Raw genomic sequence first — 121,896 nt, 5'->3', positions numbered from 1 at the left:
ACCCACAGGTTATTATTGTTCATTCCCTAAAAACAGTCAGACAAAAGCTTACTGTTTTTCAAAATGTAATGTGTGTACATGTGCTTAGTTTCTTTTAAAAGCACTGAGGGATCCTGGTTCTTCAATAGACTGTTCACTGGAGTCAAACATTGGCAAACAACCCTCAGGGCTCAGGAGCTTTTACTAACAGACTTTTGTTCACACCTGCTAAGCCATTTAAATTTCATATGAAGAGCACACCTAAGATCTCTTTGCCGAGCTGTAAGGAAATGTCATAGAACCCAAAACGTAATTCCTGGAAACATAAAGGAAATTTTGCAATACAGTCACAGGGCATTAAATTGGTCCAAAATTTTTAAAGCCAGAAGCCATCACAATTCATCGGGGTGACCTCTTGCTTTGTGAAGGCGTTAGGATTTCCAACCCAATCATTTTTGTAACAAATGCAAAAACTTGGAGCAGAACAAGATAATATCTTTAGAAGGACAGATTTTACCTATGGGCTTCAAATGATGATGAAACAGAACAAATTTCTGTGGGTAATCATCCTTGCTTTTTAACACAGGTCCTTATTTTAAATTTCAGCAGGATCTTGCTGTGCCTTTGCAGGATTAAAAAGTCCTCTACCCAACTGCCTCATCGTAGAAGGTGTATGAGCAGAGGCTGCATGTGCAAGTAGGAATGTGGGGTTTTTTCTAAAAAAAGAGGGTGATTGAAATATGCTGTGCAATAAGCGCTTTATATTTTCAGGTGAAGTTCAAAGCAATTATAGGTGCTGGAGGATAAATTATGTAAATGTTAGGCTAACAAAGCTGTCTTCCTGTAGATGCAATGCCTGGTTTCATATTTACAGGATCATTTTAAAGATTCCCTTCAACCAGCTCAACTGATGGCTGCATTTACCTGGAGAATGGTCTGAGCTTTAAAAAAAAAATATCACAAACCTTCACAGGCTTGGAATTGGTTTTATTTGGAAACTTGAAACACTTTATTGGGTTCTTGAAAACCAGTAAGTAAACGTATAAGTGTTCATCAGCATTTTAGAAAAACATATTTGAAAATAATTTTCCAAATTCTGTCTTTTGCTGATTTGGCCATTCATCTGAATTAGCTAACCACTGCTTCTCAGGCATATTTCACTACAGCTGGTTCCTGGCCACCCTCCTGGGGAATGTGCAGGGGCTTCTCTATGTGGACAGACATGAGTCCCTGTTTGTGCACAACTTTCAGAGCAGCCAGAGCTGCTGACACAGTGGCTCCTCAAGGACTTGTGGCCACTTTGGCTCTGGCAGGTTTCTGTGCTTTCCTAGACCCTCACCCTGTTGTCACTGGTGGGAGATGGAGCTGCCAAACTGAATGCTACCTGCAGACTCCCACAGGACACAGGTAACATGGAGGTCCTGATAGGCTCTTTGTGAAGAACTCAATAACTTAGAAATGGAAGTGTGGTGAGGAGAGGATTATGATCTCTGTTCTTTCAGTGTGGGAAGAATGGGCTCAGATTATGCCTGCTTTCATTACAGTATACACACATTTTTCAGCAGAATGTCTTAACCTTCAATATTGAAACTTGAATGAAACAAAATGAATTTTTCTGAGTCAAGATCCTCCTGAGGATTTAATCTCCAGCAGGATAATCACTCAAAATAGTCCCTTATTACAGCAGTCCATGATCATGGTGTGATAATCTTCCACTCTGGGATCAAGGATGGTTTGGAGATGGCAAATTATTTTTCTCTGCACTTGGCATTGCACATCAAACTGGGAAAAGCTCCTGCAGAGCATTTGGGAAAACAGATCAGTGGTTCTCATTTACCAGTGTAGGTGCTAGCAGAGATGAAGACTCCTCTGATAATATGTCCTGATTTGGATTTCAGTTTCAGATGAGTGCATATATAGTTCCTTCATTGCACCTGAAATGGCTGGTTAGGCGTTAGGCGGTGTATCAAAAAGCTGGTCTCTGCATATGCAGAGAAGCACAGAGGAACAAATGCATATGGGAGAACCACAGAGGTGTTTGGCCCAGGGCATTTCCAGGCACATTACAAGAAAGCCATCAGCCCACTAACAGCTCATCTGCCCACTGAGGAAGCACAGAGGCATTGCACCAACAGGGCACCCCAATAACACATCAGAAAAATGGGGCCCTGACTAAAGCCTCCCTGAGGGCATCACAGGAGGGTGATCACCCCATGAGCTGGGATGACACTCTCCACATGAGTGGATTGGAGAGGCTCTCAGGGCTCTCAGAGCACTGAGGGGGCTTATACTTAGAGGTATGGGGCTCACTGTGGGTTGCAGGGCAATAGCCAAGTACAAGACTTATAAGATGTTCAGTGGGTAACCAAAGATGTGGAAACGGAGGGATAAAGGTGATTTTGGGAGGAAAAAGGTTAGGAGAATACAGGGCTTAAGAGAATAAAAGTGGCTGGTCACACACAAGCAGGCTGCTTGTCTGACCTTGCCTTGTGCTGCATCAGCACAGCCCATCCTGGCTTCTCATTCAGCTCCATTTCTGATTGTTCTCCTGTGTGTGTGTGTGTGCATGTTTGTGTATGGAGGTCTAAGTGCCAGCAGCTGCAGTGGGACTAGGGGTCACAGAACTGTCTGTGTGACAGCAGGGCTTGGGAGTCAGAGGCTGGGTGTCCGTATTTGCTCATGTATATTAGAGGGTCTGTACCAGCCACTGGCATGGGACTGTGTGCCTTGAGGGCTCCTCACATGTCCATATGCCAGCAGGACCAGAGGCTGGTTACTGGGTGGACTGTGCCTAAGCCCAGCTCTTGGAAGGATCCACACTACATATATACATATATATTTCAAACTAAAAGACCTTTATCTGGATCAGCCAGAGAGAGGAGCAAGAGGAGGCCATTGGTGCTTGTGTAAATACGGTGGTTTCTGCCTAGGTTGAGCTCTCTATCTGGAGTGTATTTATGAGCATAGGTGCTCTATATGTGTGTGTGTGTGCATCCCTATTGGAAGCACATGCTGCTGGTTGGCCCTGGGAATATGGAGCTGCAGCCACCTTCTCCATGTTGTTGGGCTGCTGGATTCAGTAACATAAACCAGGTTTTGTTCTGTTTTTTCTTGGATTACATCCATGCTTGTTTGTACATTTGCTTTGTTGGATTCAAGTGATTTTGAAACCAGTTATTAATTTTTATGTGCATTTGCAATCGATGTTACATGGTTTTTGTGGTGTTGTTCCTGGCAGTCTTATCAAAGTGAAGAGCCAAATACAAGTGAATTCAGGAACAGTAGAAATGGCTTTAGTGGCTCTTTATCCACAGACCAAAACAATGTGGACAGGTAAAGCTCAACTGCTGGCACTGACACAATACCTGACAACCTTGGGAACCAGCATATCAAGAAAATGGGCTTCGATTTATAAGAGTTGCACATATGTAATTTTTAAACATACAAAGATGTCCCACAGAAATAGCTGAAACCACTCACATAATTCCATGCTCTTTACCCGGTGAGAACCGGCTTTTTACAATATGGGTATTTTGATTACCACTGAATGTCTGTGATTTCCCCAGCTCTCTCCCAGACCAATTATATTTGTTTAATTTCGAGTGTGTTTTGTTGGGAGGAGAGAATGAGGGATCTTTTGTTAAAATAGTTGTTGCGTAGTTGGCTGTGCACGTTCTCTAGTTCGGCTTTTACGAATACTTGTCACTTCTAGACCCAAAGTCCTGTTATTCATCTTGCCTGCAGCACCTGCAGCATTAACAGCTGCCAATAGTGAGCTCTGCACCTGCAGGCTCCCTGCTTACAAAACCTATTTCACACTCTCTGGAGCAATATTTGTTACGACCAAGTTAACAAACTCTTCAAACCCTGTAGATAGCCTAGTACCTCAAAGGCCTGGGCACCAACTACAAGCATTTGGGGATTTTAATATAAGTTTTTTAATATGTGAGTAACATTGTCTCTTGTAAATTATTACACATACATGAAATGCAATTACTAATATTTTTTAAAAAACGGTTATTCACTCACCATTTTGTCATAACATCATACTTTTGCTGACATCTCAAGGAGACAGGAGAGTGGTGTAAGGTAACATGAAATCACAGTCACTTCAGTTTTTCCTGGTGATCCGAGTCATTTGCTACATGGTCTTGCTCTTCAGAGGAGAGCTGCTGAAATAACTGTGCTTGATAAGGCTTAGAGAAGCAGAGTTGGGATCAACACTAGGGGTTTGGCCTGAGAGCAGTCTGATTTTCATGTGGTATTGGGCAGTAGACTCTTAAAATTCATTCCCAGTTTCAGCATCTCAAATTCAAATCCTCACAAGTCACTGGTGACTTTAAAAAGTCTTGGTCATTTTGGTAACAGCATTGTGTTTTAATCTCCATTTATAGTACAAAGTAACGTGTATCCTATTTGGTGTCTTAAATCTGGCTACAATATTTAAGGCAGCAAAAAGCATCAGAACAAAATGGTTTTAAGTTTTTTTTTTCAAAGTTTGTTGTGGTTTTGAAGATAACAAAAAACTGAACTATTTTGTCATGCTCCAAGGAAAACAATCCAAAACAAAACATGACAACAACAGCTAAACCACACAGACATGATGTTTTTTCCCTACTTTAGGCAGGGCTGATATTCAGTACCTTCTCTTCACAGGGTCAACAACCATCACCGATGAGATGGAGTTTTGTGGCAGATTCCCCTGCCCCCTCCGAAGACCGTTATTCACAGCACCCGCTGCACCTGTCCCATCCTGGCACAGCCCATCACTGGGCATTGGTACCCCAGCCTGGCACAGGGCCACCAGCTCAGTATCCCCCCACCTCACCTCACTCCAGCTGCAGCTGTGGGAGGAAGCAGCCACAGAGGGGAGGAAGCAGAAATACCTCCCCGTGCTGCTCCTCCCCTCTGCCACAGAGCCCCATGGCTGTCCCAGGCACAGCATGAACCAGGCTGCGAATGTTGCCACCTTGAAAGATCTTCACGGGTCTTTGTGTACCAAACCCACATGCTGCCTTGCTGTGGACCATGACATCTACCCTGGAGAAGTTCATTCATTCTCTGGACCCCAAAGCCCTTCCCAGGGTCCTCCAAATCCAGTCAGGCATCTATTGTCAAGGTGAGCATTGGGTGCTTTCTGGCAGGGCTTTGCAAGTCCACCCTTGACATTGGGTCCCCCCTTGGGACTGGGGTGTGGGGGAGGCAGAGGGAGGATGCTGACAGAGTTGTCTCCTAGCAGTTTCCCACCAGCTGCAATTTTTCCTTTGAAAAAACAGTGTAATGATCAATGACTTTGGAGATGTCTTTGGTATTGTGTGCATCTGGTCTTCTCAGAGGCAGTGAGGAAGGAGCTGTAGTTAGTCCTGGTAGTATCCTGGAACAGGTACTGGAATTTGCTTTGCACTTACACAGAACTGTCAATGCAGCAACTGCCAATCATCTCACAGGGGTTAGCTGATTAAACTTAGCTCTGTTCTTCCAGGCTCGGCACGAAGAGGTGCTCTCAGTTTCAGAAATAAAGAACCAGAGCACCTGGAAAGTGACCATGTGGGACCATAAGGTTTTCTTGAAGTTCTGCCCTGCATTTGAGGGTACTTCAGGTCCTCAACAATACAAAGGGATGGGTATAAGTCAGACAGGAGTATCACAGGGGTGATATTTTGCTGGGTTTTTCTGCAGTAGATCTTTTTATGGTGCTTCTGTTGCTGAGCTCTGCTTGTGCACAAAACACAGTGGAAGGGTAGTAAAGATGCTTGTACTGGAGGGAAAAGTTCTGTGTTCATTCAGGGTATGGACTTAATTGACAGTGAAAACACCATGTCAGGGCCATGTATTAGTCTAGGAAAAGAAAGTTACCTCCTGCCACTGCAAGGGAAAACTTGGGGTTACACCAGGTAAAACAGAGGGGAATTTATGAAATAAGTTGAAGCCTCAGCTTCAGCTGAATACCTGCTTCAGGATCCACAATAATTTTTATAATCTTTACATTAATATAAAAATCCCCATGCTGCTCCATAGCAGGAGGGGAGAGGAGGTAGCCACCATTGGCTATGGCCATGGAAAGTCTGAACTGCAATCCTGGTGCTGTGGCCAGAGTGAGTGATTCTTTCCTCCACAAAAACAGCCTCTTGGGGCAGAAAGAAAATGAGAAAGGGCATACTCAAGCTGTGATGGTAGTCAAGTGTCCATGTTCTACTGATGGCCCAAAGTGGCTGCTCTGGAAACTGCCTAGGACACATGAATATTACTGATCCATAAAAAGGCATTCTGGAAAACAAACTTGGCCAAAATTACCAGAAATGTTTGAAAATATTATTTGACATTTGGGCTGTTCAACTTTACATTTTAAAATGGCCCAAGAACTTGAACTGGATTAAGCGCTTGATAAGGAGTTTGTCACCTAAGTGGTGAGGAGCAGAATTTAAAATAAAAAAGGGAAGATTTGAGTAGCCACCATATTTGCCTCTTTCCACACACCTAGGAAGCAGAGGTTATACAAATACAAGTTGTATGTCTATGTAGATATGCATGTGTGTACATATATGTATGTATATACAAAGTACTGTAAGATACATATAGATATATACAAAATGCTATGAGAAAATTATGGTAGCCCAGCTGTCAGCAGGCTTCTGAGTCCCTATATTCTGCATCCTGCTGTTAGTGGATGGTAAAACTCATAACACTACGTCTTTGGAACAGAAGTATTTTTGTGTGTGCTTCCATTTACTGTGTAGACCTTTCTACATGAGAAGAAAAAAAAAACCAGTGGAGGCATAGCCCACAGGTCATTCTGCAGCATTGTCACTGCATATGGGAGAAGAAGGCTATTAGCTGATTACTGTCTATAATGAAAGAGCCTGCAAAGCCATGGGAGGGGCTGGTTTTTGGCAAGATCCAGGAACTATTGCACTAAAAGTGAGAGCCCTTGTGTTGCGGTGATGCTTCATTAGTCTTCAGCTACACCACCTCTTCCTGTCCTCTGGTACTGGTGGCTTCCTCTCAACTGTGCTCACTAATGTTTCCAGCACCAGGCTAGATGCAGCACTAACATACATGCAGGTGTTTCTTGCTTACACAAGAAACAAGGCTGATACAAATGTGCTACTTGGATCCTTCCCCTCAGTCGGCACATCCTCAGACCACTTGCAAATACCTAGAAACCCCAATGTCCACTAGGAGGCTTGCATTAGTTCTTTTCTTCTTGCTTTCTTCAGAGGAAGCTAGAGCTGCTCGAGACACTCTGTGCCTGATGGGTTTGCAGGATCTAGGACTAAAAACACCTTCTAGGCCAGATTCTCCCTCTCTCTTCCTCCCTCCCTCCCTCCCTCCCTCCCCAAGCGATCTGTCCACGTTGGATCTCTCCTGAACATTTTGCTTCCCTCTGTACCTTGCAGCAGGGATGAACACACTGTTCTGTGATTGCATTGTGATTTATATTGCATTTTCTGAAGATAAAGTAGTGCTTCCAAGAGAGTCTGAAGTAAGTCCTGTTATATTGCTAAACAGGCAAGTGGACCACTTTGTGCACTTTGAGTGTCCATTAGGACAACCATTCTTCAGTCCTTCCTCAGGCAGATCCGCTGCCCCCTCAACAACCCTTTTCATTTCTCTTCCCACGTGCAGTACACCAGCAATCACATTATGGGTAATGGCAGGTCTGTTTACAGGGAACATGGGTTTACTGCTATGGTTGCAGGGACCAAATCAGAGCATTCATGCACTGATTGTGGTAGCTCCCAACTGGCTACAAAGTCAGACTGGTCAGCTGAGTCCTACTTGGATTAGCCGTTTCATGGAGTTGGATTTTGTAGGAAACTGTAACGATGCTCAGCACAACGTGCAGATAGTAAGAGAGAAGATTTATTTTTAAAGCATTACATGGGATTGTTTGAAACTGGTCATTCACAAGAGATTATTAATTTTCTGGTGTAAGAATTTAAAATAGCAAGAATTTGTACATATAAAAACCTTATGTTTATTCCCCTCTCCACAACCCCAGAAAAAAGTGCAAGTCTTCTTAATGTCAGCTTAACCAGGTACATATTAATAGAAAGGCTAATAGAGTAAATGGTATACTAAATCCATTGGACCTGTCATGTCAAAGTTGCATCAGCCAACCAAAGAAGACTATCTATGTGGTAAGAAGACAATGGAGTGTAATTCACTCGCTCGTCTTCTCTGCTGAACTGTGTACTGTGGGGATGAAATTTTCATTTACTCTATTCTGGAAGCAACATTTTTCACACACTGCACTTAGGTTTAAATGATCTTACAAATATAGGACTTGTAAATTAGCATTACTGTTCTTGATAGATTTGTTTTTGAGTACCTCTGGAAGCATAAAGAAAATGTAATGCTGTAAGTCTTTGTAAGGATAGAAGTATTTTTTTCCATGTGGTGAGGTATTTTTATTAGAAGCTGCGAAGTCAGACTCCAGGGAGAGTGGGAATTTGCTTCCCCCTGGGCTAGGTAAAAGCTCTAAAAGATCTCATTTTGCCTTCGTACCCTTGTAGCACCGAGTACAATCTCGGTCTCTGTTTTCAGACCCAAGCCTGCCTGCTGCAGTTCCTGGTGGAAAGTAAGTAGAAAACACACTGTGTGTATCCATTCCACCATTAGTATCTCTACTGGCCTATTAAAAGTTATGTTCCTGCTGCCATTAATGGAATAGTAATGTATTTAACTGTAGCTCTCCGAACTGCAAATAGACAGGACTATATAGACCCTGTTTCCATTCAGAATACTTTCAGCTAGAGAAGCTACAGGCAATTGAACTTTTGCTGTTGGTAGTGAATACTGTGACCTAGACACCTTTCTGAAGTTACACTCCTGTTCGCCTCTCTGTTCCTGGCTTGAAGCAGAGGGAAAGGTTTCCCTAGGGTGATATCAGTGTTTTTCATGCTACGCCTGGACTTTGGGGTTGGTTGAAGCCTTACTCACTTTGCCACAGGCAGGAGAGTCAAGGTTTGAAGAATTTGTTCATACTCTCATGTTCCCAGAGCCCCGAGCTGCAGTCACCACCTATGGCAGTCTGACACTGCAGGCTCAGCAACATGGGGTTTTAGTAATAGCTCTGAGTTCTTCTAAAGTATTTTCAATACATTGCACTCAAAGGACCATACAGAAGCAGAGAAATTATTGTTATTCCTGGTTTAAACACAGAAATACAGATGAAAGGAGAGGGTGGTTCTTCAACCCCCTGGGATGCCTCTTGGGGCAGTTGCTTTGGACTCTGCTAGTCATAATATCATTGCTACAGAAACTAGACTGTTGAATCTCTGAAGGGATTAGTAAAGCTGATTATAAATTGAGAGCAAGCTTGCCAGATACAGACATCTTGCTAATCAGCACTGATCAGAAAGGAACTACAATGCAGACTGAAGTACATGACAATTTAATACCTCATTGAAATATGTTATTAAAAAATTAAGCTACTGAAACTTCATTGGAAACTGATTTGATTGATTGATGGTTTTTCTTTGAACATTTTAGTAAATATTGATGCTTAGTGAGCTAAATACCGTATGACCGCTGAGGCTGAGTTTTACAGATAGCATGCAAGTAAGGGCTTTCATCTTTATGTTACAAAAATTATGTCTGTTTTAATACTGATATAATTACTTTATGGGTAATTGAATTTAATATTCTGCAGGCTTAATTTAACCAGTGGCAGGACAGTAAAAAGTGTCAAACTTTAATTGTGATAAATGTAGAACTGCTCAAAGCACCTATTCTGTTGGTGTTTCTTGCCACTAGCCATGTTCTTTACTCGCAGCCTTCCCATTTTTGCTCTGCCTAAACTGAAATCCCACATTGCCTTTTTTTTTATTCTCCTAAAGCTAAATGCACACATCAGTGATGGGATTAGGACCCCAAGGGTTGGGACTTGCCACAGTACAGGAAGAGTTGTTAGGTCTTCTCTGCATTTCTGCTCTGCAAAAGCAGCACGTGTTGTGCAAATCGCAGTGCCAGGACATCTCCTTTTTACAGTGGACCTGTGAAACTCCTTGGGAACATTTATGCTGTGTTCTCTTTCTCTGAAGAGAATGGATCTGTAAGCTAGCAGCCTCCATCTCCACAGGCTGGGAGTGCAGTGGAGCAGCAGGTTGTAAATGCACTGCTCCATGCTCTGCTCCCTCTCCTGGGGGTCTGGAAAGTCTCACAGGGACGGAATGGTGGGAAGAGACAACAATGGGGTCACATACATAGCCCTGGTTAATAACCTTCCAGATCTAAAAAATAAAGATGCTCAGCATTGCCAGGTGGGGATGCCCTCTCTGGGTGGCTGCTTGGTTCTCTCTGACAGCTGCATAAGGGGTGATGCCAAGCAAAAACCCTTTGTGATTTGCTCCTTCATTGGTGCATGTGCATAGCTCCATTGCAAAACTCTCCTTGGTGAACCATAAAGAATGTGAATATGCTTCGGCTCTCAGTTCCTCTTGGCTCTCCTTGCTGGTTGCGTATCCAAGCCTGCTCACCCTCTCCACAGTTTCAGTTTCAGCCTTTCTACTTCTGTTACTGGGAAACAGCATCTTTCCAGAGTGGCTTCTGTGAGCCTTTCAGGGGAGCAATGGGTTTGGCTTAACCACTTATGAAAAGTCCTGTTAACCCTGTAACTGCAGCTAGGCAAACTGAATAGAACAAGAATCCTTATGTATAAAGTCTCGGCTGCAAGAAATCACTCTCAATGCTAATAGTTAAAAAACAATCATGTAGGATGGAATTATTTTTTTACTGTTTTTAAGTCAGCCCAGAGGGAAGAAGTCCTGCTCCCTTATCAGTATGAAAAAACAGTGAATCAATGAAAACTAGGATATATGGTCTGTAATTCATATGAATAAAACAAGCAAGCTGCCCTTTCAGGATTAATAAAGGCACTTTTTTTCTTATAAAAAGAAACAACACAATTTAAGCAGAGGCTAAAGCATGGACAGCTTTCAACAGCTTTGATGAAGATAATTAGGGTTGTATTTCTTAGAGGTGGAAGATCAATGACCTGTGCATATACTGGGTGGAGTGTTGTTTGAGTACATGCCAAAGGAGAATTGTACATGAAATGGTAGAAATTTGTAGTACGGTGTTTGCACTTGCTAATTTGCCTCATTTTTTTACAGAGATAGAAGCCAAATCTGTCTGTAAAAAACTGAAAGGCTTTTCCCTCTTGAACACAGTTGTTGCCCTTACTCTTGCTTGAACAGTCAGGAGCAAGAGTCCTAGGTATAGCTGGAGTAACAGATTGTTTGAGTTCTCTTTTGTGGTCAGTAGTCAGAACATGTTATTAATAGTAAATTTTCCCTACTAATATGTACTACAGAAACTCTCCTGCACTTGCTCAAATGGCTTCAAAAACATGTTTTATTCTGAACAAGAAGGAAAGTGCCCTTCAGTGAATGCAATATAAGAACAAAACCTGATTTTTATGGGTCAGATATTGCTCATTTTCTTCAAGCTACTGCCCTCAATGGGATGACTCATACAGATAGAGTGAGAAAAATCTGACCCTGGGTAGCTGGCACTGAGGGCAAAGCTGTTTCAAGGATCTCCTTTTGGCGATTTTCTTTCTGTGACATTCAGCTCCAATCCTCTCTGTGGATGGCACAAGAGATGAGCAAAATACCCAAATTCCCGGGCTTGTCTCGATGCAAGGGTCAGCCACCTGCCTTAGCTGGCTGAAGCTGCCCTCAGCACGCTGGTTTCCTGCAGTGGAGAGGGGCCCCTGACTGGTGTTACACTGGGGCTTCCAGAGATGTGAGAAGGAGGTCTGTAGCAGGACAAGCCATTTTTCCCTACAAATGAACCTGCCACCCTATAAAAATACCAAGACTATTTTCCCAAACTCAGGCTTCAGGGAGATAAGAGGTACAACTAAAGCAAATGAAGGGGAAGGGAAGATCCTGGGATAAACTTCTTGTGCTATATAAGCCCATGACCATTGCTGAGTTACAGGGCTCTTGTGAAGTATTTTTTCTTCCATTAGCTGATGATTTATGCATGAGGAGACATGGCATCAGTCCAGGTTCATGGATTCTGGTTAGGTCCATTGGACACACAGTCATGGCACACAAGTCAGTGTGCTGTGATTGCAGTGGGGGAAGATGCTTAAATATGTTTCCAATTCTGGGCTTTACCTGTGAAGTGCTCAACACTCTGACTTGATCCTGCAACTTAATTTAAGCAGCCTTCTTAAACCCAGTCCAACAAAGCACATATTTGGTGTTAAACATACACTTCAATAACCATATCTTAAGTCAAAGTAATTAACGCTGCAAAGAGAATGAATAAAACTGAATAAATTGCAAACAGCTGAAACAGTGACTAATGCTGTTATAAAGCAGCTTTTGGCATTCTCTTCATTGCTACAGTTAATTCCATCTTATGTGTGTAAACCCAAACAAAAGGTCAAAGATGTTGCATTTGGAACTGTGGTTTCACCTGCTCTTTCCATTGTAGTGGGTGCTGCATGCACAAAACTCTGCTGCCACATGTAGAGTGTGAGCCCTCTAGATAGATGAGAATCAGAAGAAAGTATTAAAAAAAATATAAAGGCCATAAACCTATCAGGAAAGGAATAAATCAGAAACTGCTGCCGAAGTCATTTTTTTTTTTTAAATTCCATTATGATTGAAATGGTTTAAAGCACTTGACATTTAAAGTTTGACTTTATATTGCAAAAGATGAATCTTACAGCTTTTGCTTTTTGGTGGTTTTGTGCTGTCAAAAACCAGACCCTCTGCAGCTTAATTAGGTATGATCAAGATCAGATGCTTTCTTTGCACAGAGGCTTTTGGAGGGAGTTTACCTCTGTGGCAATACAGCAGCTGATCTCCTTGGACTATCTGTGTCCCAGACTGACCAAACCTGCAGATTTTTGTTGCTTAGGACACATGTTAAAGGAGAGAAGAGCTGTTACAAAACACAGTAAGTTGCTCTGTCACTTGATAGAGGACCTTCTACACAAACTCATGCCACTTTCGTGACCACTGCTGCCCCTGAGTCTCTGGAACACCACATGGACACAGGGGAGCTGGGCTCACCCCCTCTCCATGGGTGCACCTTCTGGGGGTGGAAGGAAGAGGTGGATAAAAACCATACAGGTGCTTTATGCTATTTGCAGCCACTCCCACAGCCTGGGGTTGCAGAGAGAAGCTGGCGCATACATTCTTTTCCTGCCACTGAGAACATGATTTTCAGCTTCTTTCTTTTTTTCTGTGAGATGTTAGTTTATTTGAGATCAGTGGGGAAAGCCCAGCATGCTGATCAGCCTCTTCAGTGCTCAGGAGGTATCTGAAAAAAAAAAAAACCAAACTCCTAACTTCTCACTATCAGAAACTGTTTGCTTTTTTTCTACTGCTTAATCAGAGGATAATATGATTAAAGTTATTAAGCAAAACTCTCCTCCCCACAACTTAAAACAGATCTCTCTTCTTGCCAAAGAGCATAAACTCTGAACAATTGGCTAACTCCCAAATAATGCCCATAAAGAGTGATATCTTTTTTATTGATACTGATTATAGTTACATTATGCCCTTCATATTCCTTTGGGAGACTGTAGCAGCCTTAATAAACCTGTGATTTCAGCGGAGCTATGTCACTGGGGGAAGTGAGATGTAATTCTGGCTGAATGACTGCACCAGGGGCAGGTGCCTTGATGTGAAAGCAGAACCATTTCACCAGCCTCTGAAACAGAGTTGACTCTGATTTGGGAAGGCAGCACCCATATGAGCAACCGATGACAACATAATGGTGGAGAAAGCAGCACTGGGAAAAGGATATTGGGACAAAGTTCTACTCTTTCAGGACATGTCAGGAGATCTTTCATCTCTCTGCAAAGCAGCCAGGTTCATGGTTCTTTGGATCTACTTTCAAAGACTGCTCAGCCTGCCAGCTGCAATGAATTCAGTGGGTGCTACTGAGAGATGAAAGGGACAATTTTTTCCTTCAAGGATTCAAACTCATGGGGCTAGAAAGTCAATGCCTAGTGTCTGTCCTGCAAAGTCACTCGTTTTTGTTAGGAGAAAGGCTTGGTCTTTGTTAAAAAAAAAGAAAAAAAAGAATGAGGGATATTTGGAAGTGCTTAGCAGCACCCTGTGTAGCAGACAGACTGTTAGACTGGGAGTCAGCCAGCCTGGGCTTGAGCTCCAGCACGGTTGAATGGTAATCTGTGCCACCTTAGTCAAGCCTTTTGCTTTGTTTGCGTTGCTCTACCTAGGCCTCCTTGCTAAACTGCCCAGGGCTGTGTGATAAAAAAGAATTATGTACATGATGTATTATTGCTGTTTAATCATGGACCTGATTTTGAGCCATGCTTTGTGTCAGCATCAGCGAAGCATTTGCTCCAAGAGCAGTCACCCGATGGGGCTCCAAGGTACTTGAGAAGAAAAAGGGAAATATTACTGAGATATTTCCTATTCTACCTTGTATTATAAAATATTTCTGTCAGTGGTGCTCTCATATGGCCTGACATGAAGAATGACATTCTCTGTCTCAGGCATTCATTGTATTTATATTTTATGTTGTTGTTTTTAATAGAAAAAGACTCTTTTTGTACAAGTAACGAGAAATAAATCAAATAAAGGCTCCTGTTAGGGATGATGGTGGTGTGGCTGCTTAGCATTTTAGGGAAGATGGAGGAAAAAGATATTGAACTAATTCTTATGGTTGCTTTGATGTGATCACAGCAGTTGCTAATATGGATTGTCAAACTAGAGATGAGCTTATGAAAGGATATAAATGTGGTTTTTATTGAATAAAGTAACAATCCAGAAAAGGTGGTTTCAAAAGCAACAAGCTCTTTAATTACAGCCTTCAGGGGCATTGTTTGATCACTGTAAATAAGCTGCTTTATTCTGGTTTCTGCAAAAAATGTTATTTTGCATTATATTGCATACCTCTTTCTCAAATAAAAAAGATTCAGTCCTTAAGATTACTTGATCTATGTTTTCAATGTCTTACACTTTCTTTGTGGCTTGAGTGGGAAAAATACATTTGTTGTGTCTACTAAAAGGCTCATTTTAACTTTAATTTTATTTTTTCAATATGTTGTGTGTGGGGGCCTGCATCACTCAGCTAAAGTAAAATCTTTCAGGGTCCCATTGTCACACAGCAGATATTTTCAAAATGTTTTAAGACTAGTTATCGTGGCTTTTAAAGGAAAAAGCATTCTTATTGTCCCTTTTGAAAACTACACAGTTTCCCTCCCTCCCTTGTATCAGCACAAATATTTGCTGCAAAATCCTAGATGACAAATCACACAAGTAACATTTTTCTTGTCTGAATGTAATCTTCATTGTACTATTCTAGGCAAACGGCCAAGCTAAGGCTAAAATCAGGTCTAAGGCAATCTAGTCGCAGACAAATATGTAATTAGAATCAATACTGTACGTGCAATTGCACCCACCAAAATGAACCTGTTCTTCTATGGCAGCAGAGTTTCAATTTTTAATGATTTTTTTTTTTTCCTGCTATCATTAAAAATGAGCCTTCTGCAATCATTGTCTCGGTCTGCTAACCACCTTCCTTCCAACCTCTTACCCTCATAATCTTTCAACCTTTTGGCCTCTTCCAATTGAATCTGATAAAGGAGATGGTACTTAAAGTCCTACAAGTTGCCTGTGAAAACTGTCATTCAGGTAGATATCTGTCTACATACCTGTACACACATATATCCATCTGTCTATCCACTAATATATATGTTTTACTACTGATAAGATGTTGAAGGTTTGTCTTTGACTTCCGTAATCAGATGGAAAATGTGATGGCACACCCTCGTTATTCAGTGGTTATATCAGCAATTTATGCACCTTCTCTTCTGGGATGAAAGGTATTGTCCTATGGCCATGAGTTCTGGGATACTTGGGCACTCTCCGCTTCTATTCTGCTAAGAACTTTCCTATCTTCTGGAAGACTTAAAGCATCCTCCCCAGATGCTTAATACCCTTTCCCTTGTTGATAATGCAAAAAAAATACTCTTTTTTTTTTTTTCAAGAATAGGTTCAGTTTCCTTGGTATTATTATGATGCATTATCTTTGCTACAGGATTATGTACCCATGTAAATGGTTTATTTTTTGGTGGTAGGACAACTAGCTTGTCTGATTTTCCTTTTTTTTTTTTTATTTCAATTAAAAGTATAACTTTATTTTTTTTTCATTTTCATCTCACTTTTTCCTAGAACTAATGCTTTTAGATGAATAATCTGTTTGTTTTCCACAACAATGTTATGTTTTGTTCTGATGAAAGACCCTGGGAGTTAAGGTGCTGTGACAGCCCTGTGCATCTATTCTGTGCACATTCCTTTGTGGCTTGCAGTCTGGCATTTATAATCCATCTTTCTTCTGAATGCATTATCTTGGCCCTTGATGTTTCAAACAGAGCCTGCAGCTCCATGTAATGCTTTTTGTAGACTCCAGTTTGAACTCCATATGCTTGTCTGCCTCAGGTACTTTCTCTCTCTTATGAGTGCAGATTTTCTTTTCTTGTGTATTTTACCCTTTTCTTGTAGTGTTTTAGAATTCCCTGCCATCTCTGTGGTGCCGGACCACTGTTTACCTTATATAGGTTGCTATTTGCATTTCTTATGTTTTGCAAATTTTGTTTGCTTTGTCAAAGGCTAATTTTGGTGTCATTCAATAACATATTTTTGAGAGTTTGGCGAATTTAGTCTCTTCTTGTGGATATCACCAGACTAGATCTTCAGCCTTGGACGTGTCACTACCTGATCAGTGTTTTCACTTTTTTCAAGCTCCATTTATTTTGTGATGGAGGACAGGACTTTCTCAAACTCTCCACTGCACAATTTGTGGTGAAGCTATTGTGCCTATGGAAAAGCAAACCTGATAAAAGCAGTGAGTCCTTCAGAGCCAACCATGATCAGAAACAGGGACCTCCTCTGCCTCCCCTCTTTATTTCTTGGTGGCACTGCTCTGCTGTGGGTATAAACCAAAGTAGTGGTTAAATAATCTTCAATGGTCAGCAGTTTTTCGAGAGGTTCAGCCTCCTGATTGCTCCATTCTTCCCCTCAGGGCCATTGCTTGGTTTGCCCTACTCCAGCTACCATGTTATTTGGAAAAGACGTGTGGCCAGCAAGGCCACCGAAGCTGCATGGCTCCGTGCCTGTGCTCCAATGGAGCAGCACTGCCTGCCTGTGGGTGCACAGGGCGGGGTGGCTGCACCAAGGAGCATACTGGCAAAGGCTGTCTAGCAGAGATGAAAGCAAATGTGCCCTAAGCCCATAATTAGTCAATGTAGTTACTTTCATATGTTAAATGGTTTCTCAGGGTCTGTTTTCAAGTGGGGTAATCTGGAGAATCTAGATCTAAATCTGCACTGAGGATAAAAGCCTCTAGAAGCCATGATCTCCCATTTTGAGTAGGTTTTCACAAATATTTGTTTGAGGGTGAGGATATTGGAATTCTTTACTCATCTTTCCATGTTTCTGTAATGCAGAGCTCATCATGCTGGGTCCTCTGAGATTCCCTCTATCTAATAATACCATGGTTACTTGTGATCGCTAGTATGTCTGATGTGAGGAGTGAGGTGGTTCAGCACAAAAGGAATATTACTCTCCTCACAGCTGCTCAATCTTTCTCTCCCTCTCACTCTAATATGAAATAAGTATTGCACATACACTTTTCTGACTGTCATAAAATATCCTATGGAGCTCAGCTAAAGCAATGAGAGCTATGATAATTCCTCAAGTGTTTATTAGAGCAGCAGCCAGCCTACTGATGGGAGCTGTAGCAATATCCAGTGGAGACATCTGAGTTAGTCAATGCTGAATTGCTCAGGGACTAAAGGGAGAGCAAACAATGATGCACTATATTTACAATAAGAAAAACAGATTATTCTTTGCCAGTTCAAGGGCAGCAGCTCTCTTGTTCTTCTGCATAGTACCAGATTGGTTGAAAGGATGCATAAACTGCATGTTCTTTCACCTGACTGTGGCTGATAATTGTGTGGCACTATAATCCAGAATATCTCTGTGCTAATCATCATCCTGGTATGCAACAGAAAGGCAGCAGCCTGTTAGAGGAGTTTGGAGCCCAAGTGCAATAGTCCCCTTGATCCTATGTAGGATTCACAGCAATGGAAGCCAGGCAATATTGCCAAGTCTAGCCTGCTGAAAGCATCTGCCACATGATTTTTTAATTATTTTTCTTAACCTAGATTCTTCTACATAGGATTAAAAATGTACATTAGAACCTATCTTTCTCAGGGGAACAGCTGGTGATTTCCTGGTGTCCATCTCAATTGTAAAAGCATTGCTCAAGCAGCAGACTGTTTTGCCTGGACATGTCTTCACAATGGGGCAAACTTAGTTGCTCAGCGTTACTCTCATTCATCCTCCTGTACTGACACAAACTCATTGTTCTGTGATATTCTACTGAAGCTTTGGGTTTAGGACAAAACCAGAACAAGTTTTGCTCAGGTTTATATCCTGGTGACTGCCAGTGAGGCCAAGGTGGTAGGTAACCCAATACTTGTCACCAGCCAGTGCTGCAACAGAGTTATTAAATAAGTCCCAAACTCAGTAAGAAATGCTTACTAGCCCAGGCTATGATTGTGATTAGAATTGACCTTGAGTGAGTATTAGGAAAATCAGTTGGCTAATAATTATGCTTCTGATATGACATCTGGGGAAAAAAAAAAAAAAAAAAAGAGAGAGAAGGAAAAAACGCAGCTTTTTTTTTGTCTCTTCAGCAGCTACAAGAACACCTGTGGACTACAGAGTGTTCCTTACTGTAGGAAGTGAGTTCTGCAGGCAATGACAATATTTCGGTACAGGCCATCTCAATTATTGATTGCTACTATATAACCAGAGGTCAGACTTTAAATATCTCTCATTGACGGAAAAAAAAAAATATATATATAAAAATCTGTCTTCTCAAAAGAGATAAGGAGAGTTTGCTTCTTTTAGATTTCTGTCAAAAATGTAACCAGAGAAGGGCAAAATTAACCTTGCAAACCCTTTGGGGAAGGGAGAAATGGAAATGAGAAAAAAAGTATTTTAAGTAGAAGAGCATCATTAGTAGCTGAGCAAATGAATACACTTACCAATGCATTGGGAGTGGAAATGAGAATAAGGTTTCTCACCATAAGGGAAATGAAATTCTGAGGTGGGATTCCAGAAAGGGTACTGCCACATCACTTCAGGACAGAACTTGGGAAGTTCTTGGAAGGAACTGCACAGTATCAGAAGAACAGATGCTAGCATTAAAGTCAACATTTCTGATGTACTGTGCTCAGTATACTTCTGTCTACAAATGGAACTGAAAGAAGGTTTCATCAGCATGTTTGCTGCATTGCCTTTAAACATATACAATTAATTAAACCCATGCCTCAAAGCTTCTACTAGTCTCCTGCTGGCTTTTGTTTTGGTTTTGCTTTATTCTTCCCCACTGCTCCCACTTCTGAAAGAGCAGATATTGACCACTGTAAGAATGGAGAAGGGAGGGTGATTTTGGCAGGGCAAGCTGCAGGTCCAGCTTTTGCTGAGGAAGCTCTGGAAAACTTGGTCGGATTGCCTTGTTGTGGTGCTCAAACTTCTGAACATCACAGACAAAAAAGGAATTTTTTCCTGCCAGGTCAGAATCAGTAGGTTTGTTTCTGCATGGGGCAGGGATTACCACTGTTAATTAGCCAGTTTTCCAATTGCTTGTACATTCTTCAGTTTTTCTGTTGCTACAGAAAGCTCAAATGCTGGTTGCACTTTGATATTCCCTGATGTCTCCCTAGGCACTTTCTAGGGTCTGTATTTTTTTGCCTTCTGCTGCAGTCTGCTGTTTCCTATGGGATATACTGTGCGCTGCACTGTGCAGAGGCACCTTTCTTGCTTGAGCATCATTATTGCGTGCTGACTTCAGGAGGCAGTTCATGATGGCCCAGGTGGTCCTATGGTCTACCTTGTTGTGCTTTGGTCTAATAACCTGGAAATACAGACCTTGTTCTCCTTACATGCATCTCAACACAGTGTAGACATAAAACTGACCCAGATGTCACTGAAGGCACAAGAGAGATTTTTTCATAACACTAAGGAAAAAAAAAATAGATTAGTTAAATCAGGATAAGTATTATTTCATATAACGTATTTTAAGTATTTTTACTTTCATACAAAGATGTAAAGACACTTGACAAAGTGAGAAAAAGCTGAATAATGCTTTTCTTCCCTTTTGTTTTTTTTTCAGGCTCCATCTATGAAATGTTTGGAAATGAATGCTGCCTGTCAACAGGAGAAGTCATTAAAGTTATTGGCTTCAAAATTAATAAGCTCATAGCAAGTATCTGTGAGAATAATGAAATCAGCCGAATTTCAGCCAAAGTGGAATTACCACTAAATTTTCCTGGTATAGTATTTCATGAATACATTTTTGAGGAATTATAACCCTGAATAATCATCTTTGTTCATTTTATTGATTTACTGTCTTGACTGATATTTGTTTGAGGTTACAACTCCACTGTCAAGGGTACAATTTTATCAGATGGCACAAGACACAACCAACTCATTTTTAAATTCTTACTGTTCTTTTTCAAGCCTCGATAGAAATTATTAATGTCATAATGTTTGGTAGTAATGCTTTCTATACTTGAGGTCAATCAGTATGAGAATTATTGCAAAAATGTTCTTTTCAGTTACTTACAACTTTGCCAAACTTTGTCTGAGCCGAAATCTTCCTTGCTGTATTCTCAGACTATAATTTATTTACTATTACTATACTTCTTTTATTTTGGAAAAAAAATATTTTGAATCCTTCATTACATTTTGGTTTTGGTTTAATGACTCATTTTAATTTCAGTAGCCAAAGTGTCTGCCCCATGCCTGCAAACACAATTAGAGGAAAATGAATGTGTTTTTCTGCTTCAAAACCACTTCACTTGTTCTATAGAGAAATCTCAAAATATCCATATTTTGGAGGATGGACTTGAAATTTGGCATGTGGTACTGACTTGTTATTTGAAACATATCTGCCTCTATTCATGTTGCCTTGTGATGGAGAACTGGCCAAATACTGTTCCAAGGTATCTAGTCATCACATCATATTTATTCAGTTTTCAATTCTGCTCTCATCTCTATTCTACTGTTAGAGCCCAGCTGTTTTACATAGGGAAGTGACTCAAGTGCAGAGGGAGAAGTACTGGACTGTGAGTATCCATGTGTGGGAAGTGGAGGAGGCAAATGAAGTTTTGAAAATGATGATAGAAAATGGTTGGACCTTGGAGAAGGGCAGAAGGATGAAAACTTGATATGCAGAGATCAAGGACTGAAGACAGTGGTGAAGGTGGTTGCCAGCATCAGAGGGGGCCTGCACTCACACAGAAATACAGAGGCAGGGCATTTCTGATGCTGGGAGTCTTGCAGGCAGCAAAGGTAACGGGAGCCCCTGGCAAAGAGGAGATGAGTGGGCTGGAAAACAGCATGAGGAGGCCAGTGGGATGTGGGAGGCAGCCTGTGGATGTCTGGGAGAGAACTGGGAGAGCACACGCAAGGACTCAGTAGCCCTCGAGAGCCTGAGATCACACGCAGAACTTACTTTGGTCTAGCTAACACAAAGAATGAGCCTATAATTCTGTAGGGGAAAAAAAAAGGAATGCAAACATTTAATTAACACTGTATTATACTGCAAGTACATGCGTGGTGAAACGGATACTGCATGAGGAAACATAGTATGGGTGTTTTCTAGCATTTGACTTAGTAACCTCAGTGATGTTCTTCTAATGTATTGCTGAGCAAGTGAGACTGTGTGCACACGGATATGTAACATATGGTTTAGGTTATGCCACTGCTCAAACTGGTATGTCCTTTTTCTGCAGAGGGAGAAAAAACATACTTATTGAAGCAAATAAAATGTAAAAGTGCATGGGAATGTAATATTTCATCTGAACTCCACAGAAAAATATCTTCTGCTGTGCCTTCATTTTCCATCTCCAAAATACAGCTTTCTTTCCGAAATAGTTCTATATATAATTCTCAGTAGATCCTTAATATAATTCCTTAATATAATTCCTTATATAATTCCTATATAATAATATTATATTATATTATAATTAATATATATGTATAATATATATAATATATATAATATATTATATAATTATATTATATTATAATATAATATTATAATATTATATTATAATTATAATATTATATTATTATTATTATTATTCCTTATATAGATCCTTAATATAATTCTCAGTAGATCCTTAATTTACTTTTGTGTTTTTCTTACTTGGTGAATCAGAATCATTTATATGACCATTTATTAAAAGACTTTTTTGGAATGCCATTTTCAAGCACTCATAGGGCCCAAATATAGTGATCAAAGACATTTTAATTATCTGTGGCTATCTGAAGTACTGCTGTACTGTGAACTCTCAAGATATTTGGTATTTTTCTTGAAGGCCAAGCTTCTTTGCTGTTATTAAAATTTCTTCTATCTCTAAAATATATATACATATAGGAAGTCATATTCTAAATCTTGATTGGCAGATGAGTTTGAACATGAGTCCTAAAATATCCAATACAACTGAGTGATAAAAGTAATCCTACATTTATTAATGTTGAATCCCCTGATTTTCAGAACAGAATGACTTGTGATTTCAAGTGCTTGAACCTGGTGAATCTGGATTTGTTTGCATTCAAGTGATCTATTTAACAACTTGGCATTTGGATGCTGTTGCCCTGTTGAGCACATTTTCAAATTCAGTCTAATCACTACAATTTGCATGCATACTTATGAACTCTCCCTAACAGTGTTCTAGAAAACTGGGTTATTTCACTAGAAAAATAAATTCAGAATTCATTTTGCTGAAATTTATCATTATTATCCTCCACATGACGTTTATTACTAAACAGCAGCACCGAAGAGGGGCATAATGACACTTCTTATTAACCCAAGAGGGAGCACCGCTCTCTTGTTTCTCTCAGTATATGTACTCTTAAGCACTCAAGAGCTTTTTGTTACGATGTAAATTTGTCACTTGTCTAATTTAGTTCTTAGCTAAAGAATGATTCTGCTTTACACAGTCAAGGTATCCTAGTCTATGCTTTTTCCTGACCTTTTAACTTTATTACATTCACATGCTAAGCTCTGAATGAAACAGCGTTACTCTCTTGATCCTGTCTCCAGAACAATACACAGAACCGAATTGCAGATGACCTTTTTTATACTGCCGTTGACTCATTTCAGCAAAAATATCTGTGGGTATCTAGGAGTCTGTCACTGTATTTACATAGTATGTATAGTGCTCTCTTGCCAGTGTTGATGCATAGAAATCTTTTGCCTTGATGTTATTTTCCGTTTTCTCTGTCATGAGTTCTCATTTGCATGTGATGGGCTCATGTATCCTTTCACTGTGTGCATGCTGGCATAAGTAAGCAAGTCTTCTATTCAGGTTACTCTGGGGGAAGCATCTCTGTGAGTCAAGAGCTGGGCTCATTGGCTTTAAACAAGCCTTACTCTTTGTCTTTCTGAATGTATTTGCAGTCTACAGAATTCCTTTTTTCTGCTCTGGCAAATCAGATCCTTGATAAAGGCCTAATCTGCCCTTTGCATGAGAGAAACCGCTGCAACCGCAAGTTCACTATCTGTGTTATTTCATTTTATCCTCATTCTAATTTGTTCTTTTTCATGCCTCAGAGGGCCAGGCAATTCTTCCTATTCTCATACACAGGGTAAAAGAAAAGAAGCCTGCTGTTACTCTAGACATTTTAATGACTATATCTAACAGCATTTTGAACTACTATTTTCCCAAGTTAGCAGAGACAGGTAATTTGCACAACACCTGAACTGTGTGCCAGCACAAATGTTTTCATTTTGTTCAGTTATATTCCTTATTCTGCAAAAGTATTGCTGGGCTGTCCCCATTCTCAGGAGGTCCTGACAGTTGCTGCTGCTCATTCCTAAATGGTTTGACAGACATGTAGCTGGGCACGACTGTCCCTTTGATCTCTCAGCCTCTGTGAGCCACAAGACAGGAGACTTGTCTGTGGCCACACAGCATACACATAGAGATAGAGGGATTAGGCACTAGAAGGCTCATCTTGATAGGAGATGGTGGAAGGAGAGGAAAGATGGCCTTTGTGGCAGGATGGGGAGAGGAGGATGCTGGAGCAGCAGAGGTAGCAGAGTGAGTGGTCAAGGTGAGGGAAAACAGGAGTAGAAATCAAGCCAGCTCCAGAGAACTTGGAAACTGAACCCTTCCCAGTCTTCTGCATTCCCTTGGGCAACAGAAACTGCTAGTCTGAGGAAGAAGGTCTTTCTGCAATTTTTCCTTGAAGGTTACTTGCTTCTCTACTAGGTAAGCCTAACTACTGGTTTTCTGTTTTCGGGATGGGGGAAGAAATAAAGAAAAAGAAAGAATAGAAAGGATACTCTGTTCCTTCAGGACTCTAATTAAGACCGAAAATGGGGTCTATAAAGCTACAAGCCGGTACACTTTATCAGTCTATAACCAGTAAATGAGAGCTGCATGTACTGTTCTGTAAAAAAGTGGTAAAAACTCCCTTCTATCAAAACATGCTTTCCCACAGTACTAAATGGGTGATCCTTGGGCTATGTTTTCTCTCCCACAACAGTGAAAATATGTTTTTTTCAGATTCTCAGACACTCTCTCTCTACCAATGTGTACTTTAATGCCTAAAACGTTTCTTGAAAATGATGGGCTGATTAGGTTTGAGGCTTCTTATGGCTATGCAAGCACTTTACCTAGTGAAATGCCACTAAGTGCAGAGGATCCATGTAGGGTGACAATGGTCATACATTCCTGTAGTTATGGTGTATGTGTAGTTATTGTTGTCTCTATCCACAATTTTCCCCAAAACTGTTTGGTATCAGTGCACTTTGGTTATAGACTAGATTACATTTAGAAAGTAGATCTGTAAAAGCAATAAAGCCAGCTCTCAATAAACCAGCTGGACTTTTTTCCAAGATTCCTATTTCCATCTGTGTTTTCCCCCAACAGTCCACTAAGCTCTCTTAGGAAAGTCTAAGTGAATTTGATTCAGTCATTTTATCATTTATGAAAAAGTACAAAAATATTTTTGTTTGACCTCAAAATGTCCAAGCTTCAGCACCTCAAACTTACCATATGTCTCCTACTCTGGAGATTTTTTTTCTGTCTTAGCTTTAGAAAACATTTGGGTTTGTAATTTGATTCATAATGATTTTAATAAGGTTTCAAATGGTTCCAGATAAAGTTGTTTGGGTTTTGTGGATTTTTTTTTTTTTTTAACACATATCGTAGCAAGGAGAGCATTTATGAGAAGATACCATGGCAGATTATAGTACTTACATAGGAGATACTGTGCCTTTCACACATCATACCAAAATAACTTTTTTATATATTCACCGCTTTTCTATAGAGAGAGAAACATATGGAACTTTACATACTCATAAGCATAAACAGGTTGCTATTAGGTGCCTCTACTTCATAGGTCTCATCAATACAGAAGCTAAGCATGCAAGGCCACATGGCTCTTTAGTTGACTATGAAAGTATTCTATTACCAAAATTAAGAAAGCCAGCAGAATGGAAGGTGAAGATTTTTCTGTTCCCAACCCTGAAAAAAATCAGTCTGCCTGGGCCTGAGGGAATAATCAGTTGTCTAGTTTTGTATGAGATCTGGTAACTATGCGTCCATATGAAACCTACTTTTCAAGCCAGGATGCTCATCAGTTTGCTGCTGAAATAGCTGGCTTCCAAATGGCTCTACAGTCCCAGCAAAATTAGTAGAGTCTGAGTCTGCTGTCAAACTCATAGAGAAGAATGTTTCTCATACCTGCACATTGCCAAATATTTTCAACTGGGAATGGTTTTTTAACATAGTTTATTAAGGCTTTTTAATGCAATTCTAGAGGTTTTCTAGGGGCAATGTGTGTGCTTCTATATCTCAGATGAGTAAACATAGTTGCTGCCTTTGGGATACATCATATGTACTTTGAATACATTCTTTACTGAAGAATATTCCTATTTGCTTTCTCCAAGCACTGCCAGGAGACAATGCCCATCTTGTGCTTGCAAAGCATGACACTGGAACACTGTTTGGGGGATGCTATCTTTTCCACAATTCATTTTGTCATTGGTGCCTTGTCACTGTGATATTTTCTAAATGTTCGTGAACCAGTTTGTCCTGATCTGCACTGACAGCTCCAGTAGTGGTTAGGACTGGGGTAGTTAACTTGCTTTGTAATACTTGTGTTAAAAACAGCTGTGAGAAACATCAAAAATATTGGAGAGAAAGAAAAGTATGTTTAAGTTTTACTTTGTACTTGTGCAGCTACATTCATGGATGTGGCTTCTTTGCAGCCCAGAAAAAGGCCTGAAGGCTTTCCCATAGTGCTGCAGTGAGGACATATATGTAGAGGTTGTATTTGCACAAGGGTCCTAATTTCACATGGGAAAAGCTAACTGTCATACAGACAATTTTGAAGGCAGAGAATCACAGAAAGCAGTTACATAGCTATAAGTAGTGACTATCTCTGCAGTAGATCAAATAGGCTATTGCTGTTTAGGCTGCTGACAAGTCCTCAGCTGTTAGGTGCCACAGATCCTAGTGGTCTTATGGGATACCTAGAACCAAAACACTTGGTCTGGTGATAAATTCAGTTAGAAGCTACTCAACAGACAGAATCTTGACAACAGCTCCTTTAACACGAAGGGTGCTAAAGCTATGAACTCAAAGTAGTGGGTTTTGTTACAATGAAACAAGAATCACAGCAATTCTGTAGCCAAAAAGAAAAAAAAAAAAAAAAAAGACAGTAGTGATGTGAATCTTAAGAAGCCTCTGAGTTCATGCAAGCCCCTCAGTTATGTTGATCGTGGTCAGCAGATGAAAGTCAGGGAAAAGGTGTGGGAGAAAATAGGAAATTTGGAGGCTATTTTTAACTGAAGTGATCCCCCAATCTAATTTGTTAAACAATCACACTATTAGAGGAGGTCTAGAGGAGGAAGTGAGTGTCTTCCCAACATCCAACAGGAACTGTGTTCTGGCAGCATCCCAGCTTGCTGAGACCCAGGTATCTGCTGGGGCATCCTGACATTTTCGCACACTCTTGTTCCCATGAGAAGGGAGTCATAGCCCGTGTGGACCCAGTTCCCATGCTAGTCAATGGGCAGCAGGTGGATGGGACACTTAAACCCTTGTAGACATGACAGAAATCACTTGTGAGATGTTGAGCTGCCATGAAAGAGTCTGTAGTGTTGACAAGCAGCAATTCTTGAATCCCCATGCCATGCTCTGTAACTGCCAAGGTGGGAATATTCCTTTACCACAAAGACACAGTGTCCTCTGGGAGGTCCAGAGGAGACAAAAGCATGGAACAGTGGGGGCCATAGGTTTTCTGCTAGTTGGCTTTGGGGGAAGGAAGAAGAAAGGGCACTGCACCTCCAAGGGCTGCTTTGTCACTGTAGCTGTAGCTACCAGTTAATTTGTATGGGTCCCCTAGCTTGAAAACTTGGCCTAGGAATAACCTCTGTGTTCAGTTATATTCACTCAGAAGAGAGCCTTAGTCGATGCCTGTCCCAGGAAACTGCAATGTAACTCCATGAGGCAGCATTCCCACTGTCTCCCCTGGGGAATAAGACAGCTGAATCACACAGTTCAGCTAAACTCTGCTGTTTAGTCCTCTAAACCATCCACTTCATCTTCCTCTGTGAAAACATTCACACAAATATAGAAATGTACACATTTTTCTTGCTATGTAGACTCCTAATGAGACAGCTCCAAGGGGCATGATTAACATGAAATAATAATGTCCCTAGGGGACAGGGAAGCTCAGATGCAGCTTCTGCCTTGCAGTACTTCAGCACTTTAATTGCCTTGTGATGGCCACAGTGCTCCAGCACCCAAAATTTTAATTACTCCATCTGTATATCAGATATGTTAAAATCAATTTCCTTTGCTTGTTCTTGTCTATAGGTGTTACCTTTTCATTTGTGATGTGTCTTCAAACATACTTGGTCCAGGAATCCCCAATTTGCAGTACTGATGTTTAGGCAGAGCCTTATCCTGCATTTCACTAATCACATTAGTGTTACTCTCCCTTATACCATGTCTGCATTTATTGCTTTAATTCTTATCTGTGTTCTCAGGAAATCATCCTTTAAGACAATTTTTCTTTTTTTTTTCTGTGACAAGGAAAAATTTTTATCATGTATGTAAAACTGTTGGATGTCAGATATCAAATGCAGAGTAGAAAGGGCCAATTCCATCTGCCTATATTTTGTACCATATAGTTGCTATTATCTTTGTAGAGTTTCAGTTCTAGCAACCAAATATCAGCTATGAATCATTTGATGTGCTTCGTTCCCCATTTTTATTACATTCATAGTCTAAAATTTGGCATGGCCTGCTTTGCGTATTTCCCTTTTTATAACACAAGTTTTCTGCTCTTAGGGCTTTATAAGGTTGTGGCAGATAAAACTCCATATGTCAGCATTGAAGAAATTGCAAGAAAAGTCTCAATTGGACCAACAAGATTTGGCCATCCGTGTTTCTACAGCTCTGAGGATATAAAGTTGGCAAACTTGACTATCAAACATGGTGAACAGATCACTTTCAAGTCAGTGGAAGAAGTCAATGGAACGATGGCTGTGAACTGTGACGTGGTCAGAAATAATCAGTCTCATTCCTTTACTTTGCCTCTTTCACAAGAAGGAAAATTCTATGAGTGTGAAGAAGACCAGATATACACCCTAAAAGAGATTGCAGAATGGAAAATCCCTAAGTGCAGGAACCGAATTGTAAAACTTTCCAATACTTTGCAAATGTGGGACACCTCTAATCCACTTCCAGAGAATTTTGATGGTAGCTTGATTCTCACACCTGTCTATGAAGTGCAGGCAGTAATGAAATGTAAGTAGGAATCAAAGTCAATGTTCTGTGCATCTTGGTATAGTAAAGTTCCCTTAAATACACAAAATTTGCTTAAAATAAGCATGAGGGTTTCGATTTGGTCAAGAATTTGCCACTGATATTAGTTTATCAGCTGTTAATTCAGATAGTTACCTTACATTTCCTTCTGTTGCCATTTTATTAATCACTACAATTAAATAATCATTACAAACCAAAACATATTGCGTTGTGAAAAAGTGGAACTTAGGAATTCTTTTCAGTTCTCAGATTCTCTTTCTCAGACTTTGGCCATGGAGAAACCACCTATTATTTATGGTTATGGCTAGGAGATGCACAAAGAATATAGATAGGCATGCTATAATACACTCTACCATTTTTCAGAATAAGAATACTGCAGAAAGCAAAACCATATTATTTTACTCTATTGCTGAAAAAAATATCAATAGAGTATAAACAGAAAAGACTGATGGACAGTTTCTGAAACCATTTTGAGGAAACAGGAAGATATTAGAAAACAAGTATATTTAAACGCTGTGATTTATGTTATGAGTTTTTATTAAAAATATATATCTAATTTGTCCATGGCACACTGTCAGTGTTCTAGTTGTTCCACCAAAACACTGAAACTGCTGGGTTCTGTTCTTACCATTGCCCATATCTACGCCTTACTTTAAATCTGTTAGTGAAATTAGTCACGGAAATAAAATTAGAAGGTGTGCGAGGGTATAAGCACACAGTGAAATGCTCCTGAGTTATGGTGCCTTGAATAGCCAAGCTGCAGTAATGACCTATGTGTGAATACAGAGTGTACCCTCTCTGAATTGAGATAGAGATACCTACCTAAGCAAAAAAACAACTTAAGCTAAAATGTTTGACCTTGCTTGAGGACAATCCAGGCAGCAGATGGGAACTTGCTGCAATTCCAACTTGTTGATGCACTCATCCTGGCAAAGTTTGCAGGATAGGAGCCTGGCTTTTGAGAAGGTTTTGCTGCCTGTTACATTTACCAGGATCAAACCAGTGAGATCCATAGCAATGAAATCCTAACGAAAATATGTAATTCATGGGGATATTAAGCAGGAAATCTTTTCACAATGTAGTTTTTTTTTTCTGATGAAGGATGTAAATGAATGAGAAAGAAATAAAATGAGCAGAGACTGTTAGCAGAATATACTACAGTTGTTAAATGCTTATCATGAGAGATTCAGCTGTGCTTGCTATGTGATTTGATCTGTGACTTTGGAGAGTATGTCTTCATGAGATAAAATACTTTGTTTTCTACAACTCTAGCTAGATCCAGGAATCTAGCCCATCTCCTGAAGCTGGATTCACCTAGATGTATTCCTATACTCACTTAGTTATACCTGCAGAATGAACAAGAATTTAATGTTTATAAAAAGCTTTCAGAAGATTCAGGGAGGTTTCGCGTTCACTTGTCTTCCAATCAGACATTACAGAGCGAGTTGCCTTTGTTGATTTTATTTCAGGCCAGTTTTTTTTTCATAGCATCCATAACATTTAAGAAACATTAAATTTGTCCTAAATAACTATTTAATACAAACTTGAAAAGTAGGCTTCATGGTGCATGATTAACTACTTTATTGTGGACCATGAAAAATGATTTTTCGCCATTTTTAGAAGAACTATAAATAGACAAAGATAAAGTATGAGAAATGCTATCCACAATTCAAGAAAAAAGATTCCTGATAAGAGGAATAGCAGATTACATTTTCAGAAGCTGTGGGCAGGAATTTGCTATACTTCTCATTCTTAATAAAGAACAAATTTTGTGTGTGGAACTCCCCCAATTGCTCATAGAAAACTTCCATTTTCTCTAGTCATCCCTCCTTCTTTGACCTTACCTTGTGGTTCTTAAGATGCTTGTCACCTGAAGGCGTCAATGTGGCAAAAGCAGATCCTGAATCACTGTCATAAAACACATCTGATACCAAATTTTGAGTGTAAAATACTGGTATGTCCTGCTATGAGGAAGTGTGAAGCCAGGATATACTATCTTTTGTGCAGCTCTATACAGAATAAGTCTTACTGAAAAGAGTCATTAAATATTATTTGCTCATTAAATTTTACTGCCCTGGTCAGTGATCTGTGGTGTCACTGATCTGGAGCCAAATTCTTAAACAAGCCTTGAATGCATAGTCAGCTTTGTGCTTGGAAGTTTTGAATCCAAAATTTTTCAAGTTCAGTTGTGATAAAAGAGGAGTTGTTCACTGTCAGACTGTTAAATGAAATGGCTCGGTTCTGATAGTGAATAAAACCAAATGCAGCAGAAAAATATGCAAGAGTTCCACAGAGGACTATTCCAGTAGAAATTTATTCATTCATTAACAATAAATTTAGACTTTGTAATAGAAAGCTTTTGCCTTTTTTTTTATTTTTTTCAAAGTCCTATTATTTTCTCATAATTATAGATGTTTTCATTATTCTTATAAATATCAAAATATCATATTTCTCCCATACTGGCCACAGCAACAATGTGTGTTAATGGGTTCAAATTCTATTTATTAATTAAAAAAGTTTCCCCACGCAGTTCTTTTGAGAAACTGTAAATTACTATGAAATAAAATAATAGAAACACATCTTGTACTCAAGAAAAAGAGTTTAATAAGATAAACAGATAGTGTTGTGAAAAAAAGATAGTGAGCTACATTTCTTTTCCCTTCCTTTTTTATTAAACTTTTGCTCTCTTCCACACCTTATTCTCATCTCCTCTTTTTTCTCTCTTTGTGAGGTCTCTTGTGTATCTGATAGCCATACATCTCATACATACAGTTAAAACCTGACTGACCCTAGTAATAGTGCACGTTAACATATAGAGAAGCACACCTCAGGGAAGGTGGTTTTAGTATCTGGTGAACAGGACATGTACATTTCATTCCAATGTCATTTTGAAACCAAAAATCAATGTGTTTCTTTTCCTTTTCAGTTCGAAAGGACATAGTTCATATCCTCTCAGATCTAGATGTCGAGGTCAAGGATATAACAGACTGCTATGATATTAGCTCTTTCCTTCAACCACTGTCTTTGGAAGATGTATTTGAGAGAACAAGCAAGGAATTTCCTATGGTTGCTGAGATAATGGAAGGGCCTTCAGGAGGTCAAAAACCTTACAACTTATTGTATGTGGGAAAAGAGATCATCATCTACAAAAAGTACCAGGCAACAAGAGTCCTAGCCTCTGAGATCAGAAGTGATTCCCCCAAAAGACACTTTTTAATCCCCATAAGCTACAAAGGAAAGTTCAAGAGAAGACCTCGGGAGTTTCCAACTGCCTATGACTTAGACATAGCAAGAAGTGAAAAGGAACAGCTTCATGTTGTAGCAACTAAAGCTTTTGATTCCCCTCATAAAGAGCTTTTTTCTGTTTCAGTTGGAGACCAGTTTCTAGTTCAGCAATGCCAGACTAGTGAAGTACTCTATGAAGGAAGAAAGAAAGTCATAGACGTTTTAGCCTGTGAACAAATACTAAGTGATACATATAAGAAAGTACTCCTCCCTATGTACATGGAAGGTGGCTTTGTGGAAGTGATTCATGACAAGAAACAGTACCAGCTTTTTGAGATTTGCAAAGAATTTCATTTGCCTTTTAATGTCAAAGTGTCCGTGAGGGACCTTTCTGTTGAGGAAGATGTCTTGGCTGCTGTGCCTGGTCTACAGTTAGAAGAAGAAATCACAGACTCTTATTTGCTGATCAGTAGCACCAGCAGTCCAATGGAGAGCTGGGAGATTCCTGTGTATCGCTTAAACATGTTGGTTCATTTGCTCAGCAAAGACATCCAGACGATTGTGCCTCCTGTGACTAAGACAACAGTGGAAGAGATCAGCGAAGAGCAATATTATATGGTGCGACGATATGAAACCCAAACACTTCATCCACCACCCAGGCCTCCCAAAAAGCCAACACTTGCACCAAACCCTAGTTTTGCAGTACCTAAGCAAGATGTGTCTCATGTACTACAGGCTCCACAGGTAAGGTATCCCACCTCATCTTTGAATCTCTTATAATCATAGATCATGTTCTGTTGGTTAGTCTCCATTTCACTGGTGTATCCTTATGGCATGTACACAGATGTTTCTGAGTTCCCTGTGATAGGCAAATTAGGCATTAGAGACAACAATGGCTAAAATCTCCAGTGTGTGTTAATTGAGCCATGAAAAACAATGAAACCACCCCACTTCACAGCAGAAAGCTTGGCTATATAATTTTGCATGGATAATCCTTTACTGCACCAACACAAAAGTGAAGGGAAAGACTTGAAGTGGCTGTATTTAAATCTTTATTAAGGGGAAGCAAATGTTTTAATGATGTAAAGATAATTTTGCTCAGCTGGAAATGACACAATTAAATTCACAGAAAGTCAGGTTGTGGAGATATTTTTGACTGCGTGTTTTTTGCACTTACACAAGTGGCAAATAGATTTGAAACAAAAAGGGCAGCCATTTTAGAATAGAGCTTGATGTTAAGAAGGAAGTGCAACTTCTGGGACAATTTTCTTCATGGCTAACCTAAGACAATGCATTTGTTCATTAGTTTTTGTATTTGGTCTGGATGAGATGGAGTTAATTTTCTTCACAGCAGCCTGTAAGATATGGTGTTTTGGATCTCTGACTAAAACAGCATCAATAATATAACAGCGTTTTAGCTATTGGGGAGCAGTGCACCCACAGTGTCAAGGCCGTCTCTTTTTCCCAGGCTGCCCGCTGCCTAGCAAGTAGGCTAGGGTTGGGCAGGAGCTTGGGAGGGGACACAGATGGGACAGTTGACCCCAAGTGACCAAAGGGATATTCCATGGCATATAACAACATGCTCAGCAATAAAAACTGGAGGGGTAGTTAGTCTGGGAAGGCAACCATAGCTCAGAGACTGGCTGGACATCAGTCTGCTTGTGGGAGATAGTGAGTGACTGCCTTTGTATCACTGGTGGTGTTTTTGTTTGATTGTTTGTTTGTTCCTTTGGTTTTCACTTTCTTTTGCTTATTAAACTGTCCTTGTCTCAGCACATGAGTTTTCTTGCTTTTGGTCTTACTATTCCCTCTCATGATGAGATCATCATCCTGATGTGAGGGGGGTGTGAGTGAGCAGCTGGGTGGGTGCTTAGCTGCTGGCTGGGATCAACTTACCACAATTCTCTTCCATCGAAAGAGTCGAAGAAAGGCACTTTGTTGAACTTTAACAAAACAGACTGTCCAGGATGTATTTAACTTAGGTTGCAGTTGCTCTCATGTGCAAATACAAATGCCCTACAGATGAAGAATGAAAAACATTGGAAACACTTTCAGGCCTCTGCATTGTGATTGGGCAGCATTTAAAACTCAGTGTTATAACTCATGCAACTATAATTTGGGGGGCGTAGAGAAAAGTTATTTTTATGTTGCTATCAAATTAAAGTCTCATTGTAACCACCCTGAAAGGAGAGGTTTTGTGAGTACCTCTCCTTACCTGCTGGAGGTGTTTCTCCCCTCTGTGCCAATTCTAAGACCACACACAGGTCCACAGCTCCACTTAGGTTCTGGGAGATAGTTACGACTGACTGTAGAAGAAGTGAATAGGTAAAATGAGTGCCTCAGATAAGTGTAATACAGCAAAAAGCTGTGTCATTTTCTTCTGTCTTGTCCTACAGAAACTTCTTTTCTGCTAGTTTGTACAGTGAACCTTCTAGCAGCTTAAATAAGCCATCCTGTTAGGCTAGGGTAGATACATGGATCTAACAGGGAAGCCATCAGCCTGGTACTGGCTTGGCGTCCAGAACTGGGGAAGAATTCTCTAAAAAGTTGTGTTTCTAGTAAACCCATACCCTTATTAGGAGGACTCAGACCTCCTGCAGTTACTGATGGCTGTGTGTGGATGACAACAGGTAGATGTTGATTGTAGATTAGACTCACACAGAAGATAATATTTTCCTGAAGTGAGGAGAGAGAGCAATAAACCCAGGAGAGCGATGAGCTGAGGTTCCTTTGCACATTCATGTGAGAGTGACCTTTGACTATAGCTGTCCAGACAAAGGAACTCATTTAAGCAGGCTGTTCCAGAGGACATTTTTTGTCACATCCTTGTTATAAATAAATAATAAACTGCAGTCAGGATGCTTGGAGTTATGCAGATTCATAAATCTCCCTCCCTGGAAAGGTGAAACAAGTAGAGATCCTTTATTCATAAGATGAAGCATCCTGAGCTGCAACATAATAGGTTTAAAGTGGCACAGAATGCATTATCTCTTCTATCTCAAGTACCAAAAATCCTCTGAGAGGACGTGGATCGTAGCGGACAGGCTCTGCCAGTGGCAGCATGGGGCAGACTGCATTTTCTTCTACATGTATCAGGGATGTCTGAGGGTTCAGAAAGTTGGAGATTATGCCAAACTGATAAATGGCCCTCTTTGCATATTTTGTGACTATGCATAGACTTATTTGCATAAATAACAGACGAACGTCCCAATGAGCCGAACTTAAGCCTGACAAGGTGGCAGCCTGGAATAAGCTTTAGTACTGCATGAATTGTCATGGTACTCCTGCAGGCAGCTCCCTGCCTGGTATTGAGGGACCTCTGAAAGCTTGCTGGAGGATGGTGAATGGCTTCCTTGCCCACTAGCTGGGAAGCTCTGCTTGGCTTGGTGCTCCAGGATTAAATATATGAGTCCACAGAGGACTAAAATCCAGCTGTTTTATGCCAATACCTGAGGACACTCTGCAAGAGTGGGTCACCTCTAGCTACATCTTGTGCTTTGATCGCCTCTTAGCTCACAGCAAGGCTGTGAGGGCAGAGAGGCTCCAGCTGTCTCTGCCTGCTGTTCCCTGACCTTGGTAAAGGAACGCTAGGGCCAGGAGCAGGACTATACAGTTTCACTGTATTTTGGTCATGTTAGTCATTGAATGGTATGAGATTAGCAGACAGTATGGACTGGAACCTCAGATGAGAGCAGGAACTGCCTCTGCTTGTGTGCAAGGTGCAATGCTGCAGAGACGTGGGTGTTTGAACAGTTCAGCAAAGTCCAGAGACAACAGATGAATTCTCAAACATAATATAGCTGCATTAACTGAGCACTCTGCCAAGTCTCTTCACAGGGCTAATTAAGTTGGCTTGGCTCCTGCTGACACAGCTTTCACTTCCAGAGCCTGGAGATCTCTCCCCTCCACAGCACAGAGCAGACTTGCCATTTCCCTCTCATCTGATCATTTCGTTTAGGTAAGGAACATCCAGACCACATATGTTTGCAATTTTGTATTATGTGATAATTGAATAAACAAAGACAAACCCCAAGAAAATATGTGCAAACTAAACAAATGAAGCAAATAGCAAGTATGGAATTATGAAATTAATCTCATACTTCAGATATCAGACTTCTATGTGACATCAATGTAAAATACCTAATAACCTCTACTCACAAGCACCCCTAACTAACAGTGATAACAAAACAATGATTGTACCCTTTGTCTAGCCGTAGAACATAAGATACAAGCAGTCATTTACAAGAAATCCATATTTTCCTCCCAGGAATCACTGGAATAAAGTCCTCAGTGGGGCTCTAACTGCCATGTTGAATTAAAGAGTTTAAGGCGCTCATTTTCTTATTTGTGAGCTTATCTAGAAAATGAGAATGACCTAATAAAACCCTAGAAGTTAATGCTACTGATTTGAGAATGGAGTACCTCACTCTCTTGCCAAGTTGCTCCTGGAGAGAAGTTACAGTGGGAGGAACCCGTCAGGCCCTCACCTTCTTGAAATTAAAATTAATTTGAAAAGAACAAGCCACATGTGCCTGTTCTCTCCACAATTAGAACTACCACAGTGAATATAACAAACCAAGTTTTAACTTAATAACTCCAGATTAAGGTTTCAGTTGGGATCCTGAACAAAAGAGACTTGAAAATTGTTTCCTAAAATTTCCTTGGGCTTTTTACCTGCTACCTATTGTTTCTTTCCCTTCCAGGGGATTCAAGCAGCAAAGCTTTTCTAGTTTTCAGTGATCTGCTTAGGCATGTATCTAGCCTGAGCAACAGTAGAATCAGTAAAATACTCAGCAGCTTCAAGTTAGGTTTACTGCTAAATACCTTTGTGAATGTGGAACTGGAAAAGTTAGTCACAGGCAGTAATCTGCTTGGCTCTTGTAAGAAAGCTGAGAGAATTCCAGCTGGGGAAACTGGAATTTAATAAAATAGTAAGTATCAGGGCATGATAGTTTCTCATAATTCTGTGCTAAGGTCCATTATCCTTCAAAAAGTCATTATGGTGTTACGATATCAGGAACTTTCTTGCCTTCTCGCTTTTTATTTCAAAATTAAAATGAAAGAAAAATTATCACTTCCATCTGGCTTTGCAGTTCTCCAAACTGAACTATCGAAATCTGCCATTAACATATTTATCGCATCTGTCTTCACAGCAAAATGAAGACTTATCTGGAACTAAATTGATAAGACATAAGCTACATTTTTCAGCAAATGAGTTTTCCTGCAGCACCTCCTTTCTTTCATTCTAACTATTTCTTTTCTGCTTCCAGAGCATTTTTTCATGTTTTTAGGGCCTTTATAGAGTAGATTTAACACAAACATTTCTGCTGTGTAGCAAGAAACTAACCTTTCTAAATAAATACAAATTAGTAAACACATGCAGGACAGCCAGGAAGGAATAGGTAAGACTTCAGGAATTAATAATCTTTTGGCACTGGAAATGAGGGGGGAAACTATGGTTCATTAGCAGATGCAAAAATGTGTATATACAAATGTAAGAGAGAGGATTTCTCTCTGACATGTGCAGCATTGTAGCTGCTGAGGCTGCAGCTATGCTTCCTCTTCCTCTCTTTGACCCCACTAAAGAAGAGGTTTCCCTCTCCCTGGAGTCTCACCTTCCACCCTCTTTCTCCCTCTCCTTCCCCACATCCCATGTGCTGTTTCTCCCTGTCACTTTCTAAATGCCTAATAAATAGCATGGGAAGGCTGGAAGCATAGCCCTTACATCTTAATGACCACGCCATGTTGTCATTGTGGTGAAGTTCTTGAAGTCTCTCAAAATCCCATCTCTATTGCAACCTCTCCCAGTAAGTTAGGCCCCACATCCCACCCACTCCTTTGGGCTGCACTTTATCGCTCCTCTGAGTACCGCATCTTCACCATGTGACAGAGTCCTTTTCCTCCTACCATTCATCCTTGCCACATGTGCCTGATTTCCCCCAGACCCACATGTCTCAGGTCCTCCAGCACTATGTCTGTCATGTGCCCTTCAACCTCGCTCAACTTATATGACCTTGGTTAGCCAGTCCTTTCTACTCCTTTCAGACAGGCTTGTATTTTCTTCTTTCTTGTTTCTTCCCAGCGCTTCTCCCAATTGCTTTTCTCTCATGCAGTGAGCTGAAGCCAAGGGCACAGGCATTACTGGGTAGGAGCTGCAGGGACATCCCAAGTTACATGTGGGTTTTGGTTGCCTTCCCTAGCAGCATCTGTTCCAAACCTCTGCAAAGCATTGATCTTCAGCTATGTGTTTAGGACCAAAACTGGAGCAGCCTGTAGGTGCTGACAAGCGTCAAGCCACTTAATTCTATTGTATGCTGGACAGCCCAAGCTGAATGACTTTGTATTGGCACTCTGTTGAAGAGATCCCTATAGCTATGTTCATTCCTGGGGTCCATGACCATTTTTCTGGATTCTGATAATATGCTGGGTTGAAGCTTGCATGTGTACCACCCCACCTCATGTCCTGGACTTTTCAGCAAAAGAAACCAAGCAATGCTGTCTGGAGAAGCACTCTAATCTGGATGATGGGAGTCCAGGACTGCTGGGTACCCTATGGACTCTGAACCAAGAGAAACGAGTTAGAGGAGTAGGAAACTCTAAAGCTCCAGCTAATAAATGACTGGAGTTATCCTTCTACTCTCAGTATAGAGCTGGCATTAAGGCCTCTTTCTCTTTTAAAAAATACTAACAGCTTAAAATTTCCACAGAGAAACATCAAGTCTGTAGTAGGCACTTACTGTGGATTGATGTTACTCTCAAAACCAAAAATACAGTGGGGAAGATAGCAATGAGCCTGCCAGAAGGACAAGCGGTAGATAATTGCCTGAAAAACTAGCAGGGCAATCTGAGGTGTAAGTCTCATTGCAGAAACCCATTACTGCTACAGGAAATGCTGATATAGTACATGAAATTAAGGAAGGTACAGATGAACATGTGGATATGCTGACTGATGAAAATGCCAACTGGTTAAAAGCAAATTGCTTAATTTAGAGCTACAAATGAATTACTTGGAGAACAAAGAGAAAAGAAATATCAAAATAAAGAGGATGCCCAGAAGAAATAAAAAATTGGACCACATGAAAATATGGAAGCCTTGATAAGAAGAAGGAAAATCCTGCACAGACTATTTTAGCCAAAAGACATTGATGTCAGTAAGGCGAGAATTAGCTGGCACATTTTTTTTCTCTTTTGCAGAAAGCACAAAACATAATAAAACACATAACATAACAAAATCACATAATTATGTATAATTATGAAGCAGAACAAAACACTAGAAAAGATAAATCCAAAATTCTAGGAAGAACTGCAGCAGAATAACTCTCCAAAAATATAATATGAGGTGATCTGAATAATTTTTTTGTCAGCTGGGATTCCAAGCGGCCTGATTTCCCACAAGGCTGTTCTCCAGGCTGCATGCTTTCGTTTACCCTTCTCCTCATGGCAAGAAGGCTGGAAAATTAAGTTTGTGAATATATGGTTATTGAAGTGCTACCTGTTATGGCCTATATCTTGTTCTATTTGGAAGTTACCAAAGAGTTTTCTGGTTTAAACTGGCCAGAGATAATATACACCACAATGAATTTCTAGCAGAAAACACAGTCCCTGTTTTCCTGCAATGCTTGTTGGCTCCCAGGGCTCCTGCAGAACCACGTACTGGAATTCCAGCCCGGCTTAGACACCTTCAGGGACTTTTCTGGACTCTGAAGGCCAACTGGCTTGAGGTAGCTGAGTTGCCTGTTAGTAACCTTTTCAGTCTCCTTATTTGTGGGGCTGCTTGCAAACTGCATACTGGGAGTAGGCCCTGGGGTGCTCTAACCCCCAGATCATGCCCAGGGACTGTTTGAGAAAGTACTAAATTGCACAGATTAAGACTGAGCCCAGAGATCTTTACAGGTGCTGTGTAGTCAACTGTGTTGACATAACCTCTGCTAAAAAAGATAAAAAAGGAAGATGCTCGTCAGAGACAATAATGTGTTTCATGCAGTCAATGTAAAAGAAAGCACTGATATTTCCCATTTATATTACCCCTTCCTTCACGAAATCCAAGCTTTGGCAGTACTGTCAGAGCCAGGCATCCCAGAGCTGAAAACATCCCAGAAGGCTGGGATTATGCTTTGAAATTTATTGCCCCATGAAATGAAATGAGAAAGTTGCTGTCAGTGTGACAGCAGAGTCAAATCCCAAGGGACCTGTAGGCACAACTCCTGTTCTCCAGAGAGTCCTTGCAGTGAGGAATTGAGTGATTGTCAGGAAACAGATAGTGCTGTGGAGGCACTCAGCAAATCCATTAAAACCCATAAAGGCAGTCTGAGTCATGGACTTTCCCTCTCTGCTTTTTGAGTGTGTTAGTCCATAGACATGAAATAAAAAATATGGTGATAAATTAATTGTGAGATATATCAATTATTGTATGAAGGAGAATTATTATATGAGGGAGCTTTTAAGGGTAAAAAAACAATGCATTTAACATCTGTACTAAGAAAATTATTTTCCCTTCTTAATGGATAGAGGTGTATAATTTATACTGAATTTTGTCAAGGTATTTAACAGCATTATGTTCATGTTCTACCTTAGGACATGAAGTAATTTTACTGGTAAATATTTTAGATGGAACTATGCCCTGATGTGGTCCATATTTTTGTCCCACAAGTTTCGGGGGTTTTGTTTTGTTGTTGGTTTTTGTTTTTGTTTTTGTATGTTTTGTTTTGTTTTTTAAAAAAATCAGAAAATAACAGGGGACTTGAGGAGGCACAGGGTGCCTTCTGTTGTGATTCCTATGGTGCCATTGAAAAATCATAGCAATGACCCCAGGCTTGAAATGACTATAGTCAGTGTCTTAGTGTCTTGTATCAATGGTCCACCTGAAATAGTGTAACAGAGTCTTAGTAGAGTATCACTTGATAGAAATCACTGGAGAAAAAAAAAAAGGAAAAGGAAGAAGCTTTTTTGGTAGTTTTGCATGCTACGCACCACCCTCATGGACAACACAGTGACTAAAGGCTGCTTAGACTCCAGAGTAAATGGGACTTTAGATTAGCTAGAGTCGAAATCTGATTAATAAAGCAGGGTAAAACTATTCCCAAAGCATCACTTTATTTTAAATTTAAGACTCTTTGAAAAAGTAAATAATATTTTATGTGTGAAATGAAGAAACTGTATCTGGAAGCTATTTTCCCAATCTGTCTGTTTTGCATAAGTGGTACATGCATGTTCTGCAGTATTAATGAGGAAAAGAGTGGCTGAGTTTGATTGTGAATTGCTTTCATTTGAAGAGAGATGTGCCAAGAAACTGACCAGCAACTCTACAAGAAAATGCTGGCCATGCAAGGAGTGGGGTTTGCAGGAGCTCAGTTGGTCTGGTTTACATTCCCACTTCTGTCACATGCTGCTTTAGTGACACCAGACAAATCACATAAGCATTATTGCCTCAAGATACATGAAGAAACTGCGGGGTGTGAACTGAGAGTGTGGATTTACAGCTCATTAGTTACTTTATATGGATGCTTAAATCTCAGGTAAATGCAAGAAATATTGCCTCACTTTCAGTGAGGGTCAAACCTACTTCACATTTACTCTGGAGCAATAACCACACAGACAGTTGCCATGGAGTAGTTAATGAGCTGTAAATCCACGCTCATTTACTTGGTGGCAACTTGTTCATGTAGCTGTCTCTTCTGTCTATGAAATGGGACACAATTCTTCATTTTTCCATCTTAGATATTTATACAGACAAGCATCAGTTTTGCCTGTATGCAGTATTCTGTGCATTGGCTACTGCAGTAGGAACAATATTAACAACATAAAAATAATAACAACAATGAGATTCCTGGACACTCATACATTTTAACCTTGGTTAAAATTTTCAACTGAATGTTAATTTGCAGAAGAGGTGCAAAAAAGCAAGTGACTCTTGTCTAGGACAGCTGGATTCTGAAGTGTGAATAGTTGAAAGAGGAAGGAAGAAGAAAAAAGAGATGTGTGAACTTGTCCCATTTAACATTGCAAAGTGTTAACCTTGAGGCTCACTAACACTTTTGTAAGCTTGATCTCTTGTTAACCACTTTGTAGTTTAGTCTTATAGTAGACATAAGCCTTTGTGCTCATCTGCATCTGCTGTGGTATATCCAGTGTCTCAAGCCTTGCCTTCACCTCGCGGCTTACAGAAGCTAGAAGTTAGTTTCAAGACAGGAAGTGTTATGGATGAAAACTCAGATAGTTCTCAGCATACCTCCATAAATTTCCCCAGTTTGTGAGACTTTAACAGATCATAACATTAAACTAAAAGTTGCATGTTAAAGGTTAGTTTGTGCAAGCATGCAAGGTGTCAGTAAGGGAAAAAAATGAGAAAAAACCCATGCTGCAATATGGGTTATGTATATTTTTTATTGATAGATCATATTTGCATAAAAAGTAGTGGGATGTAACTGATGATGTATAAATGAATGCTGGGCTGAAAAGCCATTTTTTGAAGTCAATCCTAGCACACTGCTTTTACAGCCAAATCATTTTTCCTACTTGCAGTGGTGGAGCATCACCACCATTCAGATGGAAGAGTGGATTAAGGAGGTGGGCTCAAAAAGTGAAATTGATAACCAGCGAAACAGACAAATGGGCTATCCAGTTATCTTTTATCAAACTGTGAAATGGGACGGGAAAGCAGAATTTATGCAGGGTGAAGGGAATTGCATTTTTATTATAAAAAGTCTTTTTTTTGAGGGAGAGGATTTTTCTTTCTAAATATGTTCTTTTCCCCTTGTGAATATCCTAATTCATTACTATCCTGCCCTCATTGTCTCTCATATAAAAATGAAAAGTAGTGCACTGTAAAAAGAAAATCTGCTCTGCTTGAACCACACACACAATGATTTTAAAATGTTTACATGCACAGAAGTTAACATGAAATATCTGCTGTTTTATCTGCTGTTTTGCACCTTGCTGAATAGAGACAGACCATAGGTCTTGGTTTGCCTCCTACTTACACTCCATTCTGCCCATCTACCAACACTACTAATGTTCCCTCTCTGTTCTCATGGATCGAGCAACAAGAATGTGGATGAAAAATATGGAAGCTAGGAGGAAAACAGAAACTAAGTCCTTAAACAGCAGGGTTAGATTTTGCATAAGCCTTTTTGTTAGTTCGCATCTTCAGAAAACACAGAAATAAAATTCTCTCATGAAATATTGAAGCCGTTTCTACCCCATACGAACATCTGAATGTGAGATATCTCCCTCTAGCCTCCGAAACAGAAAATAAACCTTCTTATGCACATTATGAGTTATTGAATAATAATATACCAGTGGTCTAATGCAGCTATTGTTGAACCTAAATGAAAAACCTTATTAATCATGGATTTGACAGCTCATTCAGTTATAATAATGTTTCCTGTCAATCCAAGCTCTCATTATAATTGGATCTCACTTAGAGAGGAAGATGCTCCATTGACTGCTCAGATGGAGGAAAATACAGGTTTGAAAATGAAAACATCACTCTGAATTCTGTTTCCAGGGAGCCTGCTTATGCATGTACAAGTTGGATAACACTTTAATCCTTGCTGTGTGTCACATTTGGAGGGTGCTATAATAAGATTCTCTTACTGACTAGACACCAGCTCTAGAGTCATGACAATGAAAGCAAAAGCAGGAACAGCAAATGAAATTTTTTTGTGGGGATGCTGGTATATCATCACTACGACCTAGTTGCAAGGTAATAATTGAAATAGATGGCTTGTCTACATAAAGAAGTGTGCTAAGCTGTGAATTCACAGTTAATTTGGTTTTCTGCATGGCCTCTTTTGTGGTCACTCAATATGCAGAAAGTATTAGATATTTCATGTGGCACTGAGAGAGGATTAAGTTGCTACAAACCAAGGCAATTTATTTGTGCTATGGAAGTGTTTACAAAGAAAGATAGTGGCAAGGAGCTGTAAATTCGTACTCTACCTTACTGAGAACTAGCTTTATAAACAAGGCCAGAGACAGGACAAGCGGCTGAGAAGACAAACAAATGTTTAGACTGAGACTGAATGAACTCAGAAAAGCAACTCAAATACATGCCATTTAGAAGAGACTCTGCAGGCAAAATCTATGAATTGCGTATCAAAGGCCCCAATTCCAGGGTGTAGCAAAGGGAGGTGGTGTATTTACATGCAGGCCACAGTTCATGAAAGACACAGAAGCCACAGGATAAGCTTAACTTAGACTCAATAAAGTTCATACAGAAAGAATTTTAGTAGGGCAGCTGAAATGATAATTCGCAGAAAGTGTTCTTGTTCACAGATAAACCAATGTGGTTACACTAAACGGGAACTTAAAGTTGCTTTCTCATTAGTATAATATTATAATGCCGACAAACAGGGAGACATCAAATTGTTTTCACTACCTTATAGGACAAAGAGCAAACATTAATCTGATGCGATCAGAGCTATGTACAGATCAGAAAATGCTCAAGAACTATGAAAGAATTCTATGGTTTATAGACATGAATAGTGAGCACCCCCTACAAGAAATCATAGCGGGACTTGAATAGGTAATTTTTGATGCAACTTATTTTGAGGAAAACAAAAGTTGGAAAAAAATCACCAGTCTGCTCTGGCAGAAGAAAAAGAGAGGTAAGGTAGTTGATGGGAAGCTGTTGCAGATGGTGTAAAGGGTGTGGCAAGTCCTTTTGCAGCTTTCATCTTGGGCATGAACATGCCTGATTGATTAACTGTCGGGCAAGCAAATTTACATTAGCTTCAAGAAGTCCCTGACCCTCCTTTGAAACACACAGTTTAGGGTCAACAACATACTGGGATATCAGAGACATTGGAGTATTTGTAGCAGTGTCAGTGAATATTTCCTTATAATATCCCAAGAGGTTTTTATTAATGACATGACCTACAATTGCAGTGGGGCCAGAGAGTAAGTAGTCCTAACTGCAACAAAGCCAGTCTTCCTCAATGTACATGTAGAGAAAGGTCTGCCTAAGAAACAGTACTATAGAAGTAGTATCCTGATGCAACATGAGAATGATTTTGTGATAAATTAAACATTCAATAAAGCTGTTAACATATAGTAGGCTTTGGGTATGAAAAATAAATCATAAAATTATTTTAATTATTTAATTCTCAGCTTTCACTGAAAACCTAGTGAAAAATGGTGTTTGCATGCCAAAAATCAGGAATATTTAGTATTTTGCGGAGTAATACACCATTCTTGGAGCTTCATGTGCAGCAATGAAGAGTACACATGAACTGTATCTTGTAGGGCTTCTGTGAGTTTAATTTAGTGGAATTCATTGCATGATTGTAAGGGATTACGGTTTGTGTGCTTGATTCTACAGCAGATATACACACTGGGGAGAAGAGAGTAAGCAATTTTTCTCTCTCAGTGGCTCAACAAGATGAGGCACAGAACAGAGAATAGGCTGCAACCCATACCAGAATTTAGTAGCTGTGGTAAGACAGAAAGCTTTCTTCTGTTATTTGCCTTCAATCATTGCAGCCCAGCATTATCTTTTACTGTGTTTTGTGCCAAGAAGAGGCAACTTAGTCTTCACTGAAATTGCAGTGCTTGAAAGAAATAAGGACAAGACTAAGAGTGAAAGTGCGGAAAATGTGAACAGGAATAAAATTCCAATCAAAAATGGAAAGTGCTTGTTTCATTTTTCTTGTTGTGCATTCATTTTTAAAGTTTTATGCTTGAGTGGCTGACTGATTTCTCATCTCTGAATGAATAAATAAAAGTCAAGATTTGTTTTGGTTGTATTGATAAAGGGTAAAGATCGTCCAGTCATAGACCAAAAGTCATCATATGCCTCTACAACCACTCACATAGTATAAATTTGTGGAAGTCCTGCAACGGTTTGTAAAGTGCCTATTAGCATTAAAAGAACGCTATGGAACTATGTAAATTATATGGTAGAATAATATTTCAAACTATACTTTTTGTGATATATGCCTTTATCAGCAGCTGTTGAATGTACAAAATTAGTATTTATATTCATGGGATATCTGTGAAAAGGTCAAGTAGGAGATATTTTAATCCATGTTTTCAATTTGTGGTTATATGTTTAGAGTAATAAATCATAGCAGCTTTCAAAAATAACAACAGCAACAATAATATATGGCTCTAAAATGTCTATGGACTGTAGATTAAACTTTTTTTTTTTCTGAGCACCTAGACACATTTTGTTGGTAGTCATCTCTTATGGAATTACAAAAAGAGATTTGATACCTAATGGTGTAACACATTATGCTAACACTTTCAAATTAATTGGAACTTTCAGCTTATTTCAAAAGACATATTACTACGTACTGTCATCGTGTGTTTCATAACTTTTTCAAATGTAAATAAATTTTCAAATGTACAAATATAAGTTGTCTTTACAATTTTCAAATGTAAATAGAACTTTTCACTCTGATTGCAGGTCAGCACAGTTGTAATAACATGACAGCCTGCAACACTAATTTATTGATTTAAAAAATCCTTTACAGGTGTTCTATGTGCTTATACACTGTATGCACCCCTAACCAAAATGTCATGCTTGGGTTTCTCTCAAATTGTGATGTTGTTTAGATGTAACCACAAAGAAACCGCTGCTCGGGTATGAAAATGCCTGTGAGAGCATTTGGTTTTTCTCACTGATGCCATTCATTAGGCAGTGCCAAATGGCTTCCTTTCTGAAAAGGAAGTGCTCTTGTGACTGCTCTACTCTTTGTCTAGCTGCTCAGCTGTGACCACATTTTGACGCCCATGTTCTGTCTCAGGCTGTCTGTACTCAGATAGATGGACCTCCCGGGACATGTGGAGACTTGATTTAAGGAAATACAACTCCATTCACTTTAGTGGAATTGAAACTTCTTCCAAGAAGTGCAAATTTGGAAGATCTGTCTTTGGAGAGGAAGATGACACATATGTTTTTTCAGAGCCGGGCTGGCAGGTTGCAGTGACTGAGGGTCTGGGACAGCCCAGCTCCTGGCAGAGGCATCTCTCCTTAGGTGGCCACGTGCATGCTATGTCTCTAAGCTCCTGTTATGGCCTGTATTGTCAGTGACACTTAGAGAGCTACACAGACACTTTGCAGTTAGCTGAATCACTTTTTAACTGTATTGATGAGGTTTCCTGATTGTGGTCAGAGCAAGGACATGTGGAGCATCTAGGTAGGTACATGTAGCTATGTACATTTTTGTGCCTTGATCTGGAGCTGAACTTCACCCATGTTGTAGTAATTAACCCGGACTGAATGACAGGGGTCTGTTTACAGCAGGAATGAGAGCACAGATGAGAACATGCATGTGTTTTTCAAAGACATAAGGAACATTAGCTACTTGCAAGTGACAGCTGTGGCCCATTTTTTTTTTAAACTCTTATTTAAACAGGTTATGTATGCTTAGTGGTTGAATCTTTGAAGTCTTGAAATTCTTGAAGAGTGTCCTTTGCCCTACACAAACATGTACATACACAATAAGTTGGAAAAGATGAAAAGTGTTTATTTTGACAGTCTAACCTCATAACATGCCCCATACTTTTCTTACAACAAGGTGAACAATGGGGATTTCTGAAACCTTCATCTTTGCTCCTGGTGAAGATGTAAAGTACAGTTTTAATTTTAAAAAATGCCAATAGGCTTTTAGTACCTTTGTTGTGACACAGAAAACTTTAATGACATGAGTTTACATTTGAAAAATACATTTACATTGGAAGAAATGTGTATGGTTTGTAGTCCTTCCATACATTTTGATTTCTATATACTGAAACATTACACATGTCTATGTGTCTGTTCTGCTTCCATTTCAGGTACAAGAGAGTATCCATGTGCCATGGTTTTCTGCTCCTTATTAGTATATAAACTGTAACAATTTGGTAAAATTCTGCCCCACACATATAGGGTTGTATAACTGAATAGGTCCTGTCCCTGTCTGTCTTCCTCTCTCTCTCTCTTCTTCTCCATCTCCCTCTTCTTCTCCTTCTTCACTCTATATTGCCAAATGTAGCACAATAGAAGTACAAAATTTATTAGCATTCCTTTTATTTTTAAATACTATCAATCCATTTCATTCATGCTTATTACACAAGCACCTCATTGCATTGAGCTTGTGTCCTAGATAATTTTCAATGGTAGATAAAAGAAATCATCCACAGAATAATTTTTTTCTGAACTTTTTTTTTCTTCAGTGTTTAATAAATGTGTCTCCAGCTACTAATATCTCAGGGTCCATATTTTCATTAATAGATGCAATAAAGTAAATTTATTTCTCTTTCGTGTTATCTTCTGATCTTTATTTCACAAAAATTTCTCTTTCATCTGGAAGATGTATGTGAACAGGCTGAATTTATAGAGAATTAGGATTTACAAAACACTACACCACATTGAGAAGTCTCTCTTAAAGCCTAGCAGGTTAGATTTTTCTATTAATTTACCTGAAATGGTCATAATTCACAGATAGAGACATTGGATAAGGCTTTTTTTCAAGTCTGAGTGCATTACATTTAAAAGCTTGTTTGGTTAAGGAGAGATGTCATCTCTACTGTTTTAAATAAGAGTTTTGTGGAGAAAGAAAGCAAACTCATAAAAAGCACACTTTTCCATGTCAGAATTTGATTCACTTCTGCCTGGTCTAATAACAAATGCAACATTCATCTGCAAGAAAAGTTTTTCAGCTGCTTAGACTATGTTTTACAATTTACAATAAATGGAGGGATATAAAACCCCCATTTAATAAATTGATCAGTCTGGGAAAACATAACTGTCATTCAGTCTGCATAACATGACTGGTGAGTAAAATGTTCTTAGTAAAACACATTCGGTAGAAGTCCAGAGGACAAAGCTCTTACTAATGCCTCTGTTCAGAGCACTACCTAGTCTCCTACTATCACAAATCTTTTTCTCTTTAAATAATTAAATGTATATTTTTAACATCAGATACTTCTTGCTTTTTTAATTTGCTTCTTGTGGGGCCATTTGGATATATTGTTTGAGAAGAAAGAATGCATCAGCAGTATTTTGAAATAAATGGAATCAGCAGTAAGAAAATAAGAGCATAGCTGTTGGCTTCCCAACATTCCCAAGGAATATTTCACAAGTGAACTGTCTTGATGCATGTCAGCAGGTAAAAGTACCATTACTTAATGTCTTCTGAGAAGCAAAGGAAAAAAGCAATATTGTATCACCTTTGAAGGACCATCAATGTATCATTGCAAGATTAATAGCCCAGTCATAGTCCCTCTGTGCAAAGGGATCAGAACCGGTTTCAATAAAGTACATGTGTTGTGGCTCCAAGTTGATGTTGAATGCAGCCACCTCATTGTGTCCAGTAATCTTGATGGATAGCATCTCAGATTCTCTTCTTTAAGAGTTCATAAAATTACAAAATCACAGAATGTTAGGGATTGGCAGGGACATCAAAAGATCATCTGGTGCAATTCCCCTGCCGGAGCAAGAACGCCTAGATGAGGTTACACAGGAATGTGTCCAGGTGGGTTTTGAATGTCTCCAGAGAAGGAGACTTCACAACCCCCCTGGGCAGCCTGTTCCAGTGTTCTGTCACCCTCACTGAGAAGTTTCTTCTCAAATTTAAGTGGAACCTCTTGTGTTCCAGCTTGAACTCATTACCCCTTGTCCTATCATTGGTTGTCACCGAGAAGAGCCTGGCTCCATCCTCATGACACTCATCCTTTATATATTTATAAACATTAATGATGTCACCCCTCAGTCTCCTCTTCTCCAAGCTAAAGAGACCCAGCTCCTTCAGCCTTTCCTTATATGGGAGGTGCTCCACTCCCTTAATCATCTTGATTGCCCTGCGCTGGACTCTCTCCAGCAGTTCCCTGTCCTTCTTGAACTGAGAGGCCCAGAACTGGACACAATATTCCAGATGGGGTCTCACCAGGGCAGAGTAGAGGGGAAGGAGAACCTCTCTCGACCTACTAACAACCCCGCTTCTAGTACACCCCAGGATGCCATTGGCCTTCCTGGCCACAAGGGCACAGTGCTGGCTTATGGTCACCCTGCTGTCCACCAGGACCCCAAGGTCCCTTTCCCCTACATTGCTCTCTTATAGGTCATTCCCCAACTTATACTGGAACATGGGGTTGTTCCTGCCCAGATACTAGACTCTACACTTGCCCTGGTTATATTTCATTAAATTTTTCCCTGCCCAACTCTCCAGCCTGCCCAGGTCTTGCTGGATGGTGGCACAGCCTTCTGGCGTGTCAGCCACTCCTCCCAGCTTGGTGTTATCAGCAAACTTGCTGACAGTGCACTCTATTCCCTCATCCAAATCACTGATGAATATATTGAATAATACTGGTCCCAGTACTGACCCTTGAGGCACTCCACTAGATACAGGCCTTCAACTGCACTCTATCCCATTGACCACAACTCTCTGGCTTCTTCCCTTCAGCCAGTTCCCAGTCCACCTCACTACCTGATCATCCAGACCACACTTCCTCAGTTTAGCTGTGAGGATGCTGTGGGAGACTGTGTCAAATGCTTTACTGAAATCCAGGTAGACCACATCCACCGCTCTGCCATTCAGAGGCATGATACTCTTTCTGGCTGTAATTTGTACCTTTTGGGTTTTTTTTGTACAGGGCTTTATCCCATTACAGCAAAAGTTAATTTTTTACCACTCTTTTGTGACTGATGCCCTTTTAGGCAGGAGATTACATTCCATTTGTGGATAGTAACAGTACATACCAGTGGTATGAGTGTGCTCATGCCTACTCTACTGGTTGTTACTTCTCTTTTCAAAGATTTATGTTCTCCATCAAGGGACCTGGAAGCTCAGAGGATATATTGACTCTGACAATAATTAATAGTAAAGGATTTTTTTTGCTTTAAATGTGAGCATATCTAATTTTTATGACCATTTTCCCTTCTGGCATTTGTGGCCTTTAAAGCCCAATTTGCAGGAATTTCACATAAACAGCCTGGGAGCCTTGGTTATAGAACTCCATTCTACCCGTCTCATCCCTCTGTTTCCTCTTTGTGAGAGCTGAAAGGCCTGTTCCTGTTGCTTTATGAATCTATATATGGATTCTCCAGATCTACAAATGTTGTAAAATTGTTGAGTCACTGGAGAAGCCCAGAGGATTAATAATTTAAATAAAACCAATCAGGACTAGGTTGGTGTTTTACAGTCAAGAAATGTCTTTTTCCCATACCATTGACAGTCAAAAAATGTCTTTTCCCCATACTATTTCCACTTCTAGTGCATAAATAATTCCTCCAGCATCAGCCAAGCTATGCTAATTTATACCCACAGAGGACTTGGTCTCAAAAGTCTAATTTAGATGATAACACTGAAGTGCAGGGACTTGCCATTTTTATTTGTGTGTAAAGTACCAGGCACTCAAGTAGTGGCATGTCATTAAATTATTTCTAGAAAATAAATTGCCATTTGGAAGGCTTGCGCTTGAGTGAAATTATATCTTTTTGTATGACTTAAGACAGAAGCAATGAGTTAATCTGAACAGCTCTTCTTCACCTCCCTAATTTTGTTCTCTCTCCTATCTCCTGTCTCTCCTCTGCTGAACATGCCTTCTTTGCTACATCCGACTGAAATAAATACATCCTTGGATGGTAGCTCATGTTCTTCATTGCAATGTTCCCTCTGCTCTGAAAGACCTTGGTAAAAAATGAGGTAGTAGGGCATAAAAGTGGTCGATGTCAGCTATAGCTCCTGGGGCAGCTAAAAGTTGGATATGAGAAGACTGTTTTAAGCCATCAAAGCTCCCTCTTTCTCAGCTATAAGTTTTTTGTTGCACAGCACAGAATTTCACCCTAGGGCTTTTGGCTGAACAGTGATGGATTTGACATTGGTCTCACCTGCACACTGTACATGTAACCATTAATGGGGCACTTGGTTTCAGAGGAACCAAGCAATTAAGCCAGCTGATGTGCTTCTACTTTTCAGGTATCATATTAGTAATGTCATAAAGGCTGTGTTCTGTTTTCGGTGGTCAGTCTTCTCCTCAGTATTAATGCTGGCTTATTTGCTTTAGTTGTACCTGAGGCATACTTCTGTGTAGTTGTGGTCCAGCTCTGATGCTGCCATTCTTGCACATTAACTTTCCTTATGACAAAATTCATTTGTATGCCATGTATGTATATAAATACTGCTAAACATGAGAGAGGCCTGCCTTGTTTGCAAACGGTGAAGAAGAGATGCTCCTTGCTGAAAGACCTTGCCATCTGAAAAAAAAAAAAATCTGCAGGAAAAAAGTGTACCACAGTTAAGGCTGGTGTTATAGTTGATGTAACTGAAATAAAAAGCTTACATGACCTGTAAAGACATTATGGCCAGTAAGGGAAGCTATGAAGTGATCCTATTGCTTACTAGTATTCGAATCTGTGCCTGTCATTTAATCTTGATATTCATCAATGCTTACCCGCCTTACAGCCCAGTGGAATACAGGGTATTGCCATTCTGCTTTCTCTTTTGTAAGTCAGATTCCCCACAGTGTCTCAGATAGTATCATGAGCCAGCTGGTAATTATTGTCGTGGTAACCAGAATATAGGGTGAAGCCTCATAAAAGGCTACTCTTTGCCTTGAGGAATCAGTTTTACATTTTCTCAGAGGTTTTAATATATTAGGGTTCAGATAAACACACTTCTGCAAGGATATAGCTTTTTGATAATGGACAAGTCAGTTGCTGGGGACAGGACTCTTTTAATAGTATGCATGGAGATGAAAACTGTTTTCTTTATTGGCAGACAATATTTAAAACAACTCATCTTTGCACCCTTAGCCATAACTTAGTGAAAGTTTACTGACCTCTGCTTAATTTAGTAGGTTTCCAGCGTTCCATATTCAGAACACATACATTTTTTAAGCATACAAATATTTGTGCATGTATGTGTGTGTCTTTTACCAAGACAAACAAGCTAAAAGCAAGGGGCCTTTTTTTTCCACATTGGTTTTGCATTGACTGGACAAGGATGATTTAAAAAAAAATAATTAAAAAAAGGAAGAAAACGAAAGACTACTGCTTGCTATAAGGGTCCTGGGGAGGTATTTAATACTATTGCAGATGTCTGTAGCTTCAGTTTCTAGGCAGCTGGAGGGCTCTTACACCTGGGGACTTGCCTTCACCAATCACTGGAAAATAAGACTGGGATATTTGGACAAAATGAAATTCCTCTAGGAAATGGTGTGATGGTAAAGACCCCTTGCACAGATATTGACAGTTACTGTAATACCTACAGGCCTGTGTGGAGGGAGGGTCTTGGGGTTTTTGAGCCCAGCAGAAACACACAGTGAGCTGCAGTCCCCTCAGACATCCTCATGCTCTAAATAGATGGAGAATGTATGGCAGAGGGAACAGACAACAGATGACTTGCCTGCAGTCACTTAGCAGGTTAGTGGCTAAATTTCTTGGCCAGCAGACCTGTTTTGTCCTGAACTAAATCTCTGTGCAGGATTTTTTCTCTGCAGTTTTGGGGGAAAAGAATAAATTCAGGTCCCAGAGACAAAGTTTGTTGAACCATCAGCCTACAAACTGCATTCACAACAACCATAGTATTATTTTAAGTTAGCAGTTTGTTGTTCACGTTGAATCAATGTTGTCCCTGGAAGGATGCATTTGTCAGAAGGGTTTAATGTGGCCCTATACATCTACATCAAAGCCTAGCAAGAAGTTCTGTGTTACACTAGCCTTTTGAAATACTGTTAGGTATTATTTTTGCAAAATTATTCTGAAGTAGTTAGAGACCATCGACAGACAGCTCTTTCTTGGATTATGCCCACATTTGTACACATAGCAGGAAGTCATTTGCTGCCTTACTCTCCTGGAAGCCCCTCCTTCTCCTCTGTTTATGGTAGAAAGATGAAATATAGGCAGATAAGAAGAAATCCTGGAGGAAGTAACTAATGTACTCAGCTGTCCTCTGGAGTAAAATCCTCAAGAGACTCTTTTGTGACAATGTGTCTTACAACTGTTTCCCTGGCCCAGAACATTAAATTCCACCATGTCCATAAGAGAGCTCAAGTCAGAAGACTACCTGAAATTAAGGATTTTGGTCAAGAATGCAATAAGTATTTTTAAAAGTGTGAATTTAAAATGCAATATTTAAGATGAGATAAAAAGGCGAAGGGTAAAGTCTACTCTCCTGTACTACTGCTTTAAATCTTTAAATGGCTTTGCAGCCATTGACAACAAACAGCCATGGCTCCATTACATTACCTGCGCCTGTTGTTTTTGTCCCTCTGTCTGTTAAAATCTGATTAGTTGTTGAGGAGCAACATTATTGGGCTTGATCAGCCTCTTGATTTTATGCCTCAGTAACATTGTCATGTAGAGTAAAATAACACCTCTCTACACTGGAAATCCACAACAGGCCTTTGATTTTGCTTTATCTTCCACTTAGGGCTTTGATGTAATAATTACCAAGTGAAAGCAGAAAGACACTGGTTGATGTTATTAAATGCCCATGTGATACATTTCTAACAAATAATAAGTAATTAAATAAACCTTTTTGTTTGTAAGAAGAAAAACACCACCAATTCTGATGCATTTACTTGAACCTGGGCTGATTTCCCTACTTTTATGAGTAGCAAGACAAAAGTAGCAAGAAATGTGCAAGACTCTGGAAGAAAACAGAGTATATTAATGAAATGTATCCAGCAGAGAGCCTATTACGGTATCTGTCCTCTCTCCTGTGCCACTGCAGAGCTAAAAGTGATTGATAATAACCTTGTAGTTACTGTACAATTTGCCTACAATTTTATAGTTGCAGTCATGGCATTGATCTACAGTTAAATGAGATAATTCCTGTGTGCTATCTTGCCATTCTGCAAGGAGCAATGTACCAATTGTACCTGTAAAGTCACAAAAAAATGAATACCTGCTTGAATCCAGGGCTTAATATAGAAGTTTTAGATAGCTACATTATGAAATTGCTATAAAGAATATTCTTACATTTGTAAGAGAAGTGTGATGAGGACTATTTAAACTTAAAAATTTCTATCAGTAAGACTGCTTTTATCAGCAGAGTATTTTATAGTCTCTGCTTTCTTCCTCTCACTATGTGAATGCTGCAAACCATTTTTTTTTCTGACAAGAAAAAGAAACTTTGTAACTGCAGTCTTACTAATACTGTGTTCTAAGGCATAGGAAAATGTTCATGCAACATCTACTAAATTAATCTGCAGAACTGGTAGATTTCTAAAAATATTTAAATCAACAGGTTTAAAATACAAGATCTTTTTCTTATGCGTTTGGGGTTTTTTTTAATCACAAACGTATGCGTGATGGATTGAAATTAAAGTTCTCAGAAATTTTGCTGGAAAATTACAGTGAAATCCTACTTTGGACTAGAAACCAGGCAGTTGAGCAAAGACCTCCTGAAGCTTACAAAGATATGCATAAATCTTTCGTCAAACTTCTTTCGAAGTGTCTCATTTCACCCAACTGCCAAACACAAAATGAAACTTTAGGGTCACAAAACCACACAGATCACACCATCTGTGAAGGTGTGCTAAAACAAGAGCACGGTGGAACTCACTGGCTTCAAAGAGTAATACATTGAAAGTGCGGCTTCTTACGTGTCCCTGGATCTATCTCACACTTGCATTGAGGTATCTTTTTGCTGTGCCAATGTAAAATGGGGCCTCAAAATGAGAGCCAGTGACTGTCACAGAGGGATACATTCCCCTGTTGTTAACATGCTGGTTATAGACATGTCCAAATGGGTTAGGAGGAGTTAGAAGTTGCTGAACCAATGAATTCTGGCTCAGAAGGCGGCATTGGGGGTATTCTCAGGTTGCCTATGACACAGCTTTTTAATTCATGGCATTTTGTTTCCATGATTTCAGTCAAGAATGCTGACTTTGGACTGTGTCTTAGGGAACAATTAGTGCCGAAGGGAAGGCTTCTGCTGGCAAGTGGAGTTGTGTCATCCACAAACTGTTCCTATCTCGCAGATGCTTGCTGATGAGCCACGTGAAATTAATGAGAGATTTTAGTCAAGCTCCAGGTAGATTATAGAATTTTCTCCCGAGACATTTTCACATGCAGAGTTGCCCGCTGTTGAGCTAATTAGTTACGCAAGAAGCTGAAATAAGTGTTGGAAGGTAAGGCTAACCTGAGATCTGCATTATGTATATAAGCTTTCAAATAGTGTCTGGCACCTAGAAAACATAGATGGCTTTGTTGGTTTTGAAATTTTCTACACCTAAGTATATAAAAGACCATTAAACTACAGAATTAATGATAAAAAGCTTTCCATTTTCTTTTATTCTTGTTAGTCTTATAAATCCACAAAGAAGCAAGTAAATGATGTGAAGTTATTTTCTCCATTTATTATTTCAATTTTGATAGCACCCATAATATGTTAGATACTGACCCTCTCTTTGGAAAAATACAGTTCCTTCCCTGAATACTTTTTGGTTTAAGACATACAGGATTTGTGTATCTGATAGGTTATTCAACTACATTCTTTGATTTCCTTAGTGCCAAAAATAAGTTTTGCTGTAGAAAACATTGAGTCCAAGGTCTTGATTGTGCCAGCTCTCAAGCTTGTACAATACCATGGTGAGATTTTCCATTTGCCAAATGGGATGGTTTACCGCAGTAAACTTTAGTATGTATGAACGTGTTGGCAGGGTCAAAGCCTCTAAGGCTCTGCTCCTGTAAACACTTACATAAGTGCATAGCTGCACCCACATGAGGATGCACACTGATTTTAATAGACTAATTTACTTCAGCTGATTAGATATTTTTCTTGCATTAATCTTTTTCACACTGGGGCAAGAATACAACAATAGCCAACACCAGCGAAATGCTTTTGAAATTTGTGTTGCTTTCATTAAACTCTCAGCAAGATGTTTTTCAACCAGCTTGAAACAAGCATCAGCCATCTTATCCTTCTGCAACTTGGCCAGGGTCATTTCAGGTTTGCCATTTTGATTTAGTTCAGACAACTTCAGTTCTACCACATGCCTCTTTATTTGCATGATCTACAGCAGTCCTGATCTGCTCACGGTATCTGGCCAAAGGCACATCTTGGAGACAGCCCAGTCTCTCTGTTGCTAGAACATTTTTGCATCTGCTCAATGCTGAGCCCCTCTACAGCATTTACTTCCACAATCAGTGTTTTTTGGTGAAAGACACAGAAGGTAACAGCTCTGGAGAGAGAAATGTCTTCTCATAGCTGGCTGTGGTGAGTCTTTCTTCCCCAGAATCTGTGTTTCTGGCTGTCTGCATTGGGCAGTTTCCTGAGGCAGCAATGATTATTAACTCCTGCCACTTTAACCAATAGACTGACATCCTCCTCTCCTGCTTGCCACCATTTTGTAAAACAGATGAAGGAAATGAGGGGAGGCTGGACATCAGCAGTCATTTCAGCTGAGAAAAAAAAAAAGGTCCTGCTGCTGCTGGCACTGCCAGTTCAATCAGACATGGTGTCCTTTTTGGTCCTGAAACTGAAGCACAGGAGCTGAGTTAGTAGACCTGGGATGCCAGCCAGTGACACTATTTACGAACTCTTCTGCAGCATGATGCATGGAAGATCTACTAACAATATGATATATGACACATACAACTGAGAGGAGGTCTAGTCTTCCTGTTTGAACTTCTTTGCAAGAGTGAGAAAGTTGTCTTGTTCAGGTAACAGGACTACAAATATATCCTCTCAAGACTGGCACAAGATTGATGTCATAATAGTTTCTTTTAAAACTTCCTGTGAGCTTGCTTGGGGTTATCTCAGTTTCCGTCTCCTGAGAAGAAAGTATTCACACCAGATTAAAAACCCCAGCTGACCATCTGAATGTTGGACTTGAAGTCTCAGTAGAACACAGCATTGTATTTTTAAAGGCTGGCTGCTGAAGTGAAAAGCAAATGAACAATTAAGCTTGGTTCAAAGACTGAACGAGATCAAATCTTAGGCAGCAGAAATAAAACCTTCTCTAAATTCCCAAGGTAACTCAGTGGACTTAGAAAACCAAAGCAGTCCTATATGATCAAACTCATGAGAGTTATGTGGCTCTTTGTCCTCAGAGAAAACTGAAAAGCGCTTTCTTATCTATGGTTTGAAGCATTGCCATCAAGCAATTATTTATTTGCTCAAAGAAACTTCTATCTTGTTTATATTTGTGGTCATTTTGGCAAAGCCATCTGAAGACATATGTGGTTTCCCTGACAACTCAGAATTTGACAGCTGTACCTGTGCCTAGACATGGACACAGCAGAAATATCCATGTCAACAGCTGTTTAATGCATTAATATGGCTGAAATTTCATGCTCTCCTTTTGAGCTACTACACTTAGTGAAGAGATGTGAGAAAAACCCTTCAGTGAGATTAATGAAATCCCACTTCTCCTATTTTTAACCCAAGCAAGGCAACCACTTTTATAGCTGCTATAAAGCAGAAATTGTCCCATATCAGAATGAGACAAGCAGTGAAAGGAGACCTATTTTTCAAGCATGCTGTCTGACTGAGAATAAAATTTGCCTCAAAAGTCTAAAAATTACCTAAATATTTAAATACCTTAAAAGATATGATCACAGACATTTCTGTGTCCAACAGAAATAAGCAACAGTCATTGGCTCCTCCAAAAGCATGATTCTCCTAATTATACTTGCAAGGCATCAATATTTACTTAATGGACTGTTTGCATCCAATCTACCATAGCTGTGGTAAAAACATTGTCACTAGTAGGTGGACTACAAAGAAACCATCACCTCAAAACATTTTCTTCTATGTGACTAGGAGCATGACTGCGCATGTAAAACAGGCTGTGGTACCCAGTTTGCTGAAATCTGTTTAATTTGGACACAGTTTTGTCAGCCTTCATCATCAGTACCAGGGGAGCTCACCAGAAGAGAAGGTGGATTCTGATAATGCCATGCACAGAGAATACAAGCAAGAGATTGCACCAGGACTGAGAATGAAAAAGATCTTTTGGTACTTCTTGTAAGCTTGAAGACTGATATCACCCAAGGGCTATGTGAGAATATGAACAAGATCACGAAGTACACACCTTATATTCATCATGTGATACACCCTGGTCTTTTGTCTCAACCAGAAGTACTTGCCTGCCCTATATGATACATCTGAAAGGTCAGAGCAATGAAGACAAATCACTTATACCTTCAAGTCTATCATAACCTCCTTGGTAATCTGTAGGAGCTGACTTGTTTCAGCTGATCAGCAGTCAGGGGTACCCTCTCATGTCTCACCAGTGGGCATGCTATCTTGAGCCAGGCAGTCTTGAAAAACCAAGTAACCCAGGCTGAAGACTGGCTACAGCTCAAAACTCCTCAAAGAGTTTGTTACCTACTTGCAAAGGACTGTGCCATTACTGATCCCCTCCAAACTGCTGCTGCAGGAGTTTGAACTGAGGTTCAGCAATAGCCATGAAGGCCCAAGGTGGCATTGCTCTACATTCATGAATGGATGCTTCCACATCCTGGTTCTGATGGCTTCCCTAAGTGCTTAAACCAAAGGTCCCTGATCCTCTTCAAGAATAATGGCACAATGGCTTGGAGTAAGAGGCCAAAAATGACAACACACCATACCGCTTTAGCCAGACCACCTGAGATACTGGTGTATGTCCTCACAGACCTGCTGAAGAGACCTTGTTTACTCTGAGATCCCATGTTGGCAGTCCCTTGCAGCGATCACAGACATTGCTTTTCACCATGAGCTGGGGAAGGGAGTCTGGAGTATCTGATGAGACTCCATGTTTTTTCCTTCTTAGGTATGTTGTTTACTAATTATACAATACGAATATGTAGTATTTGAAAGGGATGGAAAGAAGAGGAGGAGGAGATGGTGAACAGTCTGGAGGTCCATTTTTCCCTTCCTTTCTGAAGTGTTCAATTCCAAACATGAAATAGTATGTGTGTTTGGTTTGCGCAAGAATGTTCATGTTCACAAAAATGCTATCATCTGATTTATTTCCCAGTTGGAATTGCTTTGGGGAAAAGTGTAAGAGAAATATCTTCTCTTTCCTGACTTCCTCTTTCTTCTCTCTCATATACAGTTTTTCTACTGTTTTACATATTTTCTAGTTGTGAAACAATTTTAGATTTAGATTGTGCTTAATCCTTTCTCATCTGATTTAGCTCCAGTTTCAGTGTGAAAGCCAGTATGATTTTAACAGGTAATACTGAGAGAATTTCAGTTTACCTGTATTTTACTTTAGCTGTAAGTTAAGCCTCAGTTCTGCAGTAGAGATGGTAGGTACATTTTTATGCTCATCTTTTTAACAGTATACTAAATAAACAGAATACATTGGAAATGAGTAACTACTGTCTCCAAAATAATTCCTTTAGGAGCAACAGAAATGAGTGTCAAGGATACTATCACAGTCACCACAAGGGAAGAAAACACATAATTGCCATGTAACCACTGGGAAGAAGATATATGAAGCAAAGCACAGCGGTGCTGTGTTGGAAGAGGCCTGTGGTATGGCATAACCATCTTCTTAGGCCTAATCCATTATGCATTAATATGAACATATGTGTTGCAGGCCTTGACTTCCACAATACAATGTAAAATGACCGAATATGAACTTTATTCTGCTATTTGACGTTTCTTAGCATATGAGAGAAATACCACCATCACTGTTTTTCACACTGATTACTAGGATGACTTTCCAGGTTTTTTTTGTGCAAACCGAAAAATAACAGGTTGGGATTTCTACAGATCCTCTCTTCTCACCTATTTCTCTTCAAATGGGCTTAAAAGGCCTCATAAATGCCACAGAGGTAGAGCTCAGAAGAGTGCCAAGTCTTGCCTATAAACCCAGCTTTCTGGAGAGAAGCTAGAAACAAAGTGGACGCAACAAAAGCACTGGAAAAGTTACGGGCAGAGAAGGACATTTAACTCTCACCCTGACAGCTTGGTATTGAGGCAGCTTGGGGTTTGATTCTACAGGCTGGGTCTGAAGTGGCTGGTGACCAGGGCCTGCCATTTCCCATGGAGATAATCCAGAGAGAGTTCTCAGAGCTCCCATAGCTCCAGCCAGCTCCAGGGCCCCAGAGGGAGGGTGATTCGGGCAGAGAGGCAGGAGACAGAAGTGGACACATTGTATTACACATTGTATTTTGATATTGTGGTGCAAATGCCCTTGCAAGTCTTCCCTCCCCTTGCTTTTTGTTCCCCTCACTGAACTGAGGAAATTCAAACTCTAAATGCCAACAGACAGAAACAGACTGAAAAGTCTCCTTTTAAAACGTACTTGTAATTAGAAGTGAAACTTTTTTTGGTGGTGGTGGTGGGGAGTCGGGTAGGCACTTCCCAATTTGCCAGTATGTGATCGTCCTTTCTGATGAAAAATAACCCAACTCCTCCCCAGGACATTTCTCAGTATTGCCAGCAAACCAGCCCCCTCCCGCCCCCCCATGACTTGGCCAGGTTTGCTAACTGCCGGTGTGCAGTTTAATGCAGCCGTGAGCGAATTCAGTGCCAGAGTTTTGAAATTATGTCAGAGAATCAAGAACAAAGAAGGAAATGAAAAATGGGGCAGAATAGTTCCTTTCTGACAAAACAGAATAGCTTCCAGTGGGCAAGATGAAATATTTATGTACTCATACCTCTGTGTACATTCATACGTGTGTATGTGTGTGAGAAGGCAAAATCCTTGAAGGGATCCAAACATTGCAGAAATACCTGTTAGAATAGGAATGCCTTTTACTAATAAAATAACCCATTTTTCCTTTCACTCCTGCTGTTACATTCCCCACTGTGGCCTGGAAACCAGATGATTTTGAAAAACAAGAAGCCTGATGCTGAATTCAACCATGACTGAGTAAATCCACAATAATGTTTCTGAACTGCAGGGAGTTACTCCAGATTTACACCCAGTTTCTGAGATCTGAATCCAATCTGAAGTATTTGTTTCCTACCAACGTGGTGTCCTGCTGCTTTCCTGAGGCTGCTGTCTGCCATGCACAGCGTTTTCTGTCATGCCGTAAGAGGAAGCACAGTGTGAACTCTGCAGCTGGACTTGCAGACTCATGCTAGGAAGGGCAGCACAGCAGTAAGAACTTGAAAACAATTTCTTTTTAAAAATGTTGTTCTCCCCTTTTTCCCCCTCCCCGCTGTCTACAAGGCCACAATTAGAGGAAATGGTGCAGGATACATTCAGACCAAGGGGGGCCAGAACAGGCCTGGAAGCGGATCAGGAGTTCAAGGGGAGACTGGACAAATACTTGGAAGAGAGAGCCTTTGAGGGTTACTAATAGATAAACCACATCAAAGCCAGGAAATTCCCTGAGCTGAAAATAGTAAGACACCAAGAGTGTATTTGGAGGTAGTGGATCGCCTTGCTCTGTCCTTGCGTTTCCTTGGTGTCTACTAGGGGAACAGTGAATAAAAAGTACTGACTGAAATGCATTTTGCCCTGAACCAATGTGGCTGTTATTTTGTTTTTTAGAGGCAGAGAAGATCTGAGGACTGAGGGGGAGACAGCTGGGGGAACAGTGCAGCAAGAGATGCCTTGTTTGAGGTTCTGTGTCAACAGTTACAGGAAATTTCGTTCTTCTTTTCATTTGGTTTCAATTCAAATTTTCCCCACGCTAAACTGCACTTATGTTCACATCGTCTGCAGCGTTCAGATTTCATTCTGTTGAGTAGTTTCCATCTGCAGTTTGGCAAACCTGCAGGTAATTAGCTCTCCCTTGTAATTAAATTTCCAGTTAATGTCCCATTAAGACAAATGAGAAGAATTCGCATCTTCTGCTTAAGTGGTGATTTCACAAAATGCAACATTTCATAGTCTTTGAACAAACAAGCACTTCCATTTGCTGAGGTGAGATGTATTTGCAATACAGAAGCAGATCTTAATAATTTATATCCTCAGATGTACACTTCTTTTTCTTCTAAGAACTTCAGTACTTAGGGATTGAGGAGCCCAGAGAAGAGCCAAGCCTGCCTTGGGGTTAAGGCATGGGTCTCTCCATCAAACAGTGAGGTCCTCTTCTCGCTTCCCTTCACAGATGCCTTCTTATGCTATAAGTGCCATGGAAACCAAGGGTTTTCACAGGTGGCTACTAACTGCATTTCATTGCCCCATCTGAGCCAGCTCAAGCCTGATTTCTGTAGCTGAGCACTCATGAGTGTGGTTGTAATCGTGAGGCAGGGCGAGCAGGCAGAGCAAGGTGGTGAAAAGGCAGAGGGTATATGGAAAGGTTACAGCTGGGGGGAACCTCACCAGTCCCTACCCACTTTTTGAAGCTCTGTGGAAAACAGCACATTTCAATTTGACAGCATTTAAAAATGCAGAAGGCAATATTTAACTTTCACTGCACAGTGTGTTGAATAAAGAAAGTGCTGTTTAAGACTAAGTACTCAGAAAAAAACAGGCCTTAAGATAAAGACATATCTGCAAAAAATAAATGTAATGTTAACATCATATACATTACAGTAAAGAGGAAAATACTGTTCTCTGCTCTGAAGCTATGGGGATCAAGTGCTCCTACATTTATATACTTAGCAGGGAGAGGAGAAGAAGCAATGGATCTGGGAGGGCATTATGCAGTTCCGTATTTTGCATTTGAACTATCACTAAAAAGATTTTTAAAATATCTTTTTTGCTTTGTAACACTAGTATTAATAGCTGAAGGTGTAAGCCTCATGATTTGGTGCTGGCTAATACAGCATTGTTTCGTCCCAGGTCACTCAAGGGTGCCCAACATAATTTTCTGTTCTCTTTTGCTTGTACACACACAGAGCAGGAGAAAAATGTCTGGGAAAAGAGGCTGACGGCTCTAGTTACCCATTGACATAAAAAACCCTTTGGTAGCAAACCTTCATTTTACAGTCTCTTGAGACATGCTCTGTACTATTCTAGGGCAGATTTTGGAAGAGAAAAAGATCTCATTCAACAATAAATGATTAAATGAGTACTGTGAGCAGTGAATGAGCACATGAAAGTCATTGGATCAAGAACAAAAAGCTTGGGGCTCTGAATTTCTGGAGCAAGTAAAGAATTTTAGTAGAATGCAATAGTACATTCTTGCATGGTTTTTTTTATTGATAGCATAATGCAAGTTATTTTGTTTCAGTCAGCTGTAGAAAATTTACCTGAACTGTGGGAACTCTCGGTGAAGAATGGCAGTATTTAATTACCTTTTTAAAGCCCTCGTGAAATTTCCTTCATAAGCATGTACTGTGCATATACAACAGCCTTTCTCTAAAGGTTATCCTGGTGGCTGGATCCCTTTTTTCCCGCTGTTTACTGCTCCCCCCAAATTACTAAACCTCAGCCTGTTTAATTATCAGGCTTTAACAGGCAGCGCGGGCAGCGCACGGCCGGGATGAGGCGGGGGAGGGCGCCATCTAGCGGCGCGGCCGCGGCTCGCTGGCCCCTGTGCGTTCTGCCTGCGGGCAGGTCTTGCTCTCACCTTTTTGGTTTGTTTTCTTTTCGTCAGTTATGTCGTCGGAATATTTGTTCAAGCTCACAGATAGTCACAGGAAACGGAACACGTGGCGTTGGTTTTCTCCACGACCGTTCAGTTTGATATTTTATTTATTCACTTTTATTTTTGTAGAAATGGGTATAGTTAGGGTGTGACTTTCTGCTCTGGGTTTTTGTGTTAGTGTTTGTAAGAAACAATTATTTTGCTAATATAATAGGCACAGGCAGGATCTCTCAGCAAAGCCATTTTTTTAATAACGATATTGCAACACCGGGTGTTCTACCTAAAGGTAGGCACACTTAACAGGGCAAAAAGCCCCTGCTTATATCCCCCCAAATCCTGGCAGCAATTTCCGTCCCCTGCTCCCCATTGGCTGGGTACTTCAGGATTCACAGACTGCCCGACGCCTGCCTCAGTTTACATATTTCATTAATCTAATTTGAACAATACCCTTCCTCTTATCAATCTATTTAAAATATGGGTTCCTGGCTCTTTGGCTACCCTTCCCCCTAGATTAACTTGTAAATACAGGTATCAGTTTGCATTCCGGGATTAGTTAGAAGAGACTTTATTTTACATTAAGGATTCATAGTCTAATGTCTCTCAGCCCTTCCTCCCCACCGGAGTCACGCACCAGCTCCTTAGTTTTGTAAAAACAATATTCCTTTGTTAAACGTTCCTTACATGTTAGTGTGTGCTTTGTGTATGTGTGTGGCTTTTTTGTTCGTTTCTTTTTTTTTTTTTTTTAATTTAAATATTCTTATTCAAGCTCTGAAGAAGGATAAACTAATTCTGCCCCTACTTTCAGGAAAATACTGTTTTTTAAATACATGGTTTGAACACTAAGAATTAGCCTACAGTGGCATCTGTCTGCAATATATCATGACTTTATTGCATAGCCTTCCCATTTAAATCCTTGGGAAAACCCGAACTACAGACAATGAAAGTCAAATTAGTTGTGATATTGTTGGCATGTACAGAAAGTACCTTGAGAAGGAGAAACCCGCTAAGAGCTTGAACCCTGACTAAAAAAAAAGTGATCAGATGTTTCATGTCCCTTTCAGGCGGAGAAGAACTCATGAACTAAAGTAATTTTGTTCCTGTCTTTGCAACGATATAACCTTGACCCTTTCTTTGGCAAAAATAGTTCGTCTGTAGTTATAGTACTTTATGAGTTCTGCAGGCAAATAATAATTCTCCAAAGTGCTCCTGTCCTGTATGTTAATGAGGCTAAATGAGGATCCTCTTTATTGCCCATGGCCTTTCTGAAGCATCTTCCAACTAGCTCCTCTCCTTTTCTACACTCCAGTGGACTGTGGAAAATGAAGCCTTGATATCATGTGCTGGAATAAGTGCAATAGGGAAGACTGTTAAAATTCTTAACTACAAAATCATAGACCTTTGTCAATACCCTTAACTATGGGTACACTGTGCCCTTGTAAAAATTACCTTGATGTGAAAGATAAGTTGGCTTGCCAATAGATCAAGCAAGAAGGCTACCTTGGGATACAAATGAGTAATAATCTAAAGGTAATTGTTTCCTTTCAAGTGGAATAAATCAGTCCTAACTGTCTGCCATAATAATGCAAATTTCCTGAGAGGTGTCAGCAGTTTCCAGGGGCATATTCCCATTATTTGAATTTGTGCTTCCCATCTCTTAGGTGAAAGTATCCATTCCTACATCTAGTCATATAGTTGGTGAAATTTTATTTTGACTGACATTGGTTTAAATCTGACTGATGTAGTTACTCCAGAATGTAGTTACTCCAGCTTATGCTCTTGCAAACCAGAAAACAACTCAGATCTGTGTTTCAGGATGGTCTAGGGTTCTGGTTGTGATAGCACTTACCTTGGTTCTCTGTATTGATACAATATGGGAATCAAAACCTGTGATTCTTCTCTGATTCACTGCAGTTCCAAACTGTCCCTGCAGAAAGTCATGCAGATATAACGAAGGTTGGAGCAAAATTATATATACAGGTTGCCATTCTGTAGGTTGCTCTGAAACTCATGAAGTCTTCTCTATAAATCAGCAATTATGAATACCCTGTCTCACTTAGACCAATATGTCTCGCTGTACCCCTTTCTCATAATTGCTTCGAAATATTAAGAGCTGAAGCCTCCTTCAACCTCATTTGTTCTTCCACATAAATACAATGCTGTATGATTTTCTTACAGAATCTATGTTTGTACCTTGTGTGGGTATATTGCCTTTTTTTGTCTGGAAACAGTGAAGTGTGTTTGGACTGCAAAATCATTCATTACACTTTCACTCTATGTATACAGCTTTTTTTTTTTTTCTGTTGGAAAGGTGCATGCAGCAATTAAGCATTTAACAGGTATACCTGTGCAGTATATGCCAAAGCAAAGACATATATCTCGAACTCTGGCTTGAGATTCTGAAGGTAGCAAAGAGTGCCACTCCAAGCTGTCTTTGAAGATTGCGGTAAAAGGTTTATGATCTGTATCTACTAGCATGGGTGACTCATAATAAATGTACTCCAAAGGTGTAGTGCCATGTCCAGCACTGATTGCTCCGACAAATGAGTACTCCTCTTCGCTGGAGTCATTTGTAATCATATAACAGCTTGACTTTCTGTCTGGAAAAGCGTAGTTTTGTCAGATTGGTTTATGCCACTACATCTCTCACAGCCTTTTCAGGGACTATGACAGCTGTTGGTTTCATATTTACTCCCACATTTTTCTCTACTTTAAACAAATGTTGTTTGTCCTTTACTCTGAATGTTCTAGATACTGTTGAGGCTTTAAAAAAAAAAAAAAAAGAAGAAGAAAAGCAACCAAAACAATAATGTGTATTATGAACATATGTATTATTTTCTTTTTTGCAAACAGATTTAACAGCCTTTTTTTCCTTACTTGCTCTAAGAGTGTCACTTTCAGCTATTCTATCTCAGAGGTTACGCTAATTTTGCTGGGCCCCTCCAAAATTGTTTTTTTTAACTGTGAGAACTCCTGTGCTATTTTCTCGACTTACTGAGTAGTTGTGACCAAATACTGCTGCCTGAAGTATGTGTGGCAGATGGACTAACTTCAGTAGTTTTTGATAGTATCTTGCAAAGCAGTAGGAACTTCAGGAGCTGGTGCATCATGGATTACAGTTTGACTCCTGTAAGAGGAAAGATTAAATGGACTACAACCTCTTCAGCCTGAAGAAGAGGTGACTCAGGAAAAAGTAAAAACCTGAATGCAGAGAGAAAATGAATAGAGACGGATCACAGCAGCAGCATGGAATTGTGTGGTAGGACAGTAAAAAAATAAATTAAAAATAGGAAAACCAAACCGAAGGAAATTTTACACAATACAGGAGTAAACTCTGGAACTCATTGCCACATGATGTTGGTATCACAAATGTAAATGAGTTCAAAAAGCAATTAGACACAGCAATGAAAGACATACTCAGAGGGCGACAACTGTCAATAGCCTGAATTTTTTAAGTCAGAGGAGAATGCACCTCGGAGCTGTGAGAAGGGGGTGCTAGCATAACCTTAAATTGCATGGAAAATGGGCATTTTTGGAACATGTTTTGTGTGACTGGGCCTGTAGGTAGGCAGAGCCTTACTATTTGTGTGGTGTCATTCGTAAGAATAGGAACCGCTTCAGACTTCACTGTTCCTGGTGCGGGCAGTGGGAGGGTAGTCCTGCTGGCTGGAAGTGGCTCAGGCACACACATGCACAGCAGTGCAGTGCTTTACATTCTTCAGGTAATCGATGGAAATTAATTCAAACCGTTCACTCTGAAACTCCATTTGCTATTTGAATGTTTTCAGTTCCTTACATCTTAGATAAACTCTGCACGCACTCACAACTTCTGCAGAATGCTGAAACTTCAGTTCTTACTAAACTGATGCATCTTCAGCCCTTCAGTTCTCACCTTAGCTCTCACACTTTTTTGTATCTTCTTTGATGTAACACCTCCTGTTTCCTCAGAGGGACTGTGCAGTCTCACGCCACCTTACCTTTACAGCTTTGTGTTTTGTCTTCTGAGTTATTTCTGGACAATGAATGAACCTAGAGATGTAAAGGGCAATGCTTAGCCATTGGGGTAAAATTTTTAGTTCCAGTACCTGTTGCTGTTGGTTGGATTTTCCAAATGCTGTGATTCAGGGTTTCCTCATGAGTAGGCATAACAAATGACTGTGATTCAGATAATGAGTTTGTAACTGAATTAGTGTTTCTTCTGGCAGTAATAGTACTGAAAACCATGCCTGATATCCTGACTTCTTTCAATTAGCAGAACAATGACTCCACATAGATGGAAACCCTGTGCTGTTAATTTGAAAGACAACTGTAAGACTTCACTCTTGTATAGTTTAAAAAAGTGTCTTATCTCTGTTGGTCTCTAGTGTAATTGTGATCTATAGTGCTATTAAGAATGTTAAAGCGATATCAGGTTTCAGCATATAGTGAAGTGACAATCCAGTTTGTGTAATCCTATTTATTTTTAAATACTTGAGTTCTGCATATTTGAATTTGTTTGCAGGGTGCCTTAGGTAACCATTGTATCACAGTGTGTGGTTTTGCTGGTGACTGATAAGATTAACACAAACTTCAGTCACGCTCTTCTAAATGAGAGGATCTTTCTGTTTTGATGTCAAGGCATGTTTTTAGTTAGTTAAGGCAATGCAAAATAGGTAAATCTGAGCATACTCATTCATGATATTGATTGCTAGGATTAATATGTTAAATTAGGAGATGACTAGAAAATAAGAGAATTCATTATTTAAAAAAAAATAATAATGAGCTGACTAGAAAATAAGGGAATTGATTATTTTAAAGAATAATATATATTTTAATGTCTACTATTTAAATTAAGGTTCCCTAGTTATCTGAAATCTGACTTTTAAGTGAAAGCTTTCTATGTGCTAAGTATGCCAAAAGAATACAGGAAGAATCTGACTATGAATGTTTCCCTACCCTTCCCAAGACCCTTCATTTGTGATAAAGAGGTATGACTGATACCAGGGATAGGACAAGTTCAGTGACAGCTTTGAAAAATTGTTATCTAAGCAAGCAGAAGAAGGCATTTCTCAATAACTACCTGCAAAATGCGTGTTCATTTTGCCGACCCTGACTGGCAACAAACAGGTGGTGCATATCGACATGTTTAGGTGCAGATGATCGAGAAAAGAACTGGAAATCAGAGAAAGGCCATGCTCTGTTGGTGAAAGACAAAGGTCCTGTAACCTCAGTGAAGCTGTTCCACAATACACCAGCTGAGCATCATCCTAGTTTGAACACTGTCTTTTCCATTGGGTTATTTTAATTCTCTGCTGTTGATAACCTCTTCTGACATTCCTGTCTTCTTTGCAAAATATTTCTCAGCTGTGTTTCTTTTTGTTCAAATTCCTGAGGTTTTTGTGTATCACATCACTGCTTAAAGCTTTGCTTGACCTCAGAGGCTCCTTTGCAACCAAGAAGAGCACTAGCCAGCATTGTATATCCCATACCACACAAAGTTGCACTGAACACTGCAACTCAGTCAGTCCCTGCAGATCGAGCTTGCAATGTTTATTTTAGAAAATGGGGAAAACTGCCATAGATTCTTCTAATGGAAAAATGAGGGTCTTCCACTTATGTCAGAGTGGGACCCACCCACTGAGGAAAGTTGTCCATATGTTTTACAGACTTCATCTTCATCTGTTCTTCTTAATATCTTCTCTCAAATTTTCTGTTTCAACTACCAGTGACTTTTTAGCTGATTTTTTTTTTTTTTTTTTCAAAAGGGGCAGATTGTCATAAAACGTAGGCTTATGTTGTCCTTTTGCAAAGTGTGGGTTGATTCTGAAAATATCCAACACTATTACTGTGTAGCTACTGTCAGTTTTACAAACATGACCTTCTCTCTCTGAATAAGATGGACTTTTTTATTGCTGAGGAAAACCGATGTTTGGTTTTGAATGGAAAATCTATGCTGATTATTCTTTAAAATATATGTTCTCTGGTATAATGATTGCAATTGGACTGTACCTACACAGCAGCTATTGTATAGCTTCACTGAACACATATTTTTTGACCCAGATGAAAAATACCTATTTGACTGAAAGTATTTATGACATAAATACCTCAGAATTAAAAGCAAGCAAGCAAACAAACAAACAAACAAAACCCCACAAGAGTAAAACATACACATAGAAAACACCCAGAATTATGAAAATGTGTATATCAAGCCTGAATTTCAAGGGGTACAAGTATTGCAGCCATATAACTTACTTTCTGCAATGTAATAACACTGTAATTAATTACTCCATAATTGCCTGTTCCTATCATCTAACTATGCTATGAATGCTACTGGACAAATGTAATTGAAATGTCAGACTTTATATGAGTTTGTGATATAATATGTAACAGAAATCATTAAATGAATGATTGATACAATAAAAAAGTTAATCAGAAAGAAATATGTATCAACCAAAAGGGATATATATTAATCTCCTTGTGTTTGCATGACTCCATATGCCCTCTCCCTCCTCCACCTCCCCCCCTAAAAAAAAGACTGGAGAAATGTTTTGAAGGTAATTTCTTCACCTAGAGTGACTTCTGATCATGTTATTTTGTGATGTACATGTCTCAAAGACAAGCATGATGGTAAACGTGGTTGATGACTTACTTTGACAAATAGAAGATTTGTGGTTAAAATTCACAGAAGTAACCCAAAGAATGTTGCTCTTATGTGTCACATCTCTGAATGCATCCAGTTTGGAGTAACAATTTACATGTAAAGTCAATGTGCTCTTCTATGTAATTTCAGAATTTCAATGTAGACGTCACCAAGAAATTGTGCTCAAATCAAGCTGCCAGTGTTTCGGAATTACAAGTTAGTTGTCAGAATGATTTGGTGCATCGTGAGAATAAGAAGGACATGACTGGGAAAGCTACATTAGTGGAAACCAATGTGATTAAAGGTCAGTTAAGCTTTATGGTTTGAGTTATTAATATAACAAAGCTTAACCCTAACCCTGAAAAATAATTTACATACAGGATTATCTTCCGTGATTTCACTTGAAATCTGTGGCTTAGTCAAAAGAGATGGAAAGTGAATATTTCTGTTCTTCCTCCATAAATGCCATAAGGCAAATTCATCGAAGCTCTCAACAGCAGCATGGTATTAAACTCTGTTTGACACTGCAGCATGAATATTCAGTAGTTTTTAGGAACAGACATGTGGAAAAGATGTGCTTTCCTTTTGCTTTAGAATGATGCTTACACATCATGTGTTACAAAAAACATTGCTTCCAACAGGTATTAAAGACAAGCAAGCAATTTGCATTAAATATATGAAGAGGTCTTCAACTCACATTTTTGTATTTTGAAGAAAAAAGATATTAATCAAATTACTTGACTGACAATTTTTTAAATGTCATCATTTGCTTGGATTTTGCAAGCATTTTTGATAGGTGGTTAGTTTTTCTACTTACCTTTCAAGTTTTTCTTTTTTTCAGAAAGGAATCATACTGAAGTTGAGATACTAAATTATAAAAGGGCAAATCCAAAAGGCTTTGCAGTTAATTTAAAAAATTAAATTTATTTCATTAATCTGTCAGTCACAGGTTATATCTGAAATATGAACATATCACATTAATTACAACACTGCAACATTTGGAAGGCAAAAGCACAAATACTCATCCTAACTGCATTTGTTAACTGATTATTGTTATGAATACGAGAACTAGCCATGGAGTTTCTCTTTCTTGTCTTGTCATTTAGTGTGTGAGACTCCTGAAAAGAATTGCCTATTGGAAACTACGTGCATTGAAACTTCCAAATGTAACATAAACCAATTTTATAGTGAAGAATTGCTGTGACCTGTTGAATATTCACTAGTCCTTATGGCTGTGGAAGTCAATTATTTGAGGACTGGTTTTTGAAAGGCGTTTTGGTATCTGTTTGTTTTGGAAGATAATCCCAAATTTGTTATTTTGTGGCTTTGAAAAATCTCCCTGCAGGCTCCATTTTGTCACTGCTTAATGATTTGATTAGATTTTATAGGGATAAATGTTGAAGCTCCCATATTGGCAGCTACAAAAGACAGTGTTGTCTGTTTAAACCTCAGAAAAAATTGAATACAAAGATGTGTTAATGTTGTACTCTTCTGTGCCAAGGGAACTACCTGCAAATTACTGGGGTTTGACTTTGAAAACAGCTGTCCATGCTACAGGGGTGAGCTGGATCATTCGTACATATTTGTCTCTTGTGGGGCAAGGCAGCTACGGGAAGCTGGAGGGGGACGCACCTGAAGAAAACATGCCCAAAGCATCCTCACTGAAGTAAGCCAGGCTTAAAGTTTGTGCTGAGGACTGTCTTATTCACAAGCACAGGACTCAGTGCTCATGTAGATGTTACTTGATGAGTTCAGACTCCCCCACAGGCTAAAGTCACATAACGGTTTTACAGTCAAGATTTTTCAAAGATTTTTCTGAACACAGCACATCAGTTTGTTCAGTGAAGAGTCATACAGTCCCTTCCTGTGCCTCTTACAGGAACTATGCAGTAGATTCTGAACTGAGATCCCTTGGCTGAGAAAATATGTTGGGAGCTACCATTACTAAGGCTTCAGCTCAATAACAGGACTGGAATGTGGCCAAGTCTTTCCATTCTTTGTATTGGAATAATTTTCCTATTGTGAGAGTATTTATTATTGCTTGTGTTTCTTTTGTCACTGGGTATCACTGAGTCTGTCTCATTCTTCATCATATCTTCCCATCAGGTATTTATAACCAGAGATGAGATGCTCCCTGAGCCTTCTCTTCACCAGGTTGAACAGTCCCCCTCAGTTATGCTCAGCCTCCCCTCCTGTTTTATCTGCTGCAGTCCCTTAATCATCTTCATGGCCCTTTGCTTGACCCACTCTAGAATGTCCATGTTCCTTTTCTATTGGGGAGCCCAGATCTCAACCCATCACTATAGATGCGCTCTCATCAGTGCTGACAAGAGAGCTAAAGATCTCTGTTGGTTACTGCCTTGCCTAATGTAGCCCAGGAGGCTGTTGCATTTCTGTGCCACAAGAACACATTGCTGTCTCATGGTCAGCTTGTTTACCAGGATCTCACATTTTCCTCTGCAAAGCTGCTTTCCAGCCAGTCAGTCCCAGCCTGTACTGGTGCATGGAGGTTGCATTTTCCTTTACTGAACTTCATGTGTTAGGGTTGCTGAAGGCTTGCTTGCCTCTTGTCCTGCAAAGATCCATAGCACTAACTCTTCCCAGCTGGTCCAGTTCTTAGCCATGTTTCTGATTTCAAAGCTCATCAGTTGTATGCTTCCTGCCTTATTCCTCATGAAAGCCGCAATTAATTAATTTTTACTTCATCCTGTATGCTGTATTAGTTTAGACTACTCACAGAAGATCAGATAGAGAACAGTCTCTGTTACTGAGGGTTTTCAAATAAACTCTTAGTACCTCTGTTTAGTACATAAATAGAAAATCAAGTGGTGGTATATTTTGCAAGACTAAGAAATTGCTACTTCTTTCATTTCTTTGGAGTATTTACCTATATAAACTTTATCTACATTTGAGTATAGTATGAATTTGAGCTAGGCAGATTTAACCTAGACCAAAGAGCAGGGATGGATTGTAGGCTGACACACCCAAACCAAAGCTGAAGGTTTTTCTGAAAGACGTGTGCTAGTATAGTCCAAGATTATTTGGCTTAATTCAAAGATAACTGCAGAATTATACAGGATATTGGATTAGATGATATAGCAGTTCTTCCTGGCCAGCCAAGGGATCCCCATGAGTCTGCTGTTGCGTGCAGCAGGCTTGCCTGTTCCAGCGAGTGTACTCTGCTCTACTAATTCACAAGATAATGGATTAGAAAATATGTCAAGACTAATAACACAGACACACTCCTGTGGGTTTTGAGTGGGAGGAAATGCACCATTCACTGACTAATCTTTAAACTTCTACTGGTGAATGTTAAGTCACCCTCCAAAGCACCAACCTGTTTCAAATTCTTAATAAGGATGTTGAATCTGTGCTCTCAAAACAGAAACAGTTACAGAGACAATTACCATTTCTGACTAAGGCCAGATAGTTTCGAAAAGAAAAGAAACATGGTTTTTCTTTTAGTTTTAAGGTCTCTATTATTGTTCCTTGTAGAGTTCTTGTTAATAAAGATAGGATTTATTATCTTTGTTTCTATGAAATTGAACCATTTTCCTCTGCTGCAATTAAACCTGAATTGTCCACTAAAGATATTATTTTCTTATATTTGATTGAGTTTGAATGCATTAGAAATAGTAGCCATATCTGCAGAATAATAACCCTCGTCAGAAATCTGCTGTATCAGTTTTCTTTAACCTTGAAATTTATTCTAAGTGGCATTTCTAAAACATTACCTAATCTTCTCGCTCATTGCTTAGGTTTCTGGAATTGTTGCAGTCTGCAATAAAAAAGTGTTTATGTTTATTTTTTTTATTGATGTCAAGACATTTTAGGGAAGATATTTATATATTCTGACTTCAGGCACTTGATTTAGGAGGCCAGTAGGCTGGAGAAAGAAAAAAAGGAGGGGGCCTCTAATTGCAGTTTAGGGTGCACATACAACATCTACTAAATTTGACAATGAATATGGTTTAGGAAATTTCTGCCCTTGTGCTGTACCTTGCTGTCCCATCACTTAGGGCAATACATTTGGTTACTGTGCTTTAAGCAAAATATTAAAATAAATTAAACATAATATCCCCAAAAAAGAAAAGCACAGAATTTGGAATTATTTTGAAAAAGTTCTTTCTTTGGTGAAATCATAGGGTTTTCCCACTAGAATTCAGAATTAGGTACACAGGCATAAACATTATGATTTGGGAATCCTTTACTGTACACATGTATCATAGTATCACAGTATCACAGTATGTTAGGGATTGGAAGGGACCTCAAAAGATCATCTAGTCCAATCCCCCTACTGGAGCAGGGATGCCTAGGTGAGGTCACACAGGAACATGTCCAGGCGGGTGTTGAATGTCTCCAGAGAAGGAGACTTCACAATCCCCCTGGGCAGCCTGTTCCAGTGCTCTGTCACCCTTATCGAGAAGAAGTTTTTTCTCAAATTTAAGTGGAGATCACTGAGTGTTAGAATTCAGTAAAACCTGCAGGATTGACTAGAAGAGACAAAGAAGAAAATTGACAAAATTCATAAAAGGACACTGAAAGATGTCAGCAGAAGTCTCTTTCAAGAAATGTAAGATTTTTGAAGAAATTAAATATTATGTTAAACTTAAATGCATGAAGATGAATGGGAGCTGGAGCACCTCCCATGTGAGGACAGGCTGAGAGAGTAGGGGTTTAGTGTTAGGGAAGTTGCTTCTCCCTAGATTTCCCGCAGCAGAGGCTCAGGTGTGGGTTCCAGAAATTCTGCTAAAATAAATAACTTTTTCTCAAGGTACAGTGTAGAGCAGCTTGAGATATTTGCCTCCTGAAGAGGCACCCTCAGCAGACAAAAACTTGGACAATTACACCACCACAATCCACGCCCTCATCCTCCGTGTGTCACTCTGGGCCAACTGCAAAATTCAAGTCTGGGCCTCCCTGTTCTTCATTGGGTCTCTTAATTTTTGTCAGACAGGCTGTCAATCAAAGTTCTGAGCTTCAGTTGATATTTTACACCTACAGCTGGAGAAAGTATGTTCTTGGCAATAGCCAAAACATTCTTCTGTTAGACACTATTCTGTTCCTTTACTTATCTCCAGGGATGCAGCTCCCCTTATCTTCTAGCTTGAGGACTCTGAGGCCTTTTTTACATAACGAAGCAGAAAGTTCAAAGGTTCACAGCCTGCAGAAGTTATGCTAAGCAAATTTACTTATCCTAATCAAATTGTATATAAGTAGTTTCTAACTGAGTGCTATAAGAAGCAGTATACCAATTAGTTTAACAAGCTAAGGCAGTCTATTCCCTAACACTAGAGAGAGAAGGGTCCAGGGAGACCTTATAGCAGCCTTCCAGTACCTAAAGAGGACCTAAAGATGTGGAGGGACTCTTTATCAGGGAGTGTAGTGATAGGATGAGGGGTAATGGTTTTAAACTGAAAGAGGATAGATTTAGGTTAGATATTAGGAGGAAGTTCTTTACAAAGAGGGTGATGAGGCACTGGAACAGGCTGCTCAGAGAAGTTGTGGATGCCCCATCCCTGGAAGTGTTCAAGGCCAGGCTGGATGGGGTTTTGAACAACCTGGTCTAGTGGAAGGTGTACCTGCCCATGGCAGGGGGATTGGAACTAGATGATCTCTAATGTCTGTTCCAACCCAAACCATTCTATGATTTTCCACATAATGGCTTAGTAGATTCTGGGCAGAAATAAGCATTAAACAAACACTATCTGAAAACCTACAGAGCATATGAAATATTTTGATTGTGGCACTTAATAGTTTTTAAAGATATGGTACATCATCATGCAAAGGAATGGTTGATAGGTACCATCTCAAGGAAGAGTCCATCAGTTTTATGGGCTCTGATTCTGCTGTCACTCAACAGTTTTCAGTAGAACTCCCTAAGGTATTAGCTCTCATTAGCACTGAAAAGCATTGGAACCAGGCTCACAGCATACAAAATACTACTGTTCATAAAACTACATTGGCTTATGCATATGCCTTCAGTTCTGTACATTTTCACTTAAGTGCTGTTCAGAAATAAGGATGTGGTTCTACCATGTTTAGTTCACAATATTATTGCACATAATAACTCACAAATACTGTTTTCAAGTTAGGCATGGATATAAACACTGTTATTAATGTGGCTGAATGTTAATTTATGCAACATAAATCCTGAACTGAGATATTTACCACAGCTATAGAACTGTTATGGTCATGGCCAGAGGCATGTAGGTGTGTAGTCTTTTATTTACATGAGTTGGGGTTTCTAGCACTAGTTGTATTCAGGCAATGGTCCTGATGGGATGGGTTAATCCTTTTGCCTGCCTTTTGAAGGAGGGTGGAATGAAGAGTTATGACAACTGTTTGTGCCCTTGAAATTTGTGAAAAATCAACAAATACATTCCAAGGGAAAAAAAGTCCTACCCACTTGAGGATGCAAGTGAGATAAACGGAATTTTTTAGTCTGCAGAGCACTACGTAATAGACAAACGTAATTACACAAATTGTTCCAGGAAGAGCAGAATTAATGAAATTTGGTTAAATAAGTTTCCAGGTCTGTGGTGCCCTACTGCTTCGCTTCCCCTTACGGCACTCCTATCAAAGGAAAAAAAGCAGGTCTGGAGCTATGTGTGTGTTGAGTAGCCAACCAATATGTACATGCTGATTTATCCTCCTGCCTGCTGCCAAATGGAGTGTATAACAGCTGTGTTCTGCATGCTTTTCTTTCAATAGAGGAACTAATTCAACTCTCCCTTTTGTAACCACATTGAGACTTCTGCCCCCTCTTCAAATATGACTGAAATTGGCAAAAAAAAAAAACAACCCTTATGAAGTTTTGAAGAGATTGACATATGGATGGATAGACAGCATGATGACATGAGTCTCATTTTCTTAGCAGGCTGAGATGGCATATCTGATTTGGTAATTCAGTGTTCAGGCTAATAGACATTTTTTCAATCAGGGAAGCAAATTGCATCGATTTCACCATTCAGAATCCCTTTGGGATTGTTCAGCTTGTCCCATTCATTGCTTAATGCTTTATTAAAGTGTAAATATATACATTTCAGAAGACATACTACACAGGTTTGGGACTGGGGACAGCTGTGATTTAGTCTGGCCTGATGATATTAATTTCCTTTCTCCTTGAGCTGTCTCACTTAGAAGCATTTCATTTTGTTTGTGTGTGTTTGGAAAAGAAGAAAGTCTAGCTATGCCATCCGTTAGCAATCTGTACTTTAGATCCACATTAGCAAGTCTAAGTGCACAAACAATATTTCCCTTGCTGAATCACAAGGATTAGGTTATTCTTTCAGTGCCTATTTTATTCATTAGTTTACTTTTCCTGATATCAAACACAGCCAACTTGCAAATGAACTACAAACCTGGAAATGCATATTAACAAGATAGTGGCCACATGTGTGAGTGAGATCTTCATTAAATTTCTCATCATAGGTCTGAGGTTTTGATTTCTGTTATTTGTTTGTATTTTATTTTTTCCCCTTTTGATGCCTAGATCTGGAAATACTTCACTAATTTACTCATTCCTAAAAAGTGCCAAGAGGACTTGTAGGTAAATTGATCTATGATAAACTCTCTGCTGGTGTGGCCAGGCAGCTGCTTGAGTAACTTAATGGTTATTTCTGGCCTGAAAAGTCTATAAAGGAGGGGAGCACAACTTCAGAAAGAAATGAGTCCTACAAATTTTTCAGGGAGAGACACCTCAGACATGGAAAGTCTCACAAGGAACACAAGTGAGGTTTGGAGACCACCAAGAAAATATACAGCTATTTTCTCTGTGAAGGGGCACATGGTAGCCACAAGAGGGAGGATACTTTTTTGAGCAGCTCAGTCCCATAAAGAAGGACCTATTTGACAAGTGTGGCCTTGTTGGGAGGTCAGATAAGCTGTGAGGCCTTGTGCATATTTGCAGGTTGTTTCAGGTTATATAGTAGCAAATTAACCAAACAGTAACAGCTGTACCAAAAGCAATATTTCACACTGTTTTGCTATTTCAGGTGAAACTGTTTACTTCAGAAACACAGTATCCTCTCAGCTCCATTTACTTTGATACTTCCTGATTAACCTTGTGGGTGAGCTGCAAATGGTGGGGGAGTTTCTGTCCTACAGCTGCCTAGGTGTTCCCCACCACAACCTGGGTCAGGTGGTGTGGTGGCTCTGGAGATATGAAGCACTCAGTGACTGACTCTTGTAGGTCCTGTTCTATGTGACCAGTAGTCCCATGTGTCTTGTGGAGCTACCTCTAGCCTCAAGAGAGCAGTAGGACCACACAGACAGGAGAGGAGACCCTGGGGTCTGTAGCTTGTGGTGTGAAGCTGCAAGGTGAAGTTGTTCTCTGCCTAAATTTGGAGTAGAGCCCATCCTGACTCTAGAGCTGCAAAGAAGCCTCCCATGAGGGTCTCTGCTCTAGTGGGAAAAGGCTACTGCTTTTTGGAAGGTTTGTCCTCAGCATTGCCAAGGTTGGTCTAGGGTGACATGAAGAAATGTACTTCAAAACTTTTCAGTTTAACTTCAAACCACTTTCACAACTACATCTCTGCTATATTGACTTCTGAATAAGAAGTAGCTGGGGGTTATGGCTCTAGGAAATCCCAAAATAACAATGCAGTTTCCTAGCTGCAGAAACTCATCTTTTCAGGCAATGAAACACAAGATCATGGGAGCAAATCTACAAAAGAAATTGTAGGTGCTGCACAGACCAGGTGGGCTGCTCTGCTCCTGATATGGTCACACAATTTTAACTGCCTACTTTTACACTGTCAGCAATCATGTGAACCATTTTGTTAAACCTTAGAGTTATCTGTGGACAACTAATAGGGAATGGACAACAGATTATCTATTTTGACCACAGACTTGGAGTTACAAGTATTATGCAAAGACTGAAAGAGGAATTCTTAAGAGTGAAGATTCACTCAAAAACTACTCAGTGGGGTTTCATTCTTGATCTGACACATATTGTTCAGGACCTTGAGCAAGTCATTTAAGACCTCAGAAAAAATTAGGAGAAAAATTAGGAGAACTTTGCTTCTTTGTATTTTGCTTTTGTGGTTGTCTGTATGAATTGCACATTTTTGGGGACAAGGGCAGAGTCTTCAATTTCCTTACAGTTAATTTTGCCAATTACTCAGATCTAACAAATAAGGCACTTGGAAACTGTGAGGCAGAAAAGGAAGAGGAAGAACACAACTACGACTACGCGGATGAAAACACAATTGAAAACTTAAGACAAATATTTCAAGCCACCACAGTCAGAAATAAGCATGCATCCTCCGAAGGAAGAAGGTGAGTGTGACCTGTGATCATTTACAAATGCAAACAAGTGTGGGCAGAGTGATTTTTCAGACTGTCCGGTGACCTTTACTCCTTAAAATGAGGGAGTTTTTCCCTGGAGAAACTGTTGCTCCAAATGTTCTGTGAGTAACATGGGAAGGGCACCTCTGAGCTGATGCCTGAGACCCCCTGTCATTCTTGGTGATGTCACCTTTGTCAAAGTGGCACCTATGATTGTTCTGGTGACAGAAGTGCACATGCAAGACCAGGTTTGCAGGTGAAAGCAAAGCCTGAATTAGAACGACAGTTATCCTAACAAAAACACACAGAAACCCAGAGAAAGGCTTTGTCTTGGAAAGTTTGTCTAATTTTTCTGATTTGTGCCAGTTTGCTGTAACAAATCATTGTACTCTAAATGCAGTCCTTTCCTTCTTTTTAGATGTGGATGCCTTGTTGTGCCTTATTAAGGTTTGTCTCTTAAAAAGCTTTCAGGAATTATCTGTGTTTTCACTAAATCTTTGAGGTTTTGCTCTGGCAGTCTGCAGAGACTTAAAGTGTTAGTGAAGTTGGCCTTTGCTTCTAAAAGCTTCAAGCATCATTTCCAGCTAAACACAGTTTAGAGGGTTTTTTTTTCTAGGTCTGAATGAAACTATGTAGTCCTAGTTTCTTTTCACTCATGGGTGAGCCTTCTATGGACTTCACTTGATTTGGCTGAGTTGATTCTCTTGTTAAGAGAAACCCCTGATATCCCATCAAAACTTGAAATATTGTGTTTCAGAGATTTTAAAAAATGGTTTTATTATGAATTGATATTTTATTTCAAAATGTAATATGTATTTTTTTGAAAATGGTATGCAATGTTTCTATTCTATTTGAGTTAAGCAGCATACTGAACGTGAAATAAGTTCTTATTTTTTTCTGAAGTACTCAAACTCCTTACAAACATGACATTCAGGGCAGTGTGCAGTATCCATGTGGCTATCTCTTGCCCTGCTCACAGTCACAGAAACTCCAAAGTTACAGGAAAGACTGAAAAATGAAACAAAATAGGGTATCTCACATAATGCATTACTTGCACAGTCCACATACTGCTGAGGATGGAGACTTGTTCTATCTCTTAAAGAAGTCAAGAAAGAGAGAATGAAACCCTCTTTTGACTAAAGGCATTAAGGGAAAAGCACAGTTTCAAGAAGCAATGTCAGCTCAGAGGATCACTCTCTAATTATACTACTTGCTGTTATGGCACCAGCTTCTTTACATTTTTATCCACCTACCATTTAAACTCCCTGTCAATAGAGGCAAGGATTCACTTTGTTGTTTGCCTTCTTTGAGGGCACTAGTAAAATATAAAAGAAAGGATCTTTGCCGCTTCCAAGGATATCACTGTGTGTCTTGGATTATGAAGCAATCCCATAAATTATCATCCTCTGTAGATGACAGAAGTATCCACCTTCTGAAATCATTAGCCGGCCAAGGAGCACATAGCTCCTTCTGCCTGCTGATCTCCCCCCAGCTATCAGAAATACTCCATTATGGCTTTTATCTAACACTTAAAATTTCTATCAGGCTTCAGTGCTTGCACTTTTGAGCATTTTGACAAATAAAGATTTGATGTGGACATATAAAATTAACCTTTAAAGTGGGGAAAAGCCCTATAAAGCCTCTAGTCAGGTAAAAGGACTGATGAAGCTTTTGAGTAGGTATGTTACACATCTAGTTGAAGGGGCTATTAAAATAACAAAATTAGCCATTCTGGGCTTACTTACAAGCAAATAATGCACAAAATGTGTTGTCTCTTGTATTGGTGCCAAATGCCTAGCATTCGATCATGTTAGTTCTACTTCAAGAACTCATCATCAGTCAACCATTTCCCACCCATTGTCCCTTCTGCAAATAACCGTTATGATACTTATTAATATCAGGTTTTAATTATTTGATATAGAGGATCTATCAAAATTAAATCTATTGATCCAAATTACTTCAAAATAGAGTCATTAGGGGAAAAAAAAGTTTTAATGAAATACAGAATCAAACCTCAACAGTCAGGTATATTTTGAGAAAATCAGTATTTATTATTTGCAGTGTTTCACCAATGCCCCCAGAAAATCTTTACACAGTCAGGGCCAAAGCATGCCAGGGTGATACTAGAAAGAACCAGTCCTCACTCTAAGCAGGAGAGAGAAAGAAAGAACAGAGATTTGCCTCAGGTCATTGCTATGTTAATTTTGATATAATAAACGTGGCCAAAGGGTCAATGGTGTTAACATGACCTCATCACTCCAGAACAATAAGCAATTAAACAAGGGACTTGACTACAGATGCCTGAGCTTGCTATAGCAACAACCACCATTAACATATCTTAACCTTTCATTAAAGATTCGAGAGAAAGCAGAAAGAAACCCTGAAACCATTTCAAATGTGTGGCTTTCATTCTAACAACACAAGCTTCTTTCCCTTTACTGCCATGAGCAGGTTTTGGAGAGGGTTGTTTTGTTTTTGTTTTTTAAAAAGAAAGCCCTCAGTCTGACAGTCTTTTAGAAGTTGTCAATACCATTTTTTCTCGGGTCTGAGAAAAAGGAGGACAGAGAAAGTTCATTGCAATGAACTGGAGCAGCTCTGGTGCTGTTATAATGTCCCATCCCATGTCCCTGCAAACAAAAATGAGACGAAGGCAGGCAGCAGCAGCAACAACAACAAAAACCCAACAACAAAACCAGAGAAGGCAGCTTCTGTCTCCAGTGCTGACAACTGCTTGTAACCTCATGGGTGGATAAGGGCAGAAACAACATGGTCCAGCCACCTGGAGAGCTGAAAACATCTACTGGTGTCAAGCTGTTTCAGGACATTGCTTTCTGGACTTGAACTTCGCACAAGTGCTGGAAAAGGAATGGCCTCAGCTGACTAAGCCTGGGAGCTTATTAAGTAGGAGCCAAAAAAAAAGAAAAGTAAAAAAGAGAGAGAAATGCAACAGGGAATGGAAAAATGACACAGCTGTGTTTTCCTCTTGTCATGAATTCAAAAGTTGACACAGTTTTGTTTGAACAAAGTACTTCTATTTTTTATTTGTGTTGACTTTAAAAAAAAAAGTAATTGTATGAAACAGACTGAGGTGGAATTTTTATTTTTTTTTTACCTCATGTTGAGATGTAGGTTCCTACATAACAGAAGACTACAGACAGTTCATTTACAATGAAAAACAACCTTTCTGACCCCACAGCCGTTTCATTAATCCTTTGGTAATGTTTTTCCACAACATTTACCTGGAGTTTTCGTACCAATGACACTTTAAATTAGCTGTTTCTTCTGCAGCTTCCTTTACCTCTGGTGAAAGGCTGAGTTAAACTTTGCAGGCTCAGGGATACTGAAGTGAGGAACTCAAATCCATTACTAGAGTAATATGTTCCCAGCACTTTTGGAAGTCCCTCTCCTTTTAAGTAGTTTCCAATGCAGATGTGGGGGCATCACCTGCTTTGCTAAGTTTCATTGTTAGTTAATTTTTCTGTTGCCTGGTATTTTCCCTAACATGCAAACTGAAGCTTTTTTCCAGGATGCAATCAAAGCTGATTACAGAAGGAAGGAAGAGTCCAGAGGAAGCAAATAGTCTACTGCTCTGAGAGCTGCAATTCAGTTCTTAGCTTTGACACAGTCAAGACTTCCAGCAGCCTGTCCCAAAGCAGCTGTAGTTTCAGAGACCCTAAGGGCAGTGGGGACTAAGAGAATAACATGATTATTTAGATGTTCTTCCTCCATGCATGGGTTTTGCCATTGCCACAGAGGACAGATTCAAACATGCATTTTTGTAGCATGGCAGACCTGGGAATAGAATGCACTGGTGAAATTTTAGCACCCTGGCATATTAGCATTAAGTGTTAATTAAATTATTAATTAACTTCCCTCCAGGCCTGCACCTGTGGTCCCCCAGGTATGACCTGTTGGAAGACTCTGCAAGAGGAGATATCTCTTTTCCCATGTTTGCCAGACCAGCAACATAACACAGGCATCATGGATGTAATCACAATGGAGAAACACTGGGAAAACTTTTGCTGGAGCCACATCTTACACTGACTAAATGAGCACTTTTGCCCTGTATAGGTCAAACATTTCCATAAACTATATAAGCAATACTAGTAAAAGAAAAATTTACTGGTATGAGTTCCACACATTTAGGCAAAGTTGCTGGCATAGCTGTGTCAGAGTCATATATTAGCTTTATTTTTGCTGTAGTCTTGGAATTACTGGTGTAATTTCACTGACAAACCATTTTATGGCACAGATGAGCCCTAACTCGCAGACATTAATTTGACTCAAGAACTCGTTCACCTACACTCTCTGTGTAATTTTTAAATCTAAAAGTTAAGGTTTCCTATTTTACCCTGTCATTTTTTTTCATTTGTTTTCAGAGACATCTGAAGCAAAATAATTGTGAAATTAACTGAAAACAAACAGGAAACGGTGTCCTTCACACATGAAGATTGTCCGCAACTGTAAGAAAAAGCAGCTCATGAAAGTGTCCTTCTTGTCTCATGAAGAGCATATGAGGCTGTAATTTAACTATGATAATCCCCTGAGAGGCTAAACTGCTTACTTGTCCTAAATAAGAAGTCAAACCAGCTAATGTATCATGACCCTTTGAAGACATAAAGTTCTTCTGTACGTATTTATTAATGAATTCAGATAATTATACCAAGTCCAATCCTTCATTCTTATTGTACCTGAAAATCCAGTTGATTTTATGAACCACTATAGGGCATATACAAAAGGAACATCCTTTACCGAAACAGCTGCATGGCTGTTTCCTTTGGTTTTGGGAAAAGGGAAGGGTAGAAAGAGTAATGAAGCATCGTCTGAGGTGAACATCCATTTCTTAAGCCAGTTTCATATGCTTCAGGTTAAGGCTCAAAATTAGAAACAGCCAGATTCTGACCATCTGTCAGACAATGAGCAATGCTTTATCACACAAGTAGTACTGTTGTACAGCAAGTAATTCACCCTGGAAAACACCGCCACTCCTCCCAGAGGGAAGTGCTACTCAGAACAACTGTGGGTGCCCAAATTAGATACCATTGTCATCTCCATAGCTCCTTCCACAGCTTAAATTATCTGGATTCACACAAGAATTGCATATTTTGCTATTGTGTTCAGTAATTTGCTGGAAACACAGCCAGGAAGGAAGGACAGAATTTGGAGATGAAAGAGCAGTGTTTGTGCCAGCCCTCCCAACTGAGAAACAGGCACATGCTACCCTCTTTAAGAGGTCTGAAAAAGCAGTGCTAAAGAGCTTCACTTGCACCTTGTGGTACCTTGTATTCCCACACAAGCATCCGGGAGATGAGGCAGCCCCAGGTGCCTCCAGGCTTCATGTGTGAATAGCTAGCACTGCCCCACTGGAGAGAGGGAATGGAAGGAGCAGCAAAATCTCTGCTCCTTTTTAAAACAACACAAGTGTTTGCTTTGAAGAATTTCCTTTTACTTTGTAGTTCTGAGAGTGAAAAATAAGACCCAAATAGCTATGTGGCATCTGAAAGCATACAAGAGCTCCTTGGCCCAGGAGGGACCTCCCTTTGTGCCCTGTCCCTGCCCTGTGTGTGCCGAGCAGTGGCAAAGAGAGCCCCTGCTTACAGAGATGGGCATCTCAGTGGGTTTCTCAGCGAGCATGTAATTGGTGCTGATATTAGAGCTGTTGTATTCCTGTCTGGGATCGCTGTGTGCAATCACATGAGCTGCACAGGTAGAGTTTAACATCTTTGGGTGGCACTGGATCTAATCCTCATATTCTGGCAGAGTGAGTCTGATATCCATCGTTTATGGCATGCAAGAATAAGTGGGCAGCACTTTCATAGCAAGTGCTGTGTATCTAGAAGAGTTAAATCTAGGGCAAGTGCACATCCCTCTGGCAGTGCTTTGACTCTCAAATTATTGAGAACCAATGTGTAAATACACAGTTGATGTGCCAAGAGTTTCGAGGCTTAGCAGCAGCTTGATCAGAGTGGCATAGCCAGAAATCCCAGACAGCAGAGTGGAGAAAGAAAACATGTTTAGAAAGCCTAGACATACTGTATTTTTAGTCCTACTGGGGAGTTAAAAAGCAAATGCTCACAGAAATGCCTTAATACACTTTAAATAAAAAGTATTTTCAAACAGACAGTATAGTATCTTCAGATTGGCCTATTAAAATTCTACTGAATGATTAATTTTCACTCATGCAAAATAATTCAGAATTTCTCAATATTGTCTCACATTAATTTATTCAAGATAAAGGTTCATTCCTATTAAAATTGGTTACAAATTAGATATTAAGAATATTGCTCAGAGTACCTTGATTTCATGCATATGTAGCATACAGAGTTTTGCATATCACTAGTTAACATGGAGGATTGCGGGTGTGTAAAAAACTTGTAACTGGCTGACACATCACTTGTGTGTATTTAAAATATATTTTAAACTTTTTTCACAAAATTTTGTATTTCTGTTTGTAACAACTCAAAATGGCCTGTTTTGTTATGCCAGCAAATGCAATCTGGTATTTGAATAAAAAGAATTTGTTGTGTATTTTACTGACTTTTTTTTTTCTTTTTCTTTCTGCTGAATGTGATGCTGTCCTCTGCTGGGTGTCTGAAAGATACATTACTAACTCAATTTTCCTTCATTAAAGTACCAGAAGCCTGACTTCTGCAGCTAGAAGGGAGCAAAGGAAAGCCAACAGCCTCCTGGGCTACATTGCCAGAGCAGTGCCAGTAGGTCAGGGGAGGTGACCTTTCCCTTTTTCTCGGTACTGGCAAGGCCACATCTGGACTGCTGTGTCCTGTTCTGGGCTCCCCAGTACAGGAAGGACGTGAACATATTGAAGCAAGTCCAACAAAGGGCCACGAAGATGACTGAGGACTTGGAGCATCTGACTTACAAGGAGAGGATGAGAGAGCCTAGAAAAAACAGGGTACTCATTAGTTGCTCTGGGTGTTAGGATGGGTGTGAACAGGGTGGGATGCAGTTACTTTCCCACCAAACTTAAACTTCTTTCACACTTTCTATAAAAGCATTTGGGATCTAGCTTGTGAAAAAAAACTTAGACTTATCAGCTCTTTTTGCAACCTCTTCCCTTTAAAATACTTCCAAAGAAGCATTTCTTCTTCTTTGCATAGGTCCTGTCACATCAGAAGTTTAGTTCTGCCACCCTTATGATGTGCAACAATCTGTCTTGTGTATTCAGCCTCATTGAGTTCAATAAGTTTTATCCGAGTAGAGATGGCAGATTTTATGAACCTTGTAAATATATTAGTTGCAGAGATGTCTCCAGTATCTTTTCCTCAGACATATAAGCCAACATTGTATCTCATGACAGAAATGAGAACTAGCTTGACTGCTCAATTTACATGATGCAAAGGGACAGTGGCATTTGTATTCAGTTCTTGGCATGGAAGACAGGCTGTGCTGCTGTGCTGCAAGGAAAGGGCATCCAGTCTTGCTGGGGAAAGCAGAGAGAAGGGAGGAGGCATGACGAAAAATCCCAGGAAAAGGTTCATGTTTGATGTTTAAGACCTAGTAAGTATTGTGATTCCCTGATGCTATACAGATGACCACAATGATTTTGTATGTTTTGTTAATAGGTGTTTGACAAAGCGGTCCTTGAGGGACCTCATTATCATTTCCACACATTACTGCTCAAGAAGAACACACTCAAGAGGGGAAAGCCATTTTCAGCTGAACATAGACCATGATCACTATGCCTGAAGAGAATACAAGTGTATTTAAATTGTAAGATATTTGCTTTGGAAAAGATTGGCATAAGCTTTTGCACAGACTTGTTAGCTTAAAGGCTTATCTTTTTTGATGCTAAGAAGTATTTCCAGTGTGTTCTCACTGAAGGCCTGCTCAGCAGCAGTTGTTTCTGCAGCACTCCATGTGTGCATAAGCCCTTAGTGAGATGGCATTTTCTGTTTGAATGATAAACATGCACATTTTTTATAAATCCAGTCTTTGTGCTTGAGAAGATAAGAAGAATCTTCTCCCTGCATTCTTCTTTAAATGCCAAGAGCTCTTTTGTTTAAATGCAACCTGCCAAACAAATGCTTATCTACCACACTCTTCCAAAGAGAAGCTGCTGTTTATTCTTGCTATCTCTTCACTTAACACGATTTATACTTTTCCTACCTCAAGACTGCCCATGTGTTCCCCTAACATATTTTCACTTTGATGTGTCTGTATCATGTTAACTTTTGGTTCCTTGACACCACCTTAAAACTGATAGTCTGAAGAGAGTTTTTGTGCTTCTACTTCATGTATTAGTTGCAGGTTGTTGCCTTTTTTTTTAATTTATTTTTTTTTTAATTTTCCTCCCTCCTGTTTTTAATACAGTTGTGTGCGGGGGATGTTCTTGTGCTTTGCAATCATACATTTCTTTGATGAGCTTTCCCTGTCTCTTTCATTGTGTTTTTGGATTTCCTCAGATAGCCTTTTATGACTCTTTCTCTGGGACTGATAAAACATGTGGGTCTGGTCTAAGTGCAGACTGCCAGCTGCCTGCAGGCTGGGTGGCAGGAGGGATTGCTCAGCCTTTGCCTGGTTGCTGATGCTCTTGCCACAGTCCTCTGCTGCTGGCCACCACCAGAAGGGGGGACGGGGATGAGTGGCTCAGTCCAGTTATTTTTATGTTCTCAAATAACTTTAAATTCCTCATGTGAGTTAAGATTTCGGAGCACGTGGAAACCGCTACATGATGTCTCAAGGGCCTGATCCCACCAGGATTTAAGAACTGCCTGTATGTACAAGTGCCTTGTCCCAGTGCTCTCTGTGACACTGTTCCTGCGGCTCCGGGTGCAGCTCTGGTGGCAGCCAGCAGCTCAGGCCAGCCTTGGAAAGTGGCAGAGCTTGCCTGGCTCTTCCTAGGGCAGCCTCAGAAGTTACAGGCTTTTGTTCCTGCAAAAGCACAAGCGACCACATAGTCCACCTGGACCTCAGAGTGCAGAGGAAAGGTCTGAGTGGGGCTCAGACCCACATGGTGCTGCAGCAATGTTGCCAGCAAAAAGTATCTTCTTTTTTTTTCCTTAATCCAGTTGCCTGCTCTTCTTATATTTAGTGATCACATCTGCTAGTATTTTGGAGGATAACACTGCATGAGAGATGGAAACAGACTTTCTAAAATTAAGCTTTTCTCCAGTCCACAAGACTGGTTTATACTACACCATAACTGCTGCAGTCCTTTCCTACAAACTTACACACAAATAGTTTGTGCCACTCTTTTCCACAGCTATAAATGGTTTGCTGAAGGAAGTGAGAGACATTAAGGACTTTATTTCACTGTATTTTCTGTCCTGGGAGTTTGGTTAGGCATGAATCAGTTAAAAAACATGTAAAAATTATCAAGTTTTTTCTAGATAACCTTGTTACATAAATTGGGTCATATTTTAAGTAGGTATAAATGCAATAAATCTTTAGTGATTCTGCCTCTATTTCTTGCCTGCTGAGCCCCATTTTGAATGACTGTCTGTGTTTCCCAGCTGGAACAGACTTTTCTAGCTGGTGTAGTCTGACAGATCTGCAGCCCTTGGACTCTCCTAGAGTTCCTTATCAGCCCCTGCCTGGGCCAGTTCTGTACTTCATGCCATGCGAGTTATTCTTACGGTGCCTCATGGTCCATTTTTCTCATCTGTAGTACGGAAGATCAGATCCAAAAAGAGCTTAGGTTCAGATCTCCAAGCAAATTCAAATTCTTAAATCATATCAAAAACATCCTAGTGTCAGGAGACCAAATGCCTCTGTGGCTATGGGCTGTAAGCACTTCAAACTTAAATTGAACAGAGCCCAGCAAGTGATTTGATGTCCAGCATCACTGCAAAAATGAAATGGCAGTGGGAGAGGTGGTATCAAGCTGGGATTTTTCTTTGAAAATTAAACTGAAGTAAATTTCAGACCTTTTTCAGGTGCCAGCTATTTGCAGTCTGTATATGAAGGCTCAGCATAGGATCAGAAATAGCCAACATGCTCCTCCTGGAGTTACCAAGGTTAGGATGAGGGAAATGTTGTAAAAAGACGCTATCACTTTGAATCTCACTGCCTTCTATAGCAGGAACTGTAAGTCCACAGCTCACAACACCCTCCTGAGGAGTGTCAGGCAACATGACCTGGTCTGGAAACATAGCTGGACAGTTAACTTTTAGGAAATGTGGATCTTTTTAAATGTTGTGTACCAACAATGAAAGTATTTATACTAGGTTCAGTTTTGTTTTCTTTCTGGGAGGGTCCACATCTACATCTTCTACTTTCCAGCAGAACCATCTAGCTGCCAGGTTAAAGTCTGTCCTGGGCAAGAACGTCTTTGCCCTTCCTTCTTACCTGGCAGGTGTAGAGGAGGGTGATTTTTCCTATCATCAAACAGCACTTTATTATGATTAGGGAACAAAGGCTTGAAAGGAAGAGAGCCCAACCAATTCTGCACAGATTAGGGATCATAGGAAAGGGGAAACCCAAGAATCCAATTCCTGTTTGGAAAAAAAAAAAAGAAAGTTTTTCTGCATTTTTGCTAATAATTTCTTTACCTGTGAAGTTCTATGTCTCAGTAACTGAAAAAGCTGAAAAAGTGACTGCTGATACCTGCCGACAGCTCTGTAGAGATGTACTTTTCCTAGAGAACAGGAAGGGTGCCATTTCCCTGATGGAATAAAAAGGGTGACTACTGAAGGGGTCAGCCCTTACATACATGTATTATGAACAGTTTAGGAGAATATTTGGTAAAGCACAGGTCCAATTTGCAGTGGCTTTGCTCCCAGTTGCAAACATGCAGAAAAGGACGAAGGACCTCACTTCTGACCATTCCTCAGAAATCCTGCTCCTGTAGGAAAGGCATGGAAAACTGTGCATCTCTTAGAAATCAGGAGCTAACCTGCCTAAATTGAGCCTGGGTGTGAGTAGAGTAGACTCAAAAGAGGAAGGTTCCTCATCAGCCCTGCAGAGCTGTGGGAGGGGAGCAGAGTTCAGCACTAGTGCCCAACCTCTGAGGAAGGCCAGGCTCTTTCCTGGTGGATTCTTATTCTCTGAAGTTGTATTTTGAATCCTGTATCTATGTCTAACCTTCCCTTCTCCTCTCCCAAACATTGTTTGTTTCAGTCCCATTAGGCTCACTATTGGCAAGTGTGTAGAGAAGTTTAAATTTCTGACTTTCTGGAGCTGCAGCCAGCTGTGTTGGTGCTTTTCTCTAACAGCACCTCTGTCAAACAGAAACAGGTCTTGCCTAATACCAAGCAGACCTCAGCAAAGACATTACATGTGTAAAAGGCATGAGAATAGGGCTGAAAACCCCAGACTAATGCTGAGTAAGAAAATACCTTCTGCTTTGTGAGTTCTCCTTGCTGGGTATAGCTCTGCTTTGGTCGTTGTCAGCTTTCAGTGGCTCTAAGTAGCAAGCAGCCTCCTCCAGTGCTCTCCTGTCCTTCTACAGACACATCCTACCATAGCTGTGCTGCCTTCTCTTGACGCTTTTATCTCTGCTTAGTTTCTGATACCCGTATATTTTCTTACCAGGATGCATCTTTTCTGTTTCAAAATGTCTGAATCTGCTCTACTTGTAAGAATCCACCATCCTGTGTTTTGTTAAAATTTTTATACATGCATCAACCTCCAAATTGCAATTGCTGACCAGATTCTATAGACTTTGCCTGGCGTGCTGGCGTGCTGGATTGGGACAAAGAATACATAAATGCTTGATGCTGTATTGAGAAAGATGTTTCTTTTTCAAACTACTGAAGTATTGCCTAATGTTATAATAAGTTAAGGTAAGGTGATATTTGCTTTCTGAAAATGTGTTACAAATATCTCGATTACAGTCATTTGCAATTTTTAAGTTTGTTTTCCCTATTGTATTAATTACTCTTTTTGTTTCCCAAAGCACACGTTGGCTTAAATTTAAGCTAATAACAGAAAAGGTCATCTTTTTTTCCCCAAACTTTCCTGGAGCATAATTAACTTAATATTTTAACAGCTGGCAGCTGTGGTAATTACTTTTAGATTATACCTAAAGTCTGTTGGAATCTAATTACTCTGATCTGTGAACCAGGTAATTAAGGTAAAAACTCCCACATTTTCTTAGACCTCATTAATGTATTTCCTTTGAAAATCGTTGGCTAATGATGGTACATTAAGAGTTTATCCATAAAATGACAATGAATAATTAAAACCTTTGTCCTGGGATATCAAAGGACAAAAGAGTGTTTAAGTGCTCAACGTCTTGATTATTATCTCTTAATTTGCAGTGCAAATATTGTGCAACTTTGGGGAAAAAGGACCAATCAAACTGGCAAAGTGGCCTGGAGAGACACAAATAATTTTCTTTTCCTTCATTTACTTGGTATCCTGCTCATATTTCAGGGGGCATGGAGACTCCCAAGGAGCTGATGTTTTTCCGGCTGCTTGCAGCTGTACCAGCACCACAAAGAGACATGCACTGGCCACCTCACATGGGAAGCTCTGCTAGGTGCTGCATCACCTCTCAGGCCACTGCTGGGCTCCTGGCACAGCTCCAGCCAGCCTGGAGACACCTGTTCCCTGCTCCTCAGCACTGTGCTCTGGCCTTGGAGGGAACGAGGGCTTGAGGGCAGCCTCAGAATGAGCCTGCTGGAGGGTCCCTGCGGGAAGGGCTCTTGCTCAGCTGCTACTGAGAGTGCCAGAGCTTTTCTCAGCCACTTTGCTGCTGGGTCAAAGTCCAAATCTCACCTTTAATGTCTGTGGAAAACCTTTTACTGTTGCAGGTGTGTCAGAAAGGCTATCACTACTATGGCTACAAGTGAAATGCAGTATGTGAGCACGACAAAGTACATCCATGTGCTCCAGCAGAAGAGAGTGGCACATGCTTTTCTCCTTCTGAGGGAGTGGTATAGGACCAACTGAGATGCTAGGTACAATGAAAATTGTGGGACAAACCTAAAATGGTGGCAAAGCAAAGCTGCTTTCCCTTGTTTTGACTTATGAATCTAAGGCTTGTTTCATGTTTAAATGCATTGTAGTACAAGCTACCATCTGACAAGGTGCAGCAGGCACTGGCTGTATCTGCATCCTCTGTTGTCCACCACATAAAAGCAGGTCCAACCATGACTGCTCTCTTGGGGAAGTTTTCATAAGGATGAAGGATCCAAGTCAGCAGTTTTCCTGAGAAGCTTCAGGCCCAGTCTGCCTCCAGGACCCCTGTCCCACTTCCCCACAACCTTTCATGTCAAGTTATTATAATCAATTCCCAAGGGATATTATCACACAGAAGACTGGGATCACCACTTGGTTCTGAGTGTGCCAGGTGCTTCGAGTGCAAACAGTGTGAATGTATCTCTTCCTCGGTAATCAAATGTAACACATAACACACTGCAACAAGAAAGATTAGACATGGGGGAATGGAAAAGCAACCTATGGCTATACAGACTCTGTAATCATATCAATCAATAGATAGATCAATGTTTTCTTGAGGCAAGTAAAATAAATCAAATACCAGAAATCTCTGTTGGTCATGTAAGAGCTGCTACAGAATAAGCTAATTTGCTTCAGGACTTCTCAGGACTGGCTCCACGGTACCACATGAGGCACGCACTTGTTGCAAAGCAGCATACCGAGGGAATTCATCTGTACTCAACTGTTTAATCTGAAAAGCCTGAAAGCTTCAAAGTTGATTGCAGCTGGTCTGCAAAATAACAACTTTGTTGGGAAACAGCTGAGGCATTGGTTCTGGATCAGAACTTCAAAGAAAAGTTTCTGATGATCATCTGTTAGACCATCAAGGACCTGAGTAATTACGTATCTGGCGGGATCCCTGTATACAGGGAAAAAAAGCAGTCTGAAACAGAATATAATTTGCTTTTATTTAATTTTGTCTCCAATAATGATACATTATATTTGAAGTCAAAAAAAAAGTAATAAAATAAGATTTTCCGTGAGGCCTTTTATTTGTAAGGAATTGAGTTAAACAAATGAGCTAATTAGAAAAATTAAAGACAAAAATATTGATTCAATATGAGAGAGATGTACACATGGCTACTCAGGAAATTCTGATGTAAGGCATTACCAAGACCAGATTACTAGACACATACCTGCTAAAACATTAAATCAAAGAATACCAGAACTGCTTTTTCTCAAGAAACTGGATGCTTTCAAATCTGCTCCTTTCAAATAATTATATATTCCCACTAAGTCAAACTTCTGGCCTGAAACCAAGCCTTCAATCAGTTTTCTTCCCATTTCTCTTCCTGCTTCAGTAGACATCGACTTTTCCCAGAGCTTCAACAGCAATCCTCCTTGGAAAGAAACACAACATGACATCATTGTCAAATTAACATGAAGCACACGCAGCTTGCAGCACACAAGGGATGAAGTGAACATCTGGCAACAAACATCCACCACTCTCCTGTGGACAGTGAAATGTAGACAAAGCTGGAGCGTGCCAGTGAGGCAATAATTGCCTAAAACTGCGTAGGGAGACACAGGCCATTCATTCAGCTCAGGATCCTTTGTGTTGACAGACAATGGGGCTTGTTCTTTTGCCACCACTGTTAGTGTTGCAAGCCAAAATTATTGAAGATGCATGTTAAGGTCTTGGTCTGCAATTGCACATAGCTTCATGGCTTATGAAGCAGTAGCCTGGTAGTTATAATCATACATGTCTCTGTTTTCACTCTAAAGCAGCCAAGAATTTGCACTTTTTGCCAGCTAAGGTCTCAAGCTAAAGAATCAAATGATCCTGGTGCTTTCACCCAGGTGATAAGCAGTGGCTCTCTAAGAGGTGTGCCTGACCAGTCCAGCATTAGCACCAGTTTGCAGGATAGTCCTTGCCTGCTCTGCATTCCTCTCAGTGCTGACCTTTATGGTGGATAAAGGGTCCACAGAAGAAATCTGGGGGTGAAAAAAAGGTCTACTAGAAAACCAAAATGAGATTATTATCCTAAAAAACATGCTTTTGTATAGAACTGGCACCACTGAAGAACAATTTGTACATTATTGTACTGGGGAGATGAGGAGTTAAGAGGAAAAGGCAGCAAAGAGTCCTCTTGCCCAAGAGGACTACAGGAAAGGTGAGGACAGCAGGAAAAGTCTCAAATAACAAGGCATTTGCTGTTTTGTCTTTGGACATCAGTGGAGGGCAGAGCAATGCTGTTGAAGTTTGTAGCACCAAAAGAGGACTCCACATCTCACAGGATGTACTTAAAAGTTTGAGGATTCCAACTCCACAAAAACAGCACAGCACATTTTGTCAACTGAGTTTTGTAGCAAACTGAGGTCCTCACTGAGGCTGTGAATCCAGGCCCAAGTCAAATTTAGTTTAAAGCTCCTTTTCCAATCTGCAAAGCAGTCACCAGTTTGAGATATCTGGCATTTAACTTTCAGCTGAATGCAAAGCTCATTCTGTCAAAACAGGATCAGGGAAATCTCCCACCTGCAAAGCAAGGGATATCAGCTACAGACTTCTTTATGGCTGCACCTGCATGAAACTTCTTCATCCCTCTCTTTCCTTTCCCCTACTGTGTTCAGCATCCATGCCTCTTTTTCTCTCCTCCTCCAGTGATGCCCTCATCTGATCTGCTGTCCTGTTGCTCTGCTCCCTTCTTGCTGCCCCACTGATTGTGCTTTTCCTTGCTGTGTCCCCCTCTCCCCTAAGAGGTAGATCAAGAAACCTTGACCTGTGGCACAGGCTACCATGCATAGGGTAGACCTGTTAACACCTTTATTCAGCATTTGAGGAATAATGTTATGTGGAAGGTGTGAGGGAAGCGCTCTGTGATGCAAAGATGCTCTTTTGTAACACTGAATAGCTTCATTACAGACCTTTTTTTTTGGCCACAAATACAACTAGTGAGATAATTTTCACTGAAATGTAGAGACAGAAAAAGAGGATCACAAAACAGATACCATAGCTCTGGATATTAGTTTTACAGTGTATTTTTGTATTGTCTTTTCATGTAAAGATTTATAATAACTTTCCTTTGTAAAGGACAACAAACAAACAAAACAAAACAAAACAACAAACACAGCAACAGAAACAACAAAAAAACACAAAGCAAAACACAAAGAACAACCCAGCAATACCTATGAAGGAACTGGAATCTCAGAGGACTGCAATTCTCTGTCTCGCCGCTGGATGGTGATGCAAAACTTATTTTAGTGAAAGTCTCGCATTGCTTAAGACTACAGTTTTGCTGGGACAGGTAGTTTTTTACTGGAACAGCCTGAATATTCTCTGTTAGACCGAAGATTGAGACAAAACCAAAACTGAAAACTGGAACACTGGTGGACACACAAACTGTCGTTCATAATCATTTGCCCATTTTTTGTAATGACTGCAACTAATTTAATAATTTTACAGCTTTAATGATTTCAGATACAACTAGTGAAACACAAACTAGTCGTCGTGTTTTTAAAGTTCCTGTGAAAAATGGAGGAGGGGGAAAAAAAAAAAAGAAGATAGTTTGGTCTTAAAAATGATGCATTTGTCTCATGTGAAATCCTCACCACATATTGTCAGTGTTATCCCATTGCTGCATTTGCTCTCTGATGTATTGTTTACTTACAGTTGCAGTTTTAAGTGTACTATTTTATTGTTAGTCTCTAGGAAGTGTTTATACTATATAATATCAAAAATCACTGTGTTCATATGGTGAAAGGTATAGAAAGAGAGAAGAAGATATTGAATATCTATGGACTACAGACATTTGTAGGTCAGGCTCCTACCTGTTAATTCATTTGCTTTGGAAAGAGCTTTCAGTGAAAGCAGGACTCTATTTTGCTGTGGAGTGAAGTCACTAATGAATGGGGAGACATCCCCTTCAACGAGCATCCTCTGGGGCAGGAAAGCCTGGAAGCTGTTCATGGTTGGTAAATCTGTAGAGAAGTATGTGGCTGCAATGAAATCCACACCGGTAGCCCAGTCTACACCAAAATTTTCTTCTGGAACAGAGAGATATTTTAAGCTGAAAAAGATAAAAATAAATGTAACAGGTAATTGATATCCTGTAGAACACATTAGTCTGTCATTTATCCCAAATGTATTTTGTTCCATATAAAATCAGAGTGGTCTTAGTGCCACAGTGACTTAAAGCCTCCTTCAGCACTTAATACCTAATTTCTCCTGGCATAGGTGCCTCTGCCCAAACACAGCTCCTGACTTGGGCCCTGGCTCCTAGGAAGGAATCAGCATCTCATGTTAAGCCCACAGCCTGCCTGCACATCACAGCCCGGGCAGCTGTCACTCACTGGTCATCCAATGCTCCGAGAGAGCAGAAGGAAGAGCAGAACCTAAAGAAGAGATGCTTAAAGTAAGAAAGCTCGTGCAGACTTTGTTGGGATACTGTCTTTGCAAAGAGGCATGCAAGTTGGAAGACCCCTCTTGGCCACCCCTCTTGTCCCCATACTTGTCCTGGAACTTGGGCACCGCATAAGCATTGGAGGTGACGTGCGCCTTCCACATGAGACCAAGGGCATCATCCAGTTGAAAGGAGGAGAAAGTTGCAGGCCTCATGGCTTTGTGTTCAGTTGATAATAGATACTACAGCAACAGGGAGGAAAAAAGGCAGAGAAACATTGGGGAGGTTTGAACTCAATTAATTTTTCAGACTTACATATCTCACAAAACAGTTAAGTTTGCAAGCTAAGAGAAATTTCTTTTGAGTAGTTAGAATGTGCTGCCTTGTAAGAAACCATAATGTCTGACATAGGGAGAAAAAGCTTATTAATAGAGATTTATAAAGTGAATACATAACCCCACTGAAGTTAGCAGGAGCTGCTGTTCTTTGACTTCAACAGAGCGAGGATTTTATCCGTATAGTTTAGGTATTCTGCCACAATAATTCAGTGGACTTTTGTATTTGAGTGCCATGGAAGCTTCCATGCTGGATTCCTTGAAAACCTGTTTACACTTTTTGGCCACAATTTTCTGAAGATTTTCAGAAAATAAGAAAATTATCTTTAATGGTTATCATTATGGCTATTTGGGGAGCAGAACCTTTATAATAACTTCTGAAACATACTGCTTGGGAAAAATAATCTTAAGAAAAACAAATCCAGTCTTGCTCCTAAAACCTTCACTCACAGTTGCCAAGAGAGACTTATGGTTTAAATTTTCTAATCATTATCAATTATTTGACTACCAACAAAAATGTTGAATATAGAAGTCTATAAAAATAGTTATTGTACCTATGAAGTAACAAATACTGTCAACTTTGGGATTAGGGAACAGCTGAATGAGGAGGAAAGATAATATCTACTTGCATTAATAAGTATCCTTCTGAATAAAATGTCAGCATTTTCAGTTTTTTAAATGGTCAAAGGAAAAATGAACCCTATAAAACTAACACAAGGCCATTTCTCAAGGGTAATGTTCTATCTCGCGTGCTTATTTTGCTTTGCTAACATAAGCACTATAGGAAGAATACAAATATAACTTTTAGCAAAACAGTCTCTTGGAACAGTCTGCAAAATACAGAATTATCTTAAAGAAAATAAAATAATCCATAACCTGCAAAAATATTGGTCTTCTTATCTTTGAATCACTTTATGTTATGCTTTTCATTTTTCCTGCTTGTTACTTTTATTTCAAGCTGTTATTGAAAACAAACAAAGCTCTTTGAATCTTACAAATAACCGCAATAATAGTTTGTAAAGGTAATATTCTGGTATCATTTCCTAGAAAATACAAAGAAAAGAAAAACAAAGTGAAATTATTTACTTCAAAGTAGGCCTTCCATTCATCCATGAGGTTGGGAACCTGAGACCGGCAGTCGGCAACACTGTAACAGAAATCAGCTCTTTGCTCCTCTGGTGGCAATATTTCTATCTCGTATGGCAGCTGCCCAAAGAGGCCAGCCTCCACTGCTGCCAGAAGGGGTATGACAGACAGGTAGTAATTTACATCTGTAACAATAATTAAAAAGGGGGAGGTGTTAGCCACAAGCAAATGAAATATTCCCACAGAGAAAAATGAACCATACCAAGCGTAACTGTTTCAGATTGCCACAGATATAACTGTGTTCAGCAATTGGGCATATGTACTGGAACACAATGGTGTTCTGTATTTATTTAGATATGATTCGTAATATTAATTTATATTTTTTCCTTTAATATCTTTGCATGAGCTGACAGTGTGCTACACTTTGTGTGAAAGGACAACAAATGAAAAAAATTAGATCTTTATAGTTTGTCATGAACAGGACATGAAAAGCCTCTTAAATATTAGTTGGAAACTAAGTACAGAAAGACTAAGGGGTACTCCATGAGTATTGTTTTCATTAAAAACAAAGCAAAACAGAACAAACCAAACCAAAACAAACAACTCTTCCGTGCACTGTAGGTACATAAGGAAGGAAAAGGCAAACACTGGTGATTTAATATTTTACTTGAAAATAAAAATTTCCCTTTTAAAAAGATTTTGCTCACTGAAGACAGCTTGGAAATTACCTCGGTTTGTTTTTTTAGATTTATTTTGGGATGACGGCTTCCTTTTATCTGGTCTGTAAGCTGAGGCACTCAGACCCAGCATGTAGGAAACCTCAGGTCCAGTTCTCACCTGTGCCAGATCACATCTCCAGTAAGAGTACCCATAGTGCTATTTTATATTCCTCATTTGAAAGGAGGATTATAGGTTCTCTACTCTGCCCCAGTGAGGCTGCATCCGGAGTACTGTGTCCAGTTCTGGGCTCCCCAGTTTAAGAAGGATAATGAATTACTGGAGGGAGTCCAGTGGAGGGCTACAAAGATGATTAGGGGCCTAGAATACCTTTCTTATGAGGAGAGACAGAGAGAACTGGGTCTCTTCAGCCTGGAGAAGAGAAAGCTGAGAGGGCATCTCATCAACGTTTATAAATATCTCAAGAGTGGTTGTCAAGCGGATGGGACCAGACTCCTTTCAGTGGTGCCCAGCGATAGAATGAGGGGCAACAGGTACAGACTGAAGCACAGGAGGTTCCATCTGAATATGAGGAGAAACTTCTTTACTTTGAGGGTGCCGGAGCACTGGAACAGGCTGCCCAGAGGCATTCTGGAGTCTCCTTCTCTGGAGACATTCAAAACCCGCCTGGACACGTTTCTATGTGATCTGTTCTAGATGAACCTGTTTTAGCAGGTGGGTTGGACTAGATGATATTCAGATGTCCCTTCCAACTCTAACAATTATGTGATTCTGTGGTTCTCCTCTTAATTGTGTCCTCTTTGCAGAAATAACATTTAATAACTTTGAATGAAGAAGAGCCTGGAGACCAGCTGTTCTCACTCCTGGGTGGGTGACTCCTGAGCCATTGGGCTGAGAATTCATTTGCTCATGCTGGGTCTCAGGGCCACAGGACTGCCTAGGTATTTTGTACACTGTCCCAACAGTGAGGACCAACATCTTCCAGACCTGACCACCTATCTTGTATCCTAGTCCTGCTTATGGGAAGCTGTTGTTCTACCTCCTGTATGTGGACCTGGCAGGGAATTCAGGAGGAAAGGTGTGGCCAGTCAGCAGAGCAAAGGAAAAGTTCAAAATGATGAGAAGACAGTGCCACACTGGGAGTCATTGGTAAGCTGAATCTGGCTTCTTGTCCACTATTTTCATGAGAAGTGTGAATACTTGGATTTCACATCAGAAAGTACTTCTATTTTTTTAAGTGGGCTGGCATGTATTACTTCTTGTACCTGCTTGGGTAACTCAGAGGGCAGAAAACAATGCAGGAGAGAACTATATTGAATATTATTCTAGGCAAAAAAGACTGAAGTTCATAAGTAGGGAGTGTCTCATACACCTAGGGGTATATTAAGCCTGACTTTCTGATTTAAGCTCATTCCTGGCTTCATATGACTACTCATGCCGGACAGGGCTGCCCTGAAGGCCAGCTGAAACCACTCACATCCTCTGAATAGTAAGAGACATTTGTGTGCACTCTGAAAGACTTTTTGCATGTTCATGCTGCACTAGGGTAAGCCAAGGTTAAGTTTATACATGTTCTATATGCAACAAAATTGGTATCAAGCGAACGTGCAGTGTTTAGAAGCAACTGAAGAACAGGAATGCAAACACCGAGAAAGTAAAGGTAGTGATTTCTATTCCAGAAAGGTTGCCTGCTTGCCCAGGGCTATGCTATGACCCTTGTTACTTCACACTACATGGAATGCCTTCCCATGGAGGACCTAGCACTGGCCACCCACACAAACAGGAAGCTGAATTTGGAGTGAATATCACAGTGGGCTTTGGTCTTACTCTAAATTAACATTTTAAATTTACTCTGTGCATACGCCTTTGTTCACTTGAAGGTAGATACATTTAATTTCTGGCTCACAACCAGAAGCTTCATTCAAAAGGCCTCTACAACAAAGCAGTTGTGTGGCAGTGAAGGTGCAGAGATATTCACCAAAACCTGCCAGCAGGTCTAGTGGAAAGGGGAACTTGCGACAGGACAGCAGGGAGGCTGGGGGAGCCAGGGACAGAAGTGATGGAGGGCAAACGTGATACAGGAAAAAGAACTTTAGGCTTTCCCTTCCCCAAAAGGGAAAGAGTATTTAAACTGGAGGACTTACAAGGCCTTTTGCCTCTTTTTTAATAATAATAATAATAATAATAATAATAATAGTAAAAAATAGATTTTCATCATTTTCTTGCCTTTAGATACAAGTAGTGATTGTAATTTATGGTTGATCTTGTCTTTCTTCCACTTAACTGTTAGTTTCATGTCTTTAAAAATAGAAATTAAACTTTTAAAAATAGTCTGATTTGCAGTTGCAGAAAAAAAATGAGTCTCTAAAAATATTGACTTTGACTCAAATCAGAGAAAAGGGTGTTTTGGTTTGGGGCGGCAGTTATATATTTTTTTTCTTAATAATCATTCATCTTTTGAAAAATAGAAACAAGAACATTGTTTGAGGGATTCTGTTCGGACTGGTTGGGATAAATTATTCAGCCTGTGTAGGCAAATTAACTAAATATTTTTTATTAATGAAGTGAGAAAATTTAACAGCTCTTTTTTGGTGGGGGTTTTTTTTTTTTCATGGGCTCAGGAAAAAATTGCCTTGTAAGATGAATTCTGTGGACATCTAGGTATGCATTGTTGCTTGAGGAGTCTGTTTCCATATAGACACTGGCTGTAAAAATAACAGAGGAAAATAAGCTACACTTGTTCTCACACTTGTGACAGGGAGCATTATAGTATCAGTGCTTTTTCTATTGCTGCCAATTTCTATTGTTATTCATTTCTATTGTTATTAACAATTTCTATCGTTATTCATTGGGATGCCTTGTGCAACAATAAATGGATACCCCTGAGTTACACGTGGTATTTCCAAATTTGATGCTACCATTGTTGAGATGACACTGCTTTCAGTGATGTGTATTTGCTTAGCTATAATGGATAGACCCATTCTCCCGTTACACCTATGATGTGCATTTTTACAAATGAAATAATTCTGTCTCTCAGGGTGAGAGACACCATGTATCAACTTGATCCCTCCAGTTCAACAGGGCAACACATGAATGGCCTGAATTGTCAAAAGCAATCAGGAATTTTGGACGTTTCTAGTTTTGAGAAGATTGAAATATTTGGATGTGTATTTTTAGAGATACTGAGAAAAACATTGAAAATGCCAGGGACATTGACACTGGAAATTCAGACCTTTACACTTCTCTGTCACTGTCTTCAGTTTGTTGCTACTTACTGGAATAATGAAAAAAAAAAAGAACAGAATTTAAAGCTACTAGAACTCTTAAGCCAATATTAAAGTGACCAGAAATTACCTTGTAGCTCATGTACACTAGGTCAAAATATTAACTAAGTCCTAGCTGAATACTTGAAAGACTGCTGGATAAATGTCTGTGTAATGAAGATAAAGTAGTTCTTTGGATATCATGGGCACAAAGTCTCCCTTCATTTCATTCTATGTAGCCTACTGACCACAGTGTAGTTACGGAGGTGCAAGTGAAGGCAGAAGAGGTCCTGTCAGGTTTGTGTTACTGAGGGTGATGTAAGGAACACAAAGAGTCCTCTTTGACATTCCCACACTAAGTTTTATTTAGAAGTATTAGCATCTAAACTGAACAAATCTGCTCTAGAGTAATTGAAAACTAGAATTTCTATAAACGTCTACAAATATGGATACCCATCATTATATTTCCCACACACTATTACATGCATTTTTTTTTTTCAGTGTAAGCCTTTTTAAGGCTGCAAATTTGCATTTTTTTTCCCTTCCTCAAGTAAGTTATCGAAGCCAATTAACTTTCACTTTCTCACTCACACTTAGGTGTTTTGCTGCAAGTTTTCAATTGACAATTATGTAGCACTGAAATTACTTTGTAATATAGAAGTCTAAGGGAAGAATGATTCTAAATTGCCTTCCAGGACATTAATCATATTTTGGAGAAGAATAGTGTAATAGCATATACTTACTGGACCACCAGCTTCTTACAGATATGCACAGGAGGTCTCCATCTTCATAGCCACAGGAAGTTGCTCTGGAAGGATCTGCTAATCTGCCTGAATCAAATGAAATAATACACCAAATACTTCTCAATCTTTTTTACACAAGAAATCCCACTGAGATGAAAAAAATGTGTAAGGCTAAAGCATGTAGAATTTTGCTCAGAGAAGCAGAACAATTACTGTTGTTTTGTTTCGTAAATTTCTGTTCCTAGAGAAGTTGAATTTCTCAGTCGATACTTCATACAGTGCATAGTAATTTGATTGTGTTTTCGAATTTGATTTCGCCTTCACTGTAAATGTATTCTGAGAATTTATGGAACTGTCTGAAATTAGGACATCACAGTGATATTTTTATGGAGTTATAAATACACATGCACATACAGACATAAATACATACATAGGTGATGAATCATTTTCAATAGATGCAGGGCTTCTAGTGTAGGAGACCTCCTTAATGAGCAGAATAGCACAAATTAAATGTGCTAGTAATTGTCTCACCTAAATGGGTTGTGTGATACAGAATCTCTCCCAGTTTAATGATGCATACAAACATGGCCATATTGTGAAGCTAAGCATGTGAACGTTGTTGCATATGATTAGCAGAGTTTTCAAGCATCTGTGCTGTAGCAAACATGCAAGACATTTCACAATTACTCGTAACAGCATGTAAGGCATATTTTATTTTAAGAACATGACGTGGAGAAATTGCCTAATTCCTGAAAGCATAATGTGCATGTCCATCAAGTGAGAGGTACTCAAGTAGTGAGTCAGGAAATCTGCTTGAAGTGTAGGGCATGAAATTACCATGGTCAGTTCCAGTGACTGGAGCTATTCCAGAAGCTCCCAAATTGTGCCATGCAGTGCACTCACTCTCTGACAAGTTAGCTGAATGTCAACACTGTCATTTCTGTCAGATTAGAACCAAACCTCATTACATTTGAAAAACAAACCAAATTTTCTGGTACATTTTACTTGAGAAGAAGAGATGACCATGAACCATGTGCATAGATTATTATTAACCTCTATTATTATAGATTATTATTAACCTCTCTAGCTGACTGGACAGAGCTTGTACTTTGGGGCATGCTGGCTGCTCAAGACTGTATCTTTCACTAGCAGAGCACTAAGAGCATTAATTTTCAGTGGTGAGGAATGCAGTTCAACAGTATTTTTTTAAATGAGAAATTATATTTTTAAATATTTACAGAAATATTTATTTTTTCAAGATTCTACTTTGACACAGGTCATCAGAAATAGGCAGCAGTAATTCACCAGTGTGTAAAGAGGATGAATGGGAAGCATAAATGAAATTAAGAAAAAGAAGACAAAATGTTGCAGAAGAATTGCACATGAGATTTACTGCAGATTGTTAGTCTAAGTGTTTTGGGAAAATAGAGAGTCCTGGGCAGTATCAATGATAATTACAGGATATGTATAAATATCTTGGAGCTGGAAGCATTAACTCCATTTCCAGGTTTAAACTCTAGGTTCGTGTTCTCCATTCCCTTCTATTCCCTGCACTTAACATGCTTGTTATTTCAGTCTTCAGGTCTAGCCAAACTATTATAACTATCTCTCTGCATTGACAGTGTCTCCCAGCTGTGTGTCATTAGAAACTATGTGCAACCTCATCGGCAAGTTTTTTCTGCTATTTTTTGTGGCAAGGTTGTTAATGAAAAATCTAACTCCAGTTGTTCACAAGAATGATAATTGAATAACTCTGAGCATATCCTCCATTTAGCTGTAAACTTCCCTTAGCAACACTTGTCATTAAACTCTCCTTTAGGGGTGCCTTTACCAGATTTTTAATTCCCCTTTTCATTCTTCTTCTGTGAAGTGTCATTAAAAACTTTCATTTAAAGCTTTGATTTTACAAAAGGAGGAAATGCATTTCTGGACTTCAGTAAAACATCAGTTGTATCATAACAGAAAATATCGAGTTAGTCTAACATAATCTACCTTTGATTCACATAAGCTATGCTCTATCCCCTTTTCTGTTTAGCTCCAGGTCACTAAAGATTATTTCCTCTATACTTATTTTAATGTCTTATCTACTGCTGATATAAGAGAAATAGATCTTTTTGTGACCTTATCCCGTTTTTCCTTCTTAAATGTATGTATAACCTACCCTACTTTTCAGACTTACAATAACACCTGAATATTTCCTGAAGTTCCTGCTCCTGCATTTGTACCTCTATATGCCAGTTCTCCCAAGTGGAGGTATGGACTATCCAGTTTCTTCAGTCTGAGTAGGCAGCACTCTCAGTTTAGCTCCACCTCCCAAGACAATTTCTATTTCCACAATCCCATTCTTATCAACCATGCCATCTCTACAACATTGTCTCTACTGTAAATTCAGGGAAACTATTGATCACATTTTATGTCCATGAGTAGATTATTGCAAATCTTTGTACCACTGTTATTAAGTAGCAGCCTCACTTGCTCTTTACGGTTTATACAGGCCCACACCTGTAAAAATATTTTATTGACACCATAACTTCCATGACCAGACAGAATTGTTAATTCAACAATTTTTGTAGTATTTTCAAGGATCTAATGTCCTGCACCATGAACTCAAATCCTGTTCTTGCTTGCTCAAGCTTATTATGTCAATACATAAGTGCTTCAGTCATTGCTCACTAATCTAGCCCAGCTGCCTATCTGGACTAGGTTTAGCTAATTGTTAACTTCACTGATACACACCAAAATTACATCTTTATTTCCACCTTACGTACTTCTTCAACTTCTCACATTTTTTACTGTTAAACTCTTCCCAGCCATGTGATATTTGTCTTTCTACTTTTTTTTCAACCTTCTGATCACGTAGTTTCAAAAATGTAGCTTCTTGTCTAAGGATCAGTCCTGTGGCTCTTTGGCAGGTGACAGTAGATCTTTACCTGTCCATGCAACCAGGTGCGAACCTACCTCTCGTCCACCGTCTCCCTCATCTGTATTTGGGAGCTGTCACTGCAAACAGGCACGCCTTCGCTTTGTAGATAAGGCCACCCTACATATCTGGATCATTTTCAGCAGGTCACGTCTCAAGCGTAGCTTCTGCATTCAGGCATCTTTGCCTCTGACATACATTGAGTCAACTCTCCTGCTGCACTAACCCTCATCTTCTCTTCTTTTCCCCTATATATAAAAAACAGAAAGAGGAAAAAGCTTGCCTAAACTCCAACCAAGTTCTTCTTGCTGATGTCTGTCTGTGAGCTAGTTGTCTGCTTGGATTTTTCTTACTCTACCTCTTTTTCTTCCTTTTTCTCATTTTGACTTAGCAGTTCATTCCCTGTTAGGTGTGACTAAATGCTGCCAGCCTGCTTTCATCACCAGCTGCAGCACCTCTGTCTTCTTCCAAACATATAGCTTCAGCCAAACCACCACCTCATCAAACTACAAATTGTGACCAATAGAACAAACAACAGGCAGACAGATGCAGTTGCTTATGCCTGGTTATCACCAAGCACAAGTTTTTCCAAACATCACTGACTATGGTTCCCTTTTCCCCACTTCTCCTAGTAGCTAGAACAAGGCAAGTCAATGCCAGCTTTGAACAGAAAGCTTTATTGCCTGCTATGTGTGAAACAGTGTGTGGGAGAACACACTGTCTGATAAAGACCTTGATGAGATATTGCAGCCTTAACCTCACACCAGTTTCTGTGTCTGCTTCCCTGGCATGGCCAACAAGCAAACAGGAGAAATTGCCCCTAATAACACCCAGCTTTTGGGGGATGAGACATTAAAATCTGGACATAATTAAAAATAGGAAAAAAAATGCAAACAAGAAAGCAAAACAATGATACAACCAAACCACAACCACCACCATTCAACAAACACAACAAACTTTAATTTTTGAAAGAAATAATATTTTGAAAATAACAAGGCTACTTCTAAACTGATCAAAAATGGCAAAACCAGAAACAAATTCTTAAAGGGAGAGTTGGACTTTCAAATTTATTTATTAGAAGTGAAGGTCAAACCACCAATAAAAGATTGTAACGTTAACAACCAAAAAAACCCTATCAGTTAACAATTTAAGAACAGCACTGAAGAGTGCAGGCCCTAAAATCTACCTCTGTAAACTGGAGCAATTTGAAATATCTTTTCAAAGATTTTCGACTAACTGAAATATTGCCCATCTAAATCACAGATCTTCTGCATTCTGCCCAGTCCTGTGTCCCTTTCGTTATTAGGAATTTTAATAGCTATTGCTCAACAAGGAAAGAGTGTTCCCTTCATGAAGGATTTATTTTTCAAATTGTCAGCTAAGCTCAGTATGTCAAAATTTACACCATCTGAAGCTCTGCTGACTTGTAAGGCAGAAGCATTGGAAAAGATGGCCCAAAGTGAGCCTGGTAAACACTTAGCTCACCCACCTTAAGGACATAACTCATACCTGTACGAAACTGCCAGCCATGCTGCGACGGTAATCCCCAGAGAATATTGCCAATATTTTGTGATCCAAAAGCAGTAAAATATTTGGCTGATGATTTTAGCAAGTTCTTATACATTCCCAGCCGTTCTTGATAGTTCCAAGCATTGATGACAATTTTGTTGCCCTTTACTGGAAAATCCAACAGATTTTCAGGGGCAAGTTCCCACAGAGGAGGATAGACATATTCTCTGGTAGCATATTTTTCACTCCATGGTGCAGCAGTCGCAGGGCTCAGGGTAATAGTGACTATAAGAAGAGCACATATGCTAAGGTAGGGCAGCATTGTGAAGGTATGTGACCCAGGTGTTTGTGGCTACAGAGCTTTTATAATGAAAGGTGAGGGCTGGGCAAAAAAGGGTGACTCAGATGCAGGCATCTCCATCTCTCTTCCCTCTTTCCAGCAACCTTGACGTGGCATTACCGGATTAGCAAGCCATGAGTAAAGCTTTGTCCTCCCTGTGGAATCTGGGGAGCAGCAACAGATGTTTAAGGGTGATCAGCTTGACCAGAAAGTGCCTAAATCTGTACTGCCTGTGATGTATTCCTACCTTCCAAAAGGCTGAGGTGCTACAGTACTCGTGATACAATCCCATTATCATTTTTGTCTCCATGTTTCTTACTAGCTGTCACATTCCCTTTCCCTGCCTAGTTCCTTCAGATAAAGAAGGGACAGCAATACCACAGAGCTCACCTCAAAACAGACACAGGCAGGGTTAGATCAGGGCTGAGGTGCTCTGATGAGGGCTCCAGGCACTGACCAAGGAGCAGCAGTGACATACAGCAGGTCCTGCCTTTGTCATTTGGCCTTGGGACAATGACCTGAAGCTGTCCGATTGCCCAGTTGCAGGCCATGCAGCAGCTGGCTAGTTGTATTTTTAGTATTTGTTTGTCTTGTGTGGAAATGATCATTATAAAGACCCATTGCCTCCTACTAAACCTCCATGATATTGTAGACTCCAAACGGAATACAAAGGATATTCCTCTACTGATAAAATTGGTGTCTGATTAAGTTACACTCCAGCAAAAATGAAACTGTTCAGCTACCTTCACCTCACTTACTTCTAGGACCTGATAATGTTCAGCTGCTTTTTCTCAGATAAGCAATGGTTACAAAAGAGCACACAGCAAACAAACATATCAGTTCTTATCTCTGTAGTCTTTCTTTTGCATGAGAAAAATTGCAAATGCCCATTTTCTCTGAAGTAATTATGTGAGTTTTGATTGGGCTTTGTGTGTTTAAAGTACTGTAAATCCTGGATGAAGCAAGTCAAAATTTGCTGCAAACTTTTGATAATGAATTTAAAGGAAATGTATATTTCAATTCATTTCCCCCCCCACCATCTTCTGTATTTATTAAGGAGACTTCATAGTAAATAGAATAATTTTTCAATAGTCACTTCTTATTTTTGGCTCCATTAATGAAAAACAAGCCCAAAGGCTTGTGAAAGACACTCGCTGATCAACAGAGATTAGCACAGATCTGAGAACACTTTTCCTAACCATGCTGCCTCGCAGAGGTTTCAAATAATCAAGTTGTTGCTTCATTACATTTCTATGGATGGGATTTATCTAAGATAACCACGGACATCTAAACATTAACCTGGCTATGAAGATTCCCTTGATAACCAAAGTAGAGAATCAGATACATTGAGAATGCAGCTCATTTAAAACACACTTGTAAGAGATGTATTGCTCCTGACTGATTGCAGCGGGAGTTGAAATTACAAGTTTAGCTTAAGACATAAAAAATACTTTTAGATTATATAAAATCAATATTACAGAAAACCTTTATCTACTTTTATATAACAGTTTCAGAAATGTTTTTAAAGATGTTTGTTTTTTTCTTAAAAGAAACCATTCTATAAAATAATCCTGAGGATAAATGCCAAGAACTGTATTGTTTATATTTATATATGTGTTAGGCTCTAATTGAGATAGTGAGCAGTGAGGCTCATATGAAAAGCAAGAATGTTGAAAGTCATTAGCTAGGGCACAAGATAATGGAGGAAACCTTTGATTCTATGAAATAAAGTGTACGATAGACATAATCATACTAGGGCAGAAATTTTAGTTGGAACACAAAGGATTTAGTAGCAGGGGGAGGTAGGTATTTTTACCATCACTCTAAGAAATGCCTGATCTGAGAGTTTAAACTCTCTCTGCCTTTCTGTAGTCAAGTAGGAGAGTTTGAATTCTCCTAGTGAGAGATGCCAGTCATTTGTATTACATAACTGATTTCACTTGAGGTGTCTAAGGTAAAGAGATTGTGAATAAACACCTTAATTTTTCACAGAGATACCATATATTTGCATCCTCATGGCAGATTAAATGTAGCAAATTGACTGGTTCCACATTAGTGTGGAGCTTTATTGTGCATAAAAAACTGACCTCCTTCTCTGCCACCTACAAAGGCAGACCTGATTAACCACAGACTGAGCAGGCATGCAAGTAGAAATTACTAGTCTGGATGCAAAAATATTCTCTATCAAAACACTTGCAAGAAAGTGTTAAGATAAATTAATAACATAATGCCTGCCTTATATCAGGTTTTGAGGTATTTGTTAAAAAAAAAAAAAAAAAAAGAGCTGTGTGCCATATACTAAAAGTTAGGTAATGTAAAACAAGAACATACCTACTAGACAGACTGCTGATTTCCTTCACCTTTTGGAGTTTGAAGCTTTTGCCTCATTATGATTTAAAAGGTCTTCAACAACCCAGTTAACAGTTAACGAGTCAAAAATACTTTTCAAAAATTCATATAATAAAAATATTATTTCTGCAAATTATTATAATGAATTTTATAGACCTTACACCACTTTCCTGCTTGTCTGTGGGGGCAAAGAAGTTGTTAAAGTTTTTCTAAGACTTTAAAGACAACAGCTTTCCTTTGAGAAATCTCTGTGCTGGCATTTCCACCTTGAAATCCAGTCCTATTGGCTTGGTGCCCATGTGATGTCAACTGGTCTTGAGTGGTGTCAATGTTGGGTCTTGAGTCATAACATCCCTTTGGGGATGTCAGCATTTTAAAAAAGTGGAAGATTAAAGAAGACTATTAGTAATGTCAGCATCACTATTTTATTCACCACTCACTCTCTTAGTAAGTACTCAGCATGTTACTCAGTATGGCTGTGCTGTTACAGACATTGAAAGATAAGCAAGACCTGGAAAAGCTTATAGATACTGAGAGATGGTAAACTTAGGTCTGATATGTAATTGTTATCAAGTTGCAAGAGAAAACATTGTAGTTTTTACCTGGGCTGCAGAATTTGATTCAAGATAACTGCAGATGTGTTGATAAGCATCGATACTATATCATATAAATTGAGGTGACTATAAGAAGAAATGGTGGCTCATGTTTGGTCCCAAAGCTATCAAAACTTAAAGTTCCTTAGGCCTGATGAGAGACAGCGAGGAAGGAACTGTCAAACCAGTGAAGAAGAGGCATTGGTATCCTCACTGGAATGAATTCAGAACCGATGGAGAACATTGCAGGTAAGAAAACCTTCAGGTAACCTGGAGATGTCACTATCTTTAAGTCACATGAAAAAACACTGAAAGGAAGGGTTCACTCACTTTCATTTAAGGCAAATGTCCTAAGAGGAAAAAGAATGAATTTTCATTTAGATGGGATATTGGTCTGGCTGAGCCTCCCTGTCATCTGTCACACCTTTTTCATGCCCTGGCACTTCCACCGGTAATTGGGAGTGCTGCTTGACTGCAAGCCATTCCAGGAAAAGCAAGACAACACTGTAGCTAAAGCTATTTTTCATGTATTTCACTGGAAAAACTTGTAGCAGTGAACATACTTAGGTTGGTTACCAACCTCTCTTGCTATGGTCTGCAGCTATTGCTTTGAATGGACTTTCTTTTTGTCCCAGGCCTTTGATATTTGACAGAGAGGATCTCTCTGGCTCCATGTCTGCCAGCAAAACCCCATGACAGGGCTATAAAAGGGATTTAAAATTGCTACTTTACTTCTCTTAGGTGTGGTTGTGAGTAAAGGTCATCTGCCAAAGCACACAGCCACGTGAGTGGACTCTGCCACTAATGCAGCAACACAAGCTGTGGTAAGAGCATCAGAAACCCAAGGAGAAGTTACATTGTGTAACTAGCTAGCAGGAGGTACTGTGTCCTTATATTCTGACTCCTCCACACATTCCTTATATTCTGACTCCTCCATACATCCTTGGACTTAAAATTTCTCCTTTAGAAAATGTTATTTTTGTATTATCTATCAATCCTGTTCATTACAAAGGCCTTCCTATGTTATCTGATGGCCTTGCCTCACCAGGAGGAGTAACCTGTGTGACAGGTCCTGACAAGTCATGCTTTAAAATGTGCTGATAATTCCTGTTGATGAAGGATGGCCACAATAAAATATACACCTTTTCTTTTCTTTTCTTTTCTTTTCTTTTCTTTTCTTTTCTTTTCTTTTCTTTTCTTTTCTTTTCTTTTCTTTTCTTTTCTTTTCTTTTCTTTTCTTTTCTTTTCTTTTCTTTTCTTTTCTTTTCTTTTTTTTCTTTTCTTTCCTTTCCTTTCCTTTCCTTTCCTTTCCTTTCCTTTCCTTTCCTTTCCTTTCCTTTCCTTTCCTTTCCTTTCCTTTCCTTTCCTTTCCTTTCCTTTCCTTTCCTTTTCTTTTCTTTCCTTTTCTTTCCTTTTCTTTCCTTTTCTTTTCTTTTCTTTTCCTTTCCTTTCCTTTCCTTTCCTTTCCTTTCCTTTCCTTTCCTTTCCTTTCCTTTCCTTTCCTTTCCTTTCCTTTCCTTTCCTTTCCTTTCCTTTCCTTTCCTTTCCTTTCCTTTCCTTTCTTTTGCTTTCTTTTCTTTTGCTTTCTTTTCTTTTGCTTTCTTCTTTTTTCTCTTCTCTTCTTTCTCTTCTCTTCTCTTCTCTTCTCTTCTCTTCTCTTCTCTTCTCTTCTCTTCTCTTCTCTTCTCTTCTCTTCTCTTCTCTTCCCTTCCCTTCCCTTCCCTTCCCTTCCCTTCCCTTCCCGCACCTTCCCTTCTCTTCCCTTCCCTTCTCTCTTCCCTTCTCTCTTCCCTTCTCTCTTCCCCTTCCCCTTCCCTTCCCGCACCTTCCCGCACCTTCCCTTCCCGCACCTTCCCTTCCCTTCCCGCACCTTCCCTTCCCTTCCCGCACCTTCCCGCACCTTCCCTTCCCGCACCTTCCCGCACCTTCCCTTCCCGCACCTTCCCTTCCCGCACCTTCCCGCACCTTCCCTTCCCGCACCTTCCCTTCCCGCACCTTCCCTTCCCTTCCCGCACCTTCCCTTCCCTTCCCGCACCTTCCCTTCCCTTCCCTTCCCGCACCTTCCCTTCCCGCACCTTCCCGCACCTTCCCTTCCCGCACCTTCCCTTCCCGCACCTTCCCTTCCCTTCCCTCTTCTTTTTAATAGAAGCTATCTACTGAATTGGGCATACAGAGTAGCACAGAACTAAAAATTAAACTTCAATAAACTGGTAATGAATAATGATCCAAATCAAATCCAAACACTTATATTTTAGGAAATACCAGATTCATAGATGTGGTGGGATATTTACTATATGCAACTTTTCTTTCCCAGATGATGCAGTCATTTTTACATTAGTCTGGCTGGGTGAACAACTGGCTCGATAAATGGCTACAGAGCCAAGTGTATATCTAATATTTCCAGAGTTCCAACTACTAACATTAAAAGAAGATGAACTTCCAGGAAGGTAAAAATACTAATTTCAGGTCGAGCCTACAAACAAGGTGTGTAAGGGGTACCTGATGCTGTCCCAGATGTACTCTTTGGTTTCAGATTGGAGTGCTCCAGAGGAGGAGTACAGGCAATACTCAAATTTACTGAACAGGCTTGCTTACAGTACCAATGTTAAGGTATATAAAACAAACAAACAAACAAACAAACAAACAAACAAACTCCCCTCTACCAGACCTGAAACAGGAAAATTTGAATTAACATATATTTTTCATTTCCACAATGATATTATGGAGGTGTATTTACCTTATGAGTTACTTCAGATGGTATCATAACCTTCACGTCTTTTTTGTTATCTTCAGCTCAGAAGGTGAAGGTCAAACTGATCATGGAGTTAGGTATCTGAAGTTCTTACCACCTACAGATATATGGTCTTCATCCTCACCTCTTCAACACTTGTCTTAGAAGACATCAGCCTTATTTTCATAACGTGATGGAATCTATTCCTTTGAGGCTGACCACACGAAGACCCCACTCATTGAAACATGTATTTAAAATCTGGTGAAACAAAAATAGATAAGATATATTCCTGAGAGCAATTGTCTGATGTAGAAAGATGACAGTAAATTTTTAATGTAATATGTCAATTTTGTCTCAGAAATAGTCACTCAAATACAGCTACAAGTTTGGTTGTAAATTCAAGGAAATCTTTTTGGCTATTTGTTTGTATAACACTTGGGAAAGAGCAAACTGCAGAAAAAAAAAGAAAGAGAATCAGATTGTGAGTTGGCTTTTTTTTTTCAATCTTTCATTAATTATTCACCCAGTTATAAGACAAATTAACTGAATCTTCACTTATATTTTTAGCATGGCATTTTAATTAGATGAAAATGAGAATAAGTGGGAATAACTAATTAGAAAAAATCAGCATAATGGCAAAGTTTCATTAAAAGAAAGGCACAAACATCCAAAGCTGCAAATCTGTAGCCAGATGCTAGCGCCCAGATTAACTGATGTGAAGTATGTAAAATGACAGTATCAATTAGAAACTTGGACCAAACCAGCTTTTTTTGCCATTTGGAAGGAGTAAACAATTAATTCAGAAATTTAAATCAGGAGATACTTTCACCTCTTGAAACTCAGAGACTGCAGAGAAAATTTTCAGAGCACTGTGATCCATCTTCTTCCAGCTGCAGCCATTTTCCTTAGACTAAAAAAATAAAAGGGAGGGGCAGGGGAGAAGCTTCCTTGCAAGAAAGGAAGGAGAGCTTACAAAAATGTTTCTGAAAGAAATATACTTAGCTTTATTGTGTAAGCAGGACAAATAAGCTTTGGTACAAGACAGCTTGAAAGAAATGTGGTAAAATAAAAAGACAAGAGCTATAAATCATCCTTACATTTATTGCCTAGTCTTGCTTCTGTCATGGGACAGAATAACACTCTTGTTTCTAATTGATATTCTATGTTGGTATACAACACAGCAATTTGGTTCTACTGTTTCATTTGCAATGACAGAGGAAAAAAGGGTGATTTTCAAGAAAAAACATATTCCGGTCTTGTTTAGAGAAGAGTGAATAACTTGCTAGAAACAAATTCCAAATCTATTTGATTAAATTAAGATGCATATTTAACATACAGTTCCTGCATCAAATCCGTTATTTCTGAAACATAATCACGGTACTCTAGAATTAGGAAAGGTATGTAAGGAGCAAACATATCCATGGACAGATATTAAAAGAGAGAAATTACTGTGTATTGACAGATACTTGTACAACATTGTTAGCATTATTTTGAAATGAGATCTAATGATAATATATGGAGAGATGTCACGTCACTAAGTCAAGAGATGACAGAAAGCACATTTAAAAAAAATATATATTTTTCTGAAAAACATGATAAATATTTCTCTTGCCTGTTTTTCATGCTTTTGTTTTACTTCACTTTTATTTCTTTTTAGATCACACCCCAAACTCCAATACCTGGATGCAGCCGAGGACCTTACTTCTGAGATTCCTCACATGACATGATTTTGTACACACTAATATCAGTTCCATAATACAAGTGTCCAGTGCAAAAAGACTAATGTGGAATATATTACCTGTAGCTGACAGATATCTCCTGATATTACACAGCAAATATAATCATAACTAAGTGTCACAAAGGCCCCCAAGCTTGGACCCGTAATGAAAACCCTGCAGTGCATAACCAGGTAGCTGTTGGGGAACAGTGTTTTCTAGTCCATTGTCCCATGTCACAAAAAAAAGAAAAAAAAAAGTAGGCTTTGGGTTAGCAAAAGAATGCAAGAGAAAGAGATATTTTGTTTTAAGTGGGTTTGAAAGGAATTAATTTTAGTCCTCAGGAATTAGAACCAAACAAGAACCTCTGAGAACTCTCTGATTTCACTGGAAAAAATGTCCAGATTCCCAAATATTCCTGGCTTCCTCCAAAGAGTCATTTCTTCAAATGAATGTGGCACATAACCTTACACAACTCCAGTTATTTTTAATTGCAATATTTTATTCTCATCAGGAAGATAAGAATAGTCTGTTGAAAAAATGTGTGCCTCTCTCAGCTTCCCATACAGCTCTCTGTCCTGTTGCCACCTTGATTTCCAATATAATCTGCATTCATCCTCTCCTTGCCTGCACCATCATTTGGGTCATGCTCTGTGGTCTTTGTAAGGAAGTCACAACACAGTGCTTACCCACAGTGAATGGCAGACCATGGGAACCCATCCAGCAGAACAGGCTGGGGGTCTATGATGTGAGTTTTTTATGCCATTTGGGTGGTGAAAGAAGCTTCTGTTCTCCCTAGGAATAAAGGTTGCCTTTCCTGGAGAGTGATGAGACCTGTCAGAGATGACTAGGAGTCTCATTGACACAGGTATATGAAAACCTTACACTACAGCTTACATTTCAATGAAAGACCAGAGGTAACTTTTTTTGCCTTTACATAGACTTTATTATGGGCTGATATTACACATATTAACATAGCACACTGTCAAGAAAAGCCAATCTTAAATCTTGAAATCTTAAGCTTTCAAGAAGGAGGCAGAAGACAGAAATCCTCCAGAACAGTGAATGTAAACAGCCAAGCAGAAGGCACGCTTCTGAAGTCTGTGACTTTGTCCTGGATTTCTGCTGGTTTTTCTTCTAATTAATCTAATTTTAGAAGCTCAGCTTTGGAGCCAGAAGATTTGTATTCTTGTTCTGATTCTCTTCCTCTGTACAAGTAATTCAAAAGTAAAGTATTGTAGTTTATTTTGTCAAATCTGAGTGAGTACATCAGGATTTGATCTTGGGCTTTCACCATCCTTATATGAGAATCGCACACCAATATTCTCTGGCTTAACCTCATATGCAAAAAAACTTGAAATAAGATATTTGACATTCTTGTTCCACAGCTGTGAACCCTAACAGTATGGGCATAACACAACTTCAAACCCAACACTCTATTTTGTTGTTGTTAGAGTCCACAGGCTGACAGCTGGAAATAAGGACTTTACCTCACGTTTTCCTTTGGAGTCAGCACTGGTGTCAGGTAATCTGAATAAGGATGGTGAGACTGTAAATTTGTATGCGACCACTAGATGTTGCTATATAACTTTAAAATCTCTGTTACTTTCATACATAACTGAAAATGCAAATATGCATAAAAGCCAAATTGTAGTACTTAAGTAAAAAAAAATCTACATTCCTCTCCTAGTCAGCAATTGTGACAGATGGGTATATCTGATTTGAGGGCTCCTTATGCCAGACCTAAAAAATTGTGGCAATGTACTACAGAATGATTTTTAAAAAACCTTTAACAACAAAGGTTATTTCAAAAACTGGTAAAAAAAGGAACTTTGCCCAGCAGTTTTTATACTGGATCAGGTATCAGTTCTTTTCCTGCAGTCAGGATAATGCCTTAAACTGGCATAAATATTAATGCCATACTTGGACTAAATCAGCTTGATTTTGATCCAGATGAAACTTGTACTGCCAGGTAGTTTGATAGTGCACGAAAAAAGGCTATGGCTCAGAAAAAGGCTTTGGAGTCATTCTGACTTCTGTCTTTCATATAAGAAATAGCTGCTCTGATCTCTATGACCTTAGTATGTGTGATATCTTTTACATATTTTGCATCTTTGTGTCACTGTTCAACCAGCCAGTGAATATGAGTATCAGGATGGTTATTGCTGTAGATACAGACAAGTCCCTGTCATGAGTTTTTCATCACGAAGAAAAACTGAAGGGGAGAAGCCCGAATTTTATTGTCTAGGAAGCAGATTAGCAGCTACTTTTACCCCAGGGAGGTATCAGTCTATGTGGTTTCCAGAACTACCTGGCCAGGGGAAACTGCCTATGCGCTAATGTGCAGTCATGGAAATAACTCTGCTGTCATGCATCTGTACTCATTTCACATCACTGGTGCAGGTCACCATTATGTTAATGGCCTGAATCAAACTAGTTGAAAGGGTAATTGCTGAGGGCACATAGGCTTGAATTATGCTTTAAATCTGCATGAAGAGTTAGATCTTTTGACAAAGCTTTGGTAGAGATTACAAGATGTAGGTTTAAAAGGTTCTTGACCAAAAGCAGCAAAACACTTTCAAAAGGTGAGTTGTCTGGTCAATTTAACTGCTTTTCTTCTTTTTGTGTTTTTGTGCGGTTTTTTTTTTCCTTTTTTTTTTTTTTTTTTTTCTTTGTTTGTTTGGTGTTGCAGTGGTGGAAAGCCATCTCATACTTTCTTAAGGTCTTCTCTATTTACAAGCCATCACTCAGAGGAGAACTAGCCACTACATGGATGCACAATAAATTCTGAACTTTCAGGAATGGGACTGATCCAAGTTGTATAAACTGCAGATTAAGTATTAGAAGTCTCAGTGGATAAAATTACCTGTTTCCTTATACATAAATATATTTAGTCAATCTGCTCATTTGCTTATGGTTGAAATGTACTAATGTACTTGGGTTGTGTACATTTTGCTCAGCATAATTTATCCAATACATGCTCTCAAGTGACACTAGATAACATGCCAAGGTTAGTGGTATCCCTACACCCTGCCTGTCATACATAATTCCTGGAACGAACTACTCCGTCCCCCTGCTCCTGCTCCTCATCCTCAAAGGAGAGCTAGGAGCGTCCACTTCTGACAGCCTCCGCTGTCCCTGTTCAGTATTGCCCCTGTGTGACAGAGGCGAGAGACAACATCTCTCTAGTGTCTCTGGCTTTCCATGTTGTTTCTTCCCCAGCCTGGAACAGGAGGAGGCTCAGGGAGATTTCAGATCCTAAATTCCCCCAACAACTGAGGGACACACACACGGAAGAGTGAAAAGCTGTGCTAGGCTTTGCCTTGCCCATGCCAGGCAGGCATTTCTTCCTCTGGCAGGCTCTGGTTTACCATCGCTGCTCTGACCTTACAAAGTAAGTTTTGCCCAAGATACCGAGGGGAATTGCGTGGCTATGCTTAGTTCTTGACTTGGCTAAGAGGGTTGGTGCTAAATAACAGCCACATGTCCTCCATTCCTATATGAGGATGACATCTAACAGATATCTTGAGTCTACTGTTGCTGTATCAAATAGAAATGCTACCTGATGTATTAATATTATTAATTACAGTTTAATATTAATAAAAACATAAATTAACACCACTGGTATTTTACAGTGAAATTACAGAAAGTGTTTCAACTATCTAGTCGTTAAGACGTGTAATACACATCTGCCTTTTTTCTGTTGCTTTGCATGTGGGAAAACAGTTGTGCCTGTCTTTTGCAAATGAGAAATGTTTTGTGACATTTCACTCATTTGAGACCTAGTAATCACAATGTTCACTTAATTCCAATCTAAAATCATGAAAGAGACAAAATGCAGCAAATATTTGTAGTGTCTGACTATATATATATAAAAAATTGAATACATCCTGTAATTAATACAGTGGAGTAAAAGGTACAGGAATTCCACTTGTATGCAACTTACCCATTACTTCTAAGATGTAATTTCTATCCACATTTATACTCTGTTCTTCTTGCAGCTCCTTTTCCTTTGCTGTCTATGTTGAAGAAGAAAATACATGAAAATGCATATGAAAAACATAAGACACAGGGTCAGGTTTAGTAATCCTCCACAGCTGGACTCTCAGCAGAGTCCAGTCCTGATTCCTGTTTTGGGAAATTTGTGTGGCCCCCGCCTACAGGGCCTCAGAATTGTCATGCTGCTGCCAGCAAAGGTGTTTGGCTCCTCAGTGTCCCAAGAGGCATGGAGCAGACTGTGGCAAGACGACTGAGTAGAGCACAGAAAAACAAGGAGGTTAAAATTACCCAACAGGCTTCTGCAGAAATGAGTGGGTTTCAGGGAAATCACTGAGTGGACCCAGCAAACCATCATTGAGAAATCCTGTCCAAGGCAATCACCACTGTAGCAAAGATTATGTTCTCAGAGAAGACACAGCAGAGCAGCTGTGAAGGCTGTTGCTGCTGTAGAAGAGAAGAGAGATCTGCAGTGGTAAGAGCTTAGCTTGCTTGAATTTTAGCATTATCAGAAGTAGAGCACAGGTTTTATAATGTTCTGCTTGAGCTGGAGAGCAACTCTGGTCACTGTTAAGTGAATATGATTACAAATATGATGATAAGTGTGAGGAACAGAAGCTGTTACCTCTTACAAACTAGAGAAGTTCTGACCAGAGGCTTTCATTCTCAGCAAGATTTTTCTGACTGTTGTATATGAAGCTCATGTCCTCATCAACAATATTTTAATATACAACTGAACTTTTGTACTTACTCCCCATGAGCACCTACATCTTCCTGTGATAAGAAATAAAGCTTCTCTGCACTAGGGCCTATTGTTTTCTGTTTCGTCCACATTACTTCAACAGCAGTATACATTAAACACCTGTCTTACGGTTTCCTCTATATGTCTCCAAGTGCTTTATGGAGAGATCAACATCTTCCTTAGCGCATGTGGGGAAACTATTTGATTTTTCTAGTATGCCAAGAAAGATGTTAAAAGGAACATTCCTTACACTGGAATGTTGTAAAATGATACAGTTCCTCAGTTTCTCATCTTCGCAGGAGAACAACATTTTTTTTGTACAAGTATCCATTGCATTATGCAGACAGTGTATGTGCAATGGAATCAACTGCTTTATTATAGATATGAAATTCTCACATATGGCCTAGAAAATAGGGCTGAAAGGCTATAAAAATAAACATAATCAAATCAGATTCATACTTCAGTGCTCAAACTCCCAATGGCTCACAAAAGAGAGAAGAGAATAAGGAGAGAGAACTTCACCACAGCAGTTGCTGAAGAAGTCGTGTACTCTTGCCAAAGGAGGGAGATTCTGGGCTTAAATAAAGTTTTCACGTGTCTTTTTGTGGGATTTAATGATAAAGAAGCTTTCAGCACTGGAATTTTCAGCATTTTTAGCTATTAAAAATACAGTAAATAAAAAGAAACCCAGAATTGTGCTTTGACTCATTAGATTTTTTTTTTTAATTTTAATTATTATGGATTAATGCAAAGTATATACAAATAAAAAGCTAGCACAAATGCTTCTTACACACACACAGACACACACATCTTTTTCCCCCTTTTTTTTTTCCCCAAAACCAGAATTCAGTCCTCTCTGAGAGAAGTGACTTAACTTCCCTGAGTTAATCTATGGCTCATAGCTGGTTCCAGGATTAGATCTGAGGGGCAGGAGAGGAAGAGAAGGCAGTAAATATTGTAATGACTTTAGGAGACTGTGACACTGAAAGTGATGTGGTACATGGCCACTATCAAACAAGAGATCAGAGTGCACAGCTCTGCTCTGCACCTGAGTTTCAGCAATAACAATTGAGCACAGAGAACCTTCATTTCCAGTAACTACAGTAGTTTCAAAAGAAAAACTCAATTATAAAATTGGGAACATCTGTTCTATTGCATTTAGTTTTGTTTTTTTTTTTCCTTGTTCTGTAATACAAAAATCAGTTACATGCAAAGACAACTGCTGTTTTAGTGAAGTCCATTCCCAAAATCTCTTTGTAGTACAATTCATTATTATATTTCACAGAATTTGTCAGGTTATATAAAGCATTTCAAATGAACAA

General features: G+C 39.6%; 2 protein-coding genes across 2 annotated transcripts; one reads left to right on the top strand and one right to left on the bottom strand.

Moving 5' to 3' along the window:
* Positions 1-5,007: 5,007 nt before the first annotated feature.
* Positions 5,008-84,326, top strand: THEMIS (thymocyte selection associated; the record flags this gene model as incomplete). Its single annotated transcript, XM_080342560.1, has 7 exons — positions 5,008-5,098; positions 20,164-20,322; positions 28,370-28,828; positions 31,773-32,815; positions 71,191-71,344; positions 80,169-80,322; positions 84,211-84,326. 7 exons carry the CDS (start codon positions 5,008-5,010, stop codon positions 84,236-84,238), a joined length of 2,088 nt encoding a protein of 695 aa, XP_080198686.1. The 3' UTR covers positions 84,239-84,326.
* A 10,060-nt stretch (positions 84,327-94,386) lies between these two features.
* Positions 94,387-108,430, bottom strand: LOC308038645 (protein LEG1 homolog; the record flags this gene model as incomplete). Its single annotated transcript, XM_080341422.1, has 6 exons — positions 94,387-94,574; positions 97,003-97,241; positions 97,683-97,816; positions 98,996-99,180; positions 103,680-103,766; positions 108,109-108,430. 6 exons carry the CDS (start codon positions 108,428-108,430, stop codon positions 94,387-94,389), a joined length of 1,155 nt encoding a protein of 384 aa, XP_080197548.1.
* Positions 108,431-121,896: the final 13,466 nt, after the last annotated feature.

This window comes from Nesoenas mayeri (genome assembly GCF_963082525.1).
Source record: "Nesoenas mayeri genome assembly, chromosome: 3".
Taxonomy (NCBI): Eukaryota; Metazoa; Chordata; class Aves; order Columbiformes; family Columbidae; genus Nesoenas; species Nesoenas mayeri.
This window is presented reverse-complemented; position numbering and strand designations above follow the sequence as displayed.